The sequence below is a fragment of the Bos indicus x Bos taurus genome, chromosome 28 (genome assembly GCF_003369695.1).
Source record: "Bos indicus x Bos taurus breed Angus x Brahman F1 hybrid chromosome 28, Bos_hybrid_MaternalHap_v2.0, whole genome shotgun sequence".
Taxonomy (NCBI): domain Eukaryota; kingdom Metazoa; phylum Chordata; class Mammalia; order Artiodactyla; family Bovidae; genus Bos; species Bos indicus x Bos taurus.
The window spans coordinates 58879-160847 of NC_040103.1; the positions used below are offsets into that span (position 1 = coordinate 58879).

Below are 101969 nucleotides of genomic sequence, written 5' to 3' on the forward strand. Positions count from 1 at the left end.
GCTCCTTGATTATTGACTGCTGAGGCACGAGATCAGTGCATGATAGCCACGTGATCACCGCCTGTCATCACGTGATCAGCGCCTCTCAGTCACGTGATCAGTGCATGATAGCCACGTGATCAGTGCATTCTCAGTCAGGTGATCAGTGCATGATCAGCCACCTGATCAATGCCTGCTCAGTCAGGTGATCAGCGCCTCTCAGTCAAGTGATCAGTGCATGATAGCCACGTGATCCGTGCATTCTCAGTCACGAGATCAGTGCATGATCAGCCACGTCATCAATTCCTGCTCACTCAGGTTATCAGGGCCTGCTCAGCCAGGTGATTAGAGCCTGTTGAGTCACGGGATTAGCGGCTGCTCAGCTGCTTGATTAGTCACTACTCAGCTGCGTGTTTATTGCCTGCTCATCTCCGTCATTAGTGCCTGCTTAGCCAAGTGATATGTGACTGCTTAGCTCTTTGATTATTGCCTGCGGTGCTGCATGATTAGTGCCTGCTCAGCTGTGTGATTAGTCCCTGTTCAGCTGCGTGATTCATGCCTGCTGAGCTGCGTGATTCGTGCCTGCTCAGCTCCATGATTATTGCCTGCTGAGCTCCGTGATTCGTGCCTGCTCAGCTCCATGATTATTGCCTGCTGAGCTGCGTGATTTGTGCCTGCTCATCTCCATGATTATTGCCTCCTGAGTTCCGTGATTCGTGCCTGCTCAGCTCCTTGATTATTGCCAGCTGAGCTGCGTGATTCGTGCCTGCTCAGCTCCTTGATTTTTGCCTGCTGAGCTGCGTGATATGTGCCTGCTCAGCTCCATGACTATTGCCTGCTGAGCTGCGTGATTCGTGCCTGCTCAGCTCCTTTAATATAGCCTGCTGAGCTGCATTTTTCTTGCCTGCTAAGCTGTGTGATTATTGCCTAATTGTGGGGTTTTTCACGAGGTTCGATGTGGAACTCAGGGAGCCTCTCGTGTGGCGCCAGGGAAGTCATGTCTGCATTCCTTTCGAGTGGTGAGGGGTGCGGGGGAATTCTCTCGAGTTATGGTAGGGGAATCGGGCCTCACGATGTGTTGAAGAAGGATTCTCGAGGTCTATCTCGGATTGTGGCAGGAAACCCTGGTTTCCCTTGACTTGTGCCTGTGATCTCAGGGAGCTTCTCAGGGGCCTTTGAGAAGTCAGGGATATTATGGTGTTGGGAGGTCCCTCTCAGGACGCCACTGGGTTTGGTGCAATGGAAGAGGGCCTCATCATGAGTTGAGGTTGAAACCTCAGAGTTCCTCTCCACTTATGTCTTCAACTGCAGGGTCCCTGCAGAGTTGGGGCAGGAGAGTCAGGCCTTGTCTTGTATGGAGGCATGGAACTCCGCTTGCCTCTTGAGTTGTTCACGGGGTGACAGGCCACTTGTCGAGCTGTGTTTGGAACCTGTGGGTTTTTCCGAACGATGCACTGGGGTGTCAGTGCCCTTTCGGGTTGTGACTTCATCCATAGCGGTGCATTCGAAGAGGTGTCCAGGCATCGGGTTCTTATCAAGAGCGGACCGGGAAATCGGGGTCTTTTGGAATGTGGCACCCCCCATGAGGCTACGTCTCGAAGTACTTCGTGAGACTGGCCTCATCCTGAGGTGCAATGGGAAGGTCGGGAACCCCTTCCAGACAAAGCAGGGGAATCGACCCTCCTGTCGAGGTCAGGAGGGGAGAAGGGGCTCAGAGCAAGTTTTGTCGGGAACCCCGGTGTTCCTCTCGAGTCAGCCCGGTATGTCGGGGAACTTTTTGGGTTGCATCAAGGATGTCAAGTACTGTTTGAACTTCAAGTCGGAACGTGAGACTTCTCTTTAGACTCTGTAGTGGGAAAGGGTTTCATCTTGGGATGACGGGGGAACTTGGTTTTTCTCGAGTTGCGGCGTGATTCTCGAGTTACGATGGGGAGCTCAGGATGCATTTTGTGTTGGTCCAGGGAAGTGCAGTCTTCCATTCGAGTGTCGAGGGAGAGCTGGGAATTGCTCTCGAGTCACTGCAGGGCAATTATACCTCATATAGTCTTGTGTCCAGAAACTAATGTTCCTCTCCAGGGGCGACAGGGATCTCGGGGTTACATTCCAGACTCACCCAGGGAGTCAGGCCTCATCTTGACGGGAAGCAAAGAACTCCGCTCTCCTCTCAAGTCGGAACGGGTATCTCTTGGAGCCCAATGAGTGGCCTAAAGGGCGTCAAGCCTCCTGTGGAGTTTGGAGAGAGGACTCGAGATTGCTCCTCAGGCCCTGCGGGGAAAGAAGGACCTCATCTTGCGATGAGGGGGGAATCTCGTGGTTTTTCTCGAGCTGCGGCCCCAGTGTGGGGTTTCTCATGAGGTACAATGGGGAACTCAGGGAGCCTCTAGTGTGGTGCCAGGGAAGTCCAGTCTCCATTTGACTTGCGAGGGGGAGCGTGGCATTGCTCTCAATTCACTGCAGGGGAATCCGGCCTCAAGACGCGCAGAAGGGGCATTTTCGAGTTCTTTCTCAAGTTGTGGAAGGAAACCCTGGGTTTCCTCCACTTGTGATGGTGACCTCAGGGAGCTTCTCATTGTGCCTATTGGAAGTCAGGAATCCAGTGGACTTGGGCGTGACCTCTGGAACTCCACTGGATTTGGTGCAATGGAAGAGGGCCGCATCTCGAGTTGAGGTGGGAACCTCAGGTTTTCTCTCCTGTTTGCCTTGGGTCTCAGGCTGTGTATGAGGTTTCAAACAAGAAGGTAGGTGTTGACGTGTTTGACGGCATGTATCTCTGCTTTCCTCTCGAGTTGTCATAGGGGTTTCAGGCCTCCAGCCGAATAGAATTTGGGACCTGGGGCTCTTTTCGGATTAAAAACCATGGCATCAGAACTCCTTTGTGTTGTGAGTTGATTCTCGGCTGACATTGGAATCAGTGCAAGGAAATCAGGCCTGATCTTGAGTGGATGGGGAAATCAGTGACTTTCGAATTGTGACAAGGCCCCTGGATTCCCCTCCAGTGTCAAGTAGACACCAGTCTCCTCTCCAGGAGTGACGGGGATGTTGGCATTCCTTTCCAGGGGAAGCAGGGAAATGGATCCTCATCTCGACTTGAGGCGGGGATAACGGGGCTCTTCTTGACTTGTGGAGGGAATTTCAGCATTCCTCTCGAGTGGGGACGTGTATCTGGAAAACTTCTTGAGTTTCATAAAGTGTGTCGAGGACTTCCAATGGAAACGTGGGATTTCTTTGGAAAGACTGCAGTAAAAAAGGGCCTCATCAAGCTTGCAGGCAAGAATTTCGTCATTTGGGTGGAGTTGTGGCTGGAAGCTTAGGGTTCCTCACCAGTTTTCTTTCGACCTGGGGGACCACTCGTGTTTCCTCAGGGAAGTCAGATCTCCTTTGGCATTGTGAGGGCCACCTCGGGATTCCTCGTGCATCACTGGAGGGATGAATAGGGCCTCATCTCGAAGTGAGGGGGGAACCTCAGTGTTTCTCTGCATTTCTGACTTCGATTGCAGGGTCTCTGCAGAGTTGGAACAGGAGAGTCAGGCCTCGTCTTGAGATGAGGTTGGAACTCCGCTGGCCTCTCGAGTTGTTCAGGGGGTGACAGGCCACTTGTCGAGTTGTATTTGGATCCTGCAGCTGTTTCCAGATGATGCAACTGGGGTGTCAGTGCCCATTCGTTTTGTAACTTCATCTTCAGGGTTACATTCGAAGAGGTGCCCGGGCATCGGGACCTTTCTTGTGTGGACTGGGAAATCGGTGTCTTTCAGAATGTGGCACGACACATGAGGCCTCCTTTCAAGTTTCCGTGTGAGACTGGCCTCCTCATGAGGTGGCATGTGAAGATTGGGATCCCCTCGAGACAAAGCAGGGTAATTGACCCTCAGATTGAGATCAGGAGGGGAGAAGGGGCTCAGATTGAGTGGTGCCAGGAAACTTGGTGATCCTTTCAAGTGAGACCCGTATGTCGAGGAACTTTTTGAGTTGCATCAAGGGTGTCGAGTACCGTTTCGAATTTCAAGATGGAACATGGGATTTCTCTTTAGACGCTCAGCGGGAAAGGGCTTCATCTCGCGATGACGGGCTAACCTGATGGTTTTTCTCGAGTTGTGGCGGGATTCTCGAGTTACAACGGGGAACTCAGGGAGCCTCTCGTGAGGTGACAGGAAAGTCCACTCTCCATTCGAGTTGCGAGGGGGAGCACGGCATTGCTCTTGAGTCACGGTAGGGGAATCGGGCCTCAAGACGCATTGAAGAAGGAATCTCGAGGTCTTTCTCGAGTTGTGGCAGGAAACCCTGGGTTCCCTCAACTTGTGCCGGTGACCTCAGGGAGCATTTCAGGGTGCCTATGAGAAGTCAGGGATACTGTGGAGTTGGGAGGGGCCTCTCAGGACTCCCCTGGGTTTGGTGCAATGGAAGAGGGCCTTGTCTTGAGTTAAGGCAGGGACCTCAGTGTTCCTCTCCATTTCTGACATCGATCGCAGGGTCTCTGCAGGGTTGGAACAGGAGAGTCAGGCGTCGTCTTGTGTTGAGGAATGGAACTCCGCTTGCCTCTCGAGTTGTTTACGGGGTTACAGGGCACTTGTTGAGTTCTATTTGGAACCTGTGGGTTTTTCCGGATGGTGCAACTGTGGTGTCAGTGCACCTTCGTGCTGTGACTTCGTCCACAGGGTTACATTTGAAGAGATGTCCAGGCATCGGGTTCTTATCAAGAGTGGATGGGGAAATCAGTGTCTTTTGGAATGTGGCCCGACCCATGAGGCTACCTCTCCAATTTCTTTGTGAGACCGGCCTCCTTCTGAGGTGCGACGGGAAGGTAGGGTTCCCTTTCAGACAAAGCAGGGAAGTTGACCATCATGTCGAGATCAGGAGAGGAGAAGGGGCTCAGATGAAATGGTGCCGGGAAACTCGGTGTTCCTCTTGAGTGAGACCGGTATGTTGGGGAACTTTTGGGGTTGCATCAAGGGTGTCAAGTACAGTTTCGAATTTCAAGAGGGAAGGTGGGATTTCTCTTGAGATGCTGCAGTGGGAAAGGGCTTAATCTCGCGATGACGGGAGAACCTCGTGGTTTTTCTCCAGTTGCGGCGGGTTTCTTGAGTTACGACAGGGAACTCAGGGAGCCTCTCGTGTGGCCCAGGGAAGTCCAATCTTCATTCGAGTTGCGAGGGAGAGCTGGGGATTGCTCTCGAGTCACTGCAGGGCAAATAGATCTCATCTAGGCTTGCATCCTGATACTACGTGTTCCTGTCCAGTAGGGACAGGTATCTCGGGGTTGCATTCGAGATTCACCCGGGAAGTCAGGCCTCGTCTCGAGTGGAAGCAAAGAACTCCACTCTCCTCTCGAGCTGCGACGGGTATCTCTTGGAGCCCATTGAGTGGCCTAAAAGGAGTCAAGCCTCCTGTGGAGTTTTAAGAGAGGACTCGGGATTGCTCTCTAGGCCCTTCAGGAAAAGAAGGGCCTCATCTCGCGATGATGGGCGAATCTCATGGTTTTTTCAAGCTGCGGCGCGAGTGTGGGATTTCACACGAGTTACGACAGGGAACTCAGAGAGCTTCTCGTGTGGCCCCAGGGAAGTTCAGTTTCCATTTGAATTACGAGGGGTAGCGCGGCTTTGCTGTCGAGTCTCGGAAGGGGAATCGGTCCTCAAGACGCATTCAAGAAGGAATATCGTGGTGTTTCTCAAGTTTCGGCAGGAAACCCTGGGTTCTCTCGACTTGTGCCGGTGACCTCAAGGAGCTTCTCAGGGTGCCTATGAGAAGTCAGGGATACTGTGGAGTTGGGAGGGGCCTCTCGGGACTCCACTGGGTTTGGTGCAATGGAAGAGTGTCTCATTTCGAATTGGGGTGGGAACTCAGGTTTCCTCTTCATTTACACTTCGATCGCAGTGTCTCTGCAGAGTTGCAACAAGAGCATCAGGCCTCGTCTTGTGATGAGTTTCGAACTCCACTGGCCTCTCTAGCTGTTCACCGGGTGACAGGCCACTTGTCGAGTTGTATTTGGAACGTGCAGCTGTTTCTGGACGATGCAACTGGGGTGTCAATGCCCCTTCATATTGTGACTTCATCCTCAGGGTTACATTCGAAGAGGTGTCCAAGCATCGGTTTCTTATCAAGAGTGGACGGGGAAATCGGTGTCTTTTGGAATGTGGCATGACCCACGATGGTACGTCTCGAATTTCTTTGTGAGACCGGCCTCCTCCTGAAGTGTGACAGGAAGGTCGGGATCCCTTTCCAGACAAAGCAGGGGAATCAATCCTCATGTCGAGATTAGGAGGGGAGAAGGGGCTCAGATTAATTGGTGCTGGGAAACTCGGTGTTCCTCTTGAGTGAGACTGGTATGTCGGGGAACTTTTGGGGTTGCATCAAGGGTGTCAAGTACCATTTCGAATTTCAAGAGGGAACGTGGGATTTCTCTTCAGATGCTGCAGTGGGAAAGGGCCTCATCTCGCGATGACTGGGGATCCTCGTGGTTTTTCTCGAGTTTCAGCGGGATTCTCGAGTTACAACAGGGAACTCCCGGAGCCTCAAGTGTGGCCCCAGGGATGTCTAGTCTCCATTCGAGTTGTGACGGGGAGCTGGGGATTGCTCTCGATTCACTGCAGGGCAAATAGACCTCATCTAGGCATCTGTCCAGTAAGTCCGTGTTCCTCTCCAGTGGCGACAGGGATCTCGGGTTGCAGTCAAGATTCACCAGGTGAGTCAGGCCTCGTCTCGAGTGGAATAAAGAACTGCGCACTCCTTTCGAGTTGCGACGGGTATCTCTTGGAGCCCACTGAATGGCCTAAAGGGAGTCAAGCCTCCTGTGGAGTTTTGAGAGAGGACTTGGGATTGCTCTCTAGACACTGCAGGAAAAGAAGGGCCTCATCTCGCGATGATGAGGGAAGATTGTTTTTCTCGAGCTGTGGTGCAACTTGTGGTGTTTCTCTTGAGTTACGATGGGGAACTCAGGGAGCCTCTCATGTGGCACCAGGGATGTCCAGTCTCCATTTGAGTTGAGACGCAGAGCGCAGCATTTTTCTCGAGTTACGACAGTGGAATCGGGCCTCAAGACACATTGAAGGGGGAATCTCGAGGTCTTTCTCGAGTTGTGGCAAGAAACTCTGGGTTCCCTCAACTTGTGAAGGTGACCTAGGGAGCTTCTCAGGGTACCTATGGGAAGTCAGGAATACTGTGGAGTTGGGAGGGGCCTCTCGGGACTCCACTGGGTTTGGTACAATGGAAGAGCACCTCATCTCGAGTTCAGGCAGGAATCTCAGGTTTCCTCTCCTGTTCTTACGTGTGTCTCGGGCTGTGTATGCCATTTCAAACAGGGAATCAGGTCTGGACATGTGTTGAGGAAAGGAACTCTGCTTTCCTCTCAAGTTGTCAAAGGGGTTTCAGGCCTCCAGCAGACTTAAATTTGGGACCTGGGGCTCTTTACGGATTAGCAACTGGGGCATCAGAACTCCCTTCATGTTGAGTTGATTCTCGGCTGACATTCGAATCGGTGCAAGGAAATCAGGCCTGATCTCGAGTGGATGGGGAAATACGTAACTTTCAAATTGTGACAAGGCCCCCAGATTCCCCTCCAGTGTCAAGTAGATACCAGCCTCCTCTCAAGGTGCTATGGGGACATTGGCATTCCTTTCTAGGTCAAGCAGGGCAATCCACCCTCTTCTCGACTTGAGGTGGTGAAAACAGGGCTCCTCTTGATTTGTGGTGGGAAACTCAGCGTTCCTCTCGAGTGGGACAGGTATCTCGGGAATCTTCTGTAGTTTCATAAAGCGTGTCGAGGACCCTTTCAAGTTCCAAAGGAAACTTGGGCTTTCTTTAGAAATGCTGCAGCGTAAAAGGGCCTCCTCAATAGTGCTGGAGAGAATTTCGCAGTTTGTGTGGAGTTGTGGCAGGAAGCTTAGGGTTCCTCTCGAGTTGCGTGTCGACCTGGGGGACCGCTCGTGTCTCCTCAGGGAAGACAGATCTCCTTTGGTGTTTCGAGGGGCACCTCGGGATTCCTCGTGCATTGCTGCAGGGGTGAATAGGGCCTCAACTCTAGTTAAGGCGGGAACCTCAGGGTTCCTCTCCATTTCTGACTTCGATCTCAGGATCTCTGCAGAGTTGGAACAGGAGAGTCAGGCCTCGTCTTGTGTTGAAGAATGGAACTCTACTTGCCTGTCCAGTTGTTCACTGGTTGCTAGGCCACTTGTCGAGTTGTATTTGGAACCTGGGGATGATTCCGGACGATGCAACTTGGGTGTCAGTGCCCATTCGTGTTGTGACTTCATCCTCAGTTACATTCGAAGAGGTGCCCAAGAATCAGGTCTTTTCTTGAGTGGAAGGGGAAATCGGTTTCTTGTGGAATGTGGCATGACCCATGAGGCTTCGTCTCGAGTTTCAATGTGAGACCGGCCTCCTCCTGAGGGTGGACAGTAAGGTCGGGATACCTTTCAAGAAAGCAGGGTAATCCACCCTAATGTCGATATCAGGAGCGGAGAAGGGGCTCAGATTAAGTTGTGCCGGAAAACTCGGTGTTCCTGAGACCAGTATGTCGGGAAACTTTTTGAGTTGCATCAAAGGTGCCAAGTACCTTTTCGAATTTCAAGAGGGAACGTAGGATTTCTCATGACATGCTGCAGCGGGAAAGGGCCTCATTTCGTGATAACGGGGGAATCTCGTGGTTTTTTTCGAGCTGTGGTGAGACGTGTGAGGATTCTCTCGAGTTACGATGGGGAACTCAGGGAGCCTTTCGTGTGGTCCCATGGCAGTCAAATCTCCCTTCGATTTGCGAGCGGGAGCGTGGCATTGCTCTTGAGTCATGGCATGGAATTGGGCCTCAACACGAGTTGAAGGGAGAATCTCAAGTTCTTTCTCGAATTGCGACAGGAACCCCTGGATTCCCTTGACTTGTGCCGGTGACCTCAGGGAGCTTCTCAGGATGCTTATGGCAATTCAGGAATACTGTGCCATTTTGAGGGGTTTCTTAGGAGTCCACTGGGTTTGGTGTAATGGAAGAGGACCTCATCTTGAGTTGAGGCGGGAACCTCAGGGTTCCTCTCCACTTCTGACTTCGACCCAAATGTCCCTGCAGAGTTGGGGCAGGAGTGTCAGGCCTAGTCTTGTGTTGAGGAATGGAAATCCGCTTGCCTCTCCAATTGTTCCCCAGGCTGCTTCAGGGAGGGCAGAGCACCAGGCTGATCTAAGAAACCAGAAACTCAGTCTCAGCCTCCCTCAGAAATGTCATCACTGACGTTGTTTTCTCATCACAACACGGGCTGTAGGGCCCAATGGGTCAGCCTGGACCCTCGTTCCAAGTTGACTAAGAAATCTCCATAACCCCCTAGCAGAAGCCCACTGCTCCCATTTCAACCTTTTCTGTCTTCCCCTGGGGCCATCAGGACACATCTGATAAGTCTCTGGCCAGGGTTTCATAGAGGGATGAAGATAGCAGGTGCTGCTGATGGAGCAGGCCACCTGTCCAAGTCCTTATGATTCTAGAAGCCCCAGACACCTGCTGCACTACGACTACAAAAGCCATGAAAACAACCCAGTTATACTGTTTATGCCCTGCCTATCTCAGGTGGTTTGTAAAAGGTCAGATCCCGTATATTATATTCCCAATATCTCTTTCTAGGATTATTTCTAATTTATCTAAACTCTAATGTCTATGTCACTGTGTGCATCTTACAGGTAAATGTTGGATTTATAATGAGGAGAATGGAAAATAAAAAAGCAAGCAGTTAGACTCTTCAATTGACTGAAAGCTAAGCTACAGTTAAGATTTGTAAAAATGAGCTGCATGCTCCTTGGAAGAAAAATGTTGTTTAAAAAAGGAGAGAGTCACTGGTTCCCCTCCACCACTGGTTAAGCATATTATTGAGTTCTGGTGAAGAGACAATGCAGCTTCCCCATAAGCCCCCTCACTGAAAGTGCCCAGCATAGCACAGGCTTTACCTAAATGCACTTTGCTCTGTGAGAGCAAGTGAGAGCAAAGCTTATAAGTCTACTCATGGGAAGGGCTAATAACAGGAAAAAACTGGCACCAAAGATACCCTCCAGGCCCCTCTCCCATGGGGTAAGCACACACTCCCTCTGGGAACCCCCAGTGTGGCCAGCACAGCCAACCAGGGAGAAAGGAGCCACTGAGACACCCCTGTCATGGACAAGACACTGGGCGGGGTGGGGGGGGGGTTGTGCACAAGGCATCTCCTGAGCCACAGAGCCTGACTACAACCCAGGCTGTCTGGCTGTCTATCTTGCCATTAAGTGGGGACACAGTGGCCCTGAGCACCCAGCCTGAACTAACAGCGTTCTCTGGTAGAGAGGCTGTCAGAGGGAAAACCAGAGCTGTGTTTGAAGGACAACTGCCAGGCCAGTGTATACAGTCCAGCCGAACTCTGGGGAGGATCTCTTCTAGTCTCAGCATCTTCCTTTGCCCCATCGACTGACAGTGTGCAAGGGACCGATGATGGTGGGGATGGAGGGAGGACAGGAAGGTGGATGCTGCTGTCACTGAATATGGACTTGGCCATCTTCCCAGTGTGGAGAGTCGTTGAGAGGCAACTGTGTGGCCTGAGAGCGACCCTACTGTTTATGAAAGAGCTCTTGAGCACTGCTGGCCACACACAAATCTCTACAAGCATGGGTGTCAATCTAATGCTCTGAGAACACAAACGAGTCTCAGTTTTATTAGTTGGAAGAATATGCTAATATTCAACCAGATAAGAACTTTAAAACAACAACAACAACAACCATGACTGTTAAACGTTTATAAACAGATGTTAGGATTCACTGTAGAACACTGACCTTTGGGCATGCAATGGGACTAAAGAGCCCTGTAACCTGGGAAGCAGGCCATTCCAGCTCATCACCATTCTAGCCCAGGGCTGCACACGCTGCCCAACCTGTCAACTACCATCCAGTTGCATCTTCTTTGGCTGCATTGAGGGTGAAGGCAGAGAGGACAGGACCCGGAAGTTTGCAGGCAGAATCTCTGCACATGCAGCAGCTAAGCCACGGACATCCGTTGGTCTGAATTTTTTCCTCCAACAAGGTGCCCTCCTACAGCTTTTATCATCATGCTTAGAAATTACAGGACAGAAAACAAGACAGAATTTAAAACAAAGGACAAAAAGCCATCAGCCCTTTAAAATGGCTGAGTTTGCTACTGCACTTTTGTCCACGTGTATTTGACCCCATTTGTGATGACTGTGTGACTGATATGCCCAAACTGGGAACAAAGGAGCGTGGCACAGGGTGGGGTAACACACGTACTGGAACCCTGACTGGACCCTAACTGGACCACCCTCGCTACCCGGGTGGACGTTCTTCCTGACAGTTAGCAGGTTTTGCTTCTCATCTTGGAGAAATTGTCTGTTGCTATATAATACAACACATTGTCATTTGCCATGGAAACATTTTCAAGCTGTAACTAGTTCCGTCTCACGCTGGGACAGAGACAATGGATGCTTCTTCAGGTGTCTGATTCTTCTTGTCAAATTCAAGTCTCCTTAAGGTCCAATGAAGAGAAGAACTATAGTGTGGGAGTAAATAAGTCATGGTTGTGTGTCAGAGGAAATTAATGTTTTGTGTGTTTTCAATACACTTATGAAACAGTCCCCCAAACGACCCTAGAATAGGGTAAGGCCATCCAGTTGCTCCCCAAAGCACAACTCACAGACACCATTCCTAAGCAGAAACCAATGTTTTAATATGAAATATTTTTGAGGGGGAATAAAACTTAAATAGCAAAAAAAGAAAAAAGAAAAAAACCTAACCCACCCTCTATCTTACTAGTGAAGACACTAGTTTTTTTAATGACTCATTTGTTGATAAAATTTTAAGAGCAAAGATTAACTTGTAAAGTAAACTTATCTCCACATTTAGAAGAGATACCCTGACTATGAGAGGGTAACAGGCAGGAAGGCCAGGGTCTCCAAATGGAGGAAATAGCCTGCAAGTGTCAGACATTTTTATCTCTCTTAAGTGGCAGGAGGAAACAAACTAGGGATAGATTTTTTTTTTTCTTCTCTATACAAATTTAAAAGGAGGTTTCTCTTAAAATGTTGTGTTGCCATAATGACACCTGGTTTCACCTGAAGTTAACCAATGCCTTTTTCTTATGGGAATGTTTGTCTTAAGCTATGCTACTGTACTATGCATTTACCCCCAAACTGTCTTCAAGTCGGTTCCACCTCTTGACTCAGAACCTACTTGACAAACCAGTATGTTATACTCAGATACTGTTTCCCTAATCTATATAAATGAAACTATTTGTATGGTGGTCTGCCCTTCTTCAAGATTTAAGTTAATAATTTTATGGCCCAGGATAAACCATTTGGTGCCAAGATTATCCCAAAATACATCTTATGGGTGAGGGGCCTGGTACCATTCCGAATTTTAAGACATTCCTTTCTTTCATTACCAGACTGCTAGTGACTATATAACATCCAGCTGAAGACTAGCAGGGGGGTACTCTTCTGCCCCCTTCTGATGCTTATGTCAGAAACTTTCACTATGTCCTTTATAGTTTAATAAAACTTTATTACACAAAAGCTCTGAGTGATCAAGCCTCGTCCCTGGCCCCAGATTGAATTATTCTCCTCCGGGGGCCAAGAATCCCGGTGTCTTTGAGTGATTCAACAACAACCTTTCATCTACATGGCTCATACAAGTGTAATAAAATAATTTACATTAAGGCAACTTTAAAAATCATTAAGCTGAAAACTTACTTCATCGAACCTTCTGTCGGTTCCCATGAAGGACTTGATGCCCTTCTTCGGGCTTTGTGCAGCGAGTCCTGGCTGCTGGTGCTGCTGCTGGGGTTACCCCCAGGGCCATTCTGAGAGCCTGTCAAGCTTCAGGGAGAGAAAACAACCTTTAACTAGCGCCCTTATGCAAACACACACCCTCCACAAGACCTACTGATAGAAACGGGCACCTAGCAACACCTGTGCCTCAACCTCGCAGCAGACAGTGGAGTCTCCCTCATCAACCACACTCCTCATGAGCAATGCAGGCTCCAGGCCACATACAACCACCCCAGGAAGCTGAGATTCTCTGCCTCGAGCTCTTCCCCGAGGAGGGCTTGACTCCAGGGCAGCTGGTGCAGAGAGCACTCCGACCCTCCATCAGGGTCTCTGCTCAGCAGGTGATGATGCTACAGGAGAAGGCGAGCTCCCAGGCTCTGGGCAGTTCCCCCTGCCTCCAGCAGGGTGACTGCCCCCAGCCATGGCAGGAGAGTGACCGTCACTGTGCAGGGCTGCTGGTCAGGTGACCACATGTGCCATCCATCAAGTGCTGCCTGGCTCAGGACGGGACCTCAGCAGGTGGCGGTCTGAATGAGGACAGTGTAAGTCATAGGAGGGGACAGAATCTCCTGAGAGGAGACTCCTGAGGAAAAGGGAGGGACCCTTAAGAGTGAACCTGAGAGGCATGGGGCCGTCACCGTCAGGAACTCTCCCTGGGCCAGGCAGACCGCTAGCAAGAGCAGGAACAAAGCTCCCACAGGAGTCAATCCAAAGAGAGGAGGTTTTCTAAAATCACTGAGGTCACTGAGCTCTTCTCCCCCAGCACCTGAAGTTCACCACTAAACACAGGCACCCAAAACCAGTGGGATTCCTTTACAATCATTCTTGCAACTCTTCCAAGAAAAGAGGCTCAGGGCTCCTGAAACTGATGACGAGGCGTGCAGGCCCCTTATTTGTGGGCGTCCCTGATGTCCTCCTGGCTGGCTGTGTGCAGCGCCCCCATGTGCAGCCGGTCCAGCCAAAGGGACCACGGCGAGGTGGGCGTCGAAGTTTCACATTTGATGGTGCTCTTGTCATCTCGTACCTCTTCCCATAAAGCTGGCAGCTGAGTAAGAGAGGTAAGTGTAAAATTGGCTAACAATAGACTGTGTCAAAAAAGCAATCTCACAGGATTTACATTATAACCAGAAACTTATTTGAAAATCTATTAGCTATGCTATCCACCAAGTACAAAAAAAAACAAAAAACAAAAAAAACTTGTTCTAGCTTAATGCCATCTTAAAGGACTGTCTTTCTCAAGAGAAGCGGGATCATAGGGCAGCAAGAGCACGTGACTGAGTGCAGAGACCCTGGACGGGAGCCACCCTGCAGCTGGGCTCCACCCTCCCTGGAATCCAGTGACCAGATGGCCCCACCAGGCAGGACAGCAGAGTGACGCCAGCACCGTGAACCCTGCATGGCATGAACTGCCCCAATGCAAGGACTGTGCTCGTTGCCAGATGCTGCTCAGAAGCACCACAGCTAGAGTAAGAAACCTCTCAGCAAATCCATCCAGTCCTTTCTGTTTGAAGGTGAAAAGGACATAGCTTGTGCCACCAGACAAGATCATTTGTAGTGATGATACTGGAACCCATGACAACAAGTGAAACACAGAAAAGGTATGCAATACATCCATGCGAACACCATGTGTCTGGCTCATATTTCTCGGTAACACACAGACTGGGGGCTACACACTGAAGTGTTTACACGCTGTTTGAGTGTAATTCGCTCACTGTGGTTTACATAAAGCACTCCTAGGTCTTCACTTAGAGATGATCTTCTAACAACCTAGAGTGGTGGGATAGGGAGGGAGATGAGAGGGGAGTTCAAAAGGGAGGTGATATATGGCTACCTATGGCTGATTCATGTTGAGGTTTGACAGAAAAGAACAGAATTCTGTAAAGCAATTATCCTTCAATTAAAAAATAAACTAATAAAAAAAAAAAGATGATCTCTCCTGGACTCCCAATTTTTCCACTGGTCCTGGATGTGAAGACAGGAAAGACAGTGGTGGCAACTGTGTGGGGAATATATTAACCCCCTTTCAGGATCCAGACAGGTCTCTGTTATAAATTCAGGTTTGTGGTTAAGCCAGGGGAGGTTTTAGGAAACACGCATGGCAAGTATTTTTATAAACAATGAGTGCGTTGTTTTAACCAACTAACCTGTGCCTTTTTAGTGGGATTCTGTAAAGAATACTGATCCACTGCAGCCCCACAGGAGCTTGGTGACAACAAAGTAACTTAGTGAAAAATACAGCTGAACTCGGTTTAACAGCAGCTGGATAAATTCTGCACCCTCTCCTGATCTCTAACAACAACCCCCAGAAAAAAGAAGGCTAGAAATTATCCATAGAACTGAACAGGGATCAATCTCAAATTCAAGTTAAAATAAGCATTTATAAAAATCAGAAAACAACAAAGAACAGAGCAGGGAAGTGACACACCTGGGTTGACTATGGACTCAATGACTATGCCTCAAAGTCAGGGATCATGGCCACGCCCCTTCCTCTGGACCTCCTCCTGAGGAAGGTCTCAGGATCCTCAGCCGGGCGGCCATCCCCCAAAATGGCAGCCCGCCCCACTGGTGCCTACATGTCCTCACTTAACAGGAGGGCAAAGCAGGCACAAAGTGGGCAGGTGGCACACCCAGGTCACCAACCCCAGGATGACGGAGCTGCTCTGCTGTGCCCAGCAGAAGGCCTCCTGGGCACTGAGCTGCCTGAACTGGAGCACGGCCGCCCAAGTCCTGCGGGAAGGCCACAGGAGTGCTCGATCAGTGGACTGGTTCACGAGAGGGACAGGGAAGTCCAGCCCTCTGGGCACTGGACTCCAACAACAGGGGCTCATCCAAGTGACCCGAGGGGAGAGGCAGAGAGCACCCTCCTGATGCTCCCTCCATCAGGGATGCTGTGATGGACACAAGAGCCTCTGGAGGAAAGCAGGCTGGACAGCACCATGGTTAAGTGCCCAGAATCAAACCAGTCTGCACAGCACTGCTGGGTGTGTGAGCCTGGGCATGGTGCCTGGCCTTACTAAGCCTCAGTGTCCATGTCTGTTGAAAGGGGATAACAGCATCCTGGTCCTCACCTAGGTGTCTGTGGGATGAGATGACAGACTCGGAAAGCACTCAAACAGCGCCTGGTGCACAGAGTCTCCTGCACACTGCTACTCCTATCATTAATTTGATTTCCCACGAATCTAACATCCATGGCTCTGATTCAATCATAAAAAAACAAACAAACAAACAAACAAAAAACACTAAGCAGAAATTCCATGGTGGTCCAGAGGTTAAGACTTGACACTTTCACTGCCAGGACACCAGTCTGATTCCTGGTTGGGGAACTAAGATCCCATAAGCTGTGCAGCATGGCCAAAAAATAAGTAAAACATTTTTTCAAAAAATAATAAATACTATGTCTATTATAAATAAGCATGAGATGATTCAAAGGCAAACACGTGGCAGAAAGGCAAACTGTCACAATTGTCCCAACGAATGACCTATTTCCAACAGAACCATCAGCATATTTTAATTGGTGGGTGAGTTTCAAAACTTCCATTAAAACGTCAATTATTCACCAGTCCATAACTATACAGTGTTCATTCATGTAACGCGATAAGGACTCTTTAATACTTCACAGAGAAACAAAGGCCTGCTAAATTACTAAATAGTTTACCTTTTGACGCTGCTTCCTCAAATCACTAGGCTGATAGATGCATGCAAAGAAGTGAAGAGAAACCAGATTTATTGCGATTTTGAAGCTAAAAATTCAAGAATCAGTATAGGCAAATACAGTAAAGCAAAAATGTTGGCAAACATATAAGTGAGATTAAGACTTAGAGAGGCCCTTGGCCTGCAAGGAGATTCAACCAATCCATTCTAAAGGAGATCAGTCCTGGGTGTTCATTGGAAGGACTGATGCTAAAGCTGAAACTTCAATACTTTGGTCACCTTATGCGAAGAGTTGACTCAGTGGAAAAGACCTGGACGCTGGGAGGGATTGGGAGCAGGAGGAGAAGGGGACAACAGAGGATGAGATAGCTGGATGGCATCACCGACTCAATGGACATGAGCTTGAGTGAACTCCGGGAGTTGGTGATGGACAGGGAGGCCTGGCGTGCTGCGACCATGGGGTCGCAAAGTGTCGGACACGACTGAGTGACTGAACTGAACTGAATTGATATTGCATGTGGGTTCTAATTATTGTTCATTCTTGCCAACATTTAATATTGTCATAGCAGACATTTTAATATTTTCAGGTTGGTGGATGAGTAGGGGTACTTCATTTGGTTATGAATTCAATTCCACTTTACTAATGTGGTTGAATTCCTATAATTTAGTTATTAGTCATTTGATTTGTCTTATTTATTTGTGAAGGGCCTATTCAGGTTTTTTTTTTTTTTTTTTTACCTATTTTTCTATTGGGTTTCTAATATTTTTTTATGAAGTATAATACATACTTCATTCATTATGCATTCTAAATAAAATGCCTTTGATGTATGTATCATGAATATTTTCTCCTAGGTTGTGGCTGATCTGTTTACTCAGTTGGTGATGTATTTAGGTGCAGACATTTCCTTATGTTTAATGAATCAATGTTTATCAAACTGTTTATTTACATAGTGAAGTGCTTCTAATGTCTTATTTAGGATCCACTTCTTACTTCCAAAATAATAAAGATATTCTCATATTTTATGTGCTAAATTACCACAAATTTCATACAGTATTATATTTTATATTCTACTTCTTCTATTTTCAATTTGGAGTTTTATTTTCTCTTTTTATATTGATTTTTAAATTTATTTCAAACTGAAAGTAAATTTTGATGGGGCATGACTATAAGCTAATTTTATATTTTGACTTATTGGTGTATATTTACCCCAGAAATACTTATTGAGAAATTCAATCATTTTAACACTGCTCTGTGGTGCCAGAATATTCATAAAGTAAATATCAGTATATCTATAGTGCTGTTTCTGGACTTTCTGTATGCTTCTAGGTGTTTTATAATCAGAACTACCCTTAACTAATAGGCTTTAACATCAAGTTGAGCAACTCCTAAAAAATTACTCTTTATCTTGCAGAGTGTTTAAGATATTCTTTATCTTTACCTTTTAAATCAGACTTTAGAATTATTCTTGTTTAGATTTAGTGTAGAAAAACAGTAGAATTGTAGATCTATTTGCAGAGAATGATAAGTTTGCATTCTCAAGTCTTCCAAATCATAAGATGCTACATTATTATGTTTATTTAGATCTACTTCATGTTTTACAATATTATATATATATATCATACTTTTTATAAAGTTCTCACATATATATTTTTTTTTTTATTTTTAAACTTTACATAATTGTATTAGTTTTGCCAAATATCAAAATGAATCCGCCACAGGTATACATGTGTATTAATCTGGATATGTGATAATTTTTCATACTATTTTAAATGTCATTTGTAAAATGTATATTGTTTTTCCATTAGGATTCAATGCATTTTGGCAACCCTAAAAATATCTCTAAATAATATTATAATTTATTTGTAGATTATTTTGGATTTTCAACATGCATATCATACAATCTCTAATTAAATGTTTTCTGGATATGTTGTTTTCAATGTTTTTCCTTTTATTTTTTTCTTGTGTTTGGTACACTAGCTGAAAACAGTACAATTTTAAATAAACAGTAAAAGTGGGTATCCTTGACTTCCTCATCTAATGAGAAAAGTATCAATACTTAACATTTCATGCTTAAAATGTTAAGCAAAATTATCTCATGTATTATTTTTTGTATGTGTCTGTTATATTTTGTTTTTTAGTGAGTGAATGGTGAATTTATCAAGCTAATTTTCCTCATTTAATTCCTTTAATATTTTGATATGGTAACATATTTTTTAAAAATTTCTGTGACTATTTTGTAATGTCAGGAAAGTTAGAACTAACGGCCACCATATGATATAATAAACTTCCTGTGAATTACAACCCAAAAAATAAAAATAAAAAAAAATTTCTGATCAAAATATGTGTTTTTTCCTGAGAAAATTACTATAACCATTATCTATTTATCTCTTTATAAGTTGATCAGTTTAATGTGTCAATGTTTTATGTATAATTTAAAATTCTATGATCATTAGTAAGACTGGTCTGTAATTTTCTTTTATTGGGCTTTACTTGTAAGTTTTTGCCATCAAGATTACATTTGTCTCTTAAAAATGGTAAGAGAATATTATTCAATTCAGTGAAAATTACGTAGAAATGAAAAAGAGAGTGTGATAGGGAGACACACAAAGATGGTATTCATATTAAAAAAAAAAAAACTATAAGTTAATTGCTATTCAGTTCACTTCAGTTCTTCAGTAGTGTTCAACTGTTTGCGACCTGATAGACTGCAGCACACCAGGCCTCCCTGTCCATCACCAACTCCTGGAGCCTACTCAAACTCATGCCCATTGCATCTCTGATGCCATTCAACCATCTCATCCTCTGTCGTCCCCTTCTCCTCTGTCCCTCAATCTTTCCCTGCATCACGGTCTTTTCCAAGGTGTCATTTCTTCCCATCAGATGGCCAAGTATTGGAGTTCAGCACCAGTCCTTCCAATGAATATTCAGAACTGATTTCCTTTAGGATGGACTGGTTGGATCTCCATGCAGCCCAAAGAACTTCAAGAGTCTTCTCCAACATCACAGTTCAAAAACATCAATTATTCAATGCACAGCTTTCTTTATAGTCCAGCTCTCACATCCATACATGACCAGAGGAAAAACCAAAGCCTTGACTAGACAGACCGTTGTTGGCAAAGTAATGTCTCTGCTTTTGAATATGCTATATAGGTTGGTCATAATTTTCCTTCCAAGGAGTAAGTGTCTTTTAATTTCATGGCTGCAGTCACCATCTGCAGTGATTTTAGAGTCCAAAAAAATAAAGTCTGACACTGTTTCCACTGTTCCCCATCTATTTGCCATGAAGTGATGAGACCAGATGCCATGATCTTTGTTTTCTGAATGTTGAGCTTTAAGCCAAACTTTTCACTCTCCTCTTTCACTTTCATCAAGAGGCTCTTTAGTTCTTCTTCACTTTCTGCCATAAGGGTGGTGTCATCTGCATATCTGAGGTTATTGATATTTCTCCTGCAGTCTTGATTCCAGCTTGTGCTTCTTCCAGTCCAGCGTTTCTCATGATGTACTCTGCATATAAGTTAAATAAGCAGGGTGACAATATACAGCCTTCACATACTCCTTTTCCTATTTGGAACCAGTCCATTGTTCCATGTCCAGTTCTAACTGTTGCTTCCTGACCTGCATACAGGTTTCTCAAGAGGCAGGTCAGGTGGTCTGGTATTCCCATCTCTTTCAGAATTTTCCACAGTTTGTTGTGATCCACACAGTCAAAGGCTTTGGCATAGTCAATAAAGCAGATATAGATGTTTTTCTGGAATTCTCTTGCTTTTTCGATGATCTAGCGGATGTTGGCAATTTGATCTCTGGTTCCTCTGCCTTTTCTAAAACCAGCTTGAACATCAGGAAGTTCACGGTTCACATAAATATATATAATAGCAGTTATTAATATCTCTGAAAGAGTAACTTATTTATCTTTCATTTGAGGTTTTATTGTAGTCACTGTGTTTTCTTACTCAGTTCATGTATTTTTCTATAATTTTTTGAAGAAATCCATGAAATAGGCTATTGAGGCTCTATCTCCAGTGATTTAGAAGAAATTACCTTCTTGCAAATTGCCACATAAAAAAGTATTCAAGCTATTTTCTGGATGTGGGATATAAAAGGAAATAGCTCAAGAAATACTCTCTGTGGTCTAAATCCTCAAGGTCATGGAAGCATAAATAAGCCCTACATTTTGTTCATAGGAATCACATTCAGCTTCCAAATCTCTCTCTCTTTCTCTATCTCTCTGGCTTTTCCTTTCTCTTAGTTTTTCTGGATATTAAGAAAGAATTATATTCCAGCCCCATTACATTTTTGTGGGCTCCTGCTACATTGACCAACTCCTTCATATTTCACATGATATTTGAATTCAGAGTGGGAACTCCCCTGGAGACATGTAATAGTAGAAACAGGATCTTCAGGTGAGTTGGTTTCAGGTGGGATGTTCTATCGTGTTTCTTTTCTCTCCTTTGGGGAACTCTGAGATCCTGAAACCTCTAAAGTAGTGGACACTCTTTGTCAGTCTTTGTGTGGTGATGTCTCCCGAGTCCATTTTCCTGAAGGCTGAGCTTTGATCTCCTTCCCCTTCACTGGGGTATCATCCTGATTTTTGCTCTGAGGATATCCACACTGTGCTTAGCAGAATAGTCACAATGAAAATTTTAAAAATATTATAATGCCTGAGAATTCCTCAACACCTCAAAATTGAGTCAAAAGAAGGTAAGAAACATATGTATATAATAATAATGAACACCATAATATAAAATTCAATTTTTCTGACAGTAATGTCTGCAGGTATGTCAAGGGTGTAGGAAATATTGTTGAAGTGAAAAGGAAAAGTGTCTTTATGATAGCAATTTTCATGAAATGCTTTGTATATTGTTCAAGTGCTGTATCAGTATGTAAGAAAAGAAGAAATTACAGACATTATATTCTGAGAATACTGGCGATTAAAGAAGGTTGAAAATTTAAGAATATAGCTAGGGTAAGGCTTTAGGTAAAACTGAGCAGAGAAATTTAGGCTTGATAAATTAGTTAATAGGAAGAAATTAAAGTTTTTAAGAGTCAGAAACTGTCATAACAGATACAGTAATCAAGAAAAGAAGAAATTGGTTTTCTCATGGTGCAGGGTAGCAGCACAACAGGCAAGCTGGCTGAGCCTAGGTGACCATGAGATTAAAATGGATTAAAGAGATTTCTTTAACAAATGGTGCTGGGAAAACTGGTCAACCATTTGTAAAAGAATGAAACTAGAACACTTTCTAACACCATACACAAAAATAAACTCAAAATGAATTAAAGATCTAAATGTAAGACCAGAAACTATAAAATTCCTAGAGGAGAACATAGGCAAAACACTCTCCGACATACATCACAGCAGGATCCTCTGTGACCCACCTCCCAGAATATTGGAAATAAAAGAAAAAATAAACAAATGGGACCTAATTAAACTTAAAAGCTTCTGCACAACAAAGGAAACTATAAGCAAGGTGAAAAGACAGCCTTCAGAATGGGAGAAAATAATAGAAAATGAAGCAACTGACAAACAACTAATCTCAAAAATATACAAGCAACTCCTACAGCTCAATTCCAGAAAAATAAACGACCCAATAAAAAAATAGGCCAAAGAACTAAATAGACATTTCTCCAAAGAAGACATACAGATGACTAACAAACACGTGAAAAGATGCTCAACATCACTCATTATCAGAGAAATGCAAATCAAACCACTATGAGGTACCATTTCATGCCAGTCAGAATGGTTTCGATCCCAAAGTCTACAAGAAATAAATGCCGGAGAGTGTGTGGAGAAAAGGGAACCCTCTTTCACTGTTGGTGGGAATGCAAACTAGTACAGCCACTATGGAGAACAGTGTGGAGATTCCTTAAAAAACTGGAAATAGTACTGCCTTATGACCCAGCAATCCCACTGCTAAGCATAAACACTGAGGAAACCAGAATTGAAAGAGACATGTGTACCCCAATGTTCATTGCAACACTGTTTATAATAGCCAGGACATGGAAGCAACCTAGATGCCCATCAGCAGATGAATGGATAAGAAAGCAGTGGTACATATACACAATGGAGTATTACTCAGCCATTAAAAAGAATACATTTGAATACATTCTAATGAGGTGGATGAAACTGGAGCCTATTATACAGAGTGAAGTAAGCCAGAAAGAAAAACACCAATACAGTATACTAATGCATATATATGGAATTTAGAAAGATGGTAACAATAACCCTGTATACGAGACAGCAAAAGAGACACTGATGTATAGAACAGTCTTTTGGACTCTGTGGGAGAGGAAGAGGATGGGATGATTTGGGAGAATGGCATTGAAACCTGTATAATATCATATATGAAATGAGTCACCAGTCCAGGTTCGATGCATGATACTGGATGCTCGGGGCTGGTGCACTGAGACGACCCAGAGGGATGGTATGGGGTGGGAGGAGGGAGGAGGGTTCGGGATGGGGAACACATGTATACCTGTGGCAGATTCTTTTTGATATATGGCAAAACTAATGCAATATTATAAAGTTAAAAAATAAAATAAAGGAAAAAAAGAGACCAAAATAGTTTTACAAAGGAAAAAATAAATAAATAAAAATAAATAAATAGAATTGGATGATTATTAAGAATCAGATAATAATGAGAAAACAAAGGGGAAACGGAGACAATTTATTAAAGGATAGTGATTGATGAATTAACATGAACAGGGCCAAGAGGAAATTCAGAAAAAAAAAAGAGAGAGAGAGTTGAGCTATTCTTCAACATCACAAATTGTTCCTTCATTTTTGTTGCTGCCAACTTTGGACCTTGACCTGTTTCTTAGATTCTTTAAAATAATATGTGTTTAAAAATAATACCAATTATTCAGAGTGCTAAGAATTAAAAAGAATGAGGAGTGGAAAAGCTATATATTTTGAACTCCAGAACTGTCAAACTTTGTGCTAATTATATTAATCTCATTTCCTAACTTAATACTTATACACCTATAAAATATATATTATCATGTCACTATTATTGATAAAGAAGTTGAGGCTCATAAAATCTGAGTGATTCACTAAAGGTCACACAGTAAATGCCAAACCTTGGAACTGCATTTAAATCTATGTTTCCAACTCCTTCTTTCATTGTTCCAGTCTGTCTGTCACTAACTCTTTTCCACTTCCCACCCATTCCCTTTTCTGCATATAGGAAATACAGTTTTTGAGTGTCAAAAGTACCATTAAGCTATTCAAGAAATAATGAATTATTTCTCCCTTCTCATGGTCAGATAAAACTAAAATTGCATCTGTGTTTATGAGAGTCGAACTAATAGTCTTTATTAATCTGAATATTTCAGATGTGTGCTTGTTATTGGTTAGCTTATTTTAAAATCTTTGCTAAATAAATATGCTTCTGTTGTTATAAACTGCTTACCAGTAAAAGATGCTTTTGCTTTCTCAAAATAATGTATACAAATAATTGTATGACTCAAAGCAAGATTATCACCTGTAGTTTTAATCAAACTCAATATTCCTGTCACCAGAAGTTTTGAGGGTGATAATGTAACCACTTGTATTTATTACTGTATTCTCTGATTTTCTTGAGAAACATTATAGAATGTGGAATAGTTGAGCAAAATATATTTTAAGTTATCCTGTAATTCAGATATTCTATAAGCATTTAATGCTATAATATTCTAATAGAGATATTGATCAAAGAGTTTAAAAGACTATATTGAGAGCATCAGTGGCAATATGTGAGACAAACAATAAACAGTCAAACGGGAAAGAAAACAACAGTGAGGGCACTGCAAATTATAATACGGCGTAATTACTTTACCAGGTCACAGCATTGAACACAAAGCCAATAATTTCAGCATCAAACTGAAATCATTGGAAAACTTGAAGATAGAGCTTTATTTCCTTCAATGTCCATTTATGTTTTCCAAAATGTGAAAATTCTTGTGGTGACTCATGACCTCTGATCTTCAGTTTGATGATGATCTTCAGTTTGAACATAATGATGGAAGTACTACTGCCTCTAAAAATATTACTCCTCCTGCTTTTTAAAATAAATTTGAGTGCTGTGTTTTCATTTATTGTTATGTTACTCTCATTAAACAGCACAGACCTTCAGAATGATGGAACTGTGAAAAACATGTTTTTCCATGACACTACAGAAAATATTTCTCTGACTCTAAACTAAATTCAATTCCTGTCACTCACTGTCACTCAAATCTAACTCATCACCAGCAGGCTGTGTTAATTCAAACAAGTTTCTTAACTCATATATGCTACCATTTCGTTTTGTAAAATATGAGACTGGTTGTTTTGAAATTCACAAGTCTTATTTAGTGGTCAAAACTAATGTACCAATATTTTAGCACAATGTCTGCCACACAATAAATGTGATATCCATGTATTGTCATCATTATCATTGTTATCATTTTATTATCACTATTTCATATTTTCTCCAACAACAGCTATGTGGTTTGCTGAAGGAAATAAGAGTGCTGGAGCCATGTTCACCCTCTTGGGCTTCTCAGAATATCCCGACCTCCAGGTTCCCTTGTTCCTGGTTTTCCTCATCGTCTATGCAGTCACCATGTTGGGGAATGTGGGCATGATCACCATAATCAGGATCAGTCCCAAACTCCACACCCTCATGTAATTTTTTCTCAGTCACTTGTCCTTTGTTGATTTCTGCTATTCCACCACAGTTACACCCAAACTCTTGGAGAATTTGGTGTGGAAAATAGAACCATCTCTTTCACAGGATGCATCATGCAATTCTTCTCAGCTTGTACGTTTGCAGTGGCAGAGGCATTCATGTTTGCAGTGATGGCCTATGACCAATTTGTGGCCATTTTTAAGCCTCTACTCTACACAGTGGGCATGTCCCCAGAGCTCTGTGCATCATTAGTGGCTGGTCCCTGCACGTGGGGTGTAGTCTCCTCCCTGACACTCACCTGTTCTCTCCAGACATTATCCTTCTGTGGGTCTAACATCATAAGTAATTTCCTCTGTGAGCACTCTGTCATTGTCTCCATCTCCTGCTCTGACCCCTTCATCAGCCAAGTGCTATTTTGCCATTGCCATATTCAATGAGGTGAGCAGCCTGGAAATTATCCTCACTACTTATATTTCTATTTTTGTCACTATCATAAAAATGCCCTCTGCTGGGATTTGCCAAAAGCCTTCTCTACTTGTGCCTCCCATCTGACCACCATCACCATGCTCCATGGGACTGTTCTGTTCCTTTATCGTGTGCCCAGCTCCAAAAACTCATGGCTTATGGTCAAAGCAGGTTATATATTTTATACAGTGGTGAGTTCCATGCTGAACCATCTGATCTATAGCCTCAGGAACAAAGATGTGAAAGAGAGTGTCAGGAAATTAATTTATCACTTAATACAATTTTGCTGAAGATTTGTATGTCCAAAAGAAATTTGATCTATTACAGTGTTGATTAAATCTTCTTGTAGAGACGATGACTCAAATTATGTAGTCAACTCGCTAGATCATAAATTTAGAGTCATAAATTGGCTATTTGATCTTTTAGTTTCTGTTCAACTCAGTGTCAAATAAAATAGCTATATATCATGTGTAAAATGATATGTGTTGTGGGTGTATGCAAAGTGAAACTGTGAGTTGTTCAGTCATGTCTGACTCTTTGCCACCCCACAGACTATAGCCTGACAGGTTCCTCTCTTCATGGAACTCTCCAGGAAAGAATAATGGAGTGGGTAGCCATTGCTTCTCCAGGGGATCTTCCTGACCCAGGGTTTGAACCTGGGTTTCCTGCATTTCAGGGAGGTTCTTTACCTTCAGAGCCACCATGGAAGTGCTGTGGGTGAATAGTGTCCCACAAATATCCATGTCACCCAGAACTCAGAATGTCACCTTATTTGAAAATAAGATCTTTGCAGATGTAATCAAGGTAAGAGTTAAGATGAGCTCAAAGTGAACTCCAAATCCAATGAGTGTCCTTGTAAAAGACAGAAAAAGATACACAGAGACACACAGGGAAGGAGGGTGTGTGAATTCTGCTTCTCTCTCTTTCCTCTTAAACCACACACAATTCTTAAAATAAAAAAAAAAAAACTCATTTTTAGTATTGTTGGTACATAACTGCTTCCTGGATGTTTGTAAACCTGCACTTTACACAGCTGTTGTGCCCCAGAAGCTGTGTTCCATCCTTCTGGCTGATGCTACAGCAGAGCGTAGACTATTTCTTACACTCATCCTTTCAGTTGTACTCCCTACTGTGAGTCCATCATAGTTAAAATATTTGATATGATCTGCGGATATTGAAGAATCCTTGCATCTCTGGGATAAAGCCCACTTGATCGAGACAGCAAAAGAGACACTGATGTATAGAACAGTCTTATGGACTCTGTGGGAGAGGGAGAGGGTGGGAAGATTTGGGAGAATGTCAATGAAACATGTAAAATATCATGTAGGAAACGAGTTGCCAGTCCAGGTTCGATGTACCATGCTGGATGCTTGGGGCTGGTGCACTGGGACGGCCCAGAGGGATGGTATGGGGAGGGAGGAGGGAGGAGGGTTCGGGATGGGGAACACATGTATACCTGTGGCAGACTCATTTTGATATTTGGCAAAACTAATACAATTATGTAAAGTTTAAAAATAAAATAAAATTAGAAAAAAAATATGGACAGAAACAATTGAAAAAAAAAATATTTGATATGAATAGTCTGCTGCCCTTTTAGATCTTGTTTTACTTTAGCCAATTCAATGAACTAAGAAAGTTCATAGTCATCATTTCCTAGCTTTCCCTCTGTCACTATTTTAAAGATACTTTCTACCTGTGGGCATCACAGAGTCCTGTCTACCTGTGTCCTCCACACATCATCATCCTTTCTCTCTATAGTATATGCATGCTGTGTGCTAAGTCACTTCATTCGTGTCTGACTCTTTGAGACCCTGGACTGTAGCCACCAGGCTCCTCTGCCCATGGGATTCTTGATGCAAGAATATTGGAGTGGGTCGCCATGCCCTCCTCCAGGGGATCTTCTGGACACAGGGATTGAACCCGAGTGGCTTATGTCTCCTGCAGGTACCTTATCACTAGCGCCACCTGGGAAGCCCCTCTATAGTATGTTCAGTTCCAAATTCTCATAAATAATTGTTCAAGTACAGTCTCTTTTATACCATGCTAGTCCTCATGCTGAACTCACTGACATAATATTTGAAATACAAAAACATGAAACACCTTGTAAATAAGTTAATAGGCTCCAAAATATTTTAGTGCTCAATCCAGCATTAATAAATATATTTCAATGAAATCATGTATGTGCGTATTCGACTATCACCTTCCAAGAAAGTTCTTTTCTGAAAACCTAACATAATGAGATAATCACTCCTTATTCCCTTAACTTGATTTATATTTTTCCTAGAAATTGATGATATGTTTAGTACATGCTACAATTTATTTGTCTCTTATTTCCTTCTCCCTGTATACACTCCAAGAGAGCAGAAATTTCTGGTATTATTATTGTATCTTATATCTTTAATGCGTAAAAAATTACCTAGAAACATGTTTGGCCTTCATTGAATACTTGTCAGATGAATAAAAGATGAAAAGAAATGAAAATTTCTGACTAAATAATAATTAGTAATAATAATTAATAATAATAATAATAATTAGCACTGTGCTCACCTAGGTAAGGGAGCTTCCCTGGTGGCTCAGATAGTAAAGAATCCTCCTGCAATGCAGAAGACCCAGGTTTGATCCCCAGATTGGGAAGATCCCCTGGAGAAGGAAATGGCAACCCACTCCAGTATGATTGTCTGGAGAATTCCATGGACAGAGTAGCCTGGCTATGGTCCATGTGGTCACAAAGAGATGGATAGAACTAAGTGATTAACACTTCACCTAGGTGATGTCTCTTTAATGAATATAGTTGTCACATGAAATTTAAAAAGGTAAAATAACGTAAATAATACACTCAAAGATAAAAAATAGCCATACTTATATAAATGCTTCTATTGCTGAATACTGTACCCTGGAATATATTTCTTTGTCTAATTTTAAGTATTTAGTTGTAGTTGAATATTCTATAAACATTTGACTCTTGCAGTTTTCAGAACCACAGAAATGACACTTCCATTATCAAAAGTGTCTCATAATTAGGCCTTGAATGTAGTTTATTAAAATTGGCCACGTTCAGTTTAGGGATCTTGCCATTTCTAAGCTAATACAGATTTCAGAAAATCTGAAGTGTTTATTCAGTAATGTAGTTAATAGTTTAGATATATTAGTTCATTTGAATTACTTGGACCCAGAAATTCAAACTTGTAGGGTACTAGATATAATTGATAAGTAATATCCTTGATTAGGTTGATTCTGGTCCACCACAATTGGAGAAATTTGTTTATAACTTGGATTAAAAGCCAGAATGATACTGGATCATTCCACATATTTCTAGCTAAACTGCTTTGGGACACCTACTAAGTGATACTTGTGCTTATGGGAAAGCTTGAAATACTGATACTTGTAGTCCTGAAGTATAGCACCTCAAAAATATTTGGGTTCCAGAAAAATTGTATGATTCACAAGAAAATGTGTCTAAAATATGTAAAAACCCTTTAGAAAGTCTGTGAAAATCTCTCTTTAAGCTATTATACTTACTTGTTATGCTAATATTTCAATTAAAAATTCTTATAAAAGTTGGTCTCTCTTAAGGTAATGAACAAATTATGAATTCAGAGTAGGTAAATATTAAAAATCAAAATAAATGTACCATGTTAGAATTAAAGTATGTTCTATTGAAGCACATGGAAACATTATAAAGGAGCCTCAGAATGATAGAAAAAAAATTAAATATATTTAAGAAGCTGAAGATCAATATCTACAATCAGTATCTACTAAATATCAATATTACAATATCTATGACAAAATAATTAGGAAAATACAGTAAAGAAGTAATAAAACAGAAAATATGTGGAACAAATCATCTTGTTTTTCCTTGTGTATACAACAGGCTTTTTTTTTTTTTTTTCCTGTATGTCATCACATGAAAAATCATAGCAAATCACTGCTCTGGAGAAACTCAAATGTATATGCACAAAAAGATGTTAAAAAACATTCAGCTGCATATAGATTGCAATAAAAAAAATAGAAATAGCCTTAATGGACATTAAAAAAATGGTATAGTCACACAATTAAATACTGTACAAGTTAAAACTATTGCATTAGAAAAGTATACCAGTTAGCATAAATATCATTCAACCTCATTTATATTCAAAAGTACAGTAAATACTATATATCTTGATTATAAATATTCACATAGGTACTACAAGATAAACAACATCATGGGCATGAAAATAACCAAATTATAGACAAAGCTACTCACCAATAAACTACCATCCTAAAGGAGAGAGGTCCTGGGTGTGCATTGGAAGGACTGATGTTGAGGCTGAAACTCCAGTACTTTGGCCACCTCATGTGAAGAGGTGACTCATTGGAAAAGACCCTGATGCTGGGAGGAATTGAGGGCAGGAGGACAAGGGGACAGCAGAGGATGAGATGGTTGGATGGCATCACCGACTCAATAGACATGAGTTTGGGTAAACTCCAGGAGTTGGTGATGGACAGGAGGCCTGGCGTGCTGTAGTTCATGGGGTCGCAAAGAGTCAGACACGACTGAGGGACTGAACTGAATAGAACTGAACTGCCAGGAGGTTATGAAAGGATCTTTGATCTGTGATGTAGTGTGTTCTAAAAAAAATAAATAAGCAATGTTTTTTTGTTTTTGTTTTTGTTTTTTTTTTTAGATCGAGCTCTCAGTGCTTCAGTGGGAAAGAAAAGTCACAATTGAAAGTCTCAGTGTTCTTTATTTCTTCCCCAAAGGAGATCATTAAAAGTACCAAAATATCTTTTCTTAGGAAGCAATTACTTTTTGATGTTCAGGGAGTTTGGAGTAGATAAAGCAACGTGTCTTCATATTTAGTTTTCTCGTTTATAACCAGTGTGACATAAATCTCTGGTGTAAATCCAAAACCATTTAGACATTCCACATGTAGAAGATTTAGAAATGCTGTGAATGGTAAATGGTTCTTATCCAATGATATATTGGTAAAGAAAAAAGCAGGCCCTAGAAAATTAAAAGATGAAACTGCTCTTTAACTGACCTTACTATTTAGTACTCTGAAATGTTTAACTCACGGAAAAAAATTAAAGTCTTAGCCAAAAGGCAGAGTCACCTTAAATTACAACATAATTATAATGATATTTTTTTCCAGAAGAGAAGCAGCTTATTTCCAAAGAAAATATACACATAGCCAAAAGATACACTAAGACATGTTCAACATCACTGATAATTAGGGAAATGCAAATTAAACCCCAAATGAAATATCACCTAACACTTTTTGGAGAAGGAAGTGGCAACCCACTCCAGTGTTCTTGCCTGGAGAATCCCAGGGACTGAGGAACCTGGTGGACTACCATCTAAGGAGTCACATAGAGTTGGACACGACTGAAGCGACTCAGCAGCAGCAACACCTTTTTAAGAATGGCTATTATCCAAAAACTAAACAGAAAGACAAAAACAAAAATAAGATAGGAGAGAAAATCCTAGCAAGAATTTGCTACTAGCAAAGAGAAAATAGAATCTTGGTGCACTGTTGGTGACTGTATAGAAAATGGTGCATAATAATGAACATACAACTACCATATGATTTGGTAATCTCACTTTTGAGCACATGTCCAAAGGAAATGAAATCAATTTATCTTGAAGATATATCTGCATCCTTACATTCATTGCAGCATTATTCACAATAGTCAAGACATGGAAACCATACAAGTATCATAAGTGTCCATTGACAAATGAAAGGATTAAGAATTTTAAGAGTATGTATAGTAATATATAATATTATTCAGGTATAGAAAACAAGGAAATCCTGCCATTTTCAACAACATGGATGAATCTTGAGGGCAATATGCTAAATAAAGTAAGACAAAGGAAGACAAATGCCATGTTGTCTCACTTATATATGGAATCAGGAAAAAATGACCTCATAGAAGCAGACTTTAATGGTGATTTGCAAGGGTTGGGGAAGAAATGGCAACCCACTCCAGTGTTCTTGCCTGGAGAATCCCAGGAACGGGGTAGCCTCGTGGGCTGCCATCTATGGGGTCGCACAGAGTCAGACACGAGTGAAGTGACTTAGCAGCAAGGGTTAGGGAGTGAGGGAAGCAGGGAGATACTGGTCTAAGGGTGCAATTTCCAGTTATAAGACAATAAGTTCGCCAGTCCAGGTTTGATGCATGAGACAGGGTGCTCAGGGATGGTGCACTGGAATGACCCTGAGTGGGAGTGAGGTTCAGGATGGGGAATGTGTGTGCATCCATGGCTGATTCATGTCAATGTATGGCAAAAACCATCACAATATTGTAAAGTAACTGGCCTCCAATTAAAATAAATAAATTAAAAATAAATAGTTTTTCAGAAAAAAAAGAACACAATAAGTTCTGAAGATCCAATGTACAGCATGGTGACTGTAGTTAAAAAATACTCTAGTGTATACTTGAAAGTTTCTAAAGAGTTGATCTTAATGCTCTCACCACACACACATTAGTAACTATGTGATATGACAGATATGCTAACTAACTTTATTGTAATGTTTCCCAATACATGTGTATATCAAATCATCCCATTGTACACACTAAAATTATATAGTGTTATAGGTTAATAAAGCTAGAAAATAGTATGCCTCAATAAAAGTGGGAAAGAGGAGAAAGTAGCAAATTTCATCTCTTTATTAAATGGAGAAGATGATACAAACAGGAGACAAAATTTTCAAATAAGTGCAGATACAGTAGAGGACTATAACAGCAGCAAAGTCCTGAGAGGCCAGGGTGGTTATTTCCTCATAACGAGTATCATTGTTCAATACTTTGTGTATCTTGGTGGAAGAAGAAGATAGATAAATACACACATGACAGTGTAAGCATATAAATACACAAATACATTCATATGCATACACACAAATACATACATACTTAAAAAGTCTTCTCAGGACAAAATTAGAGAATTACTGCGAGAGACTGAATAATAGCTCCCAAAGTCACTCAGGCTCTAAACTCTGGAATCTGTGACTGTGACCTATTACAAGGGGACTTTACAGCTGTGATAAGGACTTTGAGATAGGAAGATCATCGGAGTACTAAATATAAGGGTCTTTACAAGAGGCAGGTGGGGGAGATTTGTTACAGAGAAGATGACAATGTGACAATGCACCAGAGACTGGAGTGAGGCTGCTGCAAGTCAAGGAATGCCAGCAACCACCAGAAGCAGGAAAACGAGAAGGATGAATGGTTCCTGGAATCTCCAGAAAGAGCTGTGTACGTTCCCTGTCTCAAGCCCCATAAGACTCATTTTGGACTTCTTGCTAGCAAGATAATAATTATGAATTGTTATAGGCCACTAAATATGAGGCAAAATTTTAACAGTAACAATAGGAAACTAATAGAGTGATCTTTCTAAATATTGAACCTTTTAAGATGCATGATCAGAGGCTAAAAAAAAAAAAAAAAAATGACCACAACTTAATATGTTGATTAATCTCTTAGCCAAAGATATGGGGCAAGAATATCACAAGAAAATCAGAAATCTAGGACATTAGTACTTTCAAAGCAGCTCTGTATTATTTAGACTGACCTCACTCTAGGAAAATAATGAGAAAAAGGAGTCATGGTATGGATGCCTCTGAAGCTTTTTCTTAATCCTATAAGAGTAATGTTATAGGTTATACTTATAATATATTAGAGGAGAGCAATCTAGTTATTCTGGATGGAGTTACACCAGAGGAGAGTAAATTGTGCTGTTTGAGAAAAATTGACAGAGGCAAACCTAAATTCCTCTCTCATTTGTCAATCAAAACTGACAAAATTTTCTTGAAATATAAGATAAAGGCCTATATGAATGTCATTCAAAAATCACCTAGACTACTTTTCACAAACTGATTTACAAATAAAAGGGGTACAGTTTCACAGAACTGGCAAATTGTTGTGTGAGCTATATGGAAGGTGCATTGTGTTTAATGTATTAGATATTTTATACAAACAGATGAGGTAAGAGGTAAACAGTGAGTTCAGCCACAAAGACAGAGAGGCCAGGATAATGTCCTTGTCTGATTTCAATTGCGTGGAAATCAAATATTAATGATACCATTATCAGTTCAGTTCAGTCACTCAGGAATGTCTGACTCTGTGACCCCATGGACTGCAGCACGTCAGCCTTCCCTGTACATCACAGGTGATCCAATTACACACAGGATAAGTTCAGTTCAGTTGCTCAGTCGAGTCCTTCTGACCCCATGAGCCACATTATGCCGGGCCTCCCTGTCCATCATCAACTCCCGGAGTCCACCCAAACCCATGTCCATTGAGTTGGTGATGCCATTCAACCATCTTATCCTCTGATGTTCCCTTCTCCTCCTGCACTCAATCTTTCCCAGCATCAGGGTCTTTTCAAATGAGTCAGGTCTCTGAATCAAGTGGGAAGAGTATTGGTGTTTCAGCTTCGAAATGAGTCCTGCCAATGGACACCCAGGACTGATCTCCTTTAGGATGGACTGGTTGGATCTCCTTGCAGTCCAAGGGACTCTCAAGAGTCTTCTCCAGCACCACAGTTCAAAAGCATCAATTCTTTGGCACTCAGCTTTCCTTATAGTCCAACTCTCACATCCATACGTGATCACTGGAAAAACTATAGCCTTGACTAGAAGGACCTTTGTTGACAAAGTAATGTCTCTACTTTTTAATATGCTGTCTAGGTTGGTCATAACTTTCCTTCCAAGGAGTAAGCATCTTTTAATTTCATGGCTGCAATCACCATCTACAGTGATTTTGGAGCCCAGAAAAATAAAGTCAGCCACTTTTTCCACTGTTTCCCCATCTATTTGCCATGAAGTGATGGGACCAGATGCCATGATCTTAGTTTTCACTCTCCTCTTTTTCACTCTCCTCTTTCATTTTCATGAAGAGGCTCTTTAGTTCTTCTTCACTTTCTGCCATAAGGGTGGTGTCATCTGCATATCTGAGGTTATTGATATTTCTCCTGGAAATCTTGATTCCAGCTTGCACTTCCTCCAGCCCAGCATTTCTCATGATGTACTCTGCATAGAAGTTAAATAAGCAGGGTGACAATATACAGCCTTGATGTACACTTTTTCCTATTTGGAACCAGTCTGTTGTTCCATGTCCAGTTCTAACTGTCACTTCCTGACCTGCATACAGATTTTTCAAGAGGCAGGTCAGGTGGTCCAGTATTCCCATCTCTTTCAGAATTTTCCACAGTCTATCATGATCCACACAGTCAAAGTCTTTGGCATAGTCAATAAAGCAGAAATAGATGTTTTTCTGGAACTCTCTTGTTTTTTCAATGATCTAACACATGTTGGGAATTTGATCTCTGGTTCCTCTGCCTTTTCTAAAACCAGCTTGAACATCTGGAAGTGCATGGTTCATGTATTGCTGATATAGCTGACTGTGAATTGACTTGTGTCCTGTTCATTATAACTCAAATATGAAATATATCTCTGACAATATGCTTTCTAGGAAAGTAATGACAACACTGGGCATATCACATGTGAAAAAAAAAAGTTGGAAAATTATATCTGAATCTTTTACATTTTTTGGTAAATGGTAATTAAATCCAAGAAAGAATAGATATTAAACATATACTCAAGAAACAGACAAACCAAATTGCAAAGAAAACTATGTATGTAAACTTCCAATTCTAGACATCATTTTGTGTGTGTGTGTATACATATACATATACATATATATATATATATATATATATATATATATATATAGTGCGGGGAGCGAGCTCCGCCCCTGGCAAAGGTCATGAGGAAGGAGGCTTGGCATACGCAAAGGCGGGATCAAGCCTCAGGAGTCTCCCTGGAAATTCTCGAGCAATCTACCCCCCAAACCAGAGTCTGCCTACTTTCTGCTTTGTGCTTTCACCTACACCTCTGACTTAACGGGAGGCTGTCCCCCACTACCTCTCTGAAAAAAGAGTTAGCTTACAGCTCCAGTTAATAATTCCTGGGTGTGACAGTGTTTCAACCTACAAACTCCCTTGGAAGTCCTCTAGCCTGCCTGAATAGGTTTTTCCGGCCACATGTGATTGCTCAGAGCCTCCAAACTGTGAGAGGCATGAGATGTTCTGAACTGTCTAAATACAGATTCCTTTGAGCAGTCAAAAGATTGATTAGAAATTGTATTGGTGAAGGGATTTTCACTTGTTGGGCCAATATTTGCTGCTAAGTCTCCATGTCCCTTACCTGCTGTGTCCCTGGCAGTGTATTGATTAATATAATTGGTGTAAGTAGTAGCTTTAATGTTTGTAACCTGGGACCCTTGAGTTAATTCTTTTTCTTGTTATAGCCCATCACACCTTTGCTCTGTGTAGGAATGCAACTTTATCTAATGCTTTTTGGAGGCTGGCGCCTGACTTTAGAATAATCACCTTTAGAGAAAAAGGCCTCCGGGCCAGAAGATGATGCAAATCACCTAAACTTTTGCATATGATAAGTCTGCAGGAAGAAAGCCTGGCTTACTGCATGACTCTACCCCTTCCCCCATTATCCTCTATGCATAACTTAAGGTATAAAAACTACTTTGGAAAATAAAGTGCGGGCCTTGTTCACTGGAATTTGGTCTCCCCATGTCGTTCTTTCTTTCATCTTCTAGCTGAACTTTTCCTCTGAGGCAGGGAAGCTCGTCAAGCCTACTAATTTTGCCTGGGCTTCTAAGATCTGACCGGGGAGGCCTTAGTGTCTCCTCTCCTTCGGGAGAACGGGAGGACGCCTGCGGCCTTCGTAGGTGACGTAAATTCCCTGCTTTGGAATTTTATTCAGCCTCTTTTCTTCACTGAATTTCTTCACTGAGCTATCCTTATTTCACCACTCTATATCCTTAATAAACGTTTAATTAAGCAGTTGTTTCCTGATCCTCGCCAACGCCGTTCCCGCTTCGAATTCCCTGGATCAGCCGGGGCTGGTCCCCGGCAAGTGGCGCCAGAACAGGCTAATTCGAAGGTAGGTACCTCAGAAAAAGTGTTGAGAAAGTGTTGAATTGAAAAAGTGTTGAGAAAGTGTTGAATTTACAGGACGGATAGGCCGCCACCCAGGGTGCCGCGGACCCCCCAGTAGGACAGACAGGGCGAGTAGTGGTGGGAAGTGTTAAAGGGGTTTGAGAGAAAACCCGGTTTTTATTGAAAGTGTCAAAGGGGTTTGAGAGAAAACCCGGTTTCTAGAGTTAAAAGGCCAAAGAAAAGCCTGATCTTTTAAAAGCTAAAAGCTTTGTCTTCTATTATACTTAATTTTCTGACATGGGTAACACTGAAACTAAGAATGGCAACTCTTTATACAAGTAATCTTGAAACTGTTAAAGAGGCTACTGTTAATTTAGATACTTGGGTGAAGGTAAAAAACAACTAAAAACTTATCCTATAAATATGATTAAAAATGTTCTGGACCCTCATCATGAGGCTGTGGGATAGCCTATGGGAGAGGCTATAGCGGTGGATGGTAGTGGGTCTCCACCTTCTGCGCAGATCATATTTTCTGCCATTGACGAAGAAAAGGAGGGAGACTGTGCTCTACCTCCTGAGGAAGGAGAGGGCTTACAGGACGCTGCGGCCGGGCACCCTGGAGAGCCCCCTCCCCCTCTACACAAACCTTTAAAACTTTATCCAACAATTTCTGATTTAAGGCGACTACTCCACCTCCGCTTGCACCTCCCAGGGCCTAAAAATTCCCCAGTTTACATCCAAAGTCTCCCAGAGCATTGCATAAGGCTGAAAAAGATAAAAAAGATTTCTTTTAAACAAAGGAGCCTTTAAAAAAAAATACACAATATATAGAGCCTGCTCCTTGCAGAAAACCCCCTCAGGGGGGGCTCACCCAAGCGAAAAAAGAAAAAGAAAAAAAAAGTGAAAAAGAAAAAAGGAAAGAAAATAGAGAAAGATCTAAAGATAGAGAAAGAGCTAAAGAGTGAAAAGGAGAGGAACGGAGAATGAAGGAATCAGGGAACGCAGCAAGATAGAGAAAGAAAGTTAAAAAAGGAGATAACAGAGAAAAAGATAGGGAGAAAGGGGAAAAAAAAAGATTAGGGAAGAGAAGAGGGTAAAGGGAAAGAAACGAAGGAAAGAGAAGGGTAGCGAAAAAGGAAGGGGGAGAGAAAAGTGAGAAAAGCAGGAAGAGAGGAAAAGAGAGAGAGAGAGAGACTGTAAGAGACGCTGAGACCAGGTGCCCTGGCGAGCTCCCCCTCCCCCCCACCCTCCCTGCGCAAACCTTAAAAAAAAAAAAAACTTATCCACCACTTTCTGATTTAAGGCCATTGCTGCCGCCTCCGTTTGCACCTTCCAGGGCCCAAGAGTTCCCCACTTTGCCCCCAAAGCCTCTCAAAGTGTTGCCTAAGCCTGAGGAAGATAAAAAGTTTTTTGAACAGTGGAGATTTTAAAACAGACTGCGTGCACAATATGCAGTGCTCCTTCACCCAGGCTAAGAAAAAAGCGGACGGTAAAGGGATTTAGCAACAATATTAACCCCTGATATGCCGGTTGCTCCGATTCCAATGGGAGTGGCTGGCCCCCTGCCTGAGGGCATTGTAGGACTTGTGCTAGGGTGTAGCTCGCTTTCTTTTCAAGAAATTTCGGTGGTATATGGTGTGGTAGATTCTGATTATATTGGAGACATTATAGTTTTGATCTCGCCGCTTACCAAAACTGTGCAAATTAATAAAGGTCAAAGAATAACACAGTTTTTGCTTTTACCTTATCAGGCAGGAAAAAACTTGACTTCTCAAGCTAAGAGCCACAGAGCGTTTAGATCTAGTGATCCAGCCTTTTGGGTGCAGGAAATTACAGCTCCAAGGCCTTTAAAAGATCTTTTAATTCAAGAAAATAAAATGTCAGGGCTATTAGACACAGGAACAGACGTCTGTTAACATTGCTGGGAAAGACTGACCCAGCTCCTGGCCAACACATACTACTGAAAATGAGTTGAGATTAGAGAAAGTGGTATGTGGGATGGGAATGCTGTAGAGAAAAAGGTGAGGGAGAGTTTAAAACCTTGAAGAGTAGTGAGTTCCCCATTGCTGAAGTATTCAAGCAAAGATTAGATGGTTGCTTGTCATCTAAAAGGCTATAGACCAGATTTAGTTTACAAAACGATAACTGGAGAAGCTTATAAACATGTTGTGCAACACCTCTTTACTTGCTTCTCATATTTAGGTCTGCCAAAAGTTTTAAAAACTGATAATGCCCCTTTGAAGCTGCGGAGAGATTGTTTGCTAACTTTAAATGATTTCCAAAAATTATTAGGGGACATTAACTGGATACGCCCTCATTTAAAACTGACTACTGCAGATTTAAAGCCTTTATTTGATTGCTTAAAAATTGATCCTAATTCCAGTTCTAAGAGAAAGTTGACTAATGAGACAGAGTTAGCTCTTGTTGAAGTGTATGAGACTTTAAATGATCAGTTAATTAGGATTAATATTACCAAAAGATGAGATTAAAGTATTCTTGCCATAAAACATACACCTACAGGGTGCTTGTGACAAAAAGGCCCATTGGTTCCATCTACCAGTGACCCCAAGAAAAATAGTTTTATCTTATCCCAGCTTGGTGGCACAATTAATTATAAAAGGAGGGGGGAAAAAAAGTGTGGAACTTTTTAGAAAAGAAGTAGCAAATATAATAATTTCACTCAATAAGGATCAACTGCAAGTCTTTTACAAAGTAGTGATGATTGGCAAGTTGCCCTGATAGATTTCAGGGGTCAAATTTTGTTTCATTTGCCCTCAAGCCTCCACAGTAGTTAAAAGTTCAAAAATGTTAGATTGGCAGTTTGAGGATACCTGTGGAACTTTCCAACCCTATGTAGTTCCTATGCTCCCCTTTACCCTATGGGGGAGGGACGTGCTGTCTCAAATAGGAGATACTCAGAGAAGGGTTTTCTCAATTTCTTAGTTATCAACAGGAGGTACAATTAACAATACTTTATATATTGTTATAAATACGTAATATAAATATATTTGCCTAATTACAGTTTGCCTAATTAGATATGGGTATAAATAAAATATAATAAAGGTATACCTAATTCTATTTATAGATCTATACTTAATTAATTTGTATATAAATTAGTATGTATACTATATATGCATATTATATATATACTGTATAATTAAATATATATTGCAGTAATGTAATGTGTGTGGCTGATATTAATTGGTATGGATTGATGTGCTGTAATGATATATGTTCTGTATACTGTATAAATATATATGTGTGACATGTATTATTACAGTACATTGGTTTGTGTTGGTTGGTATTAGCTGTGTACGTGTTGTATTGCTGTAATATATATTAATTAACATTAATTATAAAGATTAATTCAAGTATATTATGTCAATAAGTCTATACTTGTTGCCATATATAAATACATTTTGCATTTAGGTATATCTGTATATCAAAATGAGATAAGGAGGTTATACATTTATTATTTAAATTTATAGAGACCTAAACTAAACATTAGACCTAAATTAACATATCTCTAAATTTATGTTGTTAAAATGTAAATTTAAAAAATTTTAAAAATTAAATTGACAACTGCTTGACAATTCCTTTGCCATAAAACCCCCCTCCCCATAGGTGTAATTGGGGTAACCAGACAAAAAATTGGTTTTATAGCAAAACGGCCCCCTAGAGTGGGTCCATCTTCCCACTCAAACTAAAAATGTAGTGGCTTCTTATCCAGGATTGATAGCTACTTTGATATTAAAGCAAAAAAGCGGAGCATTGAAATTGTAATTCCATATAATGAGGAACAACTTGGTGCTCTTCTAATGTTTGATGACAATCTCCTATTCCAAATGCTCAGATAGTTTTTACTGATGGGTCAGCAAACGGTAAAGCCTCCATAGTTACTAAAAATCACCAAAAAGTTTTAGAAACACAGGAAACTTCAGCTCAAAGAGCTGAAATAACAATAGTCATAAAGGCTTTTGCTATGTTTGCAGATGAGGAATTTAACCTTTATTCTGATTCTCAGTATATTGTCAGGTTGTTTCCACACATTGAAACTGCGGTTTTTGTCTGAAAATAAAACTACCATATTTCATTTTTTAACTAAATTACAGCAACAAATTTGGAAAAGAAATAAAATATTTTTCATTGGACACATTCGGGCTCATTCCAGATTGCCCGGCCCTTAAAATGCCTTTAATAATTTGGCTAAATTGTTAACCAGAAATACAGTGGCTTCTGTGATTGAGGAGGCCAGAGCCTCTCATTCACTTCATCAATACACTACTGCTTTAAGATATCAATTCCAAATTCCCAGAGAGACTGCTTGAGAAATTGTGCGTTCTTGCTTATATTGCCCCACTGTTTATAGTAGGTCTACCTATGGGAATTAATCCTCGCGGTCTCAAACCTAACATACTCTGGCAAATGGATCTAACTCATGTTTCTTCATTTGGAAAACTGTCCTTTGTTATTTAACTGTAGACACCTTTTCTCATTTTATTATTGCAACTGCTCGTGCCGGAGAGGCAGTTAAAGATGTAATACAACATCTCTTTACTTGTTTTTCATATTTGGGCCTACCAAAAGCTTTGAAAACTGACAATGCTCCTGCTTATACTTCTAAGTCTTTTCAGGAATTTTGTATAAAGTTTCAAATTAAACATAATACAGGCGTCCCTTATAATCCCCAGGGACAGGCCATTGTTGAAAGAGCACATTAAACATTAAAAATCCAAATTCAAAAACTAAAAGAAGGGGAGTTTAAGTATCTTTCTCCCCATCAAATCTTGCAACATGCTCTTTTCGTAATAAATATTTGCTCTTTTCGTAATAAATATTCTAAATACTGATCTGGCTGGAACTACTGCAATGCTTCGTCATTGGTGCCTGGAGCAATTGAATGCAAAACCATTAGTTAAATGGAAGGACCTCCTCTCCGGACAATGGAAGGGTCCTGACCCATTATTAACTAGCGGTCGAGGATGTGCTTGCATTTTTCCACAGGATGCAGATTCTCCAATTTAGATCCAAGACAGGTTGATTCGCCCTGTTGCAGACCCCCAGACATCCAGTTCCCCCATTGCTTCGATCACAAAAGAGGAGTCCGCCGGAAGGGGAGGCAAGATAAACATCGAGATCCTGGCACGACCGACGGGGCTGCTGCAGCGCGAACTCCAACCAGAAAATAATTCTACTTTATTCTGTTTTGGCTTGTCTACCCTCTCCTTATGTTTTTTCTCTTTACCAATGATTCTGGAAAACTTAATGTACATGTGACTTTCACTGGTGGACCCAATGTAGTGACTTGTGAACAATGCATGCTCTCATCTTGTTTAAACCCTCAATATAATGTTTGCTCTTTGGTAGTGTTACAATGTCCACCTTATCTTATGATGTAACCACTTATTGATATAACTATAGTCTTGCTGTGTTACAACAACTACAAGATTTAATGTGATCATGACGATTTGTGGGTACTTATTTTAGGAATATCAGCTTTAATAGCAGCAATTACTTCTGTTACTGTGGCAGCAATATCATTGACTCAACAAGTGCATACTGCCCAATATGTTGATGCTATGTCTAAAAATGTCTCTTTAAGTCTAGTAACACAGGAAGTTATAGATAGAAAATTGGAGATGAGAGTAGACGCCTTAGAAGAGGCAATAATGCATATTGGGACTGAGTTACAGGCTTTAAAAGTGAAAATGGCTCTGTCATGCCACGCTGATTACCGGTGGATATGCGTGACATCCTTAAAGGTAAACGAGACAGATTATGAATGGGAAAAAATCAAAAAACATATCTCAGGTGTTTGCAACAGCTCTGACATTGGCCTGGACTTAGGGAAATTTCATAATCAAATACAGACCCTGGAACACTGTCGACTGGATTTTACCACCGCTGGAGCAGCTAATGACTTATTTCCCACCTTCTCTAACTTTACTTCTGGAAAAAACATTCTGTCTAATATCTTTAGTTCTAATTTTGCTTCTCATAATCAGTCTTCCTTGTATTGTCAGGATTCTTTGGCAGAACATTCAAAAGCTCGCGACTGAGCTGCATCTGGCTGTTTTAAGAAATAAAAAAGGGGGAGATGGTGGGGAGCGAGCTCCGCCCCTGGCAAAGGTCATGAGGAAGGAGGCTTGGCATACGCAAAGGCGGGATCAAGCCTCAGGAGTCTCCCTGGAAATTCTCGAGCAATCTACCCCCCAAACCAGAGTCTGCCTACTTTCTGCTTTGTGCTTTCACCTACACCTCTGACTTTACGGGAGGCTGTCCCCCACTACCTCTCTGAAAAAAGAGTTAGCTTACAGCTCCAGTTAATAATTCCTGGGTGTGACAGTGTTTCAACCTACAAACTCCCTTGGAAGTCCTCTAGCTTGCCTGAATAGGTTTTTCCGGCCACATGTGATTGCTCAGAGCCTCCAAACTGTGAGAGGCATGAGATGTTCTAAACTGTCTAAATACAGATTCCTTTGAGCAGTCAAAAGATTGATTAGAAATTGTATTGGTGAAGGGATTTTCACTTGTTGGGCCAATATTTGCTGCTAAGTCTCCATGTCCCTTACCTGCTGTGTCCCTGGCAGTGTATTGATTAATATAATTGGTGTAAGTAGTAGCTTTAATGTTTGTAACCTGGGACCCTTGAGTTAATTCTTTTTCTTGTTATAGCCCATCACACCTTTGCTCTGTGTAGGAATGCAACTTTATCTAATGCTTTTTGGAGGCTGGCGCCTGACTTTAGAATAATCACCTTTAGAGAAAAAGGCCTCCGGGCCAGAAGATGATGCAAATCACCTAAACTTTTGCATATGATAAGTCTGCAGGAAGAAAGCCTGGCTTACTGCATGACTCTACCCCTTCCCCCATTATCCTCTATGCATAACTTAAGGTATAAAAACTACTTTGGAAAATAAAGTGCGGGCCTTGTTCACTGGAATTTGGTCTCCCCATGTCGTTCTTTCTTTCATCTTCTAGCTGAACTTTTCCTCTGAGGCAGGGAAGCTCGTCAAGCCTACTAATTTTGCCTGGGCTTCTAAGATCTGACCGGGGAGGCCTTAGTGTCTCCTCTCCTTCGGGAGAACGGGAGGACGCCTGCGGCCTTCGTAGGTGACGTAAATTCCCTGCTTTGGAATTTTATTCAGCCTCTTTTCTTCACTGAATTTCTTCGCTGAGCTATCCTTATTTCACCACTCTTTATATCCTTAATAAACGTTTAATAAAGCAGTTGTTTCCTGATCCTCGCCAACGCCGTTCCCGCTTCGAATTCCCTGGATCAGCCGGGGCTGGTCCCCGGCAATATAGCTCTTTTCCCTAAGCTTCAATTTCATGCCATTCATTCCAGGGGCATTTTAGTTACATGGAAACAAAGCCCAGCAGCCAATTTCAAGCTGCACTTTTTTGTGTAATTCCAAAAAATTTCTAGTCATTAAAAATGGTACAAGACCTGCCATTTGCCTTAATGATCTGTTGTGATGCTTGTGAAGAAAATGTTGCTAGTGGTCCTCCAGGGTTTGAGTCCCCAGAGCTACAGACTCAGATATAAGAGCCTTGGTCTCCCGGTTATACTCAGCCCACAGAGAAACAGGATGATGGAGACCTGCTTGTCTGTTGCAGGCAAGTTTTTAAAGTTATTTTTGACACAGTAAAAATATTATTTTCTTGAAATGGTAACTGATGTCTTCTTTTCACTTTTCTTTTTATGTTAAACCACTGTAAATGCTGGCCAATTCCGAGTCCAATAATATTAAAGAAATAAATTAACAATCGTGCTTCAAGACCACTGACAACTATTTCACAAATAAGAGAATAAACTTGCTACTGGGAAATGGACATTTATACATAATTATTTATGTGTAGTTTAAATTGGTATATAAACTTTTACAAAAATGAGAAGTAGTTAATTCTGAGAGAACTCTTATCTGATAAATCTTGAGACCCTTAAGAGACGTGTATACAATGTCTAGGTCTGTGATAGAAGTTAAGCCATAAGCTATAAATCCTGATAAAGTGTACACTCCACTTAGAATTCAAACGAACCATCATCCTCCTCAGCAGTGAAGCTGTCCCAGGAAAGGAGTATCCTTTGCTGAACGAAACGTGCTAAAGTGGGATTGCTATGCTCTCTTCTTAGATGTCTCTATTATTTTTATTGATACTTAGAATACAAACATATTATCTTCAAGGCTTTAATTGATTTGTGTATGCATGCAAAATACAGTAACAATATGTGTTGTTCTTTGAGGCAAACATCTCACATTTTTCTTAGACAGTTTCACTTGCTTATGCATTCATGTGAAAATATTTTTATCAGTTATGCGTATACTATGCTTCTAACTGATCAGTGAATGTACTCACTTCAATGTTTTAAGTATTCCTTAGGAAAATACCAGCTGCAATGGATATGCAAAAACAGTTCAGAGACTCAGTTGGATTGGTAGATCCATCCACAGTAGTTATCTAAATAAGGAATGTTGCAAATGGAAAAAGTTAGAACTAATAACTCTTTTCATTTTACTTTGTCCATCATAGAATGTCATATGATTTTCACTTATTTCTGTAAATCTCCTCTTTGTCAAGAAAAACTCCCTTCTCCCATCCTTTCTTTTCAAGGGCATTATAGTGATGACTGCAAGAAATCTGAGTCTGGAGACAACGTTTGCTCTCTTGGGTTTCACAGATTACCCAGAGCTTCAGATTCCTCTCTTCCTAGTGTTTCTGATCATGTACATTATCACTGTGGTAGGAAATCTGGGCATGATGGTAATCATCAAAATTAACCCTAAGTTTCACAACCCCATGTACTTTTTCCTTAGTCATCTTTCTTTTGTTGATTTTTGTTACTCTTCCATTGTTACTCCCAAGCTGCTCGAGAACTTGGTCATGGCTGATAAGAGCATCTTCTATACTAGCTGCATGCTGCAGTACTTCCTGTCCTGCACTGCTGTGGTGACTGAGTCCTTCCTGTTGGCAGTGATGGCCTATGACCGCTTTGTGGCCATCTGTAACCCTCTGCTTTACACAGTGGTCATGTCACAGAGGCTGTGTGCCCTGCTGGTGTCTGGGTCATATCTCTGGGGCATGTTTGGTCCATTGGTACTCCTTTGCTATGCCCTTCAATTAAGCTTTTCTGGACATACAGTGATCAATCACTTTTTCTGTGAATACACTGCTCTCATTGCTGTCTCAAGCTCCAATACACACATCCCCCACCTGCTGCTCTTTACCTTTGCCACCTTCAATGAGGTGAGTACACTTCTGATCATCCTCACTTCCTATGTCTTTATTTTTGTCACTGTGCTAAACATCCGTTCTGCCAGTGGACGTCGCAAAGCTTTCTCCACATGTGCGTCTCACCTGACTGCCATTACCATCTTCCATGGGACAATCCTTTCTCTCTACTGTGTGCCCAATTCCAAGAACTCTCGACAAACTGTCAAGGTGGCCTCTGTGTTCTATACAGTGGTCAACCCCATGCTGAACCCTCTGATCTACAGCCTGAGAAATAAAGATGTGAAGGATGCCTTCCAAAAATTAATAGACACAAAAGCCTCATTTCACTGAACCAATGTCCAAAGAAGTCTTCAATCTTCATTAACAATGGGAAAAGAGCATTCCAAGATGTGTAGCATATATTTACATGAGGTATTTATAGATGACTAAGATATTAATCTATTAAACTGTTCCCCATAAATATAAAATTTTGACAAAGGAACATTCTTTCTTTCTTCCTGCAATACCTAAAATAGTACTTGTCTCTAGGTAAGCCTGTAATAAACATGTTTAAACATGAATGAATAAATGAATGAGTAATTATGTATCCTCATTATGTACTTAGTATTAAATTCTGGTTGTTATATAATAATTACACATGCCTGCTAATGCTGCTGCATGCTGCTGCTGCTGCTAAGTCACTTCAGTCGTGTCCTACTCTGTGCAACCCCATAGATGGCAGCCCATCAGGCTCCCCCTTCCCTGGGGTTCTCCAGGCAAGAATACTGGAGTGGGTTGCCATTGCCTCTCCAATGCATGAAAGTGAAAAGTGAAAGTGAAGTCGCTCAGTTGTGTCTGACTCTTAGCGACTGCATGGACTGCAACCTACCAGGCTCCTCCATCCATGGGATTTTCCAGGCAAGAGTACTGGAGTGGGGTGACATTGCCTTATCCACATAGAATAAATTTGATTAAAACAATGAAATTTGAAAGTTAGAAAATTTAACATATTGTTGATATCATTCCACCTTTCTAATATTCTTCTAAAATGTTGTTTTATGTGGTGTAAATACAGTTCATCAAACAGAACTGCATATTTATCTTACTCAATTTATGACTAATGACTATGAAATAATTTTTTATATTTAAATCAATTATTTAAAACACCTGCCATGTATATAAGTTTAAGATAAACAAATATGCAAAGCAGCTTTTCTGTGAATGTGTTTCCCAGTTATATAAACGGTCACTGCCGATGATGCTCTTTATAGATTTTGGTTTTGTGTTTTTGTCATGAGACTCCCTTCTTCAGTTTCATTCAGTTCAGTCACTCAGTCATGTCTGACTCTTTGCAACCCCATGAACAGCAGCACACCAGGCCTCCCTGTCCATCACCAACACCCAGAGTCCACCCAAACCCATGTCCATTGAGTCAGTGATGCCACCCAACCATCTCATCCTCTGCCATCCCCTACTCCTGCCCTCAATCTTTCCCATCATCAGGGTATTTTCAAATGAGTCAGGTCCTTGCATCAGGTGGCCAAAGTACTGGAGTTTCAGCTTCAACATCAGTCCTACCAATGTACACCCAAGACAGATCTCTTTTAGGATGAACTGGTTGGATCTCTTTGCAGTCAATGGGACTCTCAAGTCCCCAACACCACAGTTCACAAGCATCAATTTTGCAGCACTCAGCTTTCTTTACAGTCCAACTCTCACATCCATACATGACCAGTGGAAAAAACCATATTTTTGACTAGATGGACCTTTTTTGGCAAAGTAATGTCTCTGCTTTATAATATGCTGTCTAAGGTTGGTCATAACTTTCCTTCCAAGGAGTAAGTGTCTTTTAATTTCATGGCTGCAATCACCATCTGCAGTGATTTTGGAGCCCAGAAAAATAAAGTCAGCCACTATTTCCACTGTTTCCCCATCTATTTGCCATGAAGTGATGGGACCAGATGCCATGATCTTAATTTTCTGAATGTTGAACTTTAAGCCAACATTTTCACTCTCCTCTTTCATTTTCATCAAGAGGCTCTTTAGTTCTTCTTTATTTTCTGCTGTAAGGGTGGTGTAATCTGCATATCTGAGGTTAGTGATATTTCTCCCTGCAATCTTGATTCTACCTTGTGCTTCCTCCAGCCCAGCGTTTCTCATGATGCTATCTGCATATAAGTTAAATAAGCAGAGTTACAATATACCACCTTGACAATATACAGCCTTCTTCAGATGATGCATTTTGTGGAAACAAGTTTAGGGTGTATTAAGAATTTCAAATAAAATGACAATCAATTAATATTCAATTTCAAGACATCACTGTATTGGGTAAAACACATTTAGTGTAATAATTTTCCGTGAACATATATATATATATATATAATTATATATTTATTTACATTTATGTGTCAGAGAGAAATAAGAAGTCAAACTGTAAGTTTGAAGAGTATCCCGTAAAACACAGTTTAGGCTTCTTGGAAAGTAATATTCCACAATGTTCTTGTATTTTAGGTTTTGGAAAATTGATTTTGTGTTTCTAATTGAGGTAGTTCAAGAGTGTTATGTGAATGGAAAAGAAGAATCTTTGCTTCTGAAAAAAAGGACATAAAAGGAATAGTTAGAGTGCCAGATAGAAAGAAGATACAGAAACACTCCTCAAACTCAGGAACTTATCAGATGGATCCGTTTAGGGAAGGCCATATAAATTGTCGAGAATTTGGAAACCAATTACCTGCAACTAATTATATTCAAGGAATTCTTGAAACATATTGTATATCCAAAGACACAAACCACAGCCTGTCCTTTGAACAGTGTTGGTTTAGGGAGACATCATTCATACAGTTAGAGAAGGAGCAGACCTGGGAGAGATCTTTCAGGCAAACCCATTAAATGGTCTCTGCACTGAGCAGGAGAGATGCCATTCAGAACCATGCAGGACCTCTGCTCTTCCACACAGGGTCACGTGGATGGCAGAAACCCAAATGCCGCATGCAGGCTCATCCTATCAGGGATTGCACTTATGATTTTGTGCAAGTGACAGCTGTCTTTGCCTCAGGCACCTTCTTAGTAAAGGTACATAACTGTACTTACCTAACAAATTTAATAAAAATCAAAAGTGTTCATAATTGTATTCAGAACATGCAAAGTATGTGTGATCAGCTATTATTCTCAGGAAAGGAGACTCAATATTCTTACCCTTCTCTGATATTTGGCAAAACTCTGGTGTGATTTCAGACACTAAGCCCTCAAGAAAGAAGATTTTGTATATGACAGGCAAAGTTTAGAAGTCCTATTATATTCATAATAACAATGTAGATCCTGGTGAACAGAGCAATGTTTGAATGCAGCCTATGGTGGTCTGCAGTTCATCATGACCTCTGGAGTTAATCATGTTTGATTATATTGATAATAACATGTACCCACTTGGGATAGTTTTATCCCTCTTTTATCTCATAAAACTCATTAATTATATTTGAGCCCCAAGATGATGTTGCTTTCTTGACATTCTGCTGAAGGCCTTCAGAGGTCAATGATTCAGAAGCTTAAGGAACATTGGCCCCAGAAATAGATACAAATAAAAACATAAAATCTGTATCATTTCACCACATACGATCTTCAGAAACAAAAGAAGCAATGTGTATCCCTCAGGTTCGTTGGTAGGTTGACACCCTGATTTGGGGGCAGTTGGAGAGCAGTGATACTGATTTATTTTTAAGCTTCTGTATTTAGTTCTGTCTTAGAGGGTGTTTTAAGAAATGTCATGTTGCAGACACTACTTTATGAAAGTATTTAAAGTTTTGGAGGAACTGTCTCAAAGAGAAATGACAGCAATTTAATCTGCAAAACCAAATATAATAGCTATTAGTGTAAGAGGAAAACGAGTGTGAACAAAGTGGGTAGAGTGCTTGATTTCTCCCACCTTTGCACTTCCTTCTCTGTCACATTAACTCCCTCCAGAGAGCCTGGGAAAGACCTCAGGGAGATTCTCCGGACAGTCACTCAGAGGCCGAGAGTGGCAGTGAGGGGTCCTCAGGACTGTTTTTGTTGTTGTTGTTGTTGTTGTTTAGTCGTTCAGTTGTGTCTGACCCTTTTGAGGCCCCGTGGACTGTAGCTCTCCAAGCCCCTTTGTCCATGGGATTCCCCAGGCAAGACTACTGAAGCAGGTTGCCATTTCCTCCTCCAGGGGATTTTCCTGGCCCAGAGACTGGACATGTGTCTCTATGTCTCCTGCATTGCAGGCAGATTCTTTACTGCTGAGCCACCAGTGAAGTCCCATAACTGTCCATGGAAGAACAGAAACATGAGACCAACCTCTGAAGCAGACACGAGAGGAACAGAGGTGTCTCTCCATAGCAGGTTTCTTATCCCTGGTACAAATGACATTTTGAGTTTTAGTCCAGAGCCTCTTTGATCCAAGATAAACCAATACATGCCTCTAAAGCATTTAAAATTACCAAAGGTCAGGAGGGAGAGGAAATGAATATGTTCTTATCCTCTGTTGGCATTTTCTATGTAACACATGCCTTATCTTTTCTTTAAAAAATCCCACCTTCCTTCTCCAATGCAACCGATAAGATTCTCCATTGCTTTTTCTTTGTAAAAATTTGTTATAAAATAGTTATGCTTCATTGATGTTGTAATGCTTTGATATATGATGAAATTTATGTACATATATAATATTTTTGCATTTGTCACTTGCCACTTCTCATGGTCATTAATAAAGTCCTTAACAATTCTTCAAAAAGCTGCATAATTTATACATACATACATATATATGGATATATAGTATAAATATGAAACTATGGATATATAGTATAACTATGGATATATAGTATAAATATGAAACTCTAGCATATATATATAATGTTAGTCACTCAGTTGTGTACAACTCTTAGCAACTCCATGGACTGTAACCCCACAGGCTCCTCTGCTCACGGAATTCTCTAGGCAAAAATACTGGAGTGGGTAGCCATTCCCTTCTCCAGGGGATCTTCACAACTCAGGGATGGAATCTGGACCTCCCACATTGCAGGCTGATTCTCTACCATCTGAGCCACTAGGGAAGTCCTGTATATAAATGTATACCATAACTTTGATATTTCTTTGAGATTTACACTGTATTTCTAAGTTTTGATTTGATAAATAAGCAGCAGCAAGCATTTCTGTTAATTTTATATTCACATCTTTGTTGTCCCTGGTGGCTCAGATGGTAAAGAGTCTGCCTGCAGTGGGGAGACCCAGCTTAGATCTCTGAGTGGGGAAGATCCCCTGGAGAAGGTAATGGCAACCCACTTCAGTATTCTTGCCTGAAGAATCCCATAGACAGAAAAGTCTCGTCCATGGGGTAGCAAAGATTCAGGCACGACTGAGAGATTAACACTTTCTCTTTCCTTGTTTAGAGCTTCAAATAAATATAAAGCAGTGAATTTGCATAGTAAATTGTATAGTGTAATTAATAAAATCACTACACTAATTTTATAGGACAGTATACATTATCATGTCTTTTTTAAGAGAGGCAAAACTGAATCAAGGATGATATAATACAGAATAACCATTAATATTTGACTCCATACCCAGTAAATTAGGAACATGGACAAGGAAAACTGCACTTCTGTGACAGACTTCACCCTCCTTGGATTCTCAAATGCCCCTGAGCTCAGAGTCTTCCTCTTCCTGCTGTTTTTTTCCATCTATGGAGACACAGTTTTGGGAAACCTGGACATGATTGTTCTCATTCAGGTCAGCTCTGGACACCACATGCCCATGTACTTTTTCCTCAGCCACTTGTCCTTTGTGGATTTCTGTTATTCCACTACCATCATGCCGAAGATGCTAGCTAACATCTTAAATGAAGACAGAGCCACTTCCTTCCTGGAATGTGCTGTGCAATTATACCTGTTTTGCACATTTGTGGTAACTGAAGTCATTCTGCTGGCAGTGATGGCTTATGACCACTTTGTGGCCATCTGAGACCCACTGCTCTACATGGTCACCGTGTCCTGAAATCTCTGCATGGAGTTGGTGTCTTGTTGCTATTTCAATGGTACTGTATGTTCTGTGATTCACTTGTGTTTTGCTCTTCAGATCCTGCTGGGAGCCAGCGTGAAGAACTCCGCCCACGGTAAAGGTCATGAGGAAGGAGGCTCGGCATATGCAAAGGAGGGATCGAGCCTCAGGAGTCCACTGGAAATTCTCAAGCATCTACCCCCAAAACCAGAGTCTGCCTACTTTACTGCTTTGTGCTCTCACCTACACCTCTGACTTTACGAGGGGTGGGGGGGGGGGCTGTCCCCCACCACCTCTCTCTGAAAAAGAGTTAACTTACAGCTCCAGTTAATAAAGTTCCTGGGCGTGACAAGAGTGTTTCAACCTACAAACTCCTTTGGAAGTCCTCTAGCCTGCCTGAACAGGTTCTTCCCACCATGAGAGGCATGAGATGTTCTAAACTTTCTAAATACAGATTCCTTTGAGCAGTTAAAAGATTGATTAGAAATTGTATTGGTGAAGGGTTTTTCACTTGTTGGGCCAATGTTTGCTGCTAAGTTTCCATATCCCTTACCTACTGTGTACCTGAGAGTGTTTTGATTAATATAATTGGTGTATAGGAATGTAAGTCGTAACTTTAATGTCTGTAACCTTGGACCCTTGAGTTAATTCTTTTCTTGTTATAGCCCACCACACCTTTGCCCTATAGGTATGCAACTTTATCTAATATTTTCGGAGGGTGGTGCCTGACTTTAGAATAATCACCTTTAGAGAAAAATACGTTTTCTGAAGAAAGAGTCATAAAATGTTAACAGGCCTCCTGGCCAGAAGATGATGTAAATCACCTAAACTATTCCATATGATGTTTGCAGGAAGAAAGCCTGGCTTCGATTAGGATCAAGGACTGCTGTCCTTGCATGACTCTACCCCTTCCCCCATAATCCTCTATGCACAACTTAAGGTATAAAAACTACTTTGGAAAATAAAGTGCAGGCCTTGTTCACCAAAACTTGGTCTCCCCATGCCGTTCTTTCTCTCACCTTCTGGCTGAATTTCCATCTGCAACGTGGAGGCTCGTCAAGCCTACTAATTTTGCCTGGGCTTCTAAGATCTGACCGGGGACACCTTAGTGTATCCTCTCCTTCGGGAGAATGGGAGGACGCCTGTGGCCTACGTAGGTGATGCAAATCCCTTGTCTTGGAATTTTATTAGCTTTCCACGTAAACCAAGTTATTCAGCCTCTTTTCTCCACTGAATTTTCTCACTGAGCTATCCTTATTTAACTACTCTTTATATCTTTAATTCTATCATATTCTGATCTCTGAAGCTGTCTCCCCTTCGAATTCCCTGGATCCACCTGGGCTGGACCCCGACAAGATCCCATCCTACAGATCAAATGTGATCAACCACTTCTTTTGTGATCTTCCGCCTCTCTTGTCTCTTGCTTGCTCTCATGTCACCATGAATCAATTGGTGCTATACATTGTGGCCAATTTCAATGAGGTTATCACCATTGTGGTCATCCTCACATCCTACTTGTTTATTCTCATCATCATCCTGAGGATGCTTTCTGCAGAGGGAAGGTGTAAAGCCTTTTCCACCTGTGCTTCCCACCTTGCTGCCATCACTGTCTTTCATGGAACAGTCCTTTTCATTTATTGCCAGCCCCAATCTGGCAACAGCATGGATACTGATGAAGTGGCCACAGTGTTCTCCATTGTAGTGATCCCCATGCTGAACCCCCTGATCTACAGTCTGAGGAACAAGGATGTGAAAGAAGCTCTCAGAAAAGTGGTGAGCTCCAAAATATTTTCCCAGAGTATATTTTCCTAGCAGGACTCAGGCTTCCAAATCGGAGGCAGGTGAAAGGGTGATGATGTGCTGTAATGTTGGAAAGGGTGAACAGAAGTGGTTAGCTATGAATGAGTCTTTTTGACTCATTTTTCTTTGTACATTGTATCCTGTCAATTTGAGTTGAATATCAAAATTCAGTCTGCTTCCTTGCTCTTGTTCAATCTAAAATTATTTCAATGGTTCTAGGCAATGGACTGTTAAAACACACATTTAGTTTGCTGTAAAACTTTCATAAGCTTATTAAAGAACTCACATTTTATTTCACTATCCATTATGGAAATTATGGTTTATTTCAAAATTGAACGGCTTTTATTTTGCAGTGAAGAGCACATGTTTGATTTTATGCACAAATGAGCATATTCTTAAATTCTATTCCACTACAGTAGCTTGTTTAATTCCTTTAAAGTTTTTGTATGAAACACACATTCTAAGCAGAACTATCTTTCAAATTAGAGGAATTAGACATTGTTCAGGATATTTTTGTCATACAGAAAATTATAATTTATAATTCTAACATCAAGAGCTTATAATTCAGTGTTTCTTTGTTAGCTTCCTTTGAATTTTTTAGGTGATTAGGCAATATTTAGCTGAGAAATACATGAATTGAGAAGAAAACAGGCAAGCAATAAGAAAAACACTAGTTTTATTGCATATTTTGTCTGTGTCATTGTATGTGATTTTAGACAAATCTAGACTATTTTGGGGGGGGGCCTCCCAAATCACTGCAGATGGTGACTGCAGCCATGAAATTAAGACACTTACTCCTTGGAAGGAAAGTTATGACCAACCTAGACAGCATATTCAAAAGCAGAGACATTATTTTGACAACAAAGTAGTCAAAGTCCGTCTAGTCAAGACTATGGTTTTTCCAGTGGTCATGTATGGATGTGAGAGTTGGACTGTGAAGAAAGCTGAGTGCCAAAGAATTGATGCTTTTGAACTGTGGTGTTGGAGAAGACTCTTGAGAGTCCCGTGGACTGCAAGGGGATCCAACCAGTCCATTCTAAAGGAGATCAGCCCTGAGTGTTCTTTGGAAGGAATGATGCTAAAGCTGAAACTCCAGTACTTTGGCCACCTCATGTGATGAGTTGACTCATTGGAAAACACTCTGATGCTGGGAGGGATTGGGGGCAGGAGGAGAAGGGGATGACAGAGGATGAGATGGCTGGATGGCATCACCGACTCGATGGACGTGAGTTTGAGTGAACTCAGGGAGTTGGTGATGGACAGGGAGGCCTGGCATGCTGCAATTCATGGGGTCACAAAGAGTCAGAAACGACTGAGCGACTGAACTGAACTGAACCATATATATATATATATATATATGTGTGTGTGTGTATATATATATAAACATCAAATTTATACCTTACATATATATAAATTCTGTTTGTAAATTATACCTTGGTAAATCTAAAAGAAATTAAAAGCATAAAACAATTCATTTACAACAGAAAAATGTTTGCTATGCAATCTAGATAACTTTTGCTATGATGTCATTATCCAACAGTTTTGGAGTCTCTGAGAATGATAATGGGACTTAGTGAGAAGGTGACAGTTAAACTTTTGATTTACTTTCATATACAACACTTCTAAGCTGCTATTGATTTTTCCTCATGTTTTCAAGAAATATAAATTGCATCAGAAAACAATAATTAGCTTTAATTGCTTGTTTTGAACCTCTGAAGAGGAAGGCAAGGGATTCTCTCTAGGGCCTTGTGCCACAGGGAGTGAAGGAGACATAAGGGTCTCAGCCTTACCAGTAAATCAACAAGTCCTCTGGAGGGCAGAGGGGGGCTGCCTTTCCCACAGTCCTATGTAGGGTATCTAATAGATACCTTAGCTTCAGTTATTTCTTCATGAGGGAAATCACTTGGGGGGAATTTTGAGTCACTGAAAACATTACATATCAGGAACAGAAGTGCATACTGTCCAGAAAGATATGTAGAAGGGCCTGGCTTAACTGAACTCCTTCATAGCAGTGTCCTGAACAAGTGTTTCCAGGGAGTGAAGACAGAGGGCCCCTGAGACTCTTTGGTGCATGTCTCTCTGCTTCTGCCAATTTGGGGTAGAACTGTGCAAGGGAGAATAGGCAGGTATTTAACCAAAATTGAATTTAAAAGAATTAAAAGGTAACTTCTGGAAAAATAGAATCAACAAGGTTGCTCTAAATAGGATTTTAAGGCATGGAAAATACAAGTGCTAACTCAGAAGACCACAAACAAAAACAATGGGAAGAAATTGTAAGGATAAATATTTTAGATACCATGCTTCCCAGGATTGACGATAATACAGGTGGCTTATATAATAGTATTTGGGAGATGAGGAAATAGATATTTAATTGCATATAAGTTAACTTGAAAGACATGAAAATCTACCAGAATCGAGTGAAAGATTGCCAGTGGTTTATTCACTCCCCCTTACCTCCCAAGGGGACAATAGACAATATCTGGAGGTATTTTTGGTGTCAAAATGCAGGGACTAGGGGTGAAGGTACTATCATCTAGTGGACAGAGGCCAGAGAAGCTGCACAGGATAGCTCCCCATTAAAAAAAAAAAATCACTGATACAGAATTTTATCATAGTGAGAACTGACATGGAAAAATTGCCTTCTGATTGTTACTTAAATATACTTGTGAAAATAGTATGGTGGCTTTTCATAGTATAAAAATTAAATATATGCTCCGATAATCCAGAAACCCTGCTTCTGAATATTTATTTATTTAATTCAAATATTTATTTAATTCAAAAGAATTAAAATGATTATTTCAAAGAGATATTAGCATTCCCTTGTTCATTGCAGAGCTATTCACAATAACAAAGATTAGAAATAATCTAAATGTCTATGGACCAAAAAGTGGATCAAGAAAATGTGGCATGTACATAAAAATGGCATAAAAAAAGAAATTATGCAGTAAATTACCACATGGATGACAGTGTGCTTAGTGAAATATGGCAGTCACAGACAGACAAATACTGTATGACTCCACTTTTATGTTCATAGAGTCAAAAAGTAGAATGATAGATGTCCGAGGCAAGAGGAGGGGAAAACAGGAAGTTACAAATCAATGCACATAAAATATCAATTAAGCAAGTTAAATGGGTTCTAGAGGTATACTGTACAAAAATCATATTAGTAGTCAACAATACTGTATTGTACATTTAAAATATCTTAAATTGGTAGGTCTTATGTGCAATGTTCTTACCACAATAAAATAAAAATAAATATTAGTACAATATGATCACTAAAATCTAAATTTTACTTGGATTCCATCAGTTTTTTTCCCTTTATTTATTTATTCCATCCCTTTTCCCCTCTTTATTTTCTTGGACCCAATCCAGGTACCACACTGTACTGTCATCATGTCTCCCTAATGTCTGATCTGTGACAAATTTTGACTCTTTCCTTTTTTTTGGCTTCAATAATTTTAAGGAGTATGGATGAGGTATCCTGTAGAATGCTTGAAGATATAGGTTTGCCTAATAATTTTCTCACAGTAAGATGAGATAATAGATTCTGTGGAAAGAATGTCACAGAGGTGAAGTTTCTCATCACATCATGTCAGGGGATAAATGATGCCCACACTGCACCACTGGAGATGCTCACCTTTATCTTTTACTTCAGGTAATGTTGGTGATAGTTACTAAACTTGACTGATAGGTTTGAAATGGAGTTGAGTTAATAAAAATTATTTCTACTGTGTTCATTTTCCGTATTTAAATTTTATAGTCCTTGGTTTGTACAATGAATAAGTGGTATTTCAATAATTCAATAAACAGAAGTAATTAATGGAATGGATGTGGTGGTGCAATCGAACAGAACAGTTATTTTAAAGGGATCAGTTCATTGTCCAAACTAAATATTTAACTTTGTAAATATCTCTCCTTTAACTCTCAATGAATCATGATGATCTAAATGCTGGACCTTCATACTTCTCCCATATGTTAGAGTAAAATTATGGAGGAACAACATTATGCCTGGCATATTATAGTCCTTCAATTAATATTTAATAAGGATTTCATCTATAATTGCACAATTTTTATAATTGTGAAAAAGTATCAGTGTGAGGAAGGGTCTGAGAGAAGTGATTTTAACCTACATTTCATGTGAAATGCCCCTAACGTTGCTCCAGATTTATAGAACACAAGAAAGAATTCCATAAGGGAATTGTGATTAATTTTAATTATTTCAAGGCTTTAAGAGAATGAGGCAACAGACAGTCTCTAGGGTTTATACCTCATAGATTGTGACTCTAGATACAAGACTATATCCATCACTCCCAACCAGGAGAGATCCTACTTTCACCCATCAGCAGGTATCATGGGAAGCTTCTGTGAAACACAGGAGCTCAAACTGGTACTCTGTGATGACCCGGGAGAAGGCACTGGAGGGAAGGGGGTATATCTGTATATATCCCTTCCAACCAAAAGTAAATTCAAAAATAAGATTCTAAACAAAAGTTAATATTATTTTCTAAGTAGGGTATTAGAAAAAAAGTGTGAGGGAAAATTTACCATTTAGACATAGAGAGTCCTTGAGTAATACTGAGCCACTGTGAAAGTTACCAATCTGAAATGTAAAGGAAAAGGAAGTAGACTCAGCCTACAGAGCTTTGCGTAAGAACTGGCTCAGCTGAGCCCTTAAAACAACATGGCTTTCCTGGTGGAACAGTGGTAAAGAATCTGCTGCCAATGCAAGAGATGCAAGAGACTTGGGTTTGATCCCTGGGTTAGGAACATCCCCTGGAGTATGAAATGGTAACCCACTTCAGTATTCTTGCCTGGAAAAAATTCCATGAGCAAAGGAGTCTGGTGAGCTACATGCAGTCCATGGGTTCACGAGAGTCTGAAGCAATGGAGTGACTGAACACAAACAAGTGCCTGGAATGGAGGGTTAGAAGAGCTCTGAGAATCTGTGGAAGGTACATTGTCTGGTTTCTACAAACTTTTGAAGGAGTAGTCAAATTGAAATAAAGACAAATATTTAGCAAAAAATAAGCAGAGGTTAAACAAATGCTAGTGAAAGAAAAGTAAAAGGCACTATTTTTAATTAGGTATGTAAAGCAGCCTTGAGAGCAAAAATTAAACAAAATAGAGAAGAAAGATATAGGAAAGATATTAGCTGTCATATTTCTTAAATGCAAAGAAACTCATCAGCAATTTAAAAATAATATTTGGGTCACAAAATCCATTGCATGAAATAAAACATTAGTTTAATATTAATTTTCAAGTGGCTTAGACAAATCAGCTATATTTAGAATGTCTAGCTTTGTGATAGATTGTCTTTTGAGGTTGTCTTTTTTAAAATTTATACTCAGATTTATGAGTATAGGAAGACATAGGGATCTTGAGTGTCTCAGTTTTGCCTGTGATCTGGCATCACTGCTGAGCCATATAAAATCTGTTTCTTCAGTTATGGGACTAGAGACAACCTTATCAGAAATGATAGAGAAAAGTCCTGGTATGATAGGGTCTACAAGGTGTAGGTCACCAATTGTGCATGCCGTTGTGTACTATTCTTTGTGACTCCATGGACTATATAGCCAACCCGACTCTGTCCACATAATTTTCCACTCAAGGATACTGGAGTGGGTTGCCATTTCCTCCACCAGAGGATCTTCCTAACCCAGGGATTGAACCTGCATCTCTTTTGTCTCTTACATTGGCAGGTGGATTCTTTACCACTATCACTTGAGAAGTCATTGGTCGCCAATTAGAGAAATACAAATATTTTCTATTAGCATTTTCTCATGAAATATCATCACACTGCAGTACTACCTTAAATGTTTGATATTTCTCTTTTACAGGTAATATAGGGACAGAATAAATGTCTTTATTTATGGACATTTCTATGTTAGAATCTTTAGTAGTGTTACATTTTTCTCAACTTCCTTTCTCATCTCACCTGCTTATGCCTTCTAGTATAGCTCTCTGATATGTACATTTTCATTGGACAATTTCCCATAGATTTAAGATCACTCACTTCAGTTCAGTTCAGTCACTCATTCATGTCTGACTCCGTGATCCCATGAATTGCAGCACACCAGGCCTCCCTGTCCATCACCAACTCCCTGAGTTCACTCAAACTCACATCCATTGAGTTGGTGATGCCATCCAGCCATCTCATCCTCTGTCATCCCCTTTTCCTCCTGCCCCCAATCCCTCCCAACATCAGAGTGTTTTCCAATGAGTCAACTCTTCACATGAGGTGGCCAAAGTACTGGAGTTTCAGCTTTAGCATCATTCCTTCCAAAGAACACTCAGGGCTGATCTCCTTCAGAATGGACTGGTTGGATCTCCTTGCAGTCCAAGGGACTCTCAAGAGTCTTCTCCAACACCACAGTTCAAAAGCATCAATTCTTCAGCATTCAGCCTTCTTCAAAGTCCAACTCTCATATCCATACATGACCACAGGAAAAACCATAGCCTTGACTAGACGAACCTTTGTTGGCAAAATAATTCACTGCTTTTGAATATGCTATCTAGGTTGGTCATAATTTTCCTTCCAAGGAGTAAGCGTCTTTTAATTTCATGACTGCAGTCACCATCTGCAGCTATTTTGGAGCCCCCAAAAAATAAAGTCTGACACTTTTTCTACTGTTTCCCCATCTATTTCCCATGAAGTGACGGGACCAGATGCCATGATTTTCATTTTCTGAGTGTTGAGCTTTAATCCAACTTTTTCACTCTCCTTTTTCATTTTCATCAGGAGGCTTTTTAGTTCCTCTTCACTTTCTGCCATAAGGGTGGTGTCATCTGCATATCTGAGGTTATTGACTTTTTTTTCCGGCAATCTTGATTTCAGCTTGTGCTTCTTCCATCTCAGCCTTTCTCATGATGTACTCTGCATATAAGTTAACTAGTTTGTCATAATTTGGAACATGATTATGAATAAATGGAGCATCTTAGTACTAAGACATTGAACATAGATTCTCTTTTAGACAAGTGGAAAATGTCTGGGAGTCTGGATTAAGATTCCAGTCACAGATGTGTAGATTGATCCTTATTTTCATGTCACAGGTAAAGTCAAGGATTTCTGTCTTCTGCCTTGTCATGTCTTTGGTAAAGAAATAGAGTGCTGCTAAGTCACTTCAGTCGTGTCCAACTCTGTGCGACCCCACAGACTGCAGCCCACCAGGCTCCCCCATCTCTGGGATTATCCAGGCAGGAACACTGGAGTGGGTTGCCATTGCCTTCTCCTGTAACTGCATCAGTTCAGTTCAGTCGCTCAGTCATGTCCAACTCATGTCTTGACTCTGTCTCTTACTAGGAAAAATATAACAGTCTCTCAATTTTTAAATTTTTCATCTAAAATTTCAGGCAAAACAATTGTATTACACAGATGAAAATACAGTATAGGTGTCATGTGGCATACCTAGTGTAATCTTAATAAATTTAATTTCATCTTTGTTTTTTATACCAAGAGAAACAGAGTCAAGTTTAGTGTCTTTGACCCAAAATTCATGTTCTTCAAATTTACAGCATTTAACATTTTTTTAACATTTTATTTTATACTCAGATATAGCCTTTTAACAAACAATGTTGTGATACTTTCAGGTGAAAAGTGAAGGGACTCAGATATATATATATATACACACATGTGTCCTTTCACCCGCAGACACTTCTCCTATCAAGGCTGCCACATAACAGTGAGAAGAGTTCCATGTGCTATATCCTTGTTGGCTATACATTTTAAATGTAACAGAATGTACATATCCATCCCAACCACTCTAACTATCCTTCCCCCAATCCTTCTCCAAGCCCAGCATTCACAAATTTTACAGCATTCACTCTTCATTAATCTAAATGTATCTTTAAAATCCAATCTCTGCAGGCACACTATATAACTCTACTATTATAATAATGCTCAATAAGAAATATTTTAGATTTCATGATCTTGGAGACTGTGTCCTTGACATCCTTATTTCTCAGACTGTAGATCAGGGGATTCAACATGGGGCTAACCACTGTGTAAAACACAGACACCACTTTGACTGTGTGCCTGGAGGTTGCGAAGTTGGGCTCGGAGTAGAGGAAGAGGATGGTGCTGGGGAAGATGCTGATGGTGGTCAGGCAGGAGGAACAGGTGGAGAAGGCTTTGCGGTGACCACAGGCTGAAGGCATTTTGAGGATGGTAACAACAATAAACACATAAGACAGGAGAATGACGAAGAGTGAGCTGACCTCATTAAAGGTGGAGAAAATAAAAAGCCGTGACTTGTTGAAATAAGTATCAGAGCAAGAGAGGGAAAGCAGGGAGGAGAACTCACAGAAGTGATTGATTGTGTTGAAACCTCAAAATGATAATTTGGTAACAGAACATGTGAATGTCAAGGAGTAAGCTACACCCCAGGCATAAGATCCAACCCACTAACATCACACAGAGTCTCGGGGACATGGCCACCATGTAGAGCAGAGGGTTGCAGATGGCCACGAAGCGGTCATTGGCCATCACAACTAATAACAAGGACTCAGTCACCACAATGGTACAGAAGAAAAAGAATTGTATTACACAACCTACAAATGAAATGGTTCTGTCTTCTACCATGAGGTTCACCATGGTCTTGGGAGCAATGATGGGGGAATAAGAAAAGTCAATATCTCACTTTTGCCTGAATAATTTAAACACCCTTCTTCTCTGCTCAATATGTCTAAACAAATTTCTCAATGCCCACTTTTTAATAGATGAGAATATTTGGAAGTATTAACAGTAAATGGGAATAGAAACTCTGTCAGAAATTGTGCTGGAATAGTACTGACATGTCGATCTTTCATTCAATTTTTTAAAATGATCTTTCACCAAATTTTTCAAAGTAACACTTTAAACAAAATTAGATTGTCTTCCAGTTTGCTTAAGGCTAAATTTTTGGAGATTCTGTCTTTCAAAAGGACTTTTTTTTTTTTTTTTTACCCTGTGTGATATATTTCAAGCATGATCCCAATTCTCCACTTAACTAGGCATGCCCACATTTTCCTTTTCTTCTGATCAAATGGTCAAATCAATTCCTCCATTAAAAAAAATTAGGCTACTTTTGTTAGTGATTTTGGCTAACATAAGGTTCTTGAAGTGAAATATTGTGTCAGTTACAAGAAAGTCCTGTAGCGATGTCAAAATCCCTTGGAATTTGCACAAACTCTTAGAATAGAAGTTATGTGAACAAGCACAGATTAGCGTATTGGTAAATAAGCAATATAGGTCACAACACTATCCCATGAAACAGCATCTAGCCAACCTCCAGACTGATGTATGAGCTCTCTTAGATCACCAAGCCTAACAAGCTAATAACACACATAAACATACCAGCTTCCCTGATAGATCAGTTGGTAAAGAATCTTCTTGCAATGCAGGAGACCCTGGTTTGATTCCTGGGTCGTGAAGATTCGCTGGAGAAGGGACAGGCTACCCACTTCAGTATTCTTGGGCTTCCCTTGTGCCTAAGCTCGTAAAGAATCCACTGCAGTGTGGGAGACCTGTGTTCGATCCCTGGGTTGGGAAGATCCCCTGGAGGAGGGAAAGGCTACCCTCTCCAGTATTCTGGCCTGGAGAACTCCATAAGATGGCAAACATGGAGAAGTCCATGGGATCGCAGAGTTGGGCATGACTGAGAGACTTTCACAAACATACTAGCGAAGAGCAGTCACCTCTGGATCAGATCATCAGAACTGCCTGAGTGACTTATGTAACTGTGATTCAGTTACATAAGTAACTATAAACAGCTGTGTAACAATAAACAGCTCTTTTTAACTCCTATGTTTTGGAGTAGTTTGTTGTGCTGTCTTAAAATACAACTGATTTTAATTCATGATGCAGCCACAATCACCTTCCCAAGTCTTATCATATAGAAATTCAACATTTCTGCTTTCCTTCTGCTTGGAAGCAGCTCAGTTAAAATGTACAATTAAAAAATTTAGAAAATTTGACATATTGTTGGTGTCATTGAATCTTTTGATGAAATGATTCACTCAAACAATATGGTCTTATGTTATATAAATACAGGTTATCAAAAACTTAGATCTTATTATTTGTAGTACTTAACTTATCAATACCTATAAAATAAATTTCAGTTAAATATATTTAAATCAATTTTAAGAAAAGTTTCTGCTTTGTCTTTAAGATAGATATGCAAAGCAGTTTTCTATGAGTGGGTTGCATAGATAATATAAACATCACTGCAAATAATGTTGTCTTTTTAGTCTTTCTGCCATGAGACTCTCTCCAGGGAGATGCATTTTGTGGCAACGCTTTCAGAGTATAATAAGAACAATGACAAAAAAATGATGCTAATGAGATATCATCATGAATTTACTATATATAATAGTAATGAGTTTTATATATAATACCAAAACATCACTGTACTGGCTAAAATACATGTCCAATGCCCGTATTTTCTGAGAAAAGAAAGTTATATAATCTAGAAGGAAACAAGAAGTCATACCATGGGCTTGAAATGTCTTCAGCTCAGTCCAGTTCAGTCACTCAGTCGTGTCCGACTCTTTGCGACCCCATTAATTGCAGCACGCCAGGCCTCCCTGTCCATCACCAACTCCCAGAGTTCAGTCAAACTCATGGCCATCAAGTCAGTGATGCCATCCAGCCATCTCACCCTCTGTCGTCCCCTTCTCCTCCTGCCCCCAATCCCTCCCAGCATCAGAGTGTTTTCCAATGAGTCAACTCTTTGCATGAGGTGGCCAAAGTACTGAAGTTTCAGCTTTAGCATCATTCCTTCCAAAGAACACTCAGGACCGATCTCCTTTAGAATGGACTGGATCTCCTTGCAGTCCAAGGGACTCTCAAGAGTCTTCTCCAACACCACAGTTCAAAAGCATCAATTCTTCGGCACTCAGCTTTCTTCACAGTCCAACTCTCACATCCATACATGACCACTGGAAAAACCATAGCCTTGACTAGACAGACCTGTGTTGGCAAAGTAATGTCTCTGCTTTTGAAATGTCTTAATTCAAACAAATTTCAGGCTTCATGGAACACAGCATTTCACAGTGTTCTTATGTTTTAGATTTTGGAAGTTTGCTATTAGTTTTTTAATTAGGGTAATTCTCACAATAATATGTGAATGGATAACAGGAATCTTTACTTTTGAAAAGTGAAACAAAAGGAATAGTGAAAGTACTGGGTGGAATGGAGAGGCAGAAACACTCCACAATCTCAGGAAATTGTCAGATGAATCAATTTTAGGGAAACACATGAAAGCTGTTGAGAATTTGGAAATCAATTTACTTGGTACTATTTAGAGTCATGGAGTTTGTGAATGTTTGTTATATCCAGGAGCACAAACCACATTGAATCGTTCTAACCCTGTTGGTTTAGGAAAAGATTACATGGGCAGAGAAGCAGCAGACCTGGGAGAGACCCTGCAGGCAGACACATAAACAGACTCTGCAGTGAGTAGGGTCTGCAACCAGCACCGTCCATCAGCTCTGCTCTTCCTCACAGAGCCATATGGTTGCAGAAACCAAAATGCAACACATATGCTCATTCTATCAGTGATTCCATTATGACTTTGTGCAAGTGACAACTGCCTGTCTCTCAACGCCACGTTAACAAAGCTGCATAACTGTACTTAAAAAGAAATGTGTTAACAGTTATGTTCAGAACAGTACCTAACACATAGAAAGTGGTGAGTAAGTGTGAGCAGTTACTATTATTCTCAACAAAGGAGATTCATTGTTCCCACCCCTTTCTGGTATTTGGTAGGATGCTGTTGTGTCTTTAGACCCTATGTCCTCCAGAAAGGAGCTTTGAGTGTAAGACTGGCAGAGTTTATAAGACTCATTCACATATGTCATAATGGCAACATTATCTGGTTCATAGTGCAATGTTTGGATGAGGCATACAACACTCTAATTTATCATAAACTCTGAAAGGAGTCATGTTGTCTTACAATAACATTTACCAACTCAGGAGAGTTTCCCCCCTCTTTTTACATCTTATGAAAGCCATTCATTGTTTGAGTCCCAAGACGATGTTGTTTTCCTGATATCTGTTTGAGATCCCACAGAGATAAATGACTGGTTCTGGCATCTCAAGGGACGTGGGCCCCCTGGATACACAGGCATGAAAACATAAAGCCTGTGACACTTTCCCTCATCGCATCCTCAGAAACATGGGGAGCAATACTTATCAACAGGTTGGTTGGACTATGTTTTGGGTAGGAGTGGACTGAATGATATTTCCTGATGTCTGGAAACTTCTCTGTTTATTTTCTAATGAGGCTAATTTATTATTAGCTACGTGTCAGAGAAGGAGGAATTGTAGAAGAGGGAAATTACATCAGAATTAATTTTTAAAAGTCTGTATTTGGAGAGTGTTTTAACAAATGCCAATTTTGGAGAACTCTATGAAAGTGTTTTCCCTTTACCTACTGAAAAATGATCTCGACAGGAAATGGGAGCAATTCGATCTGTAGAATGAAATATCTTGTAATGGCTATTAGTGTAACAGAGGAAAGAGTGTGAGCCAGTTGGGGAACATGCTTGATTCCTCTCCCCTTCCCTCTTCTTCTCTCACATTAACTCCATCCACAGAACCTGGGAAAGATAGCAGGGAGATTCTCCTGAGAGTCACCCTGATGCTGAGAGTGGTGGTGAGGGGTCCTCAGGACTGCGGATGGAGGAGCAGAGGCATGTGAACCACCTCTGAAGCAGACAGGAGAGCCAGTAGTTTGATCTTGTGCCAAGGCCATGTATCGCTACAACAGTTTTCTCAAATGTGATACTGTTAACATTTGGGGCCAGATTATATTTTGGGTTTTGCTTATGTTGTGGGTGTGTGAGGAGGTTGGGAATGGGGAAGGAGATGCCGCCCTGTGCCTGCAAACTGTTTAGCAGCATCTGTAGTCTGCCCTCTAGATGTCAGGAGCACCCCTTCCTGTTGTGACAGCCAACTGTAACTCCAGACATTGACAAATGTACAACAGGGATCAACATCACTCCTGCTCTATAAGTAATCAGCAGCCAAATTTTTATCTTTAAAACTTAAAAAAGCAGGAAAAGGTTTTCAAAATTGTTTACTACTTCAAAATCAGAAAAGGCAACTCACTTATTACTGGCCATTTAAGAGAACAATGCATGTCATCAGAATTATTATTTGTATTCAGACCAGGATTCCTTAATTCACATATCGTTTACCTCTTTCAAGTTATTTGAAGAATAAGGAAAAATCTGGCTGTGCTGACTTTTAGTCCAGATTCCCTTTCCTCCAGGAATAAGTAGTAGGTGCTACTAAGTCATTTTATTGTTACTTAGGATCAGGAGAGAGAATAAATAAGCATGGTCTTACCCTTTGTTGGCATTTTCTACATATCAAAGGGTTTGAATATATCTCTCCTTTATTTAAAAAAAGTAGGCAAATTTCTGAATGCACTTTTAAAGCAATTGGAGTAAAATATTGGTAAAAATATTTATGTTTCTTGGATGGTTTGAGAATTAAATATGACTATGACATGTATAGATATACTGTATTATATCTTTGTGATCTGGTTTTCTATTTTTAACTTGCCATTTTCTTAGTCACTTTTCAGGTCATTGAAAGCTCTTTTGAAACCTGCATAATTTCCCATAACATACATGTAGCACCACTTTTACCCTGCTCTTTGACATTTTGTTTCTAAGTTCCTATCATAAATAATAGTGCAATGTGGCAATAAAAACTTGTGTTAATTTAATATTCACAAATTTTATATCTTGAATATATTAGTGAATTCATTTGGCAAATAGGTATTAGAAGGCTTCAGTCACAGTTCAGAAAGTTTAGACCTAAGTAACAATTCCTTGAACAATGACTAACATTGTATACCATAATTTAAAAATCATTAGGCTAATTGTATAGAAAAAGCATGCTAAAAGAGAGTATAAAATTCACTTTTCTATTTAAAGGGTAATAATAAAAACATGATGCTTGTGTGTTAATAATCTTAAATAAGCATACTTCTCATCATTTCATCAAAAGAAAGAAAGAAATTTCCTGTGTAGTGTTAAAAAAAAAAAATCCCCAGAGATCCCAGTATTTCAATAACTGATTAAAAAGTCTACAGATAAAAAAAAAGATATTTAAATTTCAAATATGGCTAACTAAATAACATTTGATGTCTTTCTAATGATTCGGTTCCAAGCTAAAAATTGTGTAGATCTAGTTTAAATAAACACATAGGTTTTCATGGATGTGAATTATTTCATGTGATCTGTGAATATAAATGTGAGCTCTGCTCTATGCATTTGTGGGCTACTATATCTGAACTTTTCCTAAGCTTCAAAATATCAATGTTTTATTTCTTTACTGAAAAAACTTGACTATCTTATTTATTCTCATGCCCTTTTTAGTAGCTAATTGGGAGTGATCCAATGAAGAATAACTATTAATATTTTTCTGCAACCATGGTAAAGTGAGGACATGGATGAGGAAAACTGCACTGCTGTGACAGACTTCATCCTCCTTGGATTCTCAGATGCCCCTGAGCTCAGAGTCTTCCTTTTCCTGCTGTTTCTTTCCATCTATGGAGTCACAGTTTGGGGAAACCTGGGCATGATTGCCCTGATTCAGGTCAGCTCTAGACTCCACACCCCCCATGTACTTTTTCCTTAGCCACTTGTCCTTTGTGGATTTCTGTTACTCCATGATCAGCACACCAAAGATGATAGCTAACATCTTAAAAGAAGACAAAGTTATTTCCTTCCTGGAACTCACTGTGCAATTCTACCTGTTTTGCACATCTGTGGTAACTGAAGTCATTCTGCTGGCAGTGATGGCCTATGACCGCTTTGTGGCCATTTGTGACCCACTGCTCTACATGGTCACCATGTCCCGAAATCTCTGCATGGAGTTGGTGTCTTGTTGCTATCTCAATGGTACTGTATGTTCTGTGATTCACTTGTGTTTAGATCTTCAGATCCCATCCTACAGATCAAATGTGATCAACCATTTCTTTTGTGATATTCCCCTTCTGTTGTCTCTTGCTTGCTCTGATGTCACTGTGAATCAATTTGTGCTATACACTGTGGCCACTTTCAGTGAGATCATTACAAGCGTGATCATCCTTATCTCTTACCTGTTTTTTCTCATCACCATCCTGAGGATACACTCAGCAGAGGAAAGGTGCAAAGCCTTTTACACCTGTGCCTCCCACCTCGCTGCCATTGCTGTCTTACAGGGAACAATCCTTATCATTTATTGCTGGCCCCACTCTGGAAACAGCATGGACATTGACAGAGTGGCCACAGTGTTCTACACTGTAGTGATCCCCATACTGAACCCCCTGATCTATAGTCTGAGGAACAAAGATGTGAAAGAAGCTCTCAGAAAAGTGGTGAGCTCCAAAATATTTTCCTAGTGGGACTCTAAGTCCCAAATCAGAGGCTGGCAGAAGGGTGAAATGGTGGACTCAGTGTTTGAAGTGGAAGATCAGTCAAGAAGAGGGTGCCTTGGAGTGAGTCTTTTTGACTCACTTATCCCTGATTCAATGGACATAAGTCTGAGCAAACTGCAAGAGATAGGGAAGGACAGGAAAGCCTGATGAGCTGCAACCCGTGGGATCACAAGTATTGAACATGACTTAGTGACTGAACAACAATCTTTGTACCTTGTCAACTTATAAGAATAGAATTGAACTTATTTCAAAATTTGCAGCCTACTTCTTTGCTTTGATCGACCTACAATGTTTTAAATGGGTTTGGGTAATGTGCTGTTAAGACACACATATTTAGTTTGCTGTAAAACTTTTATTATCAGACCCACCTCAGATTGTCAGGCATTAAATCCTGGAATTTGAGGACCCTTGCTTTATCAGATGCATGCATTGCAAATATTTCCTCCCACTCTGCTGCCTCTTCTCTCTGTTGATCATTTATTTTGTTGTGCAGAGGTTTTGACAAACACGTGGTGGCAATGGTGTGAGGTGTTAACAATGTGGCACATCTCAGCTCACCCGGAGCTATCCTTGCTTTAGAGCTGTGAGTCATACACACCAGATAATTAATTTCTTTTAGTTATCTTTCCTTATGAACAAGACTTCTTCCTTAGACTAACATTTCTGGTAAGATCATCTCTACTTCTCAAACCTAGAACCAACTGGTTCTAGATGTTTCAGCATTAAAGGCAAGAGGTCCCACATAACAGTGAGAACTCTTGATGGCTCTGTGTGTTCAGATATCCAAGGATTTAAGGATTAATCAGAAGGAAATCTTCCCAAGTCAATTCTTATTGTTATAAATTATTTATTGATTATAATTTTCAGAGTTTCTCAGGCTTGGTACTATTGATATTTTGTGTTGGATTTTTATTTTTATAGGGAGCTACCCTGTGCATGCTACCATGTATAGCAGCATCTCTGACCTCTGTCCAATCACTCTAGTACATTCACTATGACAATCAAAAACACCTCTAGATATTGTCAAATGTCCATGTGGGGGGAGGGGAGGTTCATAATCATCTGTAGTTGAGAAATATTGCCTTATTTCCTTGTAGATTTTCAGGTTCTTCTGTCTGAATTATGTCCAAATTAAACATTTAGTTTCTTATCTCCCAAATGATGCTATTGTATAGTTTAAACAATCTGTATTATTTTTGAATCTGGAATGCACTGGTATCTAAAATCTTTATCCTTGTAATTTCTTCCTTTTTTTTTTTTTTTTTCTTTTTTCTCTTGTGAGTAAGCATTTGTTTTTCCCATGCTCTAAAATCTGATTTGGAGCTGAACCTTTTGATTCTTTGTCTCCAGAGGTTCATTTTATCCTTAATTTAGTTTTGTTTAAATACCTACCTCTGTTCCCTTGAAAAATTCTTCCAAAAACTCACAGAATTAGAGAGACATGTACCTGAAAACTCTAAGAGACCCTCTGCTTCCCCACTCCCAGGAAACACTTGTTCAGGACACTACTACAAAGGAGCTCAGCTAAGCCAGGCCCCCTCTACAAAGCTTGCTAGAAAATATGCACTTCCTGTTCCTGATACTTAATGTTGGCAGTGACTCTAAATTTCCCCCAAAAGACTTTTTCTCATGAAAGAACGAGAGAACCTAAGGTATCTTTGGAGAAGGCAGTGGCAACCCACTTCAGTACTCTTGCCTGGAGAATCCCATGGATGGAGGAGCATGGTAGGCTGAAGTCCATGGGGTCGCTAAGAGTCGGACATGACTGGGTGACTTAACTTTCACTTTTCACTTTCATGCACTGGAGAAGGAAATGGCAACCCACTCTAGTATTCTTGCATGGAGAATCCCAGGGACAGAGGAGCCTGTTGGGTACTGTCTATGGGGTCACACAGAGTTGGACACGACTGATGTGACTTAGCAGCAGCTGCAGCAAGGTATCTTTTAGATACATTACATGGTAAAGAATATCCATATCTTCTCAGACCTACAGATGGACCTGCTGGTGGAAAAGGCATCCCACCTTCCAGCCTCTGGAGGTCTCAGTAGTTTGGGGAAGAGGTTGAGATATGTCTCTCCACTCCTTGTGGCACAAGAGCCTGGAGAAAATCACTTGCCTTATTCTTCAGAGGCCTCAAAGCATGCAATTATAATTAATTATTGCTTCCTCATGTAATTCTATTTTCTTGGAAAAGCTGAAGAAACATTAACAGCGGCTTTAGAAACATTTATGTATGAAAGTTAAAAGCTTAAGTGTCTTCTCCCCATGCTCCATAATCATTCCCATAGACTCCAAAAATGTTGGGTAATAAAAAGTCACATCAAAATTTATCTTTGTTATTTAATAAATATTTATCTTTTTAAAGTATACTTCTAATTTTATTTTTTTTAGATTTATTGAGGTATAATTGACAAAAACAAATTGTACAGATCTAAGGAGTATAATTGATGTTTATATATATATATATATATATATATAGTGAAATAATCACAGTCGAGATAATTAGTAAATTAGCAATTAGCAATTACTTTATGTCTTATAATTTTCTTTTATTTTTTTCTTCATGTTGAAAACAGTTAAATTCTACTCTCTTATCACATTTCAAGTATAAATTGTACTGTTAATTGCAATTATATTGTTGCACATTTTAAAAATTTATTCATCTTTCATAACTGAAACTTTGTCCCCTTGACAAACATCTCTTCATTGTCCTCTCTTACAAGCCTTAACGCTGTGTGGGTACCCTTAAAATCTAAGAGGGTTTGTCATGTTGTGTTTTTACCACAATAAAATAAAAAAAAATAAATATAGGTAAACTATTATTTTGATAAAGTAAATTTTATTGCATTTTATCAGTTTCTTGCTCCCCTCACCACTAATGCCACCTTTCTTGTCTAGAATCCAGTCTAGGTACCATATTGCATTAAGTCATCATGTCTTCCAAATCTCCTCGGTCTGTGATGCTTCTTCAATTTTCTTTTTCTTGGGTCTTACAATTCTAAGGGATACTGGTGAGGTATCCTGTAGAATACTTTCAAATGTGGACTTTTCTAATGATTTTTTCACATTGGTTTGAGGGAAGGAATATCACAGAAGTAAAGCTTCTCTCATCACATCATACCAGGGGATAAATGAGAGCCACATTAAACCACTATGGTGATGGTCACCTTTTTCTTTTACTTTAGGTAGTCAGGTAATATCAGTCACATTTCTCTAAAGTTTTACAATGCAAGCTTTACAATGTAGTTGAGTTGATAACAATTATTTCTAGAGTGTTTTTCCTTTTTAAATTATATAATTCATGTTTTCTTCAAGAAATAAGTGTTATTTCAATAATTCAATATCTAAAAGTAATTAATGGAGTGGACGTGGTGATGTAATAAAAGATGTTTAAAAGGGACTAGATCATTTTCCTAACTTAATATTTAAGCTTGTAAATATTTCTGCTTTAAGTCAATATCATGAAGAAATCTTCATTCTAATGCCATTTGATTAAAGTGAAAGTCTGGAAGAAGAGGGTTATGCATGGCATATTGTAGTCATTCAATTAATATTTGATAATGCTGACTTCTATAATTACATACTTTTGATAAGTGAAAAATAGCATTGGAGTGATGAAGAATCTGTGAGGAGTAAGTTAAACAAATAAATTTTCATATGAAATGCCCTTGAAGCCATCCTGAAGGTGACGGAGGAATAGGACAGAGAGACCACTTTCTCCCCCACAAATTCAACAAAAGAACATTTAAACGCTGAGTAAATTCCACAAAACAACTTCTGAATGTCATCAGAGGACATCAGGCACTCAAAAAAGCAGCCCATTGTCTTCAACAGGAGGTAGGAAAAAATATAAAAAACAAAAAGAGAGACAAAAGAGGTAGGGATGGAGCTCCATCCCAGAAAGGGAGCCTTAAAAAGAGAGAAGTTTCCAAACACCAGGAAACACTCTCACTGCTGAATCTGTGGCGAGCCTTGGAACCACAGAGGGCAACATAACTGGGAGGAAAAAATAAATAAATAAATAATTAAACCTCACAGATTACGTGCCCAACGGTAACTCCCCCAGTGGAGAAGCAGGGCAGACGCCTGCACCCGACACTAGAAAGTGGGAACTGGGCAGGGAGGTGAATGCCCTGAGGGCAATCTGAGGGAACTAACTTGGGTTAGCAAACCAGGCTGTGGGATAGCTACTACATGAAAAGCCCTAACCTAAGACACCACCAGGCCCGCTCACAGGACAAAGGACTGAACAGAGCTAGCTGGCTGCAGGCAGGCCCATCCCCCTCCAGTGACAGGCCACGAGTGCAGCCAGAGCTGGAAGGAGGCAATCACAGCCCCAGAGAGGCATTATCTACCAAACTGCAAGCAGGCTTCTTTGATAACTAAGACTTCTTGGGGTTCTACACCCAGAAAACCAAACAGCATGGATGGGGGAGGCGATAAGTCACAGCGACCATGCTCGCCAAACACCTCATCACCTGAGGTGAGACCCAAGTGAGTCTGCACTTCTGAGGACTACCTGAGTGCCTGAACCGAGCGGCTTAGACCTGGGAGGTGCATGCAGCCCAGGGCCAGCCTCGGATGGTTCCCAGCAGAGCAACCTAGAGCCTGAGCAGTGTGGGCAGGGAGGGCACACGTGTCATGAGTGGGGGCAGACCCAGTGTGGCTGAGACACTGCGAGCACATGCCAGTGTTATTTGTTTGCAGCGTCCCTCCCTCCCCACAGCACGACTGAACAAGTGAGCCTAAAAAAGTGTCCACCACCACCTGCTTGTGTCATGGTGGAAATCAGACATTGAAGAGACCAGCAAACAGAAGAAGCTAAAACAGAGGGAACCGCCTTGGAAGTGACAGGTGCAATAGATTAAAACCCTGTAGTTAGTACTGACTACATAGGAAGGGGCCTATAGATCTTGAGAAATATGTGCCGGACCAAGGAACTATCCGAAAATGAACTGACCCCACACTGCCCACAACAACACCAGAGAAAGTCCTAGATATATTTTTACTATCATTTTTTAATATTTTTAAAATTTTAAGTCCTCTAAAAAGGAAACAGCAACCCACTCCAGTATTCATGCCTGGAAAATCCCATGGACTGAGGAGCCTGGTGGGTTACAATCCATGGGGTCGCAAAGAGTAAGACATGACTGAGCGACTTCTGTGTTGTATGTATTACTCCTTTAATTTTCATCTTTATAACCTACTATTACTTTGCAAAAAAACGAGACCCTATTTTTTAAAGCAAACTTCATATTAAAAGATGCTTACTCCTTGGAAGGAAAGTTATGACCAACCTAGATAGCATATTCAAAAGCAGAGACATTACTTTGCCAACAAAGGTTCGTCTAGTCAAGGCTATGGTTTTTCCTGTGGTCATGTATGGATGTGAGAGTTGGACTGTGAAGAAGGCTGAGCACCGAAGAATTGATGCTTTTGAACTGTGGTCTTGGAGAAGACTCTTGAGAGTCCCTTGGACTACAAGGAGATCCAACCAGTCCATTCTGAAGGAGATCAGCCCTGGGATTTCTTTGGAAGAAATGATGCTAAAGCTGAAACTCCAGTACTTTGGCCACCTCATGCAAAGAGTTGACTCATTGGAAAAGACTCTGATGCTGGGAGGGATTGGGGGCAAGAGAAGGGGACGACAGAGGATGAGATGGGTGGATGGCATCACTGAGTCGATGGACGTGAGTCTGGGTGAACTCCGGGAGTTGGTGATGGACAGGGAGGCCTGGCGTCCTGTGATTCATGGGGTCACAAAGAGTCAGACAGGACTGAGCAACTGATCTGATCTGATATATAATTTTTGTAACTTTGGTTTTTTTTTTTTTTTCTTTTCTTTAATATTGTATTTTTGAAAATCCAACTGCTACTCTAGAGTTTTAATCTTTGCTTTTTGGTATTTGTTATCAATTTTGTACCTTTAAGAACCCAATCTTCAGTACTCGTTTTTACTTGGGAGTGAGATTATTGGCTTGACTGCTCTCTCCCCCTTTGGATTCTCCTTTTTCTCCACCAGTTTGCCTCTATCTCCTCCCTCCTCCTTCTCTTCTCTACCCAACTCTGTGAATATCTGTGTGTTCTGGATGGTGGAGAACACTTAGGAAACTCATTACTGGCTGGATCTGTCTCTCTCCTTTTGATTCCCCCCTTTATCCTCCTGGCCACCTCTGTCTCCTTCCTCCCTCTTCTCTTCTCTGTATAACTCCGTCAACATCTCTGAGCAGTCCAGACTGTGGATCACACATAAGGAAGTGATTACCGGCTAGCTTGCTCTCTCCTCTTTTGATTCCACCTTATCTCATTCGGGTTACCTCTAACTCCATTCTCCCTCTTCTCTTCTCCATGTAACTCTGTGAACCTCTCTGGGTGTCCCTCACTGTGGAGAAACTTTTCATCTTTAACCTAGATGTTTTATCAATGGCGCTGTTTATATGGAGAAGTCTTGAGGCTACTGTAAAAATAAGACTGAAAACCAGAAGCAGGAGGCTTAAGTCCAAATCCTGAGAACACCAGAGAACTCCTGACTCCAGGGAACATTAATCGACAGGAGCTCATCAAATGCCTCCATATCTACACTGAAACCAAGCACCACCCAAAGGCCAACAAGTTCCAGAGCAAGACATACCACACAAATTCTCCAACATCACAGTAACACAGCCCTGAGCTTCAATATACAGGCTGCCCAAAGTTACACCAAACCCATTGACATCTCATAACTCATTACTGGAGACTTCATTGCACTCCAGAGAGAAGAAATCCAGCTCCACCCACCAAACACGGACACAAGCTTCCCTAACCAGGAAACCTTGACAAGCCACCAGTACAACCCCACCCACAGCAAGGAAACTCCACAATAAAGAGAACTCCACAAACTGCCAGAATACAGAAAGGCCATCCCAAACACAGCAATAAAAACAGGATGAAGAGACAGAGGAATACCCAGCAGGTAAAGGAACAGGATAAATGCCCACCAAACCAAACAAAGGAGGAAGAGATAGGGAATCTACCTGATAAAGAATTCCGAATAATGATAGTGAAAATGATCCAAAATCTTGAAATCAAAATGGAATCACAGATAAATAGCCTGGAGACAAGGATTAAGAAGAGGCAAAAAAGGTTTAACAAGGACCTAGAATAAATAAAAAAAGAGTCAATATATAATGAATAATGCAATGCAATGCAATGCTGCTAAGTAGCTTCAGTCGTGTCCGACTCTGTGTGACCCCATAGACGGCAGCCCACCAGGCTCTCCCATCCCTGGGATTCTCCAGGCAAGAACACTGGAGTGGGTTGCCATTTCCTTCTCCAATGCATGAAAGTGAAAAGTGAAAGTGAAGTCACTCAGTCGTGTCTGACTCTTAGCGACCCCATGGATTGTAGCCTGCCAGGCTCCTGCATCCATGGGATTTTCCAGGCAAGAGTACTGGAGTGGGATGCCATTGCCTTCTCCTGAATAAGGTGATAAATGAGATCAAAAACACTCTGGAGGGAACAAATAGTAGAATAACAGAGGCAGAAGATAGGATTAGTGAAGTAGAAGATAGAATGGTAGAAATAAATATATCAGAGAGGGAAAAAGAAAAATGAATTAAAAGAAACATTAAAGGACAATCTCAGAGACCTCCAGGACAATGTTAAATGCCCCAATATTCGAATCATAGGAGTCCCAGAAGAAGAAGACAAAAAGAAAGACCATGAGAAAATACTTGAGGAGATAATAGTTGAAAACTTCCCTAAAATGGGGAATGAAATAATCACCCAAGTCCAAGAAAACCAGAGTCCCAAACAGGATAAACCCAAGGTGAAACACCCCAAGACACATATTAATTAAATTAACAAAGATCAAACACAAAGAACAAATATTAAAAGCAGCAAGGGAAAAACAACAAATGACACACAAAGGGATTCCCATAAGGATAACAGCTGATCTTTCAATAGAAACTCTTCAGGCCCAAAGGGAATGGCAAGACATACTTAAAGGGATTAAAGAAAATAACCTACAGCCCAGATTACTGTACCCAGTAAGGCTCTATTTCAAATATGAAGGAGAAATCAAAAGCTTTACAGACAAGCAAAAGCTGAGAGCATTCAGCTCCACCAAACCAGCTCTCCAACAAATGTTAAAGAATCTTCTCTAGACAGGAAACACAAAAAGGGTGTATATAAACTCAAACCCCAAACAATAAAGTAAATGGCAATGGGATCATACTTACCAATAATTACCTTAAACGTAAATGGGTTGAATGTCCCAACTAAAAGACAAAGACTGGCTGAATGGATACAAAAACAAGACCCCTATATATGTTGTCTACAAGAGACCCACCTCAAAACAGGGGACACATACAGACTGAAAGTGAAGGGCTGGAAAAAGATATTCCAAGCAAATAGAGACAAAAAGAAAGCAGGAGTAGCAATACTCATATCAGATAAAATAGACTTTAAAACAAAGGCTGTGAAAAGAGACACAAAAGGACACTACATAATGATTAAAGGATCAATCCAAGAAGAAGATATAATAATTATAAATATATATGCACCCAACATAAGAGCACCACAATATGTAAGACAAATGCTAACAAGTATGAAAGGGGAAATTAACAGTGACACAATAATAGTGGGAGACTCTAATACCTCACTCACATCTATGGATAGATCAACTAAACAGAAAATTAACAAGGAAATACAAACTTTAAATGATACAATAGACCAGCTAGACCTAATTGATATCTATAGGACATTTCACCCCAAAACAATGAATTTCACCTTTTTCTTAAGCGCACATGGAACCTTCTCCAGGATAGATCACATCCTGGGCCATGAATGTAGCCTTGGTAAATTTAAAAAAAAATGAAATCATTCTAAGCATCTTTTCTGACCACAATGCAGTAAGATTAGATGTCAATTACAGGAGAAAAGCTACTAAAAATTCCAGCATATGGGGACTGAACAACACGTTGCTGAATAACCAACAAACCACAGAAGAATTTGAAAAAGAAATCAAAATATGCATAGAAACAAATGTAAATGAAAGCACAACAACCCAAAACCTGTGGGACACTGTAAAAGCAGTGCTAAGGGGAAGGTTCATAGCAATACAGGTATACCTCAAGAAATAAGACAAACGTCAAATAAATAACCTAACTCTACACCTAAAGCAAGTAGAAGAGGAAGAAATGAAGAACGCCAGGGTTAGTAGATGGAAAGAAATCTTAAAAACTAGGGCATAAATACATGCAAAAGAACCAAAAGAGACCATGGCAAAAATCAACAAAGCCAAAAGCTGGTTCTTTGATAGGATAAATAACATTAACAAACCATTAGCCAGATAGCCAGACTCATCAAGAAACAAAGGGAGAAAAATCAAATCAATAAAATTAGAAATGAAAATACAGAGATGACAACAGACAACACAGAAATACAAAGGATCATAAGAGAGTACTATCAGCAATTATATGCCAATAAAATGGACAACTTGGAAGAAATGGACAAATTCTTAGAAAAGTACAACTTTCCAGGAATTTGAACCAGGAAGAAATAGAAAATCTTAACAGACCCATCACAAGCACAGAAATTGAAACTGTAATCAGAAATATTCCAGCAAGCAAAAGCCCAGGTCCAGACGGCTTCATAGCTGAATTATACCAACAATTTACAGAAGAGCTAACACCTATCCTACTCAAACTCTTCCAGAAAATTGCAGAGGAAGGTAAACTTCCAAACTCATTCTATGAGGCCACCATCACACTAATACCAAAACTTGACAAAGATGCCACAAAAAAAGAAAACTACAGGCCAATATCACTGATGAATATAGATGCAAAAATCCTTAACAAAATTCTAGCAATCAGTATCCAACAACACATTAAAGAGATCATACACCATGATCAAGTGGGCTTTATCCCAGGGATGCAAGGATTCTTCAATAGCCACAAATCAATCAAAGTAATACACCACATTAACAAATGGGAACACGTGTATACCTGTGGCAGATTCATTTTGATATATGGCAAAACCAATACAATATTGTAAAGTTAAAAAATAAAAATAAAAAATATATAAAAAAATACAAATAAAAGCCATATGATTATCTCAATAGATGCAGAAAGGCCTTTGACAAAATCCAACATCCATTTATGATAAAAACTCTGCAGAAAGCAGGAACAGAAGGAAAATACCTCAACATAATAAAAGCTATATATGACAAACCCACAGCAAACATTATCCTCAATATGAAAAATTGAAAACATTTTCCCTAAAGTCAGGAACAAGACAAGGTTGCCCACTTTCACCACTACTATTCAACATAGTTTTGGAAGTTTTGGACACAGCAATCAGAGCAGAAAAATAAATAAATGGGATCCAAATTGGAAAAGTAAAACTCTCACTGTTTGCAGATGGCATGATCCTCTATATAGAAAACCCTAAAGACTCCACCAGAAAATTACTAGAGCTAATCAATGAATATAGTAAAGTTGCAGGATATAAAATCAACACACAAAACTCCCTTGCATTCGTATACACTAGCAACTAGAAAATAGAAACAGAAATTAAGGAACAATTCCACTCACCATTGCAAAGAAAATAATAACATACTTAGGAATATATCTTCCTAAAGAAACTAAAGAACTATGCATAGAAAACTATAAAACACTGGTGAAAGAAATCAAAGAGGACACTAATAGATGGAGAAATATACCATGTTCATGGATCGGAAGAATCAATATAGTGAAGAGGAGTATACTACCCAAAGCAATTTATAGGTTCAGTGCAATCCCTATCAAGCTACCAATCATATTTTTCACAGAGCTAGAACAAATAACTTCACAATTTGTATGTAAATACAAAGAACCTCAAATAGCCAAAGCAATCTTGAGAAAGAAGAATGGAACTGGAGGAATCAACCTGCCTACTTCAGGCTCTACTACAAAGCCACAGTCATCAAGACAGTATGGTACTGGCACAAAGACAGAAATATAGATCAATGGAACAAAATAGAAAGCCCAGAGATAAATCCACACACCTATGGACACCTTATATTTGACAAAGGAAGCAAGAATATACAATGGAGAAAAGACAATCTCTTTAACAAGTGGTGCTGGGAAAACTGGTCAACCACTTATAAAGGAATGAAACTGAACACTTTGTAACACCATACACAAAAATAAACTCAAAATGGATTGAATATCTAAATGTAAGACCAGAAACTATAAAACTCCTAGAGGAGAATATAGGCAAAACACTCTCCGACATAAATCACAGCAGGATCCTCTATGACCCACCTCCCAGAATACTGGAAATAAAAGCAAAAATAAACAAATGGGACCTAATTAAAATAAAAGCTTCTGCACAACAAAGGAAACTATAAGCCAGGTGAAAAGACAGCCTTCAGAATGGGAGAAAATAATAGTAAATGAAGCAACTGACAAATAACTAATCTCAAAAATATACAAGCAACTCCTGCAGCTGAATTCCAGAAAAATAAACGACCCAATCAAAAAATGGGCCAAAGAACTAAACAGACATTTCTCCAAAGAAGACGTACAGATGGCTAACAAACACATGAAAAGATGCTCAACATCACTCATTATCAGAGAAATGCAAATCAAAACCACTATGAGGTACCATTTCACGCCAGTCAGAATGGCTGTGATCTAAGTCTACAAGCAATAAATGCTGGAGAGGGTGTAGAGAAAAGGGAACCCTCTTACACTGTTGGTGGGAATGCAAACTAGTATATCCACTATGGAGAACAGTGTGGAGATTCCTTAAAAAACTGGAAATAGAACTGCCTTAAGATGGATAGGGAGGCCTGGCATGCTGCAATTCATGAAGTCACAAAGATTTGGACACGACTGAGTGACTGAACTGAACTGAACTGAACTCATGACCCAGAAATCCCACTACCGGGCATACACACCGAGGAAACCAGAATTGAAAGAGACAAGTGTATCCCAGTGTTCATCGCAGCACTATTTATAATAGCCAGGACATGGAAGAAACCTAGATATTCATCAGCAGATGAATGGATAAGAAATCTGTGGTACATATACACAATGGAGTACTACTCAGCCTTAAAAAGAATAAATTTGAATCAGTTCTAATGAGGTGGATGAAACTGGAGCGTATTATACAGAGTGAAGTAAGCCAGAAAGAAAAACACCAATACAGTATACTAATGCATATATATGGAATTTAAAAGATGGTAATGATAACCTTGTATGCGAGACAGCAAAAGAGACACAGATGTATAGAACAGTCTTTTGGACTCTGTGGGAAAGGGAGAGGATGGGATGATTTGGGAGAATGTCATTGAAACATGTATAATATCATATATGAAACGAATTGCAAGTCCAAGTTCAATGCATGATACTGGTTGCTTGGGACTGGTGCACTGGGATGACCCAGAGGGATGGTACAAGGAGGGAGGTAGGTGGGGGGTTCAGGATGGGGAACACGTGTATACCCATGGCAGATTCATGTTGATGTATGGCAAAACCAATACAATATTGTAAAGTAATTAGCCTCCAGTTAAAATAAATAAATCTAAAAATAATAATAAAACAATAAAGCCCACAGATTGGAGGAAAATCTTTGCAAATAACACAGCTAACAAAGGATTAGATTCCCAGATTTACAAACCTCATGCAGCTCAATTTAAAAAAAAAAGAGCAGATCTAAATAGACATTTCATCAATGTAAACATACAGATGCCATGAGGCACATGACAAGATGCACACATTGCTAAGTATCACAGAAATGCAAATTAAAATTACAGTGAGACATCAACTCACCTGTCAGAATGACCATCATCAAAAAAACCTACAACCAGTAAATACTGGAAAGGGTGTGGAGAAAAAAGAACACTCCAACACTGTGGAAGGGAACGTAAATTGATACAACCAGTACGGAGAACAATATGGATTTTTATTAAATAAAACTAAAAATAAAGCTACCATACGACCTAGAAATCCTACTCCTGGATATATATCTGGGAAAAACATGTTTCATAAGGATACATGCACTCCAGTGTTCATTGCAGTGCTGTTTACAATAGTCAATACAAAGAAGCAATTAATTGTCCATCAATAGATAAATGGATAAGGAAGATATAGTACATATATATAATGGAAGTTTTCTCTCTGACATGATCTCACAGGGTAACTACATCACAGATATTACTGTGATGGAATTACACCATCCTTGCTATTTATACAACAGTCAGCATACTTAGGGAGAAGGCAATGGCACCTGACTCCAGTACTCTTGCCTGGAAAATCCCATGGATGGAGGAGCCTGGTAGGCTGTAGTCCATGGGGTCGCTAAGAGTCAGACACGACTGAGCAACTTCCCTTTCACTTTTCACTTTCATGCATTGGAGAAGGAGATGGAAACCCACTCCAGTGTTCTTGTCTGGAGAATCCCAGGGATGGGGGAGCCTGGTGGGCTGCCGTCTATGGGGTCGCACAGAGTTGGACACGACTGAAGTGACTTAGCAGCAGCAGCATACTTAGAAAGCCAGGTTCAGACAGAGAAAAGACACTCACATATTTTGGCTGCAAGTGCAGGGAACACAATTCCCCACTCAAAATGAGTGTTTCCCAACCATATCTCCAGAGAACACCTGTTTCTAAGACAAAATCTTTCCATCAAAGCAGATAATTAATTCCTGGGAGAGAAAATTGCTGCTATAGATCAGGTCCTAGAACCTATATGGCAAACTTGGTAAATGGCCACACATGCAATCGAAAATGTCTTTTCTTGTTTACATTTTCCAAAGAAATATATGTCAAGAGTGGAAAGACTCATTTGAATATATTTCCTCCACACATTCTGCCTCCTAGCTTTTGGATCAGGCCATTCATGGAAGATAATTTTACCTTGGTATTTTAAGCGAATTTATTCTAAATTCAAGTCCCAGATTTTCTGTGAAAACTTTTTCAGTCTTTAAGCTAGAAGAAAAGATTTAGACCTATCCAAAGACTTACTTATTTTCTATTGACTTGATATTGAATTATCTGAATAGCCTCTTTCTGAGTGTGTCATATTATTCCTATTGAAAGTTTCTTATCCAAAGAGGAGGTCAATTTTAAAATGGAATTAGTTCTGAACACCCTCAAATATCATTAATATCATCTAAGACCAGAAGGTAAGTTTTTCAACAGTTCTGTTAGTAAATTAGAAAAGGTTGTTATTTTCCATATATAGTAATTATTATATTTTAATACTTTTCAAATACAATAGTAAAACCTTTTATATTCACCACCTTTCTTCAAAAGATATTTGGTAAATTTCATAAACCTAATTTGACAGAAGAAAATACTAGTCTCACTGGGATTAATAAATTTGTTAAAACCCTTTTCTCTAACATCAGTTATACTTATTTTGTCTCAGACAATTATTTTAATAATTAAGACTACTCATGAGTATGAAAATAAAACCTAAATGAATTTCACACACAAAAAGATATCAATGTAAATATTAGATGATATGAACCATCACTTGTTTTGTTCAAATATGCATATGAAGAACTTCCTGGGAGCAAATGCTGAACATAATATGGATCTCTGTGACTTCTTTAAATGTAAAATTGGAGATGATTCTTCCTTAGTCTATTGTATGGTCAAATGTTTAGATATATCATTTCCAAAAATATAGATTTCTCCTAATCCAGAGTGCATAAATAGCCATATAAGTGAGGAAGGTCCTCTGTGTGTCCCAATAATGTGGTGTTTGCATTCAGAGATCTCTTCAATCAGTTCTCATGATGGCCTGGGAGGTGAGGTGGATTATACTTCTCACTTGATACTGAAAAACAAAAATGTAAGATGCCAAGAAATGCACCTCAGATCAACAAGTAGCAAGAGGGAAAAGGCAAGATTATAATCTGGACCTTCTGATTCCCAAATCAATATGCTCTCCCAATGGGATTGTCATTTTCAAAGTCATTTACAACATTTTGCAGAAGAGTGTGGGTTCATGCTTTATAGGGAAATTTTCGATGGAAGAAGTGTGGGTAGGGGAAAAAAAAAAGATAAAATGGACCTTTGATGAAAGCAGTACCATATAGTTATTAATATTGGGGGAGTTCAGTAAATTATACTGTGTGTGTACATCTCTGATCTTTGTATAGGTTGATTAAATTTATATATAAAACTGCCTCTGAGGTAAGATAAAGATAAATATGACTATATTGGTTTCATTTTTTAAAGTTTACTAATTTAGCATTGTTTATTGTAATAATTTTATAGGTTATGGTTTAAAAATTTGGAACAACAAAAAATAAAAGTATAATTTAAACTAATCTTAACTCTGTCCTTTGTAGCTGCCTGAGTTTACGCAGAATTCTTAACTTCTCTAAGCTTCTACTTCCTAATGTGTAAAATAAGTATAAAAATGATAGTAGTAAACACAAGTTTTTAATGAAGCTTGAATAATGAAGTATCTTCAGTTCAGTTCACTTCAGTTTCTCAGTCATGTCTGACTCTTTGTGACTCCCTGGACTGCAGCACGCCAGGCCTCTCTGTCCATCACCAACTGCAGGAGTTTACTCAAACTCATGTCCATTGAGTCGGTGATGCCATCCAACCATCTCATCCTCTATCTTCCCCTTCTCCTCTAGCCTTCAATCTTTCAAAGCATCAGGGTCTTTTCAAATGAGTCAGCTCTTCACATCAGGTGGCCAAAGCATTGGATGGCCTCTTAGAGCACAGTAAATGTTCAGCAAGTTTTAGCTAATAGTATTATTACTACTATATTTTTACTATTATATACTAAGATTCCTTCTCATATGCTATGTGAAAGAAATATACATAGACTGTAATCATGCTGTGCATATAGCAATTGATCATTAAAGTATATTTATCAATTATTTTAATGTTATTGGATTTAGGAAACATGTTTATTTTATTGGGCTCCCCAGTGGCCCAGCTAGTAAAGAATCCGCTTGCAATGTGGGAGACCTGGGTTTGATCCCTGGGTTGGGAAGATGCCTTGGAGGAGGGAACGGCTACCCACTCCAGTATTCTGGCACAGTAGCTTCTTTACCTTTTCATTATTTTCCCATTTCCAAAGCTCTGTTACACTTTATGTGAAATATTACAGTCTGATACTAATGTTGTTCTATCTTCCCTCCCCTTACTAAACCTCATCGCACTTCATACAAGTAAGAAAAAGATCATTTTTGGAATTAAATCCAACACACCTTCTCTCTCTCACATCCCTCTTCATCCTTATTTTCACATTTTCATTTAACTTACATGGTTTCTCATTTCCTAAGAATAAAGGGAAAACCCCGTGGTTTTGCATTCATACCCTTTACCCTTTACATCCATATTCTACCTTTCATCTCAGGTTTGGCTGCCACTGTATGTGGGATCTATTGATTCATATTGGGCTTGCGTCATCTCACATAAGTATATGTGCACAGAAATTCTCCCACCTTTGTGTTCAGAGTCCCTCATGTCTCTAACTCTAAGTATTTTCTCTCCTCAGGGGAGTATGTAAGTTATCTTTAACAGATCAGAAATATTTTTCCTATGTCAAGAAAAGAACTCAAAAATTCAGAACTCCATATAACCTGGGCATTTATTTTTTATTACATGGAGAGGCTTAGTGAAATCAAGGTTGAGGTGCTGAAAAGTAACTTTTTTTTTTTTTTTTTTTTCAGGTAACATAATGAACCATAATACAAAATAAATGGAGAATAGGAGCAACGTGACAGAGTTTGTTCTCTTGGGGCTCACACAGAATTCAAAGTTGCAGAAGATCATATTTGTTTTGTTTTTGGTTGTCTACATCATCTCTGTGGTAGGAAATTTGTTCATCATGGTCACCATTATAGTCAGTCCATTACTGGGATCTCCCATGTACTTTTTTCTGGCTTATCTCTCCCTTATTGATGCTTGCTACTCCTCTGTGAATACCCCTTAACTGATTGTCGATTCCCTCCGTGAAAGGAATACCATCCTCTTCAATGGATGCGTGATGCAAATCTTTGGGGAACATTTCTTCGGAAGTGCTGAGGCCATCCTGCTCACTGTGATGGCCTATGACCGCTATGTGGCCATCTGCAAGCCCTTGCACTACACAAGCATCGTGAACTGGAGGGTGTGTTGGCTGCTAATTGGAGTAGCATGGGCGGGAGGCTTTCTTCATGGAATCATACAGATCTTTTTCATCTTCAGATTACCCTTCTGTGGCCCTAATGTCATAGACCACTTTTTGTGTGATCTGAACCCTTTGCTAAATCTTGCCTGCACTGATACTCACATTCTAGGACTATTTGTTGCTGCCAACAGTGGTTTCATTTGTCTTATAAACTTCATCCTCTTGGTGGGCTCCTATGTGGTCATTCTGCACTCCCTAAGGAACCACAGTTTGGAGGCAAGGCGCAAGGCCCTCTCCACTTGTGTCTCCCACATCACAGTTGTCACCATGCTCCTTGTGCCCTGCATTTTTGTATATCTGAGACCACCAGTTTCTTTACCAATTGATAAAGCAGTGGCTGTATTCTACACTATGATAACTCCCATGTTAAATCCATTCATCTATACCTTGAGAAATGCCCAGATGAAAAATGCCATTAGGAATTTGTATAATAGAAAATCTATTTCAGGTGATAAATAAGAGGTACACAGAGACCAGCATTGATTCTCCTGGTGCAAAGTTCAGAAGGACATTGTTGATACTTTCAGCAAAAAAGACCTTTGAGATAAAGGGGGGAAAATAGCCACTATAAATCATAGATTCCACAATGAGGAGAAGAAATGATGCATGAAATGTGAGACAAAGTGGCAGGAGACTACTTTTTAATGTTTGGAACATTCTGAGAAAACTAAGACTTAGTTTTTCTAGCTTTATCTATCTATATGCCTTAATAAATTCATTCTAATAAAACAAAAAATAAATACATTGATATTGAACTGATATCGCTGTAACTATCCAAATAAGTAGGCATTGCTATTATCCTCATTTTATAGGTGATGAAATAAATAGAATGGGAAAATTCCAAAACGGAAATATTGAAGAACCATATTTTTAGCTGCTGTCTCAGACCATGTTCTTAACTGCAGAAATATGCTGTCAGACAATGATACAAAGGTAACATAATTATGTTGTTCAGTTGCTAAATCATTTCTGACTCTTTGGGACCCCATAGACTGCAGCACCCCAGACTCCTCTGTCCTCCACTCTCTCTTAGAGTTTGCTCAGACTCATGTTTGTTGAGTTGGTGATGCTATCCTATGATCTCATCTGCCTCCCCTCCTCCTTTTGCCTTCAATCTTTTGCAGCATGAGGATCTTTTCCAATGAGTCAGCTCTTTCTATCAAGTGGCCAAAATATTGGAACTTCAGCTTCAGCATTAGTCCTTCCAATGAAGAGTCAGGGCTGATTTCCTTGAGGAAAGACTGGTTGGATCTCCTTGCAGTCCTAGGGACTCTCAAGAGTCTTCCACAGCACCACAGTTTGAAAGCATTAAGTCTTCTGTGCTCAGACTTCTTTATAGTCAAAATATCACATGCACATATGACTATTGGAAAAACATATTGATACTACTTACCATTTATTGAGACAGGGACTGTGCTGAAATTGTGTATATGATGTGTGCTAAGTCGCTTTAGTCATGTCCGACTCTTTGTGACCCTGTGGACTGTAGCCCACCGGGATCCTCTGTCCATATATATATATATATATATATGTGTATATATGGTATGTGATATGTAACACCGTGGTATATAACTCCCCTCTAGGTCATCACAGAGCATCGACCTGAGCTCCCTGTGCTGTACAGCAGCTTTCCTCTAACTATTTTACACATGATATTTTCAATGCTATTCTCTCAGTTCATCCAGACCCTCTTTCCTCCACTGTGCCCACAAATCAATTCTCAACATCTGCACCTCTAGTCCTACCTTACACATAGGTTCATCTTTGCCTTTTTTCTAGATTCCATACATATGCATTAATATATGATAAACAATGGAACATTTAAACTCTAAGGGGAATTCAAGGAATGTTGTACAATATTCCAAATTTTCTTAATGCATTAAAAATCACTTTGTATTGCTCATGTTACAATCTTATCCTGAAAACCCATCAAAAAGAGTTAAGATCCATGTAAAAGAATGGTCTAATATCAGACAGGAATTTCAATTAATTAAAGAAATTAAGTCATACTCTGTAAAGTATTTCCCTACCTGCTAATAATATCTTCAAGTCACAATGTCTGATTTATGATAAATGTTAGATGAATAAGTGTAAGTATAAGGGAAGATGAATAAATTCAACAAAATATTGGGCAAAATGTAGTATTGCAGACTAGGAATTTTTTTCTACCTTTACCGGTTTCAGACTCAGGCAAGTTATCTAGGTATATGTCTTTTGAAAACTAAGATGTGGTTTTATTCCTGCATAAACTAGGAATAAGGAATAAATTGAAAATAACCTCATTATCTTTTGAACAAAATACTCTACCAGTCCTAAGCATGATATCATCATTCTGTTTTTCCCTATATTTCTCTGTCAATATTTTTTCAATATTTATTATTTTATATTGATTATTTCATATTTATTGGTTTTTATATTTTGATTTAAAAATCAAAACATATTTCCTGCATTTACTTTTTGGTAAAATTTCATTATAAAAATATATTTTTTGTTTTTTATTTTTATTTATTTTTTAAATTTTTATGTTACTTTATTTTTTATTATTATCATTATTTTTACTTTACAATATTGCTTTGGTTTTGCCATACATCAACATGTATCCACCATGGGTATACACGTGTTTTGTTTTGAATTTGTAGCCCCATTTACACAAAAAGCAACCCTAGCATAAGTATATTCCATTCATTTCACCCACCCTACATTCATTAAACAACACATATTTTTCAGCCCAAGGAACGTATCAAATAGTGACAGTTGCTGGGGCTTCAGCATGAATAAAGAAAAACCTGAATGATGTCTCCACAGACCTTAGATTCATAGATTCTCAGAAGAGAGCAAAAAATTACAACACAGTACTATAAACAGTAAGATAATGGAAACAAGGGTACTTACTCTGAAAGCACTTTTGAGGAACACAGAACAAAGACCTGGGGGTTCAGAAAACACTCCAAGGTGAAAATACATCAGAAATGGGACTCAAAGAATCAGAGGCATGAATAGACATCAGATGGAGCAAGAATGTTTTAGGAGAGGAAATATGTAACAAAGTCCAGAAGGTGAAGTGTGTACACTGACTCCTCATAAATGTCACATAGCTGTGGTTACTAAACTCCTGGTTCAACAACTGTTTATTGAATATGCACTACACTCCAGAAAGCATGCTAGACAGTTTCTAAAGGATAAATAGCAAGATAGGGAGCTGATGCGTGTGACTTTGTGGAGTTGGACTTGACTGAGCGACTGAACTGAATTGAAGCTGGAGTGATAGGGACAGAAAAGACTGGGACGGGGCTCATGATTGTGTTAAGGCTTAAAACTAAGTACTGTGTGCTGTGCTGAGTCACTCAGTCATGTCTGACTCTTTGTGACCCATGGACTCTAGCCCTCCAAGCTCCTCTGTCCATGGGTATTCTCCAGGCAAGAATACTGGAGTGGGTTGCCATGATATTAAAAGATTTTTATTTTTCATATTGAAGTACAGATAATTTCTGACATTGTGGGTTCCAGGTGTACAGTGGAGTGATTTCAGTTATATAAATATTTTTTCAGATATTTTTTGGAAAGTATTTTTTTTAAATTTTATTTTATTTTAAAACTTTACATAATTGTATTAGTTTTGCCAAATATCAAAATGAATCCATCAAAGGTATACATGTGCTCCCTATCCTGAACCCTCCTCCCTCCTCTCTCCCCATACCATCCCTCTGGGTCGTCCCAGTGCACTAGCCCCAAGCATCCAGTATCGTGCATTGAACCTGGACTGGCATCTCGTTTCATACATGATATTTTACATGTTTCAATGCCATTCTCCCAAATCTTCCCACCCTCTCCCTCTCCCACAGAGTCCATAAGACTGAGCTAGCACATGATGCAGTTAGATTTACAATTTTAGAATAATAACTTTGGTTATAGTGAAAACATTTTAGTTACTCAGTCATGTCCGACTCTTTGTGATCCCATGAACTGTAGTCCATCAGTCTCCTCTGTTATTTGGATTCTCTAGGCAAGAATACTGGAGTGGGTTGTCATTCCCTTCTCCAGATCATCTTCCTAAACCAGGGATCAAACCTGGGTCTCCTGCACTGCAGACAGATTCTTTGCCATCTGAGCCACTGGGGAAGGTGTTTGGCTATAGTAGAGAAAATAAATTGAAGAGCACAAGTAGCAGAATGTTAGGGAAGCTACTGTAATGATTTGGACATGAAATGATGGAGGTGTGACTTCCAGTGGTGCCAGTGATGGTGAAGAATGTTGTAGACCCTCTGCATCTGGTCAGACCTCATTCACTGCACAGGTACACCTAGAACACAGCTGCTGTTTGCCTGGGCTGCTAAAAGCTCACAGTCCCATTTTTTCTGGACAGCTGCAGGAGAGATAATTGGAACTGCCTCACTGGAGATTATACCCACCATCCAAGGGGCCAGGAGTTAATAATGAATGACAGAAGCAGCAATGAAAAGGCTGATCCCCTTGATGTATGGTGGAACCAGTACTGCAGGACAACATATATTCCAGGGCTCCAGGGCTCTAGGCTAAAGCTAAGCTTTCATGAAAATTTCATCTCAGTGTCTTCATCTTGGGGAACCCAAACTAAAACTGAGAGATAGAGAAGAGTCAAAGCAATACTTAGGAATTATAAACAGCAAAGAAAAAAAAAAAACTTAATATAGGATGAAGGTATGAGAAGAGTCATGAATAAATTCCAGATTCCAGCTTAGATCACCAAAGGTTTGAGGAAACTTAAAAGAAGAAACAAGGATAAGGTGAGTGTTCTTTGCCAGTGAAGTGGTGTCTCCAACCCCAGAAGACAAGGCTATACCTCCTGTCTATAGAATTAACCCTCCCTTGGCTGAAGAAACTGCAGTGGCCTCCCCTGCATCAGCTGCCATGAAAGACCATGCTGGAGAGGGTGTGGAGAAAAGGGAACTCTCTTACACTGTTGGTGGGAATGCAAACTAGTACAGCCACTATGGAGAACAGTGTGGAGATTCCTTAAAAAACTGGAAATAGAACTGCCTTATGATCCAGCAATCCCACTGCTGGGCATATACACTGAGGAAACCAGAAGGGAAAGAGACACGTGCACCCCCAATGTTCATCGCAGCACTGTTTATAATAGCCAGGACATGGAAGCAACCTAGATGCCCATCAGCAGATGAATAGATAAGAAAGCTGTGGTACATATACACAATGGAGTATTACTCAGCCATTAAAAAGAATACATTTGAATCAGTTCTAATGAGATGGATGAAACTGGAACCTATTATACAGAGTGAAGTAAGCCAGAAAGAAAAACACCAATACAGTATACTAACGCATATATATGGAATTTAGAAAGATGGTAACAATAACCCTGTGTATGAGACAGCAAAAGAGACACCGATGTATAGATCAGTCTTATGGACTCTGTGGGAGAGGGAGAGGGTGGGGAGATTTGGGAGAATGGCATTGAAACATGTATAATATCATGTATAAAACGAGTCGCCAGTCCAGGTTCGATGCACGGTACTGGATGCTTGGGGCTGGTGCACTGGGACGACCCAGAGGGAGGGTAGGAGAGGGAGGATGGAGGAGGGTTCAGGATGGGGAACACGGGTATACCTGTGGCGGATTCATTTTGATATTTGGCAAAACTAATACAATATTGTAAAGTTTAAAAATAAAATAAAATAAAAAAAGAAAGACCATGCTGATTCTCCTGAGGACCCACCTCAGCTCCCCTCATTGTTTCTGATTCTGTAACTTGTCTCAGGCCCCAGCAGGCATCTGAAAGCAAGGTACAGACAGTGACATTGGAGGAGGTGCACTACACTCCAAAAGAGCTACTTGAGTTTTCTAATTTACACAAACAGAAATCCAAGGAATATATGTGGGAATAGAGATAACCAGTATGGGACAATTATAGAAAGAAATAAACTTTGATCAGACCTAACTGCTAATTGAGGTGTGCTTACCAAGCAGAGATTTTACTCTTCATGTTGCAGCTGGAGGGAAGTAAAGAAAATCTCTAAACCTTTGTGATATAAATCTAGGGAATGTATATGGAACTTGAGGGAGGTAGAAAAATCATCAAATTTGATCAGGCATAATTTATTGATATGGGCTCATTAAACGGATATCTCCATTTAATGTTGCAACTGGATGAGGTAAGAAAGCCTCAAATAGCTTGTGGTGGCTAATACATGAACAAAATAATGGTCCATTGTGAGTTCCATAGAAATGTCCCCTCCACTTTGGTTTAATGTAGCAGAAGTGATTAAAAGGTAGGTAGACAAAAAAGATCTTCATGACCCAGATAATCACGATGGAATGATCACTCACCTAGAGCCAGACATCCTGGAATGCGAAGCCAAGTGGGCCTTAGGAAGCATCACTACAAAGCTAGTGGAGGTGATAGAATTTCAGTTGAGCTATTTCAAATCCTAAAAGATGATGCCATGAAAGTGCTGCACTTAATATGCCAGCAAATTTGGAAAACAGCAGTGGCCACGGACTGGAAAAGGTCAGTTTTCATTCCAATCCCAAAGAAATACTCAAATTCCAAATTTGATCTGCATACAGATTTCTCAAGAGGCATGTCAGGTGGTCTGGTATTTCCATCTCTTTTAGAATTTTCCACAGTTGTGGTGATCCACACAGTCAAAGGTTTGGCATAGTTAATAAAGCAGAAATAGATGTTTTTCTGGAACTCTTTGCTTTTTCAATAACCCAATGGATGTAACCCTAACCCTAACCCTAACCCTCAAAGCAATGCCAAAGAATACTCAAACTACTTCACAATTGCAATTATCACACACACTAGTAAGGCAATGCTCACAATTCTCCAAACCAGGTTTCAACAATATGAGAACCGTGAACTTCCAGATGTTAAAACTGGATTTATAAAAGGCAGAGGAACCAGAGATCAAATTGCCAACATCTGTTGGGTTATTGAAACAGCAAAGAGTTCCAGAAAAACATCTATTTCTGCTTTATTAACTATGCCAAACCTTTGACTGTGTGGATCACCACAACTGTGGAAAATTCTAAAAGAGATGGGAATACCAGACCACCTGACATGCCTCTTGAGAAATCTGTATGCAGATCAGGAAGCAACAGTTAGAACAGGACGTGGAACAACAGACTGGTTCCAAATAGGGTAAGGAGTACGTCAAGGCTGTATATTGTCACCCTGTTTATTTTACTTATATGCAGAGTACACCATGAGAAACACTTGCTCGATGAAGCACAAGCTGGAATCAAGATAGTCAGGAGAAATATCAATGACCTCAGATATGCAAATGAGACCACCCTTATTGCAGAAAGTAAAGAAGAACTAAAGAGCCTCTTAATGAAAGTGAAAAAAGAGAGTGGAAAAAGTTGGCTTAAAGGTCAATATTCAGAAAACTAAGATCATAGCATCTGGTTCCATCAGTTAATGGCAAATAGATGGGGAAATAGTGGAAACAGTGGCTCAGTTTATTTTTTTTGGACTCCAAATTCACTGTATGTTGTGACTGTGGCCATGAAATAAAAAAGACACATACTCCTTGGAAGGAAAGTTATTACCAACCTAAACAGCATATTAAAAAGCAGAGACATTAGTTTGCCAACAAAGGTCCGTCTAGTCCAGGCTATGGTTTTTCCAGTAATCATGTATGGATGTGAGAGTTGGACTATACAGAAAGCTGAGCGCTGAAGAATTGATGCTTTTGAACTGTGGTTTTGGAGAAGACTCCTGAGAGTTCCTTGAACTGCAAGAAGATCCAACCAGTCCATCCTAAAGGGAATCAGTCATGAATATTCATGAGAGGGACTGATGTTGAAGCTGAAACTCCAATATTTTGTTTTTGGCCACCTGACGCTAAGACCTGAGTTATTTGAATAGACCCCAATGCTGGGAAAGATTGAAGGTGAGAAGAGAAGTGGAGAGCAGAGAATGAGATGGTTAGATGGCATCACTGACTCAATGGACATGAGTTTGGGTAAACTCAAAGAGTTAGTGATGCACAGGGAAGCCTGGCATGTTGCGGTCCATGGGGTCGCAAAGAGTTGGACACGACTGAGCAACTGAACCGAACTGAACTCTCCTGAAATTGAAATATTAGAATGGATTTGTTATTAAAAATCTACTAAGCCTCCCTGAAAGGGTCCCAAATGTTCACCATTCATCACAACCATGAGAAATAAATTTGAATGCTTCAGTATCCTTGAAAAGCTGAGATGTCTATTTTCTAAAGCCCAGGTCTCTAATGAAAACTGGTTGCTGGTTTGTGAAATGCAAATGTGTTAAGAGTGATTTGATCCTAGGGAGCAGCCAGTAGTCAAGTGATGGCACTTAATCTGAAAGGCAAGGTGGGCTTAGTTACCAAAATGGATAGTAGAATCAAAATGACAATCTAAATAATCAGCACAAGACGTGTTGTCTAGCTGATCATGATGTTCCTAGGATAAAAAGAGAGGGATTTTACTCGACTCTCCACTGACCTGTGTCAGCAGAAAAGTTTTAAATAAAGTAAAAAAAAAATTCTAACTCAAATCATGAATATAGAAATTCATGTCATCAAATGAGTTCCCAGACTTGAGCCAGCTTACAGATTCTGAATCCTAAGAAAAAAGGGATATCCAGTCCCCTTGAAGCAGGACTCTGGTACCTTGCTAAAATGTATAATTTATCTTTACCTCATATTTCCCTAGAGGGACCTTTGACCTTTTATCAGGTTAACTATGCACTGTGGAAAAGTTAATAATCAGAAGTTTCAGGACACTGACTTTAACATGAAACTTATTCCAGGAGGTCAAAACATTACCGTAGCCCCTCAATTAGAGTTGAAATAATGGAGGTCTGGTGACCAATGGAAGTTTAGCTCAAGTCTATTTACAGTGGGTCCTGTGGTCATGGAACCCATGCTGTGGTTATTTTCCAATTTCAGAATGGATAATTGGAACAGACATACTTAGCGACTGACAGAATTATTACATTAGTTCACTGTCCTGAGGAATAAGGGATATTATGTGAGAAAAACCTCAGTGGAAGGCATTATTACTGCCTGTCCTTAGAAAAATAGTAAACTAAAAGTTGTACCATATGCCTGGAGGGACTGTAGAGATTAGTGCCACCATCAAACCTTGAAAGATGTGGGATGGGAGTTACCACCACATATGTGTTCAGCTCTCCTATTTTTGCCTGTTGCAGGATAGGCATGGATCTTGGAGAGTGACAGTGTATAATTCTAAGGTTAGCCAGCTTCTGTGCCAGATGTATTTCAACGCAAGAACATATTGTCGGAGCTGCTGGTACTTGGTATTTAGCTGGAAATGTGATTTTCATTACTGTGTCAGAAGTGGCAACTACTTTAGATCTTTTTGGTAATACATTTCCTTGTAAACTAAAATTAGGAGACTCAAGGGAATGGCAAAACACTTCAGTATTCTTGCCTTGAGAACCCCATGAACAGTACGAAAAGGCAAAATGATAGGATGCTGAAAGAGGAACTCCCCAAGTCAGTAGGTGCCCAATATGCTACTGGAGATCAGTGGAGAAATAACTCCAGAAAGAATGAAGTAATGGAGCCAAAGCAAAAACAATACCCAGCTGTGGATGTGACTGGTGATAGAAGCAAGGTCTGATGCTGTAAAAAGTGATATTGCATAGGAACCAGGAATGTCAGGTCCATGAATCAACGCAAATTGGAAGTGGTCAAACAAGAGATGGCAAGAGTGAATGTCCATATTCTAGGAATGAGTGAACTTTTAGTTCACTAAAATATTGGACTGGAATGGGTGAATTTAACTCAGATGACCATTATTTCTACTACTGTGGGCAGGAATCCCTCAGAAGAAATGGAGTGCCATCAAGGTCAAAAAAGAGTCCAAAATGCAGTACTTGGATGCAATCTCAGAAATGACAAAATGATCTCTGTTCATTTCCAAGGCAAACCATTCAATATCACAGTAATCCAAGTCTATGCCCCAACCAGTAACGCTGAAGAAGCTGAAATTGAACGGTTCTATGAAGACCTACAAGACCTTTTAGAACTAACACTCAAAAAAGATGTCCTTTTCATTATAGGGGACTGGAATGCAAAAGTAGAAAGTCAAAAAACACCTGGAGTAACAGGCAAATTTGGCCTTGGAATATGGAATGAAGCAGGGCAAAGACTAATAGAGTTTTGCCAAGAAAATGCACTGATCATAACAAACACCATCTTCCAACAACACAAGAGAAGTCTCTATACATGGACATCACCGGATGGTCAACACCGAAATCAGATTGATTATATTCTTTGCAGCCAAAGATGTAGAAGCTCTATACAGTCAACAAAAACAAGACCAGGAGCTGACTGTGGCTCAGATCATGAACTCCTTATTACCAAATTCAGACTTAAGTTGAAGAAAGTAGGGAAAACCACTAGACCATTTAGGTGTGACCTAAATCAAAACCATTATGATTATACAGTGGAGGTGAGAAATAGATTTAAGGGCCTAGAACTGATATAGAGTGTCTGATGAACTATGGACTGAGGTTCGTGACATTGTACAGGAGACAGGGATCAAGACCATCCCGGTGGAAAAGAAAAGCAAAAAAGCAAAATGGCTGTCTGGGGAGACCTTACAAATAGCTGTGAAAGCAAAGGAGCAAAGGAAAAATATAAGCATCTGAATGCAGAGTTCCAAAGAATAGCAAGAAGAGATAAGAAAGCCTTCTTCAGTGATCAATGCAAAGAAATACAGAAAAACAACAGAATGGGAAAGACTAGAGATCTCTCCAAGAAAATTAGAGATACCAAGGAAACATTTCATGCAAAGATGGGCCCAATAAAGGATAGAAATGGTATGGACCTAACAGAAGCAAAAGATATTAAGAAGAGATGGCAAGAATACACAGAAGAACTGTACAAAAAAGATCTTCACGACCCAGATAATCATGATGGTGTGATCACTGACCTAGAGCCAGACATGCTGGAATGTGAAGTCAAGTGGGCCTTAGAAAGCATCACTACGAACAAAGCTAGTGGAGGTGATGGAATTCCAGTTGAGCTATTCCAAATCCTGAAAGATGATGCTGTGAAAGTGCTGCACTCAGTATGCCAGCAAATTTGGAACACTCAGCAGGTGTCACAGGACTGGAAAAGGTCAGTGTTCAGTGAAATCCCAAAGAAACTCAATGCCAAAGAATGCTCAAAGTTCTGCACAATTGCACTCATCTCACAGGCTAGTAAAGTAATGCTCAAAATTCTCGAAGCCAGGCTTCAGCAATATGTGAACCGTGAACTTCCTGATGTTCAAGCTGGTTTTAGAAAAGGCAGAGGAACCAGAGATCAAATTGCCAACATCCGCTGGATCATCGAATAAGCAAGAGAGTTCCAGGAAAAACATCTATTTCTGCTTTATTGACTATGCCACAGCCTTTGATTGTGTGGATCACAATAAACTGTGGAAAATTCTGAAAGAGATGGGAATACCAGACCACCTGATCTGCCTCTTGAAAAATCTATATGCAGGTCAGGAAGCAACAGTTAGAACTGGACATGGAACAACAGACTGGTTCCAAATAGGAAAAGGAGTACGTCAAGGCTGTATATTGTCACCCTGCTTATTTAACTTATATGCAGAGTACATCATGAGAAATGCTGGACTGGAAGAAGCACAAGCTGGAATCAAGATTTCTGAAAGAAATATCAATAACCTCAGATACTCAGATTTACACCACCCTTATGGCAGAAATTGAAGAAGAACTAAAAAGCCTCTTGATGAAAGTGAAAGTGGAGAGTGGAAAAGTTAGCTTAAAGCTCAACATTCAGAAAACGAAGATCATGGCATCTGGTCCCATATCTTCATGGGAAATAGATGGGGAAACAGTGGAAGCAGTGTCAGACTTTATTTTGGGGGGCTCCAAAATCACTTCAGATGGTTACTGCAGCCATGAAATGAAAAGATGCTTACTCCTTGGAAGGAAAGTTTTGACCAACCTAGATAGCATATTCAAAAGCAGAGACATTACTTTGACAACAAAGGTTCATCTAGTCAAGGCTATGGTTTTTCCTGTGGTCATGTATGGATGTGAGAGTTGGACTGTGAAGAAGGGTTTCAAAGAGTTGGACACGACTGAGCGACTGAACTGAACTGAACTAAACTGAAACTCATTGGGCTTCCCTTGTAGCTCAGTCAGTAAGAATCTGCCTGCAATGCAGGAGACCCAGGTTTGATTCCTGGGTTGGGAACATCTCCTGGAGAAGGTAACAGCAACCCACTCCAGTATTCTTGCCTGGAGAATCCCAATGACAGAGCAGCCTGGCAGGCTACAGTCCATGGGGTTTCAAGAGTTGGTCACGACTTAGCAAATAAACTACTAATAAACTCATTGGAATTTCCAGGAGACCAGTAGTATGGGTACATAGTGCTATCTATCCCTCTTAATATGATGTATAACTTGTTCCGTCTGGCCTCTCCTATAACCAGAGATGATGCTCAATGCCTCTTTGCCTTATTGGATTGGAGAGTCATCATAGTCATCGTATCATACATTTGGGTATATTTCTCTGGCTCAATTGTAAAGTTACTCAAAAAGATTCGACTTTTAAATGAGTTCCAGAAATAGAAAAGGCTCTGCTATAGGTTCAACCTGGCATACAAGCATCTCTGAGACTGAGGACAAGTATTAATAATCCAGTAGATCTATGTTGCTTGATGTTTCAGTCACAGGTAGTAATGTTGGAAAACTTGCCAGGCTTCCATATATGAATTTCAGTGCAGACAAGTAGGATTTTGGAAAAATAGTCTTGCCATACTTCCAAGATAACTACTCTCCTTTTCTGAAATAGTTTGGCCTGCCACTGCACCTTAATGGAAACTGAGTGGTTCACCATGGGTCACCAAGTCACTATGCAACCGAAGCTTCTTTCATGCACTTGGTATTATCAAAACTGTCTAAGCCATAAAGCTGGGTGTGCACAGCAGTACCCCATCAAAAAATAAAGTGATAGAGGCATGATCTGGCCCAAGTAAGTCCTGAAGGCAAATTTTCAGGGAAAAGTGGCAAAAATGATCATGGTCCCCACTCCCATTACACTTCCTTATCTCACCCTGCCTTCATCTATAACTTATGATAAATTAACAAAGGAATATAAGACTTCAGACTTGTAAAGGAATATTTCCGCAATGATCTTTTAAATTGGCAGCTGCAGAAATGCAACCTCGTCCTGAAAAGTACCAGAACAATAGTAGCAAAAGGAAATCCTCCCAATGGGTACATTTCAAGGGGTGAAACTAGTCAATTATTTAACTTGGAAGGAGTTCCAAAATGTAAAATATATACTGATTCATGGTTTTGGCCAATGAATTGGCTGGATGCTCAGGGACTTTGGGGGGTGAGGGGATATGGTTAGAAGACTGATGACAAGGAAATTTGAGGAAGAGATATATATACCACAGATAACTACAATGGTGCGATCACTCACCTAGATATAGACATCCTGGAATGCAAAGTCAAGGGGGCCTTAGGAAGGAACATTAAGAAAAAAGCTTGTGGAGTTAATGAAATCCCAGTTGAGCCATTTCAAATCCTAAAAGATGCTGTGAAAGAGCTGCACTCAATACACCAGCAAATTAGGAAGACTCAGCAGAGGCCACAGGACTGGAAGAGGTCAGTTTTCATTCCAGTCCCAAAGGAAGGCAATGTCAAAGAATATTCAAACTACCATACAACTGCACTCATCTCACATGATAGCAAAGTAATGTTCAAAATTCTCCAAGAGAGATTCAACAGTACATGAAATGTGAACTATCAGATGTTCAAGCTGGATTAGAAAAGGCAGAAGAACAAGAAATCAAACTTCCAACATCTGTTAGATCATAGAAAAACCAAGAGAATTCCAGAAAAAAACATTTACTTGTGTTTTATTGATTACGCCAAAAATTAGACTGTGTGGATCATGATAAAATGTGGAAATTTCTTAAAGAGATGGGAATGCCAGAACACCTGACCTGCCTCCTGAGAAATCTGTATGCAGGTCAAGAAACAACAGTTAGAACTGGACATGGAACAACAGACTGGTCCCAAATTGGGAAAGAAGTAAGACAAGTCTGTATATCGTCACCCTGCTTATTTATGCTAGGCTGGATGAAGCACAAGCTAGAACTGAGATTTCCAGGAGGAATATCAATAACCGCAGATATACATATGACACCACCCTTATGGCAGAAGGTGAAGAAGAACTAAAGAGCTTCATGATGAAAGTGAAAGATGAAAGTGAAAAAAATTGGCTTAAAACTCAAATTCAGAAAACTAAGATCATGGCATCTGGTCCGATCAGTTCAGATCAGTTCAGTTCAGTCGCTCAGTCATGTCCAACTCTTTGCGACCCCATGAACTGCAGCACTCCAGGCCTCCCTGTTCATCACCAACTCCTGCAGTTCACTCAGACTCACATGCAAAGAGTCAGTGATGCCATCCTGGCATCTCATCCTCTGTCGTCCCCTTCTCCTCCTGTCCCCAATCCCTCCCAGCATCAGAGTCTTTTCCAATGAGTCAACTCTTTGCATGAGGTGGCCAAAGTACTGGAGTTTCAGCTTTAGCATCATTTCTTCCAAAGAAATCCCAGGGCTGATCTCCTTCAGAATGGACTGGTTGGATCTCCTTGCAGTCCAAGGGACTCTCAAGAGTCTTCTCCAAGACCACAGTTCAAAAGCATCAATTCTTCGGTGCTCAGCTTTCTTCACAGTCCAACTCTCACATCCATACATGACCACTGGAAAAACCATAGCCTTGACTAGACGGAACTTTGTTGTCAAAGTAATGTCTCTGCTTTTGAATATGCTATCTAGGTTGGCCAAAACTTTCCTTCCAAGAAGTAAGCATCTTTTCATTTCATGGCTGCAGTAACCATCTGAAGTGATTTTGGAGCCCCCCAAAATAAAGTCTGACACTGTTTCCACTGTTTCCCCATCTATTTCCCATGAAGCTATGGGACCAGATGCCATGATCTTCGTTTTCTGAATGTTGAGCTTTAAGCTAACTTTTTCACTCTCCACTTTCACTTTCATCAAGAGGCTTTTTAGTTCCTCTTCACTTTCTGCCATAAGGGTGGTGTCATCTGCATATCTGAGGTTATTGATATTTCTCCCGGGAATCTTGATTCCAGCTTGTGCTTCTTCTAGCCCAGCGTTTCTCATGATGTACTCTGCATATAAGTTAAATAAGCAGGGTGACAATATACAGCCTTGACGTACTCCTTTTCCTATTTGGAACCAGTCTGTTGTTCCATGTCCAGTTCTAACTGTTGCTTCCTGGCCTGCATACAGATTTCTCAAGAAGCAGGTCAGGTGGTCTGGTATTCCCATCTCTTTCAGAATTTTCCGCAGTTTATTGTGATCTACACAGTCAAAGGCTTTGGCATAGTCAATAAAGCAGAAATAGATGTTTTTCTGGAACTCTCTTGCTTTGTCCATGATCCAGCGGATGTTGGCAATTTGATCTCTGGTTCTTCTGCCTTTTCTAAAACCAGCTTGAACATCAGGAAGTTCACGGTTCACATATTGCTGAAGCCTGGCTTGGAGAATTTTGAGTATAGTAAGAGATTATTTCTGGATGTGAATCACTGTAGGACAACCACAACTAATGTGTAATATGTGTGCTCAGTCACTCAGTCATGTCTGACTCTTTGTGTCTCCATGTAGTATAGGCCATCAGGCTCCACTGTCCATGAAATTTTCCCAAGTGGGAATACTGGAGTGGATTACCATTTCCTACTTCCAGGGATCTTCCCAGATCAAGGATCAAATCATGTCTCATGCATTTCCTGTATTGGAAGGTGGATTCTTTACCACTGTACCACCTGGGGTCAGAACATGTAATATCTTTTGGCTATATTTAAATATCTTAGAGTCCAGTGAGTACCTGGAGTAGAAGTGAAGAATTAAACATTTTAAATACATACATATAT

The 101969-nt window shown here is 40.2% G+C and overlaps 2 protein-coding genes and 4 pseudogenes across 2 annotated transcripts; 5 read left to right on the plus strand and 1 right to left on the minus strand.

Moving 5' to 3' along the window:
- The first annotated feature begins 24854 nt into the window (after positions 1-24854).
- On the plus strand, positions 24855-25795 carry LOC113885181 (annotated as a pseudogene).
- A 412-nt stretch (positions 25796-26207) lies between these two features.
- Positions 26208-46008, plus strand: LOC113885182 (olfactory receptor 5D14). The gene is made up of 2 exons (XM_027530318.1): positions 26208-26309; positions 45058-46008. Exons 1-2 carry the CDS (start codon positions 26208-26210, stop codon positions 46006-46008), a joined length of 1053 nt encoding a protein of 350 aa, XP_027386119.1.
- Positions 46009-51246: 5238 nt separating this feature from the next.
- On the plus strand, positions 51247-53475 carry LOC113885183 (annotated as a pseudogene).
- A 7857-nt stretch (positions 53476-61332) lies between these two features.
- Positions 61333-66803, minus strand: LOC113885184 (annotated as a pseudogene).
- A 1097-nt stretch (positions 66804-67900) lies between these two features.
- Positions 67901-68837, plus strand: LOC113885562 (olfactory receptor 5L2-like). Its single transcript, XM_027531026.1, is given in 2 exon segments — positions 67901-68071; positions 68073-68837. Coding segments are annotated over 2 exon segments (936 nt in total).
- A 16738-nt stretch (positions 68838-85575) lies between these two features.
- On the plus strand, positions 85576-86505 carry LOC113885162 (annotated as a pseudogene).
- Positions 86506-101969: the final 15464 nt, after the last annotated feature.

Bases quoted from the DNA above. Each gene is read 5' to 3' on its own strand.
- LOC113885182 (XM_027530318.1), top strand. From the start codon at position 26,208: ATGGAAGTGCTGTGGGTGAATAGTGTCCCACAAATATCCATGTCACCC. The intron at 26,310-45,057 runs GTAAGAGTTAAG...TTTCTTTTCAAG, and splicing joins TCTTTGCAGATGTAATCAAG to GGCATTATAGTGATGACTGC.